Below are 144179 nucleotides of genomic sequence, written 5' to 3' on the forward strand. Positions count from 1 at the left end.
AAAAATCCCAGAAATGCTGAGGCCTAATGAAACCATAGATAAGGGAACATAACCAGACCACCTGGTTTGTCTTAAGCATCAGAGATGAGATATTCGAAGGAGAAGTAATCATGGTGCTATCAGTGGTAACATCAAGAAGATTTAAGTTCCCTGGTCAGTTTTCTATAAAAGACTGACCATAAAAGCCCTCTGTGGCAACCCACTCGGGACCCCTCTCCCTCTAGAGAGCCTTCTTTCTGTTCTCCCCTTCACTTAATAAACTATCACTTCACCCTTTTGTTTCTGTGAGATTCATTCTTCGACTCTGCAAGACAAGAACCCCACAACATTCCTGGTGCATTGACCGGGAAAATCATCCCACTTCATCCATCGGAGGATAAGTAACGTGGACTCTGTCTTTATGTTCTGAGAGACTTATCTTCCCTGCTTTGCCCTCTTCTCTTATAAAACACGGGCACCTGTCGGCCATGAAGAGCGACTAGCGTGGCCACTGGTCTTAAAGACTCTAGTAACAGGCTTCTGGGAACTACTCAGTCAATCCCCCTTCCTTGAGGGAAGGGAATGTTGGCCCCATCCTAACCAGCTCACTTATCCTCTAATTTCATACTTTTTTTCTCAAGGCTTCTCTTTTTCTCTGGGAACTCTATGTTTGTACTAGGGCCTCGTCTACTGATAGGTCAAGTACATAGGAGAAAGGATGCTTGGGCAGTTTACTGTCAAAAATAAACCAAACATTTAAATGGGCTTTTGCTTACAGAGCCTTGGGTGCAAACACAATGAATGAGGGTTCCAAATGAGAACTCTGAAGATGCACGTGACAGAATTCTCCCTAGCTAATTTCAGGCCTCATCTGGGGAGTGCACATAAGGACTGGTCATCCAGTGCTCTGAGCCTGCCCTTCATAGTCACCTCTCTATAACAGGTGCAGGGTAGTACCAGAATCGTGAGATGGGAAATAGGCTATCCTTCGGAGGGACTCCTCTGGACTGTGTACTGCAAAATTGGGTAATTTCCCCTTGTAAAATTTTTCTAGCGTCTTCCATGGGTTAAAAATGGCAGGTTCTTCAAGGCAAGGTAAAATAAGGCATGACCTTTGCTGCATGGCCTCCAAGGCACGGTCTCTTCTTCAGTTCCCAAGGACTCTCCCTTTGGGATGCGTTTTAACCCACTGGAAACAATTTGGATTGCAAAGTTTAGGAAAGGACGAAGCTCTGGTAACACTACATGGCCTCAGTGGGATCTATCAGTTAGATCTCTTCTGCAGAAAACAGGGCTTTACATCAGGACCCTGGTCTAAGAGCCTCTTGCAGAATGTGTTTGCCCAAACATGTCTGGCTAGTAAACGTCCTCCTGACATATTGGCTGATAATTATCCAAATAGGCCTCCTCAGAATAAACCCAGGTTGCTGGAGGAAACACAGGCCCTTTCTAACAAAGGGGACGCTGACTCTCTCTTCCTCACTGTTCCTCCTAATAGATGTGGGGGTTTCTCCCTCATTCATTTCTTGGGTTAACGGCTATAATTGGAACCAACTGTCTCTGGTTAGTCTACCTCAGGATGGGGACTTTACAGAATATTCCCAAGCAGCTGCCGAAATTCCCTTTGTTTTGGGGAAATTCCCTGTTTTCTCCGGCTGGACGTGGACTGCCTAATTCCACTTGTTGGTGGAAAAACAAACCAACAAAAATCTTCGTCTGCTCATTTGTCTGAGCTGACAGGCTTTTAGGACTGGGAACTTTCTTTCTCTGCCTTCTGGCAGCACTCTGCCTCTTCGGCCTCCCCCTCCTCCTACTTCTGCACCACCTTGGATGCAGCCAGCATACACCGCCCTTCGGATTTCCCCACCAGGGTCTCAGGTAAAAATTAACAATGGGGAACAAACTGACTTTTAACAGAGGATCCAGGTGGAATATAATTTGGTATTTAAACTAACTTAAGTTTACTGGTTTAATTAAGATGATATGTCTTTAAAGTTATCAGTATTAAATGTGAAACTTTTATTCTACCAAGATTTACTGAAGGTCAAATACACTCATGTTATCTCTGTTGCAGTTTGTTAGCAAAAAGATTAGCAAAATTGTCTGTCACAAAGTTTTCATAGGTAATTGTTAAGATAGCTTTCAAAGTCTTTGGTAACCTGAAACTTTAAAGGTTTGCTTGGATGATAAGTGGGATTAAATTCACTGGACATCTAGGTCTTTTCCAAATAGAATAAAGTGCTAAAGCATTGATTACTGGATGTAGGTTTGTGCTTTTGACTTATTATTGCAAAGAAACTAAGGATATTTGGGTCTGTTGGTAAACATGCTTTGTGCTCAACCAGTTGTAAATTTGCCATCTAAAGAGTTTTGGTGTAACAGTTCACAATTGGTTACTACTTAGTTTTCACTGAAGACTAAGGTTTCTAAGAGTTAAAATTCTGCTAAATGGAATTAAGGCTGATGGAAATAAGGGAAACAACTCTGTATGTAGAAAAGTAGGAGATGTGTAGGAAAGGTATAAGGAATGGGAATGCATTTTTATTGAAGGTAAAAGAAGGTAATTTTATCCTAAATGAGACGGGTTGTTTGGAAAGAAATGGCTTGGGACAAAACCTGAATGCAAAGGAAAGTTGTAGAAGGTTTGTGAAGGGAATTTTTGGAAAGGAATTTTAGGTGTGGTCAGGATGGACGAAGATTGAAGTAAATGGATTTTAAAAGTACATTGCTATAAGATTGAAAGTCTTCTTTTGGTTAAAAAGACAAAGTTTTCTTGAATTGTTGGTCTGTTCTTGGTAAGGAAATGTAAACAAAGTTGCTTTTCTCTTTGTCCAGAAAAACCAGTTTCTATATTTTGACTTTATCAGGTCTTTAATGATCCCTAATCCTATTTAGACATGTGCTTTAAAACTTTCTAAGGTTTTGGGGTGCCTGGGTGGCTCAGTCAGTTGAGTGTCTGCCTTCGGCTCAGATCATGTGTTACAGAATTTCTTTTCCTTTAGTGCCAGCCGTTCTTGGTCACACTGCTTTGAAAAATGAGGAGGCAGACCAGACGAAGAGTGGTGGGCAGCAAAGCAAAGTTTACTGATGATAGACATTAAGGAGGGCACGAGATGTAATGAGCACTGTGTATTATATAACCCTGATGAATCACTGACCTCTACCTCAGAAACCAATAATACATATGTTAATTAATTGAATTTAAATTTTAAAAATGGGAAAAAAAGAATTTACCAAAAAAAAAAAAAGCAAAGTTTATTGAATGATGGTAAAGTTTATTGAGTCCAAGTACAAAGCTCCCAAAGAAGGAGGAGACCTGAGGGGGTTGTTGATTTCGCATTTAAATCTAGGGTTTTTATGGGCTCTTTGGCATGGGCTGCTTTAATCTGATTAACCCCCATGTGCCTGTCACCCAATCAGGTTTTTGTCCATTCACATGGGAAAGGGTGGAGGGCTCCTTCCAGGGTAGTGTAAAATCCCTATAAGGGTGGTTTCCTCTTGGGAGGGCGGGGCGCGCTTGTCTCTGCCTGCCTTTTTTCAGATTGGCCTTCATCACTAGGACTGAGCTACCTCAGGCTCCCTGCTCAGTGGAGAGCTGGCTTCTCCCTCTCCCACTGCATCCCCCCACCATGTGCACGCACGCCCATGAGCGCATACTCTTTCTCTCAAACAAATAAAATCTTAAAAAAAAAAAAAAGCTTTCTAAAGTTTTAACAAACTTCTCCAAGATTTAAATCATAAATCAATTCTTGTTGACTGATTAGGCTTGTTTATTTGGTATGTTGCCTTTTTTTTTTTTAAGATTTTATTTGTTTATTTGACAGAGAGAGACACAGTGAAAGAGGGAACACAAACAGGGGGAGTGGGAGAAGGAGAAGCAGGCTTCCTGCTGAGCAGGGAGCCCAATGTGGGGCTTGATGTGGGGCTTGATGTGGGGCTCGATCCTAGGACCCTGGGATCATGACCTGAGCTGAAGGCAGACGCTTAACGACTGAGCCACCCAGGCGCCCCTGGTATGTTGCCTTCTGATATAAGGTTATCATCACTGGATATTCTAATTACTGAAGTTTTTGTGTCATGGAAATAACTGAATTTCCTTGTCAATTGAATCACAATGACCTCTGATATCAGATCATTAACAAAGTCCACTTCTGAGTTCTTGTCATTTATAATTGTTCTTACTCTCTTGCAAAATCTCATCTTCAAGGAGACTACTAAGAAGGAGTTTTAGGACAAATACAGGTATTCAATATCTTTAAGATCATAAAATTAAAATGCATAAGAATTTCCAGAACTAACTAAAAGCTGCATGCAAAAGGAACAAGAATTAGTAACATGGGACTAAATGAACTAAAAAGATGATTATAGTTTTGTGACTCTTGTTTGAAACATTGCTGGTTCTTTAATGTTTGCTCTTCCAGATTAAGGAAACTTTCTCTTAAGATATCTATGACTTATAGAAATATGGTAAAGTATTCATTTGTGAACAAATTCAAGCATTTAACTGTTCTCTGTACCTGAACCATCTGAAATTCAAAAGGTCTCAGAAAGTATTCTCTCTTCCATGGCAATCATAGTCATTTACATAAGTTCAATAAGAATCTATTCTCCTTATAACAGGATACCATTGTAAACATTGGTTATTTTACCAGGTCTTTGACTGGAATGTTATATTTGAGAGAGACATGCATAGACTCAGATATGATCAAACAGCTTTAAGGAACTAAGGTTGACTTTATGAAACATGGAGCCATAAAGCCCCTTGGATGTGTTGGCCTAATGCCTTGCTTACAGAGTTCCCAGTAGCTTTACCAGGTGAGTAAAGAATGTCACTTCCTGGCAGGTGCAGGAACATCAAGATATATTGGGGACCTTGTGAAGAAGAATTCCCCCATATCTACACGTATTGTAGGCATGTCTGATAGCAAGTACTTGGCTTGGCTTCTGGCCTAGAGACTCTACTAAAAGTTCAATCTAGATTCCTTATAAAAGTTCCAGCAAAGCAGACTTTAAAAGATCTATATGGCTGGTGTGCCTGGGTGACTCAGTAGGCTAAGTGTCTGCCTTCAGCTCAGGTCATGATCCCAGGGTCAGGTTGCAGGATCATGCAATGCTCCTGACTGAGCGGGGAATCTGCTTCTCCCTCTGGCCCTCCCCTGCTCATGTTCTTTCTCTCTCTCTGTCTCTCTCAAATAAATAAATAAAATTAAATTTAAAAAGATCTATATGGCCAATTGCTATTCTTGCTGAGCTTATGTAAGTCATTAGGCCAGTTTTGTTAAAACTGGACTTGTTTTGCAAACAAATTAGTCCTGATTTGGCTATCTCTGATTAAAAATGAGGGTTATTATAGAGCAAAATTTGTTTCAATAACCCACCTTTGTGGATGTTAAGTTCCAGTTCTGTCTTTTTTTTTTTTTAAGATTTTATTTATTTATTTGACAGAGAGACACAGTGAGAGAGGGAACATAAGCAGGGGGAGTGGGAGAGGGAGCAGGGAGCCCCATGCGGGGCTCGATCCCAGGACCCTGGGATTGTGACCTGAGCCGAAGGCAGACACTTAATGACTGAGCCACCCAGGTCCCCTCCAGTTCTGATTGTCTTTAAATGTTTGTTGTTTGCCTAAACTAGACAACTCGAGGTCCGCTTCAAAAAATTGCCCCAAAACTCATGTATAGACAGTCTTTGTGCCTGTTGCTCTATGGGCCATTCAAAAGGATCCCTCAACCTCCTTTGAAGACACTTCCACTTTTTTTTTTTTAAAAGATTTTATTGATTTATTTGACAGAGAGGTAAAAGAGAGTGAGCACAAGCAGGGGGAGCAGCAGGCAGAGGGAGAGGGAGAAGCAGGCTCCCCGTCAAGCAGGGAGAAGTAATCATAGTGCTATCATGGTGGTAACATCAAGAAGATTTAAGTTCCCTGGTCAGTTTTCTGTAAAAGACTGATCATAAAAGCCCTCTGTGGCAACCCATTTGAGACCCCTCTCTCTCTAGAGAGCTTTCTTTCTGTTCTCACCTTCCCTTAATAAACTATCACTTTACCCTTTTGTATCCACAAGATGAGATTCATTCTTCCACTCCACCAGACAAGGACCCTGTAACCCTATAACATCAAAAGAATCCTTAGGAAGTCATTGACAGGCATGCTCTAGAATTTACACATTAATTCATTCAGGTCTACTGCCCTATCATGCTCTTTCCCCTTACTTTGCTTTATTTTCTCATAAAATTTACTACTTGCTACTTGATTTTAAAAAATAACATTTTGATGGAGATGTAATTCATGTATCATACAATTCATCTATTTAAAGGGTATCATACACTGGTTTTCAGGGTATTCACAGAATTGTGCAACCATTACCACAATCCAATTTTAGAACATTTTAATCACCCCAAAAAGAAACCCTGTACCCATTAGCAATCACTCCTCATTACCCCCTCTCCCTAGGTTGGCAACGACCATCCATTTTCTGTCTCCGTGAATCTTCGTATTCTAGACATTTCAGAAAAATGGAATCATACAATATGTGGTCATTTGTGACTGTGTTATTTCATTTCATGTAGTGTTTTCAAGGTTAAGGCATGTATGTAAGCATGTATCAGTAATTCATTTCTTTTATTGCTAAATAATATTTCATTGTATAAATCCATTCATTAGTGCATGGACATTTTGCTACCTGAATTAATGTTTATTTTCTGTTTCCCACACTAAACTATGAATTCTATGAGCATAAGAACATTTTTTTTTACCACTTTATGCCTAGAATCTTGCCCAGCATCTGACATGTCATGAGATCAATACATTTGTTTAATGATCTAATCATTCATTCCCCTAACCAACATTTGCTAAGCAACGCCCCCCCCCCCCCACGTTTGTGTTCAACATTGGGATCCGTCTTCAAGAATCTCATAATCTAATGAAGTACCACCTGTGCAAACAAATAAGTAAAAGAAAATGGATTTTAATAAAGGGTATGGACAAAGCATGGTGCATAGACAAAAGGTTCAGGTTTGCTTGAGAGACTCAGCAGGACTGCCTAGCAAAGAACTTCATCTGAGATTTACAAAAACAGTACGTTGCCAGAGTGAGCCATCAACCACGAGGGTATTTAAGGGTGTTTAAGCAAAGCCCAGGAGCCTAACCTGGAAAAGTAGCAGTGCTGGAACTCTTGTGAAGTGGGGAGGCATCCCACAGAGGATGAACTGGGCCAGCAGGCAACGTTCAAATCAGAAAGAATTCTATATGTTCAAAGGATTAAGGATTATTTTTCCAGATCCTGAAGAAACTGGCAAAAATGGTGGTATCTGAGGGTGGGCTGTGGAACTGAAACAAAGAATGGGAGAAAGAGAGACTGGCAAACTTTTAAAAACCAGACCCATGTTCTTTCCATTAAAAAATACGTTTAAAATGTTCTGCCTCTGATGATGGGAATCCACTGTATAATTTTGAACAGGACGTGCGGGAACGTTTCTCTGGGGGTAGTGGGAAGTGAGGCGGGCAGGCAGCCGGCTAAGAAGGGAGTGGCAGTCAGGATCGTTTCCTCCTTCTCCTTGGCATCCCGGCACTCGCAGTCAGTGACTGAGGCGTGACATGTGCAAACGTGCTGGAAACCCTGGCACCCCCAGCAGTGAGCGGCGAGGGAGGCCAGGGCGGGCGCTGGGTCGGACTCTCGGCGCTGGGAGAGACTCTACCCTCTGGGGGCGGGCTGGGGGAAACACAGCCTCAAGACTCTTCCTGCTGATGCAATCTGCGAGAGCCCGCGATCTCGGCTGCGAGAGGGCCAGGCTGCCGTCCCGCCCGCCGCGTGTCGCGCCGCCACCCCGGCCGCTTCCCCAGGCACTCGTTCCCGCCGCCGCCGCCGCGCGCACCCCACGAGGGCTGGGACGCACCCGGCTTGCCCTCCGCGCAGTTGCCCCGGTCGCCACGGCTCACCGAACCATGAAGGTAACTGCTTACGATTTGGGCTGTATTTTACAAAAAGCCGTGTGTGTGGATCGAGCCTGCGATTCCCCAGAGACACAGCGGGCAGAGAGGGGACGGAAGCACGCCTACCGTGGTGTTTCCACGCAAACATTTTCCGTTCTTTCTTTGTCGGTCCTCGTTGGTCGGGACCTGCCGTTCTTTTCTTTTCGGACTTGCTCACAGGATGTGCCTCCTCAGGCTTTTTCCCTACTGCATGGGTGAGCGGAGATGAAAGACTGCGCGCACCTCCCTCCCCTACCTGCTTTGAAGTTTGGAAAGGAAGAGGAAGCTTTTTTTCAATTGCTAAGATGCACCGGAGGTGGGGGGCCTGGGGGGAACAGGTCTTGGGGTGTTTCTGGCTGTAAACAGGGGTTTCCTGGTGGGTGTATATAATGAAGGAGGGAGGTGCAGAGCCAGGGGATGAGGGTGGGAGAAGGGAGGGAAAACTGCCTCACCGCTATTAAAAGCAGAAGGCTAAGTCTTTTGCTTGTGGAAATTAAAAGCATCTACGAGTTACAAATCATGTTAGCCTAAGGGCATTTTTTTATTAAACTGAGTGAGCCGCCCTAATGGTTTTCATTCTTATGCTAATCAAGGATAATCAGCCTATCGGCCTATTCTGATGGTTTAGGTGTAGGACTGGTGTCTTCCTGTTCTTACACTTTGGAAAACTGCAATGACGTCAAAAACTGAAGAGCAGCTTTTTTAAGGGAAAGTGAAGAGGAGCCGGTAGCCCTGCCATCTAACTATCTTGGGAAGCGGCTCCTGGCGGCTCGGCCGGTTAAGTGTCTGCCTTCGGCTCAGGTCCTGATCACAGGGTCCTGGATTCGAGCCCCGAGTGGGGCTCCCAGCTCAGCGGGGAGCCTGCTTCTCCCTTTGCCCCTCACCCCACTGGTGCGCGCTCTCTTTCAAATAAATGAATAAAACTCTTTAAAAAAATGTCTTGGGTGGAAGAGATATATAACCTGAACTTTTAGGAGAAATAAACCCACGTTTCAGCATTTTGAAGGAGGAAAATTGAAGTATGGTTCTTAACTGCACTTATCCACAAGCCATCCCAATCCACAATTTCACTTACAAGAAGTAATGTGTAAATGGTGCCTCTTTCACCAAACAAAAATTTCTGCTAAGATTAATCGGGAACTGAGTGAAAACACTGTTTTGTGTTAAAACGAGATCATGAAAGTGCACCACAGTGAAAAATTTAGCAGCCTTTCCTTCCATAGTCAGATATTCTATTTCTGCCCTGCTCATTCCTGTCTAATTTTAACTGAAAAATACACTCTGATCACATTTAGGGTTAGTGAGTAATAGGAGAAAATCATGAGAATAAACACTCTTGCTTTTCCAGGTTTCCCTGTGCTATGTGAACTTGTAGTTGACTATACATTTTTGTAAATTCATGGATGCTTTAACTTGAGTCCAAAAACCCCTCCTGTGTTATAAAAACACAGGAAACTAGAAGATATCTTCAAGTAGTCTCATATCTCTTTTCTGATATTTTACTGAGATTGGGAAAGGAAAGATTGTTTTTTTAGGCATTGATGTGGGAAACAAAGGCAGAAGAAAAATTATTAAATTTCCTTACTACTTAGAGCTCACTGACAAGTCCTTGAAACAGGCAGAGTGACATTCCTCTAAGGACTCAAAAGCCTCAGTGTTAATACTTTGCTAAGGGCAAAAGGCAATCCCGAACACCGCCCCCCCCCCCCCCCGCCCCCAATCAGGATCCTGTAAGTCTACTTTAACATATAAAAATTCCTTTGGAAACTTCCTTTATCTCTAAACCCCCCAAGATATGTGTTGGCAATCATACCCCAAGCATATGGCCCACCGATATACATCTACAGGGTTTCATGACTAAGGTTTCATTAGATGGTAATAAATGACCTCTTCCCCAACAATAGCTAGCCCCATCAAGGTCCTGGAAACCTTACTTCCAAAATTCCTTAGAGACTTACGCGATCCCTAACCCCCTACCAACTTGAAAGTATATAATGGGCCACTCCTCATGACCCCCTTGCAGCTCTTTCTACACACAGGTCCTGTCCCTGTGCTTTCATAAAATCACCTTTTTGCACCAAAGACTTCTCAAGAATTCTTCCTTGTTATGGCAAAAACTTTTCTACCTTCCTTTCACCTATTATTATTTTTTAAATGTTATTTGCACTTGGCACCAAGATAGGCTCTGTCCTTGACAGATTTTCCAGACATGGCTCCCTTCCCAGGGAGCGTATATTTTAAGATGAACACATAAAGCTCGGGCTACTGAATAAGAAAACTAGCATATACATCAAATAGAATGTGTATAAGAATAGTAAGTACATATTATGATTGACTAAATTAGGGTGGAGATTGAAAAGATTCATATATCTAAAGGGGTAGAGACAAGAGAAGTCATTGTCAGGGATGTATAGTCAAGTGAAGGAAGTGAGAGAGCTTGACTGGCAGCAAGGGTAGAGAGGGCTGTTTCTGTGTGTGTGCAGAGGGTAGGACCTGGGGCCTGGCAGGGAGAGTGGTTTACTTTTCAGACACAGGATGTGGCCCCTCAGGCAAGACTCAGGGATGCATAGCTAGTGCAGCAGGCCTAACAAAAGGGCATTGGTAGAAACTGGTGGTGAGAAAAAAGGAAAAAGGGAGGGAAAAATAAAAGACAAGAATTTATTTTGAGCTTATATTTCATTTAGTGAGTTTCCATAATAAACCATTTCATTTGATTTTAGAACTACAGAGAGAAAGGAAGGAAAGAAAATTTTCCATTTGTATGCAAGAATTTCTCTTGCCCAGTCAGCTCATTGAACCCCCAAGAAGGTCTAATGATTTGAAATGGGTTTAAAACCTCCTGAAAGAAAGTTGAAAACAGTCATTTGATTATTACAGAGATTTATGCTAAGAATGAAAAACAAGTTGTGGTTTCTTTCAGCTGTGTATTTTTTTCATTGTTTTCATAATTTTAGATTTTATCCCTTATTTCAGGTCAGGCCTGTTAGTTCTGTAGGGGAGGAAAAATAATTTTCCCTCTATCCTTCTAGGTTCTTGGCTGAGACCCCCTTGTCATAAAACACAGATTAACAGGAGAAAAACAAACAAACGTTTAATAAATGTGTACCTCCTGTATACATAGGAGATATCCAGGAAAAGTAACTCCCCAAAATGGCCCAAGCTATCACCTTAAATATCATCTTCAGCTAAAGACAAAGGAAAGAGGCTGGGGACGTGGTGAGAGGGGGAGCCAGGCTGGAAGTTTTTAGGCAGAGCACAATAAGCAGTGTAAGGTTGCAGATTTAAATCAGTACTTTCTCCACTGATAAGTGTTCTGACACTTAGTTATCCTTCTCTTCAGAGAAGAGACACCCTGTACAGAGGTGGGAGTCTCCCTGAAAAATGGAGGTTTCCCTTATAAATGTAGATTTCCCTCAGAAAATGGCAACTTCCACTGTTTTCAGAGATTATCCTGTGTCTGACACCTCTCAAAAATAACCAGTCCAAAATAATTATTATGCCAAAGAGGCAAATTTTTGGTGTGGCATATTCTACTCCCTTTCAGCTTATTTCTAATATCAAGATATAAACCAGCAAAGTGAACAGCTCAATAGTAGTGTTATTGACCTGAGAGGTCTGGGCTTATGAATAACTATTTCTGTGCATCAATGAAAACTTGTTTCTAAACTGGCCATCTTGAGTGTTTGGGTTGGTTATATCTTTTGGGGTTTCACGTTGTCTGCTTCTTCAAATGACCTCTTCTCACTGGGTGTAAGAAGATGGAAATTAAGAGCTTTCTCTTTTTCCCTTTAGGCTTGGCAAGCACAATTCCTATAAATAAGAGATGCCACCCTAGGGAAACCTAGTGGAATGTTCACCCATCTGCCTAAGGGGATTTGGTTATCATATGATGGAGAGAATCTAAGACCATCCACGATAGACATTATTATCCCAAGCATCCTCTACTTTCTGTATGGTACCATCATTCTTTCTGAGCATAGGAGGAAGCTGGTCTGCTCACTTTACAGTTGTAAATGTGGGCAGTCTGTGTTGTAACTTTATTCCCTCAACAGCTGTCCAAATGCACTAAACATTTAACATAACATATGGCAAACATTCCTACTGATAGGCTTTCCTGAGCCTCTGTAGCCCATTTGGTAATGCATGTTAGTGCCCATTCAACTAACACCTCTGACATTGGATTCTGCATAAATCAACTGAGACATAAATGTGAGGTGCAACTCAGGTTTTTTAAGTGTTTCAAAATTAAGCATTCGGGATGCTCTGATTTACAAATATAACTTTGCAAATATTTGCAAACATCTTAATCCTAAGATCTGGTCTGATTCACAGCAGCAGTGGTGAATGCAAAGCCAAAAGCAGAATTGATAACATCAGGGTTCAAGTGCCAATTGCACCTATGCTTCTGATTAGTCCCTTCAAATCCACAAGCTGAAGAATATTACCTCTAGAAATTGAGTATTTTTATTTAATTAATTTTTTCCTTTTTTTATTATGTTATGTTAATTACCATACATTACATCATTAGTTTTTGATGTAGTGTTCCATGATTCATTGTTTACGTATAACACCCAGTGCTCCTTGCAGAACGTGCCCTCTTTAATACCCATCACCAGGCTAGCCCATCCTCCCACCTCCCTCCCCTCTAGAACCCTCAGTTTGTTTTTCAGAGTCCACAGTCTCTCATGGTTCGTTTCCCCCTCCGATTTCCCTCCCTTCATCCTTCCCCTCCTGCTATCTTCGTCTTCTTCTTTTTTTTTTTTTAACATATAATGTATTATTTGTTTCAGAGGTACAGGTCTGTGATTCAACAGTCTTGCACAATTCACAGCACTCACCATAGCATAGCACCATACCCTCCCCAGTGTCTATCACCCAGCCACCCCATCCCTCCCACCCCCCACCACTCCAGCAACCCTCAGTTTGTTTCCTGAGATTAAGATTTCCTCATATCAGTAAGGTCATATGATACATGTCTTTCTCTGATTGACTTATTTCACTCAGCATAATACCCTTCAGTTCCATCCATGTCGTTGCAATGTCCACAATAGCCAAACTGTGGAAAGAGCCAAGATGTCCATCGACAGTTGAATGGATAAAGAAGATGTGGTGTGTGTGTGTGTGTATACACACACACACACAATGGAATATTATGCAGCCATCAAAAAGAATGAAATCTTGCCATTTGCAACGAGCATTTTTATTTTAAAAATAACTTAGAGGGATGCCTGGGTGGCTCAGTCATTAAGCTTCTGCCTTCGGCTCAGGTCATGATCCCAAGGTCCTGGGATGGAGCCCACCCCCATGCCCCCATAGGGCTCCCTGCTCAGTGGGAAGCCTGCTTCTCCCTCTCCCACTCCTCCTGCTTGTGTTCCCTCTCTGGCTGTCTGTCTCTCTATCAAATAAATAAATAAATCTTAAAAAAAAACTTAAATAAAAATAACTTAGAAATTAGATCACTGTATTTATCCAGCATAGCCCATCACATAAATGTTTTTCTATTGTCTTATTGGCTGTGCCTTTTTTTTGTGAGAAAAGCTATTTTGCAAAAAATGCTTCTTGTGTTCCGTGATTAATGGGTGAGAGAAAATCTTAAAGAAATATTCATGCTTCAAAAATACAGAAAAAAAGTCAAAGAGAGGGAAAAGGGAAGACAACTTAAAAAAAAAATAGAGGAAATTATATTACCACAAGCAATAATCCAGAGAAGTTGTACTGAAAAACACATGATTCTTTGTCATTAAAAAATTGTCAAGTACTTGTAAAATCCAGCTTGTCCCCTTAACACTTGTCATATTGTTCATTGGAAAAGAACCAATTTATTAGTTCTTTATTTTGATAGGTAGATCTGAATATTTGATCAATTGCATTTATAGTCTATCCTAGCTTGAGAAATACTTTTTACTATTTTAACTGTGGATGGTTATTTGCCTTGAGAAGCACTAAGAAGCCTAGGATGTAATTAGAAGGTTCAAATTCTGTCTGATTCCTTTTCAGTCTAGACAGAAGGAGCACCTATTGGGATGTTCTAGGCCAAACATGCCACAGATATCTCTTACATGACCAACAAAGATTTCAACAGAGTTTGGGCATGAAGCCAAGGATGGATTTGCACAGGGTGACCACTCAGCAGCTGTTAGCATTCCACCACTACATTAAAGGGTGATTTTGCTTAGTACATTTTATTTTAGCTGATTCGGATTCACAGTTATATTGTTTTGATTTTAGTACTAGACGATAGTTCAGGAATCTGATGTCACAGTAAATGTTAATTTGAATTTTGAAGATTAAAAAGTAGAGTTAAAATGGAGCTATAAGGTTTTCTGTGGAAGCATAATGCATTCCTCAGGGATTCCATGGTTTTCAACATTGTGAATGTTATGTATACTTGCAAGGTTAATGCTGGTGTTAATGGAAGAAATACATGCAAGCTTGAAGAAGGACTTCTTTGCTTAACTAAGATAATGATGCTTAATATTTCTAAATGCCATATAAATTACATAACATTGAATTGTAACCTCAAAACATTTGTATATTTTGCATTGCAGCTATTATTAACCTCATTTTACAGACAAGGAAAATAAGGATCAGAATACAAGAATTACTTAAGATCACAAATAGCAGAGCATAATAGAAACTAGATATTTTGAGTCCTAGTCCAACATGCTATCCACTTTACCAGTGCTTCTAGGATCTCTTGGGTCTGATATCACATGGGAAATCTTATGAAAAGTATAAACAATCTCTCCAGCAAAATGTACAAACACGCATAGGCATATAAGTTTGCATCTCGGTTATTTGTTATTAAAATCAGGACAATAGGGGCGCCTGGGTGGCTCAGCTGGTTAAGCGACTGCCTTCGGCTCAGGTCATGATCCTGGAGTCCCTGGATCGAGTCCCTGGATCGAGTCCCTGGATCGAGTCCCGCATCGGGCTCCCTGCTCGGCAGGGAGTCTGCTTCTCCCTCTGACCCTCCCGACCCTCCCCCCTTTCATGTGCTCTCTCTCTCAGTCTCTCTCTCTCAAATAAATAAATAAAAATCTTAAAAAAAAATCAGGACAATAGAGTCCATATAGCATGGGAAATTGATGGAAAATACTGAAATGATCTAGTTATTTAGAGCAGTAGAGAGCTATTGGCTCTTGCCTCTATAATCAGCTGAGATATGAAAATATATAAAAGATCCACACTGTCCTTTGAATATTGAAAAACCCCAAATAATCACCTGCCTTTAGCTCAAACAAAAAGGCAGTTTCCTTGTTTTTTTAGCAGCATGTGAGTTATCAGTTTCTTCTTTATGTTTTATCTCATGAAGATCTAAGGTGTATGGTGCAGGAGAGGAATAAAAACTTTTTTCTGATACCCTCTTAGGTTCTGTACCTGGGGCCATTCAAATTAGACTGACGAAAGGTAAAGAGAGGAGAGCAAGGTTATTAGTTCATGCAGCATACATGCACGTGAGACAATTTCAGTGATGAGTAACTCAAAGGGGTGGTCTGTACTTGTGCTTATATTGCATCTTCATGAAGAATGATAAACTTGCAGAAAAGTAACGAGGATAAAGGCACAGGTTTTGGGCTTCCAAATGCATCAAACTGTGGGCAGGTGAATACACTGGGGGAATAATCTAAGGGGATTAGGTTTGTTTGTGCAGGTCCATCTCACTGCTGACCTTCTGTCTTAATGCTGTAAAATTTTCTTTCTTTTTTTTTTTTTTTAAAGATTTTATTTATTTATTTGAGACAGAGAGAATGAGAGACAGAGAGCATGAGAGGGAGGAGGGTCAGAGGGAGAAGCAGACTCCCTGCCAAGCAGGGAGCCCGATGCGGGACTCGATCCTGGGACTCCAGGATCATGACCTGAGCTGAAGGCAGTCGCTTAACCAACTGAGCCACCCAGGCGCCCCAATGCTGTAAAATTTTCTAAGAAGTGTCTGCTCTTCGTCAGAGAAGGGAAAGTCCAGGAAGTCTTCTTTCTGCATCTCTTGGATCTCAGTTGCTGTTAGCTCAAAGTAATCCTTATGGCAAAAGGGCATATTTTGATCCCTACACTATTCACAGAATAGAACTTGATTTATAGAAGCTGCACCCTGATAGCTTTGATCTCAATCTAGTTTTGAAGTGTGTGCATGGTTGTTTGGTTAAACAGGGTTAATACATAATTTTTTAGTAGAGTTTAATAGTTTTGGGTGCCTTGTTTTCCCATTTCTTAGATATAATTCCCTACCTGTAGTGCCTGTCAAAGGGGCAGGCCTACAAGGCCATGTTCCTACCAGGTGCCCCCAGCTAAGCCACAGCAGATTGTAGCAAGGGTGGATATTTGATCCAATGTCAACCATCTTTTACTTCTTTCTTATTCTCTTGTCCCCCCCATTCAATGAGATATCCTACCCTGTGGATTCTCTTTTCTCCATATCTATATGTTTAGTAAAACATTTTGATTATACTTACCCCAAAGGATGGATCATTAAATTATTTTAAAAGTAAGATCATATTTTTCCTCTGTGTTTGCTGGAAAATTTTTCCTCAGTTGAAAAGATGGAATTCTTATTTTCCTTGTTATACCAAAATTACTTAAGGCTCTCAGTTAAGCTAGTGAATCTCATAAGTCCTAAAACATATCATATAAATATATTAACATATTAACCAAATATTTCAATCCTAAATCAGTTTAATTATACAATTTAATTAAGTTTAAATAGATAATTTAAGTTAAATTAAACTGATTTAGCATTGAAAAGGATATCAGTTCTTTTTTAAAAGTTTTTGCTGTTGTTCATATTTGTTGTCAACTAAATAGATAAATAAGAAATAGATGTAACATTATATATCAGTTATAGTATGTAATAAATTTAACTTGAATTTAAGAAACCAATAGTGTGCTCCTATAGACAAAGAATGATGGATCTCTGAGCTGTATTATTTCAAATATTAAATATTAGAAATATTTTAAACTGCTATTATTAAAAATAAATGGGTTAATAACTAATAATTTCATACTAAAACAATTATCTCATGTAATTAAGATCCTATGGTTGCAAATGACCCCTCATTCCCAGCTTCAAAGTGTTGTCCTTTAACAGCAAGTGGTAGACTGATGGGCTACTGTAAATAATGTTCTCGGAACATAGGTCAAGAGGAAGGAAGGTGCCTGGTTGACCAGCAGAAATGACGTTAATGTTAAGAGGCATGCATAAAATTATTAAAGGCACATAAAACTCATTGACATCCTTTACCTACATATTCACGGAATGACTGACATTACTAATAGAATATTCACCCTAACGTTACAAAAGAAAATGCCAGTTTAGTTAATAATATTGTACTTTATGGGGCACCTGGGTGGCTCAGTCAGTTGAGCGTCCAACTCTTCATTTTGCCTCAGGTCATGATCTCAGGGTCTTGGGATGGAGCCTCATGTTGGGCTCTGCCCACCCCCCCAAGTGCGTGCTCTCATGCATGCTCTCTCTCTCTCAAATTGATAAATAAATCTTTAAAAAAAGATAACATTGTACTTTAAAACCAAGCAATGAAAACATACATAATGTTATGTGATATATTTTTAAAAAGCATAAAGACTTGTGGCAAACAAGTCAGCATAATCAAGCATAAATGGTTGATGTGTATAACTGAAAGGAAAAAGAAGTAAGTTAATTATCAGGAAACTTTAAAGAGTGAATATGCTAGGTGGCAGAACTGCCCACAGAAGATTTGAAAAGTCTTGGTTGTCAAGGTATTTAAGTGGAATAGAATTGAAAGCTAGAAAAATAAACTCGAAAGAACAATCCTTTGGCAGAAGTAAATGCCTAAAATGACCTAATATTTTTCTTCCAAAATTCCAGTATTCAGTGAACACTGCCTCTAAGTCCCTCTTTTGTTAGATTTGTTTGTCAGTGTATGCATTCATTAGATTGCTTAAGAACGGCATTGTTCGCAACAACAACAAAAAACATGTTGAACAGTATTGGAATTGGTTAACATTCCCAGACACATGACTTTGTTCTATATTCTAAGTCAGTTCCGGGGCTATGACAGGGGAGTTTCCCATTACAAACTGTTGAAATATAAAAGCAGTAGTGATTTAGCAGAGTGGCACTGCTGGGTTTATTTGTTAGGAATTTTGTGGTTTTCAGTTCGTATTGCTGTGAATTTTCCCAGAAATATTTATAATCTGTTTATGCTTACAGTCTATTTGCAATCTACATAGTTTCACCACTGACATTCTGTAAAAAATCAATCAGGAAATAACAGCTACATAAAATGAGTTTGGCAATAGGCATTAAAACATGTAAATACTTACTGTTCTCTACATGTTTATATTTTGGAAGTCAGTTAAAGTTTGACTCCAAACAAATATAGACATGGAAAGATGTAGCTGCTGTTTGAAAATGAAGAGGTGAAAAAACACAATTAATTTGACCTGTGAAGCCTAGAAATAGTAGATGATTTAACTCAGCTAATATTTGTAAAACACCAACAATGGTGCAAGGTTCAGGCCAGAGGAAAGGAAAGGTGAGTGCAGAGAGATTGCAGGGTATGATCAGTGTATAAGATATCCTAACTTCAAAATGAAACCCTACTTTTGCCTTTCCACCTTCCACCAATGTTCATTTCCCTGTGAAAATAGTCACTGTTCTCAAAAAGTCCCTGGGGAGTGAGCCACATAGTGAGGGGTGTGCCGGAGGGTATAGATGGAGAAGCATAAATGGGGAGAAATGGGTTAGGAGTGAATATGTGGAAATGTAAGTACTCATTCTGAGGTACAGCAACCCCCCCCCCCCGTTATGACTAGAGGAGTGCACAGATTAAAAAAGTGATGGGAGAACAGATTAGAAAAAGACCTCATGCACTAAGCTAAATTCAGTAGACAATAGGAAAGTCATAGAGGTATTTGAAGCGAGGGAATGACATAATTCAAATAGTGCCTTAGGAAAATTCAGGTTGAGGCCAGTTGAGAAACCTGAAATAATTCCAACAAGAAGCAATGAGAGCATAAATCTCTCTCTCTCTCTCAAAAAAAAAAATAAATAAATAGGGCGCCTGGGTGGCTCAGTCGTTAAGCGGCTGCCTTCAGCTCAGGTCGTGATCCCAGAGTCCTGGGATCGAGCCCCACATTGGGCTCCCTGCTCAGCAGAAAGCCTGCTTCTCCCTCTCCCTCTGCCCCTGCTTGTGTTCCTGCTTTCGCTGTCTCTGTCTCTGTCAAATAAATAAATAAATAAATAAAATCTTAAAAAAAAATTAAATTAAAAGTAAGATCATATATGTCTTCTATATTTGCTGGAAAATTTATTTTATTTTATTTACATTCAATTAATTAACATAGAATGTATTATTAGTTTCAGAGGTAGAGTTCAGTGATTCATCAGTTGCATATAACATCCAGTGCTGATTTCACGTGCCTGCATGAGATAGATTTAATGGTTCAACATCATTGTTAATACTTAGTTTAATTGGAAACGCCTTGTATTTACTTGTAAATGTGTGAAATGACGTATGAACAAGAGTATTTATTGCAGCAATGTTTGTTATAACAAAAGATTAGAACTCACCCACATATTCATCAGGTGTGAAAAAGAATGAGGTAGGGGCACCTGGGTGGCTCAGTCCTTAAGTGTCTGCCTTCAGCTCAGGTCATGATCCCAGGGTCCTGGGATCGAGCCCCAAGTTGGGCTCCCTGCTCAGCGGGAAGCCTGCTTCTCCCTCTCCCACTCCCCCTGCTTGTATTCCCTGTCTCGCTGTCTGTCTCTCTGTCAAATAAATAAATAAAATCTTAAAAAAAAAAATGAGGTAAAAAAATCAGTGGAGAGAAGAATGAGGCTCTCTATACAAGAGGAAAATCTCCATGAGACTTTTCACTGTACCTGTTTATATATTGTTTGATTTTTGACACGAGTTTATTATATTCAAAAATGAAAGAAAAAAAGAAAAGAAAATGCCTTATAGTGGTCTTAACTTGACTCTAAAGCCATTATCAAGAAAATCTGAAATTTTGGGAAATTCAGAAATACCAGAAATACTGGGTAATTCAGCATAATTCAGTTAAGACCAAGGATATATATATCTTGACAAAATTTCAAACTGTTGTAATTAATTTTAACTAACTGAAAATGCTCTATTGAGAAGGCAGGTTAAACATAATGCACACACCCAAGTTCACAGTAACTGTTATATTAAGAGTATGCAAACTCTTCTTTAAACCTAAAATTTATATATTAGTGACCAGCAAACAATGATTGATTCAAGTTTCATTTGGTTAAATACTTACATAGCTCTTACCAAGGCTATCAGGCTTTGTCCTAGGTTAATAGGCAAATGGAAATGATTCAAGCATTCTTTTTACTCTTGAGAAATAACTATTCAGGGAGAGAAATGTATAATAAACAAATGCAATGAAGAATAATAGTTGCCACAATAGAAGTCTGCAAAAGGTACAGAGGTGCCTAATGATGAGTCAGAGAAACCAGGAAGGCTTTCCAGTGGAGATGAGGTTTGAGCAGAACCATGAAAGGCGGCCAGACGAACGAGGAAGTGAGCTCCTCTTAGGTACATATATGTTCTGCTTTCATCCAACCTCAGACTTCTGGACGGAGGTTCAACCACTCATTTACTGACCATAGAAGACTGTGAGGAAACATACCCGACCATCGATAAACATAGACAGCCCTGAGTATCCAACATCCTCCAGGGAACAAACGGTTGGAACCCACAACATTGGCAACCTGGCAACCAGTGAAATGTTAGACCTTTGCACAGTGCTCTCAGGCACCTTCACTCTCTCTTAATGCTCTGTGTTTTCTGCCTTGACTCAACACTCACTGGACCCTCCCACCCAAATTTGTCCACAGTACCCTTTGCAACTCAATACTAGCACATTCCCCTTCCCTAAATATATCCTGCTCCTCCTGGCCTTAGGTGAGGTCACTTCCCTACCGACCTCTAGGGGATGTTGCTCATTTTCTCCACCTTCCTCTCTCAGAATTGGAGGGGTGCTGATCTCCTTTACTGTGCCCAGTGCTGTTTCCACATCAGGCTCCTCCTGTGAAACCTCTTTCTGCTACTCATACCATCAGTCTGTGATAACCCATCTCTTCCTTGTAACTGTCACTGAAAGACAGCCTGGTCATTTTGCCCCCATTATGCACTGAAGATTTTAGCACTTGGTTCCTGCTTCTCTCTTCCAACCCAAGTCTTGTTTTCCCATATTATTTCAAGGTACCTGGATGGCCCATTTTCCTTTCTGGTATCTCAGTCACTTTAATTTCTCATCTCCTTTAACTTGCTTCATTTCCCAGATGCCACCCACACCTATGGCCATACCCTGGACTTTTGAATCACACTAAATTACAAGTCCTGTGGGTTATTTTTGTGCAAGATATAGCTGACATTTGTACAATTCTATTTTAGCTGCCATGTGCCCCATTCAAGCCACTGTCTTCTCTTTACTATGTTTCTTGCTCACTTCCATTTCCCACCCCTAATCTGTTCTCCATGGAGCTGAGTAATGACATCGTTCATCTGCTTAAAAGAATTTCTGAGCCCCTACCTGTTATGCTTTGAATAAAACCCAAAGTCTCTACTTTGCTCTAGAAGTCCCAGAGGGATCTATCTCCTCTCCCCTTTGCAGCCTTACCTCGTTACCACTGTGACCACCTTCCCTCATCCCCCAAACTGTTTCTTCAAGGCCTTTGCATTTGCTGATCCCTCTGCTTAGAAGGTCTTCCTACTCCTCATCTTGCCAGCATCTTATCACCCTGCCAGCTTCAGATTGAATGTTGCTACTTCAGAGAGACCCTTATGACCCCCTGTGATTTCCAGTCTTCCAGAGCATAACTCCAATCTACAATTATTCATTGGTGTGATTATCATTGTGGTTTTGGGACTGATGTCTGATTCTCCCACTAGATCATACATTTCTTGAGGGGAGGGAACATAATTGCTTTTTACTACCATGCAACTGTATGTATTCCAATGCCTGGTCCATTATATGTGGTTGGTGAGCGTGGTAGGCTGCATAATGGCCCCTCAAAGATGTTTATATCCTAATCCCCAGAAACTTCTTATCATAAGGGAGATTTTGCAGATGTGGATAAGTTATGGATCTTGAGATGGGGAGATTATCCTTAATTATCTGGGTGGGCCCAATGTAATCAGAAGGGTCTTTACAAGAGGGAGCAGGATGGTCATGGTCAGAAGGAGCTGTGATCATAGAAGTAGAGGGGTGTGTGTGTGAGAGAGAGAGAGAAAAAGAGAGAGAGAGAGTTAGATTTGCATATGCTTCACTGCTTGCTTTGAAGATGGAGGAGGAAGGGGCCATGAACCAAGGAATAGAAGTGGCTTCTATGGCTTCTAGAAGCTGGAAAAGGCCAGGAAATAGACTCTTACCCTGCAGCTCCCAGAAGGAATGCAGACCTGCTAACACCTTGACTTAGAATTTGTGACTTCTGAAACTCTAAGATAATAAATTTCTGTTCTTTTAAGCCGCAGTATTTGCAGTAATTTGTTACCACAGCAATAGGAAATGAACACAGATTTTGGTACCTGGAAGTGGGGTGTTGCTGTAACAAATATCTAAAAATGTGGATGAGGTTTTGAATTGAGCATTGGGCAGAGAACGGAAAAACTTTGAGGAGCATGACAGAAGAAGCCTAGATTGTCTTGAAATGGATTTCTGGTAAAAATATGGAAATTAAAGGTTCTGCTGGTGAGAACTTAGAGAACTTAAGAGAACTTAGAAGGAAGTGCGGGACATGGTAGAGAAAATATATAGAATTTTACAGAATATCTAAAAAGTCATAGACTGTTGGTAGAAACGTGGATGTTAAAGCACTGCTGATGAGGAATATGTTCATGGAAACCAGAGCAAAGGGGATCCTTATTATATAGTGGAAAAAAGTGTATTGGAATTGTGTATTATAGTTATGTGGAAAGCAGAACTTGTACATGATGAAGTTGGATATGTAGTTGAGATTTTCCAAGCAAAATATTGGCTTTTTTTTTTTTTTAAGATTTTATTTATTTGTTTGAGAGAGAGAGATAGTGAGAGAGAGCATGAGCAGGGGGAGAGGCAGAGGGAGAAGCAGACTCCCCACTGAGCAGGGAGCCCAATGTGGGGCTCGATTCTGGGACTCTGGGATCATGACCTGAGCCAAAGGCAGACGCTTAACCGACTGACCCACACCAAATATTGGCTTTAAAGCAAAATATTTACCTCCTTCTTTCCATTTCCCTCATAATGATTACCTCAGAGACTGTAAAGTATTTACCGAACAAATAATTGAAGAGTGCCCACCATGTAAGCATCAGGCACTGCTGAAGATCTTGAAGTCTTGAGGATGAAGAGTTGGCAAAGTCACTGCCCTCATGGCCCTTGCAGGGAAAGGACATGTGTGGTGGTAGATATAAGCACATACTGGGGCCACACTGGAGGTGTGTGAGTCCTGGCTTTGCTCTTGAATGACTTCTGTCAAGTTATTTGTGCCTCAGTTTCCCCATTTAAAAAATGGTGGTAATAATAGTCCCTACCTCATAGAGATGCTGTGAGGATTACATAAAATAGCAAGTATAAGTGCCTGATCCAAAATAGCTCTACATAAATATCACAATTTACTCTCATCTAGTACCAAATCTTTCAATTAGTGGTGTAATAGGAACAAATAAAATGAAATGATGTTAAAGTGACAGAGTTGAGGGGAACCTGGGACTAATTCATGCTGGCTGGTCAAGGAAATCTTCCCAGAGAAGGTGAACTCTGAGTCAAGAGTGTACCACATACACACACAAAAAAACTAGAGGGTGATCTTGAGGTAGAGTGTCCCAGGTAGAGGGAGTAAGAAATGAGACTTAGTGGGGTCTTAGACTTCTCTATTTGTTTGACATTAGACCTCCAAGACTGATCCTCTAATTTTTTTTAAAGATTTTATTTATTTATTTGTGAGAGAGGTAGAGAAATCACAAGCAGGGGAGGAGGGGCAGAGGAGAAGGATAGGGAGAAGCAGACTTCCTGCTGAGCAGGGACCCCCTTCCCCCCAAGATCATAACCTGAGCTGAAGGCAGACACTTCACCAACTGAGCCACCCAGGTGCCCCTATCCTCTAATTTCTAAATTTTTTTCTCCTCTTATGTCTAATTTTTGGGTTGGGATGATTTCATCAATGTTATATTCCAACCTTTTTTTCTAAAATTTTAGCCTTCGTATTTCTAAAATTCTCTAATTATTCCTTTTTAAATTTTTTTTTAAAGATTTATTTGAGGGAGAGATTGAGTATGCATGCACACAGGGAGGAGGGGCAGGGAGAGAGTCTTAAGCAGACTCCTTGCTGAGCACAGAGCCTGATGTGGGGCTCAACCTCACGACCGAGATCACAACCTGAGCTGAAACCAAGAGTCGGATGCTTAACTGACTGCACCACCCAGGTGCCCCTCTAATTATTCCTTTTAAAAAATAACGTCATGGGCGCCTGGGCGGCTCAGTTGGTTAAGCGACTGCCTTCGGCTCAGGTCATGATCCTGGAGTCCTGGGGTCGAGTCCCACATCGGGCTCCCTGCTCAGCAGGGAGTCTGCTTCTCCCTCTGACCCTCCTCCCTCTCATGCTCTCTGTCTCTCATTCTCTCTCTCACAAATAAATAATAAAAAATCTTAAAAAAAAAATTAAAAAAAAAATAACGTCATGTTCTTGTTTCACGGATGAAGTATCTTCCCTATATTTCTGAGAAAATTAGCTAAAAATTTTTTTTCTGGTCCCTGCATTGCCCCTCCCTCACACCCATTTTGTTTCTGTGTTTTTTGGTGGGGGTTGGGGGGAGGTTGCCTTTCATGTTAGTAGGCTTTCCTCAAATATCTGGTGACTTGTAGCAATCTATATTTAAGAATGAGGCATGAAGAATCCTATAGGAAGCTCTGTGGTATGCTTGGCGCCTTCTCTGGTTGTTTCAGTTATACGACCACATGGAAGTGACCAGGCCATTCTACTGGAGCCCTCCAGTCTTACCTCTAGGTATTTTCTCGGTGTTTTTGCAAGAAGAATCATTCAATCTGCACAGGACTTCCTGCCAGTGTTCTACAGGCCCACGAGGGGTAGGGGACTAGAGGTTTCATCATTTTCATCATTAAGAGGGTTTTCACTTAATCCCTTGACAACAGTGTTTAGATTACCTCAGACCTGGCTCTTTTCTGCTCATGTCTCCAGTGAACACACCTCCCATTTCTTGCTGGAATCTGGAAGGGGTAGTTACCCTGTGGTGCTGGGCATAGAGACCCAGATGTAGGTGTCTGTGAACCTCCTATGGGTGACACAGGATGCCAAATGAGACAGTGACCTCCATGGAGGTCCCAGTGCTGAGCACAGAGCAACAGGTACCTCCACAGTCCAAACAGCCATGTTGGCATATCCAAAGAATTTTCTGAACAATAGCAAAACCAATTCTGCAACCTTTAACTCCTTATTTATCTCTAAGTTATATTTAAAAGAAGTCTGGAGAGGGGCACCTGGATGGCTCAGTCAGTTAAGTGTCTGCCTTCCACTCAAGTCATGATCCCGAGGTCCTCGGATCAAGCCCCACGTCAGGCTCTCTGCTCAGCAGGGAGTCTGCTTCTCCCTCTTCCTCTGCCTGCCGTTCTCTCTGTCTCTCTCTCTCTCCCCCTTAAATAAATAAATAAAATCTTTTTAAAAAAAAAAGAAGTCTGGAGATTGAGCAGGTAAGGAAGAAGAGGATTATTTGGGAAAAAAAATTGTTGGCCAAGCAAGTGTACTTGCCATTTCCCCTTCTTTACCCCAGAGGAGGGAGGGAGTGATTTTTCCATCTCTCCAACACAATACTCACCAAACATTTTGTGAGGATTTGTGGGTTCCTTTGCCTTAAGGGCTGGAGTGGAGCCTGGAGACTCTTGAGAGCACTAGATTTGTGTTCCCTGGCCTGTTGGTGTTGGGGGAAATACCAGGCTGTGACTCTCCCCTGGGAAAGTCAAGGCTGGCTGATGCTGCCTATGATGGGACAGTCAGGAAAGGGTTTGCCATGAGCTTTGTGGACTTTGAGGAAAAGAGCCATATCGGGATCACCTAGACAGGTCCCTGTCCAAGAAGGCTACTTGCTGGGGCAAGGAGAGCCCAGCTATCAGAGGCTGTGCAGGGCATAATGCCAGAGCTGGAGCTGAAGGGGCATCATGAGAGGTGAGGCAGAGCGTGCATCATTGCAGTAGGGAACTGTAGGGCAGAGGCCTTCTCTGGTGGTGGGGATGAGTGAAGAAGGGTGTGTGAAGAATCCATAAATGCTCCATGATGCTAAAAAAGAAAAAAAAAAAAAAAAAAGCAGCATTTGAGCATTTGTCTCTGGAGGGGCGAGGGAGGCCAGATTATAATGGTCCCAGATAAATAAGGCCTTTCCCATTTCCTCTCACTCATGGTCCAAACATGATCCTGGGGGGATCCAGAAGCAGCGGTGGCTGGGGACTGGAGAGGAAGTAGAACAAGGGTTTATAGTAATAATATCTACCTTTTAGTGTTACAACATGTGTGTGGAACTAAGGGCCCGATGGAGGATGCATCTGATAGATGGTGGTTGTTACTACGGAATGTGTTAACTGTTCATATAAAGAGCATCTTGTGTTTGTCAGTGTATGCTCATGTCTTTTTGTCAGGTAACACTGACCTACAAATGAATTAACTCTCAAATCTTTGATGACTCATTTGATGGGAACAACAGGTTCCTAAGCTAGTTTATAAGGACTCCTGGTTCTTTCACTAAAATGTGTGTGTGTTCATTACCTAAGAGGTATTAAATAATTTGGGAATTTTATGGTCTGAATGTGTCCCCCCAAAAATCACATGTTGAATCGTCACCCCCAAAGGGGATGATATTAGGAGGTGGGGCCTTTGGGAAGGGACTAATCCTTCATGACTAGGATTAATGCCTTATCAAAGAGGCTGTAGACAGATCCCTTGCCCTTTCCTTCTTGTGAGGACACTGAGAAGTCTGTAACGCAAAAGAGGGCCCTCACCAGCCATGCCAGTGCTGTGATTCTGGATTTCCAGACTCTAGAACTGTGAGAAAGAAATTTCTGTTGTTTATAAGCTTCCAGTCTGTGTATTCTGTTAGAGCAGCCCAGATGGACTAAGACAGTTTTCCTTTTTTTTTTCCCCCCTCTTCTCTTCATGCTTTCCTTTATGTGTCCCTGGTAATCTGTAAACACACACTACATTCATGGCAGAAGGTTACAGAAGTGAGGAAGGGGCATGGAGTGGATTTAGAGAGAAACTTCACAGGTTCTCAAGTTGTGACTAATAGGAACTATTAAAACAAAATGTACCAAAGATATAGCATAAATCCACGCCCTCTACAATTATATTTCTTTTTTTTAAAGATTTTATTTATTTACTTGAGAGAGTGAGAGAATGAGCACGAGGTGGGGGGAGGGGCAAAGGGAGAGGGAGAAGCAGACTCCCTACTGAGCAGGGAGCCCGATGCGGGACTCCATCCCAGGACCCTGGGATCGTGACCTGAGCCCAAGGCAGATACTTAATTGACTGAGCCACCCAGGTGCCCCTACAATTATATTTCTTACACAGTTTGTCCGTTGGCTGTCTTGAGGTGGATGGAAATGCCGCTGAATGTCTCATTAAATAATCCAAAGATCTCTAAGGTTGGTGATATCTCTTAGGGTCAAGAAAGCAAAGCACTGAGGATGCTTCCCTGCTGGTATGGGACATGCCTCAACACCACAGGCACCACACTGCATGAAAGCTGACTTTGAGGAAGAATACAAATCATACTCACTAAAGGCAGAATCCCAGGGGATATTGGCTCTTGGCTCTGTGGCTCCAGATTTAGAACAGTCTCATATTGAAAGAGTCCTCCATCCTTGAGAACTGTCCATTCATGCCTACATATGTAAAACATGATGGGGGGAGACTGGAGGCTTTGGAGTGAAAACTGGCCTGCCCTCCCCTGGCTGCCATCTGCCATCTGGGCTGTGTGTAGAATCGCTCCGTTCACTGCTCCTATTTTCTGTGTCAGGCCCCAGAGGGCTGGAATATGCTCCAAAAGGGCACCCTTCTTCCAGTTCCTCCTGCTCCAACTGATGCTATACATTCTCAGGAGGATATCACCTGTAACTTCTTGAATCAAGTGCCTTAAAAAGATTCTCCATTGCCCGTAGAATAAACTCTTGGCATAGATGTTCCTTAATAATCCTCACACTACCTCCCCAAAATAATTCTCATTAATCTCCTTTATCTTCTATTTTGCCCAGCTTCCTGTGACTAAACCATACTTCCTTTGTACTGCTATCTGCTTTAAAGATGTATGGTGATGCTGAATTGCAATGTAAACCTGTTATAGGCTATTTGGTCAAAATAATTTATGACCAATAGGCTATTATTCTGATGATTTGAAGTAGCTGGAATCAGCACAGCAAAAAAACACGAGGTAAACATAAAACACACGTATGCTAACACTTTTAAAACTGTCCTTTTTATGGCAGAAGATAGGCTAGTAGAGAGAAGTGCAGTTCTTTACTGTAAAAATAGGCACAATTTTTACACAATAGGTGATTGCATTATTTTAAAGTCATAATTTCTGCTTTTACTTTGTAAGCTAATTCCATTCAAATGCACACCGTGAATTGGTATTTAAAAGCCATCAGTGGCAAAACTTTTGCATATTAGAAACCTCATATCTGTTTTGTAAATTGAGACTGTCATCTATTGGGCTTACTTATAGTGGGAAAAAAATGTTTGCTGTCATCATTAGTGAGAAAGAGCTTCCATGTCAATTTTTTAAAGTAGAGAAATAAGTTAACCAGACTTATTGAGGAAGCAAGTTTTAACTGACTTGAGGACTGTACCAGATACAAACAGTAAAGGATCTCCAGTAGAAAATTGCTCCAGTAATCTGAAGAAAGGCTAAAAAAACAGTGGACCTCCTACTACAATGGAAGAAGTTCTGGCCACATGGAGTGGTCAGTTTGCCAAGAGGATTTATGGAGCATGTAAGGTCAAATCACCACTTCTCAGCCAGGCAGCAGGGTTCTAAGGAAGCCATGCCACAAGGTTTGGTTTATAGAGAAGTGAAGTATCTACAGGTCCTTTCTTCTAAAATTATAGATAATTCTAGTTTCACAGATGCCAAATTTTCTCTGAATACCTCCAGATTATATTGATGAATCTTCACTGTAATTATTAATTGTAACTAACATAAATTGAGAATTCTCTGGGTGCCGGCATGGGCTTTATGTGAATTTCTCATTCAGTCTTCATGAATAGCATTTCACAAATGGAGAAAGTTCCAAGGGGACGACCCAAGCAAAATATCTTGTTAATAGAGAAAGGCAGTTTTAGTAAGTAGGGTTCAATATATCTATGACACAGAGCCTGAACAAATCACCTCATTGAAAATCTATTTTTGGGTGCCTGGGTGGCTCAGCCATTAAACGTCTGCCTTCAGCTCGGGTCATGATCCCAGGGTCCTGGGATCGAGTCCCGCATTGGGCTCCCTGCTCGGCGGGAAGCCTGCTTCTCCCTCTCCCACTCCCCCTGCTTGTGTTCCCTCTCTCTCTCTGTCAAATAAATAAATAAAATCTTAAAAAAAAAGAAAAAAGAAAGGAAAATCTATTTTTGATTCTTCTATGCCTAACACAGTAGAGTTTATATAGGTATCAGTTTTCTGCTCTCCCCCATGTGTGTGTGTGTGTGTGTGTGTGTGAGAGAGAGAGAGAGAGAGAGAGAGAAACACATCAGCTTGTCTATCAATTTTTGGGGGATTACTGCAATAAGTTTAGCTAACATCATACCAATTTTTACTTTAAACAAAAACAGGTGGATTTATATATTCAAACAGTTTATTCAGAACATATTTTTTGAGGTTTGCACATTTGCCTGGTTGTGTACTAAGTACTGGAAATCCAAAAGACCGGCACCTGGCTGGCTCAGTCGGTAAAGCGTCTGCCTTCGGGCTCAGGTCATGATCTTGGAGTCCTGGGATCGAGCCCCACATCCGGCTCCCTGCTCAGTGGGGAGTCTGCTTCTCCCTCTCTCTCTTTCCCCCTCCCCCCCACCGCACTCATGCTCTCTCTCTCTCTCCAATAAATAAAATCTTAAAAAAAAAGAAAATGAAGTCATCACCCAGTCAGGCGGGTACTGGTGAACAAACGAGCAGGTCGGTAATCAAGCGTCATAACTGCTCTAGCAAGTATAAGGCTAAACTAGCATCTCCAACCTCCAGTCATAGCCCTGCAGTTGCAGGATGACTTCCTGAAGCAGTATACTCGGCCTGGCGAGTTAGGAAGCCCATCAATTTCCAGGTTCCTAACCTTCTTTAAGTCTTTTCCCAAGTCCTGCCTGCAAGGAAACGTCCAAGGAGGAAGCATCTTGCCGGTTCTCTTTGCCACCTCCCATTACACAATGGCCCTTCTCCCAGTCTACAAAGGAAAAGCTCTTCTTTCATTCACTCCCAATTGTCCAGCAAGCCACCAGAGCATAAAGAAATGGATGGTTCAGATGATTGTGTCAGCAAAACCTCTCATCAAGTCACCATAAACCCACTGCCAGGCTTCCTGTCTTTCTCACTGCTGCTTCTCTCCCACTCGGGGTCAAGGACGGTATTAGAAACTGGAAGTTTTGGTGTGCGTTGCCACCATTAACATTCAGACTATGTTAAAGATGGAAGCAGCAGGAACAATGCCATTTTGTTTAAAAATCTTGCCTCTTCCATGCCCTTATTCTGGTCTGTGAGAATCATCAGGGCTGGAGAGGAACACCGAAGAGGGTGGGCCCTTATTTCATCCAGGTGACAGACACATGGCATGCTTCCGTGCCTTATCTCTCCGTATTAAAATGAGAGTATTTGAGGTTTATAAAAAAGCGGACCAGGAATGACAAATCTATGAGGCATGCCTTTGTACTGTCAGTGGGAGAAAGCTTGATACACTCTCTTCCCATCTGTGTCTTTGTTGCATACTTACAATGTTCTCAAAGAGGTGTTAAGTGCTCTGTTTACTTCTGATGGAGAATGGCCTATCTAACCGCAAAAGGGACATAGCTAAGAGAAGTTAGTAATTTATATTTTCTTGAACATGTATTATACTCACAGGAAAAGCATTTTTTTTTTTAAAGATGTTATGTATTTATTTGACAGAGAGCACAAGCAGGGGGAGCAGCAGAAGGAGAGGGAGAAGCAGGCTTCCCGCCGAGCAGGGAGCCCGATGTGGGGCTCTATTCCAGGACCCCGGGATCATGACCTGAGCCCAAGGCAGACGCTTAATGACTGAGCCACCCAGGTGCCCCAGGAAAAGCATTTTCATTAACTTTTCCCAAAAGATTACTGTATCCCCAAATACCAAATTTTCCTTTGTGCTTATCTTTTGCTCAGTGTCAATCATCAACCACTTCTCATTTTTTCCCCCTATTTACCACATAATTAAAACTAGTTTATCTTAGTGGTAGTATATTGTGGATTCCACTGTAAATAATGTACTTAACAATCATGAATAAAACTTAATATATCTGGGTTGTAGCCCAGTGCCTTTTCTTTTTGCTGTTAATTTCCTCCAAGTAGATTAACCTGGACTCTTAACCCAATAGCTACTTATGTAGTGGTGTAAAACAAAATGTTCTCTAAAGCAATCCAGGATATAATACTCTGGATTTTTAAAAAACAGCCTCATTTAATTAGGATTAATTTCTCCCTCTCAGACTTGATATGTGATTCTATTTTGGTAAAAAGCATAATTATAAAAGCTTACTTATTTCCAGACATGAAATGATATTTCTAGTCTAGATTCTATCTGGAATTTTCAGGTGTCTGTTCCTCTCTGTCCAGCTGTCATTTCTCTTTAGGGTACCGCAAGATGACCTAGAGATTTGCCATGCTGAGGGTTTTTTCTGTGTACAAAGGAAAATGGGAAGTGCGAATGAGGGTGAGGGGAAGGCCAGGAAGGGAGAGATAAAGAAAGAATCCTGACAGGCAGTTCCAGAACCTGCAGAACCCCACACACAAACTGAGCTCAGGAGTCTGCACTTCGGAGCCCAGGGGTTTCCAAGTGGAGTGTGTGCATACAGGCTGTGCAACAGAGAACACTGGGGTGTCAGAAGCATTGATTATATGTGTGTTTTCTTTAATGGGTCGGAACAATGACTTGTATTGCACTCACCTGGGTTGACACGGGCACCCTCTGCTCAGTCTGTGCGTCAGATGATCACACTGTCATAAACTTTCCTCGGGGAGTGGAAGGGTAGTTTCACTGCTCCAGGGGCCACCTGTGTGGCCTTCTGCATTTGCCCTTTTTCAGCAGGGCTGTGATTGTGGCAATTTATGGAGCTTGGTTAAGAAGATTTACAGATTATGCCAGCCGGTGTTCATTGATAATCCTTGCAAAAGGGACAACTGGCCTTAAAAGATTTCTGCAAACAAAACAAACACAAACAAAAAATTAAAAGCATAAAATCAGATTAAAGAAAATATTGGTAACATAAAAACAAGGATCTAACAAAAATAAGACAGCTATTTGTTTTTCAGTTCTTATTATCACAAGTTCTCCATTATTCATGTTCCAAGATAAAAATATTAATGATTTAATCAGAACTGACAAGCAGTGGGCCACAGAATTTTGGTATCATCAAGAAGGCTGTTTAAGAGGGATTTATATCTACTGTCATTAATGATTACTTGGGTCTTGTGTATACTAGGCCTTCAGCCAGGGATGGTATAAGAAAACAACCATAATTCAGAAGATATTTTAAAATATGAATTATTTCATGATTATGTCATCTTTTTTACTCCTATTTGTATGTATGATTTATTACATATTAGGTTATTTTCATAAATAACTAAGCAAACATGTTAGGCTTGTATGCTGCTTTGGTTAAGATTGCTGTATAACCAACCAACCCAAAGCTTTGTGCCTTAAAACAGCAATGTACTATTATCTCTCATGATCTGTAGGTTATCTGGGCTCAACAAGGTAGTTTTAACCTGAGGTTTCTTATGTGGTTTCAGTCAGTCTTCTGGAAGCTCTACGGGGCTGGATGTTCAAGATAGACACTCAGGTGGCTGGCAGTGCATGCTGGATGTTGGCTGGGAGCTCATCTGGGTTGTTGGCTAGTGAGCCTGTACATGGCCTCTCCATGGGGTTCGGGCTTTCACAGCATGGTGTCTGGGTTCCAAATGGGGGAGACCCAAATGCCTTCCTAGAGGAAGGAAGCAGAAACTGCCAGGCCAGTTGAAGTATGCCCCTAAAAATGGAACAGTGTTACTTCTACATTTGTGCCATGTTCTTTTGGTCAAAACAGTCACAGGGCCTACCGAGATTCCAAAGGGTGGGTAAGAGCATATAATTAAGACATTATTAAGAATCTGGTCCCTGGGGTGCCTGGGTGGCTCAGATGGTTAAGCGTCTGCCTTCGGCTCAGGTCATGATCCCTGGGTCCTGGGATCGAGCCCCACATCGGGCTCCTGACTCAGCAGGGAGTCGGAGACTGAAGTGCTAGCTGTGAGCCAAGCAACACCTGGGGTTAACAGAAGTTGGAAGAGAGGCAGAGAAGGATTTTCCACTGCAGGTTTTAAAGGAAGCCAGGCCCTGCCCACACCTACCCTCTAGCACCGCAGGACAGTGGGTGAGTGAGTGAGTGAGTGAGTGAGTGTGTGTGTGTGTTTAAAGATATATTTATTTATTTTAGGAGGGGTGGGGCAGAGAGAGAGGGAGAGAGACACTCAAGCAGACTCCACACTGAGCATGGAGCCTATTTTGGAGCTCCGTCTCGCAACCCATGAGATCGTGGCTGGAGCTGAAATCAGGAGTCTGATGCTTAACAAACTGAGCCACCCAGGTGCCCCTTTGTCTGTGGTTTTAAGCTAGCCAGTTTATGGTACTTTGTTACAACAGCCCTAGGAAACTGATACAGTAACTATATATATTATATATATATATATATATACTACAAAGATTTATTCATTTTACTTGGTTAAAGGGGCTTGGCATTAAATAAGCCCAACTAATTCTTTTGTCAAGATTTCTTTCTGGTTCACCTTTCCAGAGACATGAGATGGGGCTTTCTCAGGGCAGGTAAAGCTGTGCCTCATCCATCTGTGCCTTCCCAATGGCAAGCAGAAACATGTAAATAATAGGTATGCAGTTTGTTTGATGAACCAAACTGGGCCTTTAAAAAATTTTTTATTAAAAAAAAAGAAACAATTAGGGCTCCTGGATGGCTCAGTCAGTTGAGCATTGACTCTTGGTTTTAGCTTAGGTCATGATCTCAGGGTCATGAGACTGAGCCCTGCATCAGGCTCCGCATTCAGTGCAGGGTCTGCTTGAGTTTTTCTCTCCCTCTCCCCCCAAACATGCCTCCCTCTCTCTCTACAATAAATAAATAGGGCGCCTGGGTGGCTCAGTTGGCTAAGCAACTGCCTTCGGCTCAGGTCATGATCCCAGAGTCCCGGGATCGAGTCCCACATTGGGCTCCCTGCTCAGTGGGGAGTCTGCTGCTCCCTCTGACCCTCCCCCCTCTTGTGCTCTCTCTCTCTCAAATAAAAAAAAATAAAAAATAAAAATAATAAAAATAAAATAAATAAGTCTTTGGGGGAAAAAAGCTAGATAGATATTTTTAAGGTTTCCCCCCCATATAATATTGTCCTGATCATTACTATACCCAATCAAAGGGCTACCTATCAGTGAAAAAAAAAAATCATGATTTTTAAAAAAATTATAAAATAGAAACATAACAATAGCTAACATTTATTGAGCAATACCAAGATGCTAAGTACTGCTGAGTCCTTTATACATACCTTCATGCTGAATCTCATCACTGCCTTATTACTTACTCTGATTTTAAATGTGAGACTCAAAATAGATAATTTGCCAAATAATTGATAGAGCCAGGGTACCAACCCTCCATTAGGACCAAATATATGAAAATGCTCAAATCTGCACCAAGACCAGAGCCATATGTGGCTATTAAAGTATAAATGAAAATGAATTAAAATTAAACAAAATTAAAAATTCAGTTCCTTAGGCACACCACCCACGTGTCAATGCTCAGTAGCCATATGTGGCTTGGTGCAGGTACAGAACATTTTCATCACTGTAGAACGTTCTATTAGAAAGCACTGGTCCGATCCCTTAACAGAATACATTGAAAACCCATGTTACAGCCAGTTAAGGAAAGAGAAGGAATAGCAGAAGGAAGAGAACAGAGGAAAAGGGAAGAGAAAGATTTAGGGTTGAGGGAGAACCTTTCAGTGAAGAAAGAAGCCTATCTCTAGGGGTAGAGTGGGCTCTGAGAATATTTTTAGTCTGTTGCATTATAAAGGTTGACAGTGGAAATTCCAAAGCATATTAAATATATACTTTTTAAAAATTAGAGAGCTACAATTTAACTGATAAATCTCAACTGTGTGCCTGGCATTGAGTGAGGGCAGACTGCTAGGTCAACAAATAGGCCTAAGTTACCATCATAAAAATTAGAGAGCTATTAATCCAATAATTAGAATAAAGTATGACAGTTGTATTTTGAAGTGGAAAAAATTCTATGGAAATAAATAGCAGAGGGGCCCATGGTAAACTTGATAGGGTTCAGGGGTTCCTCCCTGAGGATAAAGTGCCACATAAACTGAGAAAGGAAGGATCATCCAATCATCCAACCATCCAGTGGCAGGGGGGTGTTTCAGGCAGATGGCCAGCGGTGAGAAGGCCTGATTCGAAGAAGGACTGAAGCAGTTAAATGTGTGGCTGGAGACAGGGAGAGCTGCAAAAGGTGAGCCAGGGCGTCTGGGCAGGAATCAGAATTTGGGATGGGTGGGGAGCTTGCTAACATATTTTGTCATAAGGGTGATGTAAAACTTTGAGGATTTTTTAGCCAAGAAGGGGTACATTCAGATTTGCATTTGTAGAAGATCTCTCTGGTTGCCATGCTAAGGATGGTTTAAAAGGAAGCAAGGCTGAAGATGGGGAGGCTACTTGGAAGCTGCTTGGTACTCGGATGGCAGTAATGCCTGGAGAAATGGTGACTGTCAGGATATTTGGAGCTAGAATGTATAGACGTTGGTGATCACTGGGTTGTGTTTGAAGGACAACCTTTAGGTTTCTAGTTAGGGCAACTGCATGGAGTAGGCATCTGCAACCTACAGCCGACTGGCCAAATCTGCTCTGTCTTGTTTTTGTAAATAGAGTTTTATGGGAACCCAGCCATGCACATTCTTTTGCATACTGTCCATGGCTGCTTTGAAATATATTGACAGAGCTGAGTAATTGCAGCAAAGATCACATAGCCCTAAAGGCTAAAATATTTACTATCTGGCCCTTTAAGTAAATGCCAACTGGGATAAATTGTCTTACTCTCATTTATTGAGGGATTAACACTTACCAATGTTCTAAATAATTTTCATGTGGTGCGTATGTTATGATACTCCATCCCAATTGGCAAACATGAAGTGTTGCTATTGTCCCATTTTAGAGGCACAGATGTGACATTCTTACTCATACCCGTAGCTTCAGTTACCACCCCCATACCAGGGACTCACCAAATGTTGACTTCTAAACCAGACCTCTCATTTGAACTTCGGATAGGCGTATCTCTAACAGCCAGTCTCAGAGATGGCCCAAAACTCAATATGCCCCAAACCAGACTCCTGCTTGTCCCCTCAAACCACATCATCTTTCAGTGTTCCATTTTTCTCAGTGAATATCACCAACCAGAAGAGCAAGCCAGAATCGAAGGAGCCCTCCTTGGCACTTCTCTCTCCCTGTCCCTTCTCTTGTCCATTCTATCTAAAGATTGCTGAAATCTGAAATCTGGCTGCTTCTCTTCATCTGGATCACCTACCACCTGCCAAGTCCATCTTATTAATAGGATCGTCATTTATGTGGGTTCTGTAACAGCTTTCTCATAAATCCATTTCACTCCACCCAGACCCTCCCCCAATCTTCAAACTGCAGCCAGAGTGCACTTTCAATCCTGTCAACCTCCACCTCCATTCCCCACCTAACCTACCTTTTCGATGGCTTTTCTTGTTCTTAGGATGCCCATCAGTTTTTTCATTGTTTTTATGTTGTTTCATTGTTTTTTAATTACTCTACAGACAACTGATAGGAAGGCAAAATAATTCTTTTCAATACACATGAAATAAATTCTGAAGGCCAGGGTTCAGTGAATTTAGCCTCCCAATTGTGGAAGAAGCCAGTTTTATGTCCATTACTAATTCATGTCACTGTTTCTGACCCAGAAATGTGTCTGTCTGAGCAAGTTTTAACTTCTGCCTGGTAACTTCATTATAGGAGTTAATACAAGACTATAGACTATAATACAAGTTCATTTTATATGCATATGACAGTCATGCTTTTACCTTTATCAGGGAAATTATCTTCTAACTCTCTTTATAAGGCACAACCCGTGGTTGGCTCTCTGCCAATGCTCCCAGTCTCACCCTGGACCAAGCACCCTCTGTTTGTCTCCACTCCAGCCCTGGCTCTCTCTTGTCTCCTGTAAGCACCACGTTCCTTCCCTTCTCAGAGATGTCCTTTCCTGGAATTCACTTTCATCCCAGATGTTTTTCATCCCTTCTTGTAGTAAATACTTTTTTATCCTCCAGGTCTCTAGTTAAGGATCCCTTGCTGGAAAGCTTTTCCAGACCTTTCAGAGAAGGATGCATTCTATTATTAGAGGCTGGTAAAACACAGGTTGTGCTTGTTACTTTTGCAATTTTACATTTGTAGGATTAGTTGATGCTTTTTAACACAAGTAACATTTTTCTATATGACTAAAGGCAAAGCATGATAATAGGATGGAGGTATGCTCACACTGCCTCCTCAGCACCTAGCCCAATGCCTTGGCCTTTGCAAATGTTACATACACAATAAATATTTTATACAGATTTTTGGCTGTAAGTACTTACTGCTCAAGAGAGGTGGACTGAAAAAATATATATTTGGGAGCCATCACCATATAGGGTTAGCCATGAAGATGCACAGGAAGCAAAACCATTGGGCTGAGCAAAATGAAGGCTCTTAGGAACCTTGTTCAGGTGGAATAATTGGACAGGAGTCAAACTGTAGCCACTTGAAGTGGGTGAACTAGAAGCAGTTAATACAGATGGCACTTGCACAAAGTTTGGCTCTGAAGAGATGAGAGGTATAAGTGACACTGTGGTCATTCTTTAATAACCTCATTCTTGTATTATATATGCTTTCTTGACTGAAAAGCAAGGATTTACAAGTAACATTTAAAATAGCAAGAAAATTGGAGCTGTGTAGTATCTACCTTTAAAACAGTAACAGGCTTATAATGCAATCTGGTGTTGTTAGTTAAACATAGCTTTTGAATGCAAATAAATTGTTAATTCTTCAGCTAAGGGTTTCTTATTTTTAGGCATGGGGACAAGGTTGGAAAATGGCAGCGCTAGAGTTTACTTAGTCTGTACTTTTTAAAAAATTCGATTTTAAATTTCTTCAAAGAGACTGGTTTCCAGGAACCTGTGACCTGCCTGGTCTGTACGGTCTTTGGAGCTTCAGACTCCACCCAAGCATAAGAGGCTTTTCTGTGCCTTTTATGAAAGGAAGGGAGGAAGGGAGAAATGAATGTTGCTTTCTGAGTTGATAAGATTAGAGCTATATTGTCGTTAAGGCTGTATGAAATCAATTCTAAAACCAGACCAGATTTAACCGCTCTTACCCAGAGTAAAGGGCCCTCCCCCTTTCCAAGAACAAATCAGCCAAGTCACCACTTCCTATTAATTCTAAAGCCCAGAAAAGCTCATAATTTAGGCTGACGTTGCCCTGGGAGAACACAGCAAAGGAGGCAGTAGCTTCCTTTTCCCTTTCAAAGGTCGCTTTATCAGCGCTCTTTCTAAATATTGCTTTCACCTGCTTACATCAGAAAACTGTCAGTTCGATTGGGAGCTCTTGATAGTCTATTTTGCCTGAAAACACTGAATGGGTGGGTGGATCTAAGTAGCATCGAGGTCTCTGGGCAGAAAGAGCTCTTAGAGATGTGAGCCTGGTAGCCCTGCAACACCCCGCAACAAATCCAACTTGAGTAGGTGGCGCAAAGAAATCTAAAACCCAGATTCACGTTCTTCCTTGTCAGTTTGCGCGTGGGGGTCGGTGGCAGATAAGAGCCAGTGCACAACTGCCAGTCCTGGGCTGCCAACTGCCTTTAGTCGGTTTGTCCAAGGAAACTCTCCCCGATGTAAATTTCTCCCAAGGTTGCCTTCGCCTTGGCCGAGAGGCGTTTCCGAGCCCGTTCACCCAGGGGTTGTTTGGTAAACAAGGATGCTCACGAAGTGCCTGTATTTGGAAAGGCGCTGGCCTGCGGCGCGCATTCCCGTGCACCAGCCCGGGACCAGGTGGCGGGGACGAGGGCTCTGGTTTTACCCACAGAAGAGCGAGAAGGACCAGACCGGTGGAGGCTCCTCCTCCAGAGATGCTGGAGGCACTGCGTAGTTCCCTGCGCCTAACCCTGGCGCGGGGCCCCCGCCGGTGGCAGCCCGCGCCGCTCAGTCAGTGCGCGGGGGCTTGGCCGCGCCGCTCGCTTTCGCGTCCAGCCGCGCGCTGCGTGCCGCCGCCGCTCTCCGCAGCGCCGCGCTCCCGGAGCCTCCCCATGGCCAGCCCGACCTGTGCCGCCGCGGCCCTCGCCCGCCAGGTACCCGAACCCGGGTGTTTGTGGAAGGGGGGCGGATTGGACCCGGGTCTCCGACGCCAGCCGGCCTGGGGGGGCGCATCGCTGGCGTTTCCTGCACCATCCTGCTTCGCCGCACATCGCCGTTCCGTCTCCACCCAGGCGTTTCCTCTCTCCCCAACCCTAACCGAAATCTAGACCTCCAGCCAGCGGACTCCGCGTTGGAGAGGCCCCCGCCGGCCAGTTCTAGCGCCCAGCCGGTGACCCGCTCCGGAGCGCGGCGCGGACAGCCACGGGGAACGTGAGGTTCGCCATGGAAGCCGCTTTGGGGGAGGAGGGAGAAGCGGAATTTCTGGGCTGCCAGAACTGACAGCCACATCCTGCGTGCTTTGGCCACCCCAGAAGATTTTGACCGCAGCCCTCTGCCTCCTTGGATTCCCCACCCCCCCGCACGTAGCTATATAGCAGATTAGGCTTTTTTCTATTTTATTTTATTTTTAAAGGTCTGCACCTTTTCCCAATTCGTCCCACTTCCATTGTGTCCTTAAGTATCTTTTAAATTACTTCCTAATTCCCTGAGGTTTTGTCCTTAACCCGTGAGGTTTGGTGTCGATGCGCCTGCATTGCAGGACCCTGCCCTTGGAGAAAATGGTTCATTCTCGTCCTCATCCCTTTTCCAGTCTTGCTATTGTGCGCCAGTGATTGATAGGACCACGAGGCTGAGAGCGCCCAGGAGATTTTTCTATACATGGCTGAAAACCCTAGTCTAGACTATTTACTCGGATATAAGGGGGACAGTTACCTTCTTGTTCTTTGCTGGTGAACCCTGGCTCTGTAGGGCGACCCTGGAATTTAACCAGCCTGCCCTAAGCCAGCGGTGGAGGACGAAAACAGCTGGGTAGAAAGTGAAGGACAGCACTCCCAGGACGCTCTCCTTTGGGGCTGCTGCCTGGGTGCTTGATCCTCCTTTTCCTCTTTGCTTGGGTACCTGAGCGGAGCCCGCGGTGTGATGGTGAGTGATACTGATTACCCCAGGCCGCAGTTACCCACCTGGTTGTACTTAATGAATTTAATTCTTCTTTAAGGACTGCAATAACGGATGCTCCCCAGAATGTACCGGAGAAGCGGGATCAAAGGAGGTGGTGGGGACTTTCAAGGTAAGTTATTTGCCAGAGGTTAAGTGAAACAACAATCAACTGAATGAATCTATTTCCTGTTGAGATTTGGGCAATTTTTCCCGGGTGCGTTATATAGTAATTTAGATATGCTGCCATACATTTTAAATTCCATTCTTGGGGGGGGGGATCATTTGGGGAGCAGTAATATCTTCACATCTAAAATTACCTGGCAGTTGTTTATTTCATTTCATGAATCATAACTGTTTTCTTGGAAAACAATTAATTTGTAAATATTCACCTAGAGGTTTATCTGATTGTATAAATAAGTATAACCCTTCACTAGTGGAAAAAGTTACACTTATAATTTTTCTCTTTAAAGCAACACCTAACATTATGCAGTAAATGTGTTGTGTTTCCTTACTTTCTCTCTGAATTATGGGTTTTATATATTAAATAACCTCATAACTTCCCAGACGACTAATAAGCAAATGAGAATCTTGTAAAAGCACTTTGAAAATCATAAAAATACAACTATAAGGTGTATTATTATTTTCTCTATGAATCTTTATCTCCACCCCACCCCACTGCTTCCCACCAACCATGGAGGGTTTTGCTTCTCTTTTAAGTCTCCCTCCTCTCTCCTGCCTATTTCAGTCACTGTCAATTGTCATCCATAGCACAGAGTGTCCTAATGATCTCACATCCTGGCAGGGTTCAGAGAGGGAGTGGAAACTTGACTCATCAATTTCCCACACACCCAGCTCTTACTATGTGGTAGGCATTGGAAATCTGAGGATAAATTCAAGATAAGGTCTCTGCTCTCAAGATTAAAAAAAGAAGAAGAAATAGGTAGATAGATAGATTCAAATATAGTAATTTCCTGACTAGAATAAGTCATTGAGTTTATTTGTCCATAATATTCCTGGTCCTTTAAAGATAATATCCTCTATAGCCTTATAGCTGATCTAATCTACTCTGCTAGTCTATGAAGACTAAGTTTTAATACATTCTGGGGACGTAGGTATTGAGATATGGATTCTAGAAAGAATGAGATAAAATGGACTATTTGATACTCTCTCAGGGTTATTTTATATAGTAGGTATATTCCTCAAAGGGTATATAGACAAATGTGATTTTTCCCTGAAAGGCCTTTATATTTTTATACATAGAGAATTTTTACAAAGTTAAAATTAATTCATAATGTTGGGGCCCCTGGGTGGCACAGTTAGTTGAGCATCCAACTCTTGGTTTCAGCTCAGGTCATGATCTCAGGGTCAGGGGATTGAGCCCTGCATGGGGCTAGAGCTCAGCGAGGAGTCTGCAGGAGTTTCTTCCTACACCCCCCCCCCCCCCCCCACCACTCCCTGTGCTCAAGCTCTCTCTCTCAAATACATCTTTTAAAAAATTCATAATATAAATAATCTATTTGTTGAATTTAGATTTCTGTATACTAGGTTTTAGTTAAAGGGGGGTGTACTGACATTCTATGCTTGTATTTACATATTAAAACATGAGTTGTAATGGTGGTTGTATTCACAGTGCATATATAATGAGGCAAATGAAAAGTGAGATTGATAATTTGGGGGGGAAATGGTGGGTTTTATAGGACTATTTTTGCTTTTGACAAAAAGCAAAGATTTTTTTCTTTATTTACTCCATTTGTATTTTTAAATTGCCTTTTGAGTTTCTTATGGGTAGTTTTCATATTGCATCCCTTCCCCCATTTTGATGCAGTCATTTTAAAGTGAGGATGCAGTTTCCCAACAAGGCCCAGAAATGAGATGCCTTATTACTGGGGAATCCTACAAAATCTTTCTATGAACTCCAGAGCCTTCTTTGTTTCAAAGAGATCAGCTGTCTATTTCTTCCACTTTCCCTTGCTTTATAGATCTCCACAGAATGTGACACTCCAAATCTGTAATTCTCTTCTTCATACCTTTCTACTAGATTTGATTTGACTTTTTTAAGGATTTATTTATTTATTTGAGAGAGAGTGAGCAAGCAAGCTGGGTGAGGGGCAGAGGGAAGGGAGAGAGAGAATCCACAAGCAGACCCCCTGCCCTGCTGAGCATGGAGCCCCATGCAGGGCTCGATCCCAGGACCCTGAGATCATGACCTGAGCCAAAACCAAGAGTCGGCTGCTCAACCTACTGAGCCACCCAGGCACTCCTCTATTAGATTTTAAAAGAATATCTCTAAAAGATAATGAACATAGCACCTAAGGCTTTCCAAATAGAGTAAGAAAAGTGTACTTATTGTAGAACAAAGTTACGTATTTCCTGATGTAATGCAGAGAGAGCTTTTAAACATTTAAGTGTTGTGTCCAATGCAGAGAAGTATGGATACGATACTGAGTGGTGAACAAGAGATGTGGCCTGAATGCTGGCTAATACAGAGCTCAGGTGCAACCAGGTTGCATTAGCCTGCTCCGGCCTTCCCCATTTCAGAGCAGATGGTTACCCAAGCATGAATTTTGTGTTAGGAAGTTGTTGTTTTTAATATGCTTTGTTTTTGTCAATACTTCTTGTCATTTCACAGTCTAGTCATTGTGGCCTTCCAAATTCTTCCACAAGCATATGGCCTGAAACATCCTGACTTTGAAGTCATCAGAGAACATGGAGCACTGGAAGGAGACAGATTAATTATGCAGGAGAAAGTATCATTTTACAAAGACTGTTATTTTTATCCATCTTTGGAAAGGAAATGTAGAAAAAGGTTTCTAAACAGTGATAAAAACTGTTTGCAAAATTTGTTTCTTTATGCCAAAGATTTTTTTCCCCTTAGAACTAGATTTCACAGCTACTCAAAACCATTCACAAACCTTCAGGTAATATTGGTTATTTTTGAATTTCATTCAGTTTACTAACTGTTTTGATTTAATATTCTTAGGTAATTTCTCTTGGAGCTTAGGTTAAAAGCTGTTAGTGTCAGTTTCCAGAATTACAGAATTTTTTTTTTTTTTTTTTTTTTTGAGAGAGAGAGCACATGCACGTGGGGGGAGGGTTGCCTGGATGGGCAAAGAGCGACGGAGAGAGAAAATCTTAAGCAGGCTCCACACTCAGCATGGAGCCCTCCCTGGGGGCTCCATCACATGATCCCGAGATCATGACCCGAGCCGAAATCAAGAGTCGGATGTTTAACCGAGTCACCCAGGCACCCCAGAAATTGTTTTAAGTGAAGGAAATTAGACTTCTTGATGAAATTCTGAAGGCACTCAGTTGTGTATTACTTTGAAAAAACTGCATGTAGTGCAATCCTTATTTACAAATTAGAAAGTTAGAGGGTTGCTATTCCTATCATTAATAAGTCACATCTTACAAAAGGATATAGTCACTTACTAAAATAGAATACCTGGTAATTTAATCATTTGTATTCAGTTTTCAGGAACTTAAATAGTAGTATCAAGTTATAATTACAAGAGCACGAAGTCCAGCATAAAAACACCTTATTCTATATCTTTGCCATTAACTAAATCTCACAGGGCCAGTGGATCACTGTGGGTTGTCCTAGAGATATTTTAAGGACAGAGTTCAGAAAAGTAAAAATTATATACTGGGCCATGGTCATTCTTAAAGTTGGTTCTTTAAGGATTTGTAATAACAAAAGGGTCTTCTATGAAATACAGCAAGCACACATGATTTTTTAAAAAATTATTTGACAGAGAGAGACACAGCGAGAGAGGGAACACAAGGGGGGGGGTGGGAGAGGGAGAAGCAGGCTTCCTGCAGATCAGGGAGCCTGATGCGGGGCTCGATCCCAGGACCCTGGGATCATGACCTTAGCCGAAGTCATTCGCTTAATGACTGAGCCACCCAGGCGCCCCAGCACCCACAATTTTAAAAAACTATAGCAGTCTGTTATGTTGAGATATCCAAAACCATGAAGATCAATCCATGTTTAGCGAAATTTAGAACAGAATTATTAGCACATATTTGATGTGTATAATAGTTACTGTGCTAAATGAGAGTCCAACATAATCTAAAGAAATGACTCCCTTTTCTAATTGTTCAAATTAATTAAAAGATTTTATAGGGGGTTGGGATGTCCAAATAGAGGGGTTGTATGAGCAACTGCTAGGTAGTTTGAAAAGCTGAGGATACCACCAGCCTGCTGGGCCAGATGGGGTGCTCCACACTTCCTCCTGGAGGAAGAAAGGAGTTGGGATAAACTGGCTACACCACATGTCCAGTGTTACAGATGGAGGAAATGTTGGGGGAGAAAGAAGAGGTGAGGATGGGAAGGCATCTGTAGCCAAGTGTAGTCCTTCCATGTTTTTTTTTTTTTTTTTTAAAGATTTTATTTATTTATTTGAGACAGAGAGAATGAGAGAGAGAGAGTACATGAGAGGGGGGAGGGTCAGAGGCAGAAGCAGGCACCCTGCCGAGCAGGGAGCCCGATGCGGGACTCGATCCAGGGACTCCAGGATCATGACCTGAGCCGAAGGCAGTCGCTTAACCAACTGAGCCACCCAGGCGCCCCGTAGTCCTTCCATGTTAAACAGAGGCATGTAGACAATGCTTAAGAGCTAGTCAGGGTTCAGGCACTGGTGGGTGTGTACCCCCAGTACAGCCCACCCATGTTCCTTGTTGACAGATGCTGTTTGCAGTTCTCTGACCTGCCCTGCTAGCCTCCCTTGCAGCTAGATAGATCAGTGTGACACATTTCTGACCAATGAGGCATATGGAAATTCCTGGGAAAATTTTGCTCTTGTGATCAGAGGAAATAGACTTGTCTGCTGTTATCATTTTCCTCCCCTATCTGTGGACCTTGAAAATCATTAAAGCTGAAGCTACAGCCATAATGAGCTTTCTTTTGACTCTGATGAGAAGGCTCAGAAAATCACACGGCCTTGGGATTATGGGGTACTGCCAGGCCTGGCTCCTCCAGACTTACGTGAGAAAACCAATTCCTATTTGTGTGTTTGACTTACTTGCAGCTGAATGCATTGCTAAGTGATAAGTAAAAGGTTAATGCTGGACATTAGTGAGAGGTAGAATTGAACAAAGAAGTTAATGCCATACTTGGGATACTTGATTTTGCAGCTAAAATATTTGGACTTATCTATGGCCATTATTCTATTCATGGACATTGAAGATTATGATCAAGCATGTGATTATGTTCAGAAAGATGATAGGGAAGAGATACAGGATAGTTGCTACTGACAGGGTAGTAGAAATTGAGGCATCAGACTTACTAAAGAGATTCTTGAAAGTACAGGTGTCTCAATTACTGATAGGGGAAACTGAGGGCTGGGAGAATGTTGTTGAGAAGGGTAAATCATCTTGAAAGTAATGAAGATGTAAAGAAAATATAGGAAAACATGCACAATGAATTTGTTAATGGAGGTCATGTCTGGGAAGTGGGAACATGGTGGCCAGGGTACTAGTTGGAAATGTTATTGACATTTTTTGAAAGTTGGGAATTTTATACTTTCCATTTTTCTTCCCTTTATGGTAGAATTTTAAATAATAAACATGCATTCCTTTTATTAGATGAAGGATTAAGAAGTAAAGTAGAATGTAATATGATATCAGAAATAGGGATCAAGTTTTGGAGGAAATATGTGCTCTATTTTAGATACGTTTAGTTTGAGATAACCAAGGTCCTGTGATTACAAAATAATGTATGGCTTTTGATAAGAATTCACAAATGAGACTTGAATCTCTTAAGTGGTTCTCAGCCCTTCCAGTGCCTTGTAATCTCCTGGAGAGCCTTCAGTGAAAATTGATGTGAAGTCCCACTCCTGAGTTTCTTTCTTTTTTTCCGGAGTTTTTGTGCATCTTGGGTACAGCATGAGCAGCGGTATTTCCTTAAGAAAAAAAAAAAAATCTTCCCAGGTGAACCAATTCAGTAGCCAATGTTGGAAACCATTGCTCTTCAGGTTGCTGAAATCTTCAAGGGAGATAATGTGGTGTGGTTCTGAACCCTGAGTGCCCAGTTAGAATCACTTGGGTAAGTTTGAATAACCAACCAACCACTCCCCTGCCCTATCCCTCTGAGATTCTGGTTCAATTCTGGAATGGACTGTGGTTTAGTGTTTTTAAAAAGCTTTGCAAAAAAAAAAAAAAAAAAAAAAAAAAAAAAGCTTTGCAGTTAAATCCAATGTGTAGCCAGGGCTGAGGATCTCTATGCAGAGGAGGAAATGTAGAGGCTTAAGGAAAGAGCTCAGTGTTACCCAGATTTTTGTATTTTACCACCATCAAACATCTCCCCCTTCCTGCTTTGCTCCTTCGTATTTTTAAAAAATTAAGGAAGCATGGTAGCCATGTCTCTAGTATTATCCCTGATGGCTACTTCAAATTGCCTGGAGTAAAGGGGTAAACTGGGGTTATTTTAATTGCTAGTAGCCTCTTTGGTAAAGATTCCTGGGGAAAAAAGATGGGGTACAGTCTTTTTATTTTTTTCCAAAGATTCACTTATTTATGAACGAGAGCATGTGTGGGTGGGGGGAGGGGGAGAGGGCAAGGGAGAGGGAGAGAGAATCCTCAAGCAGACTCCCTGTGGAAACCAACGTGGGGCTTGATCCCAGGACCCCAAGATCATGACCTGAGCTGAAATCCAGTCAGACTCTCAACTGTCTAAGCCACCCAGGTGCCCCAGACAGGGTACACTCTTGATTGCACAGAGTCAGAACCCATGGAGAATTGGAATGTTGGTCAGTATAGGATGAAGTTCCCTTTCCCCTACCCCAGCAGCCACAGTGCCTCTGTGACATCTTCTGCCCCTCCCTTTCCCCCACATTTCCTGAATTCCTGCCACACTGAGCCTTTCCTGTTCCTTGAACATGCCAAGTCCATCCCCGTCTCGGGATCTGGGCCCTTGCTTCCTCTGCATCAAATACTTTGCCTCTACATATCTACATGGCCTACCTTCTTCATTCGAATCTCTGCTCAAAGGACACCTCATCAGGGAGGTCATTCCCAACCTTTCCATGAAAAATAAGCTTTTTCTTCCCCACTCTATCCTTTTAAGCAGCTTTCATTTTCTTCATAGCACTAATCACCTCCTGACCTCTCTTTATCCACTTATTTCTTTATACTGTTTTCCCTGCACTAAGAGAACAGGACTTGTTTTATTCCCTGAGATTCCTTTGGGCCCATAGCAGTAAGCGCACAGTAGCTCGACAGATACTAGGTTGAATGAGTAATAGTTGCTCACAGTGGCTATTTCTGTCCACGGCTGACGGTGAACTTGCCTGAGAAGGAGGGGCTGGGCCACGGGGCATCTTTGGATCTCTTGTGCCTACTTAGTGCAGTGCCTGTGAACCATTGTGCTGGTGCTGAGTGAATAAAAAGGCAAAATACTAAGAATAAGAAAGCAGATAAGAAAGAGCAAGGGAAGGAAAAATAAAATCACCCTACAGCTGTTTGATATGAGGCCATAGTCTCGTTTTTAAATATTATGTAGATTGTTATTGATATAAAATATATATTCCAAGGCCTCTTGTTTTCATGGCAGGTGGTTATTTATTGGAAAGCTTAGAAATCCTGAAAAGTATAAGGATCATGTGTAGTTGATTTCTTGTTGATTAGCTCATGGGAGAATTGGTTTGCTAATGATAGAAATAACGGGGAAGGTGATTTTTATTTTACTTTTGAAGAACCATGCGAAGTAATGGTTCTGTCATTGGGGGGAAAGGCCAAGGTCTGTTGCTTTTGCCATATTGAAGATGTACCCCAAATTCAACAAGCAGAAAAAACTCACGTCTTCTACTCACACTCTCACTTCTCCATTTTTACCTACTCTCATCTTTCTGTTTTGGGTCTTACTACCCTCCCCTGTTATTGAGAAGCTTTTACTAATAATCTTAATAGGTGAAAATTTGCATTGTTTGTGTTACTATATTGATATAGTTACAGATTTTTCTTAGCCCAGGACTAAGAAAAGCCACTTAAAAAAAGCTCACTAAAGCAAAGTCCTAAGTGCTTCATTGTGCAAGAATACTGTGAAACCATTCATGTAATGAAAAGTTTATGTTAGACTTTTACTCACTTTAAATCCCGGCCATCTTCTGCGGATGAGTGTGTCATCTATCGGGGAGTACATTTGAAATCAGCGGAATGTTATTTTGAGTATTTAAGATAACTTGTACTGTATTTTGTATGTGTGAGGCACTGTGCTAGGTAGGGTCGGAGATTTAACTGGAATATCTACTCAGTTCTTGTCTAAACAGTCTCAAGGGACTGGCAAACTTTTTAATGGGTCGGATAATAAATAGTTTAGGCTTGAGGGCCATAAGGTTTCTGTCACTATTAGTGGACTATGCCATCACTAAAACTAAAAGAACAGTGTGACTGTGTTGCAATAAAACTTTTATTTACAAAACAGGCTGGAAGGCTGCATTTAGCCTGCAGGTGAAATTTGCCCAAATTCTACTTGGGGGATGAGGTCTAGAGGATAAAGGGAGAGAAATGGGATTCAAGGAGCGAAATAATTGAGCTGGAGTATATCCCTTTAAATAAATTATATTTTTGCACTTAATAAAAGGTTTTAAGTTAAGTTACTTATTTGAATTAAATAGTGGTAGAAGAAAGTCCATTTGCCCCCAAATTTGGCATTTTATTGGCATATTCCAAAGTAGCATTACTAAATCTGGAAATTACAGTAATATGTTGTCTTTAGTGCCTTAGGCTTCCCCGTAATATGAGCTTTCTTGTTGTTTTAGAATACATTCAGCTGAATATTATTATAAAAATAAAACCGATTATCATTCATAATATATCAAATGACTAAGGCATGTGTAAGGCAGTGAATTAATCAGAAGCAATTGGATTTTTTTTTTTTTAAAGAGAGCATGTGCATGAGGCTGGGAGTGGGAGGGGGAGAGGGAGAAAGGGTATCTTAAGGAGGCTCCATGCTGGGCATGGAGCTGACACGCGGCTCGATCTCATGACCCTGAGATCATGACCTGAACTGAAATCAAGAATCAGATGCTTAACTAAGTGACTTGAGCCACCCAGGTGCCCCTGGCTCATCTTAAATATAAGGATAAGAGCCGATGATCTAAAGGGAACTCCTGTACTTGATTTTCGGGGGCAATGAGTACTTTTGTGGAGTTTGACCTTCCTTACATCCTGTTAACAAGTAGAACCTGTCCCTGGTTAATATTGTCTTTTAACTGATCAAAAAGCTCCTTCCCCCCATGGTTTTGTTGGCAGTCTACAGTTGTTGTGAAGTTAGAGATGGTGCTGTGATTCGGGTGTGTGTGTGTGTGTGTGTGTGTGTTGGGCCATTTGTAATGGGCTTTGTGGAGAGTTGGTTTAATGCTGCTGTGTGAAGTTGTTCCCTATTACTCTTATTTATCTTTCTCTCAAGAAGAGGCCCTTTGTTCACTGTTTCCTCAACACAGAATAGAGGATTTATATCTTGGTGTTCATTCTCTACTTCTCTGTTTTCAAAGAGGAAAATATTTGTTTCATTCTGCTCCTTTCTTCTATGATGCACCCAGAAGGTTTTGAAGCTTTATGCCAAGAATTCTTTGAGAGAGTTGGAGTACAGCCATCACCAAGAGATTCAATTCTTAATGACTTTAATTTTAGTTTAACAAATCATTATGAGTGTTGTTATCATTGTTCTAGAAGACACCCCTTACCTCATTCCTCAGTGCTCAATAGGAGTCCTGTAGTGAGAGTGAAGGCATGTGTTCTCCTTTTTCCATTATTTTACCCCATCTGCTATTTTGTCCCTGTTTCTAAATATCATTGAATTTGGTTCTGGTCTTTATTAGGCAGTGTTCAGCACAGAGATTTCAAACAACAAGCCAAATTCTGAATGCCAACATGATTTGTTTGGCTCACGTAGTGTTGTTAAATTTCTGAGTTCATTGCCAGCATTTAAACGTCACATGATTTCACTTTTTAGTGGCCAGTGGCCTAAATTTTGTCTTTTCACCCTCTCTATCATCCAGCCAGTGGCTGTTCAGTAACTTTTCTTTAATGATGTCGATTTTTCTTCCCCAGGCTAAAGATCTAATAATCACACCAGCCACCATTTTAAAGGAAAAACCAGACCCCAGCACTCTGGTTTTTGGAACTGTTTTCACGGATCACATGTTGACGGTGGAGTGGTCCTCAGAGTTTGGATGGGAGAAACCGCGTATCAGGCCTCTTCAAAACCTGTCATTGCACCCTGGCTCATCAACTTTCCACTATGCAGTGGAAGTAAGTACATGGGAATCAGTGATGGTGATGTACTAGATCTTCACTGTGAGTAGGGAGTAGCTCTTCCCGCTAAAATAGCTTTTGGGCAGGATGGGCTTTATCATAGTGACTTGAGGAAATCATAACTGTCTTTAAAACTTTTCCCATAGACAGTCGGATTGAAGGTAAGTCTTAAGAACTAATCTTTTAGATAATCTTGAACTTTCCATAATGTCAATAAAAAAAATCATTTGCAGCAAATGCAAGGATAATAGATAAGAAAATTCGCAAGCAAAAATCCAGGACTGTTAATATTTTACTAAGTCACTTCTCAGATCTTCTAATGAGTGAGAAGGTGTCATTGAGCACAGTATTATAGTTAGATTTTAGTGCTTACTGCATGTTTTTATGACCAGCATTAATGTGCAGGTGTATGTGTTAAGAGACATGTAATTAAATGTCATCCTTCAGGCATGAGTGGAGTAATTATAAGCATAAAATATTAAATATGTCGAGAATGCTTTCTCTAGTCCTTGTCAGGATACACACTGAGATCCATGATACACTCCTCATTCTCTTGACCCACATTTTATTTTACTCATTTTTAATGTGTTGGACATCTTTCCCAGAATATTGGGGTGCTGGAAATAAGCAGTGGCCTACCTATTAAGGGAGTAAAAGTAGTAGATATTCATAACAGTAATGATAAAATTACTTGTGTTTATTAAATTCCAGCACTGTGCTCCGCACCTTATATGGGTCATCTCATTTAATTATTTTAAGTGAGAAAACAGTTAAGCATTCAGGTTCTACAGTCAGACTTCCTGGCTCAGATTCGGTGTCTGTTGCTCCCTAGGGAGCTCTATGACTTGGGAAGCTTATTTAAAATCACTCTGTGCTTCCAATTTCTTTACCTATAAAATTGACATAGGGATAATACTTACCTCATAGTGCTAGTATAAGGATAAGGTAAGGTAATTTGTGTAAGTGGATACAGCCATGCCTGGTGCATAATGAGAGCCCAGTTGTTAGCTGTTGTTGTTAACCCTTACAACAGCCTTATCTGTTGTAGAAGCAGGTTCAGAAAAGTGAAGTTTCTCAGCCAAGATTACACAGTATTAAGGGAGGAGACAGGGTTCAAATGCTGAGTTCCTACTCCCTGCGACATCACTCCTAAACATATACACTAAAATTCCGAAGAGGCCTGTCCAATTGACGTGTTCAAAATTATAAATTTGAATAATTTGGAAACCTGTTCGGTGCCCAGACGTATTCACGGGCTGTTGCATCTTTAGTTTCTCTTCCCAGCTCTGTGTCTTCACTGTATCAACTTGGATGAGTTCTTTGATTATTTGCTCCAAGCCTCAGTTTCAACTATAAAATAAGAGTGGGTATATGCCTGTGTCATAGGGTATAATAAAGAGCAAATGAAATAAAGGGAGGGCCTAAAAAAATTGAAAGAAGGAATATGGCAAGTCTTAGGGCAGTGGTCTCAAACATAGCACATGTCCTCCCCTCCGAGTTTCTGATTTCCCCTGAATTCCCAGGCCACGTTCATTCTGCTGCTTCAGGGACCACACTTTGAGAACTGGTGGCCTATGGGAAGTACCTGAGAAAGGATTAATGTGATTTTTGAAAGCTAAAAACAATTTTGACGGCCGCTGGCTTTTGAAAACTTGTTGGAAATCTAATTAGAGGAGCTAGAAAGCTTGTTTGCTTATTAGTTTTGCCAGTTTAGATTTTTGTGACCAGGAGAGTTTAAAACTTTTTTTTTTTTTTAATTACCGTTATCCTTTGTCAAATGAAAATTGAAAACTTCTCTATATTATTACTGTTCCACTGACAATATAGATACAAGAAGTGTTTTGCATGAAGAAGATTGTATATTACATCAGTTGTTGATTGCAATGCAACAGATTAATGACTTAAAACAACAACCATCATTTTGTTTTTATCTTCCGTGATTCTGGGGGTTGATGGCTAGGATGGCCTAAGTGGTTCTTGCTTGGGGTCTCACATGCAGTTTCTGTCAGATAGTGACTGGGGTTGGAGTCTGTTCAAAGGCTTCCTGACTCCTGTCTGGTGCCTGGGTGGGGAAACTCAGAAGGGTGGGGGTGAAAAGCTGAGGCTCTGCCAGCATCCCTCTTTCTCCACGTGGTCTCTCAAGTATGGTGGCTTCAGAGTAGTCAGACTTGGTTCATGGCACCACGGGCTCTAAGCTGTGTGTCTCAAGACACTGAGCCCAGATGGAAGCTTCTAGTTCTTTTTATGTCCTAACCCCCAAATCACACTCCATGACTTCTGTCATAACTATCATCCTGGCCATCACGAAGGCCTGCTCAAGTTAAAAAAAAAGGAGATACACCTTTCTTGAGGAATGTTGAGGTTCCAGAAGAGCATGTAGGACTGATAATATTGTGTGGCTATTTTCGGAGATACAATCTGTGATATGTATCAGGGATAAATGGGGAGGTAGAGGAACACATTTAGTTTGCTTTTTGTCAGATTGGGTTCTTAGGTTTAGCAGGCAAAATATTAGGACATTGTCATAGGGATTTAGGAAGTGCACAGGGATTTGCCTCGTGCAGAGAAACTGGATCCTGGAATTTTCTGAGGCATTTCAGTCGATTTCCTATTTACTTACTTGGGCAATGGATGCTGAGGGTCTACTTGGTTCCCTGGGCCTGTGCAGTGTGCTTAGGATAGGATGACAAGCAAACTGCCACGATCTTGCCCTCAGTATAAAAATATTTTTAAAATCTTTTAACCCCCACTAACAGGCAGATACTTTTTTACAAAAATTTTCTTCCCACATGTGCTTGAAACATTCATGTTTTATGCTTTTTCACAGGTATGACTGTTTCTTTTATACTGATCCCCTTACGGACACTACATTATTGGATGCCAACCTGACTTTGAAGTTCAAAAATAGTTGTAGTTGTATTTTTTTTAACCCCAAAGTGAATATATGAGCAGTCTTCTTAAATATCATTCTCCTCCATTAATCAGCCCTATTGATTTTAGAATCCATTTTATTTTGAGATCTGCAACTACATGTGGTTTTTATTAATTATGAAAGTATTCTTTATTTTTATTTTTTAAAGCTTTTATTTATTTGATAGAGTGAGCACAAGCAGGGGGAGCCACAGGCAGAGGGAGAAGAAGCAGCAGGCTCCCCACTGAGCAGGGAGCCAGATGCAGGACTCCATCCTGGACCCTGGGATCATGACCTGAGCTGGAGGCAGATGCTTAACTGACTGAGCCGCCCAGGCGTCCCATGAAAGTATTTTTTAATAGATACATATGTGAAGATTTCAAATAGCGAAATATGAACCATGAGTAGGGAACTTGGGCAAAATATGAAACTTGATAGTAGTTCATTTTCAGGTTGAAAGAGTCAAAACCTAATTTGACAAAAAATGGGTAACGTACTGTTATTTAATGAATACTTAACAAATGAGTGCTTTAGATTGTATCTATCTTTAACACTATAATTCTGCCCTTTTTTAGTCTTTTTTTTTTTTAAAGATTTTTTATTTATTTGACAGAGAGAGAAAGAGAGCACAAGCAGGGGGAGCAGCAGAGGGAGAGGGAGGAGCAGGCTCCCCGCTGAGCAAGGAGCCCAATGCGGGGCTTGATCCCAGGACCCTGGGATCATGACCCAAGCCGAAGGCAGACACTTAACAACTGAGCCACCCAGGCACCCCTAGTTTTGCCTCTTTTTGAAACTTTATGTAAATGGAAATATAAAGTGTGTGTGTGTGTGTGTGTATTGTTTGAGCTCAATATTATGTAAGATTTATTCATCCAGGACCCACATGAACATCAGTGGGGCCTGGGACAAAAGTACAAACAGAAACCCGGTGGTTCACCCACTACCTCTTCCTGCCTTGGCTCCATCCTGTGCCACAAAGAGCCTCATACACATATGTGTAGATACCTATACTATGTGCAAATGGATGAGCCTTGGCCATCCGTTGGTCTTAGGCATGGGCACACCAGTGGTGCTATGTGTTTTCAGTAGGATGAACCTAAGGAGAGTCATTCAGGCTCTGAAAATGGGATCAGGGCTATTTGGGAAGGGAATTCCAGGGAAGTGGGTACTTGGAGCCTGGTCTGAAAAAGGAGCTCAGGGTCCAGATGACTACTTGCCCCAAGGAAAGGTCACAGCTGGAGGAAGGCAGAGATGAGAAGCCCTCTAAAGTATGGAGCTCCTTTCAAGAGGTTGCCAAGGTTAAAACACTTCACAATAACACCAAGACCATATTTTTCTTTTTCACTGTGTGTTGACATTTGCAGTAAGACTCTGACACCAGCTTCTGCTAGTTAGCCATTATATTCTTTTTTTTTTTTTAAAGATTTTATTTATTTATTTGACAGAGAGAGAGGCAGCGAGAGAGGGAACACAAGCAAGGGGAGTGTGAGAGGGAGAAGCAGGCTTCCCGCGGAGCAAGGAGCCCGATGCGGGGCTCGATCCCAGGACCCTGGGACCATGACCTGAGCCGAAGGCAGACGCTTAACGACTGAGCCACCCAGGCGCCCCAAGCCATTATATTCTTTACTGCCAAGTGTTAAAGTATAAAGAACATCAGCTTTACTTAAGAATGTTCTTGGTGAAGTGGCAATAATTATTAATTTATTAAATTTTGACTTGAGTAAATGTCATTTTAATCTGTGTGGTGAAATAGAAACTTTGCCTAAAGCACTTCTACATCCTTAAATACTACTACAGTTGTCTCAAGGAAAAGTAATTGTGTGATTTGTGTGTGTGTGTGTGTTGTGAGCTGAATCGGCTGCTTTTTTCAACTTAGAACCATTTTACTTGAAAGAACAAAGTATAGTTACACAGAATTGGGCATTTTGCACGTGTCTTCTTGAAAATGAACAAAGTGAGTCTGCCACTTCAAAACAATGGACTATATTTGTTGCCATTGATAAAATTCTAGCTTACAAGTAAAAATTAGGATTTTGGAAAATTTGTATCCACCACCACAAGCTTGAGCCTTTCCACTATTAGAGAGTTTTTTGATGATGTTAGTATAAAATTAACAGATGTAAAAAAATACGCTGTATGAAAAAGGTGTTAACCTTGGGAAGATCTGCATAACTTGAACCAATGTTTTCCAAATAACCATTGCATGACATTACAAATTTATGCATGACTTAAGATCCATTCAAAATGCAAGATAGACTGTGATGGCTTTTGATGTGTCAGTTTGGCTAGTCTGCACTGCAGTCCCCAGAATTTGATTTTTAGTTTCCTTCTAGTTAGAATACCTACAAGACATTCTCTTGTGAGTGATGGAGGACAGAGGGAGGCATGACCATTTTATTGCATACACATAACCTTCTTCTAGGTATTCAATCAAACACCCATCTAGGTGCTGTGGTGAAGGAATTTTGTAGATGTGATTGAAGTCCCTAATCATCTGACTTAAAGTTAATCAAAAGGGAAATTATTCTGGGTGAGACCAACCTTAGGACTTCTGTGAGGTAAGAGACTCCACACATAGCTAGACCTAGCTTTCTTTTCCTTTGTCTCTCCCTTTCTGATCACCTGAGCGTCCCAGCCTGCTTGTCATCTTCTCTCCCTGATGGCCTGTCTTACAGATTTTGGATTTGCTTAGTCAGCCACCACAACTGCGTTGGCCAATTTCTTATAATAAATCTGGTAATAATATAGGTATCTCCTGTTCTGCTTCTTTAGTTGAACTCTGATACACTATTGGATTTTAATAAGTTAACAGAGTATGAAAACTTTATTGATAAGGCTTCAAATTCCGCATTGCAGCTAACCTTCAAGGAACCACCACTGGTCAACTTTTGAAGTGGTATCAGAGAAGAATAACCACAGGTATCTGAAAAGGCTATCAAAAATACTTCTCCCTTTCTCAAGTGCGAATCTGTGAGATTGGGATTTTCTTTGTGTACTTCAACCAAAACAATATACTGCAAGAGCAAAAGCAGATATAAGACTCTAGTTGTCTTTCATTAAGCCACCCTTTAAAGATTTACAGTAATGAAAAACTGCCACACTTAACAATAATCCTTTTGGAAAATATAGGTAGTCTTCATTAAAATATGTTAAACATGTCACGGTTTATTATTGTTAAATAAATTTAAATGGCTCACTTCTCATTTCTCATATGGTAATTATTGATAGAATAACTGCATATATAAAAGCTTTTGGGGGCCTTCATAATTTTTAAAAGTTTACACTTGATCTTAGCCAAAAGACCGAGAAGCAATAATAATTTTTAAAAGTTTAAAGACCTCCTGATGCCAAAAGATTTGAGAAATACTGTGTAAGCTTATATCGAGGAATAGTGCTGCTAAGTCATCGGGTGTATCTTTAGTTTTATAAGAAAAGGGAGACTATTTTCTGTAGTGGTTTTACCAATATTTATACCCACCAGTCTACGGCCGTACCATCCTGAACGTGCCCGATCTCGTCTGATCTCGGAAGCTAAGCAGGGTCGGGCCTGGTTAGTACTTGGATGGGAGACCAATATTTATACCCACCAGTCATGACTAAGCATTCTCACTGTTCCAAAACCTTGCCAACTCCTAATACGGTCAGATTTTAAAATTTTAGCTACTTCCGTATAATGGCATCTCATTATTGTGATATTAATTTCCATTACTCTAAGAGGTTGAACACCTTTTCATAGGTTTATTGGGCAATTGGATATCTTATTTAAAGTGCCTATTCAGATCTTTTGCTCACTTTTCTATCATGTTGTCTTTTTGATTTGTGGAAGTACTTTTTGCATCTGTGTTGCTTAATGAGATTATCATATAATTTTAACATATATTTGAACCTACATCAGGTGCATACAATTTTAAAATTAAAGTGAAGTAAATGGAACCCTATGAAGTTATTTTCTTTTATCTCCAGTTAAATTTAAGTTAAAAATTTATTTTGTTTTGTATGTACTAATTTTGTTTTGTATTTACTAATTAAAATTTATTAATTTTCTTAAAATTAAATAAAATTTAATTTTGTTTTATATTTACTAACAATATAACCTCACCAGCTTTACTTTAGAAAAAATTTGTATGACATTTTGCTTACTATGCCTTTTTGTTTCCGATGTTCTCAACCAAGTCCAAAATCTGACAACCTTCTCTTTTAACTGAAGCTTTACTCCTGTTCCATTTAATAAGTTACATATTTGCCCTTAAATCTAATTTAGTGCTTTGAAATTGCGCTACATGATTTAGATTTCTTTTCTCATGTGAGCTGAGCTTTAAGGCTATAAGCTTCTAAGGGCCCAACTATCCTTCAGTTCAACAAATTTTCTAAATTCCCTTATTTTTCTTCTTTGACTCGCACTTTATTTAGTGATGAGTTTCTTCCTTTCCAAAATGTTGACATTTTGTTGTCCTCTTTCTGATCCTGATTTCTGGTTTATGGTTGGAAAATGTGTGAAAAAAGCATGCATTCTGCAGGTGGTGTGTGCAGGGTTCTGTCTGTCCGCTAGGTTAGTTTGCTGTTCCTGTTGTTCAAATCTTCCATATCTTTGCCGAGTTTCAGCCTGTTTGTTCTGTCAGTTATTTAGAGAACGAGTGTTAAAATTTCCCACTAAAATTATTGATTTTTCTCTTTTCTCTGCGTTTATCAGTATGTAGCTACTTCAGAAGAGTCTTTTAACATCCCTGCCCAGTGGTTTGTCTGGCGTGGCATTTTGAGAAAGGTGGCCTGGCCCTACCATAGGATGGTCTTGAGCTGCTTGGCTTCTGTGATTGGGGTATAAACCAGCCCTGGTCACATCTAGATTATCTACTATCCAGAGTTTGTATGAGCCAGATTAAATGAAAGGATGCATGCGTGTTTAGGGTGGCAGGAATGGGTTCTTTGCGTCCATTTTCATTGACTGGGCAGTTAGCCCATGTTGTGTGATTGGAGATGTGTTCTCCCCACCTCCGTGGAGGTGTTACTTGGCAATGTGGCTCCTGCTAAGGAAAGGATGACTTTGAATTCCTATCAGATTTTGGTACTAAAAGAATTTCTTTTTAACCTAGCTACAGTAACCAGCCTGTCAACTGTTGGCTTCTTTAGATTTGGAGATCTTTGGTCTATGTCAACAGCTTGGCATGATGAAGAATATGAGTGCCCATAGAAAAGTCAGTCTTTTAAACACAGAGATTGTTTTCATTTAGTTATCCCCTAAGATTTATTTCTCTTTTTATCTTTAGTTGTTTGAGGGATTGAAGGCATTTCGAGGAGTAGATAATAAAATTCGACTGTTTCGGCCAAACCTCAACATGGATAGAATGCACCGATCTGCTGTGAGGACCACTTTGCCGGTATGTAAATTTAGGACTTTTTTTGGTGTTTCTCTTGATGTAATGGGTCACTGTGAATTTACCACAAAACAAATCATTTCTGAATACAGTTGACCCTTGAATAATGCAGGGGTTAGGGGCACTGACCCCCAGGCAGTTGAATATCCTCCCCAAACTTAACCAGGATCCTACTGTTGACTGGAAGCCTTACCAAAACATAAACAGTTAACACATATTTTGTGTATATATATATTATAGATTTGATTCTTATAACAAAGTAAGCTAGAGAAAAGGAAGTGTTATTAAGAAAATCACAAGGAAGAGAAAATACGTTTACAGTACTGTACTATATAAAAAAAAATACACATGCAGATGGACCTATGCAGTTCAAATCCATGTTGTTCAAGGGCCAACTGTAGTTAGATCAATATTCAGTAAAAACCATATGAACACTTAAGTTACTTCCGATCTACTTGGTAATCAGTGAGGTAAAAATACAAGCAAATAACCAATACCACTTGGCAGTTCCACAATCTGTTTCTTCGTAAATGTCCATGGGGTGTTAATGTGTATGTAAGAGATAATAGGATAAGGAAGAAAAATATACCTTAAACTAAAATCAATAAAATTTGAAGACCCTATGAAATTATAATATGTGAAATGGAAAATAGGGTGTGCCACACAGATATTTTGGGAATATTTTGCCTAATTGCTTGGGACACTAGCAAGTTTGCAATGATTTAATTTATTTTACCCCAGGCTTTATTTTTTTTTTTAAGAAAATGATATCGAATGGTTTATCATGGCCATTGGTGACTGTCTATAATATTGTTTTGTAAAGAGCAGAATTCATTACATGGTGGGTTGGATTTAGATCCTAAGGCTCATGTCTAGGTAGGAGGTGTCTTAGATTACTTCCCTTCCCTGAGACGTGACCAGGCTGCCTTTCTGAACTGAAGGAGTCCTTTTCTTCTTTTACAAATTCTGTGTGCCTAACTTTTAGGAGCCTAGCCCTAGCTATGCTTTGAAGAAGCCCAACTAACTACTTCTTTTTAGCCGGGCTCTTCCTTCTCCTCCCTATTTTTGTAACCCATGCTCACCCACCTCCTTCAGAGGCCATAATATAGTGCCAAAAGGGAGATGAAGGTAAGTTCTTTGGACTAGTTTCACACTTGTGCCAGTACAGACAAATTACCAGGAAATACTTTAAAGTGGGGACAGAAGGAAAGGGCAATAACATCTGTTGGACCACAGCTCTGCCATAAACTGTGTTATGTGGTTATACATTCCTTCTCTGTTTAATCATAACAGTGAGCCTCAAGAAGGTATGGGTTTAAAAAAAAAAAAAAAAGGTATGTGTTGTACATTTTAGTAGGACCTTTGTACCTAGAAGAAAACTCAAACCTCTAGAGCATAAACGACTTGCCTAAAGTCACAGAGTAAAGGGACAGGGCAAGAAATTGGGTGCAAGTCTTTTTAATTCCTAGTCAAGTTCTATTTCCACTAAATCCTCGGTGACTCAGGGTGATGATGTGTCCTATATGATTGGCAGTCCCGATTTCCTATATTATTGTGCTGTGATTGCTGTTCTAAGTTCTCATTTAAGTAGCCAATTCTTGGTATCATGAGTTCTACTTGGATGTGTGTTTCTGACTCATTTCAACCTTGCATAACCCATGACATACATCTCTGAAAGTATGTTTCTTTGCCCTGTTAAGTGAGTAGAAACTACTTATTTTATAAACTGTCACCCATCTAGTATATGAAAGCCTTTTCCTCCTTAGAAATAAACTGCTCTTTGCCTTTGCCCATTTTCCTATTAGATCATTTGTGTCTTTCTTACTCATTTTCAGAGTATCTTAACATATTCAAGTTATGATCCTTGGTTAATTATGGATTATGAATAACTTCACCCAGTTTGTTGCTTCTCAGCTCAGAGTCTGCTTAAGGACTCTCTCCCTTCTCTCTGTCCCTTCCCTCCACTCTTGTGCATGCGCTCTCTCTCAGATAAAAAAATCTTAAAAAAACAAACAAATGCTTTCCTACCTTAAGGTGACAGAGGTATTTTTTAATTTTTACTTTGTAAAAGTCTTAATGTTTTATCGCATTTAAATGTATAATCCAACTGTAGTTGATATTTACTATGGTAAGAGGTAGGGATCCACTGTTTTATCTCCTCCACGTAGATAATCCATCATCCCATCACAATTTGGGGGTAAAAAAAATGACAGAAAAAGATTCTTGGTTGGTTTTATTATTACTACTTTTTTTTTTAACAGTCTAAAGCTTATTGCTTATTGCTTATTACTTATTGCTACAGTGGAGGAAAATTCCACTCTTCATTATGTTTTCCATTCCTTCAGGTATTTGACAAGGAAGAGCTTTTAGAGTGTATTAAACAGCTTGTGAAATTGGATCAAGAATGGGTCCCCTATTCAACATCTGCTAGTCTGTATATTCGTCCTACGTTCATCGGAACTGAGGTACAAACTGACTCCCCGTTTCTGGGTGGGCAACTTATCATTTATTCATGTGTGAAACTTCTAATATCTAGTTTGAAATAGCCCCCCAAAACATCATAAATGACTCCTTTCTCCTGGTTATCAAGACCAGGTGTCAGCAAACATTTTCTTTCTTTTTTTTTTAAGATTTTATTTATTTATTTGACAGAGGGAGACACAGCGAGAGAGGGAACACAAGCAGGGGGGGTGGGAGAGGGAGAAGCAGGCTTTCCATGGAGCAGGGAGCCCCATGCGGGGCTCAATCCCAGGACCCTGGGATCATGACCTGAGCCCAAGGCAGACGCTTAACGACTGAGCCACCCAGGTGCCCCAGCAGACATTTTCTTTAAAGGGCCAGATGATAAATATTTCAGGCTTTGTGGGCCTTATGGTTTCTGTTGCAACGACTCAATTCCACCATTGTGATACAGAAGCAGCCACAGTTACCAATGTAGATGAGTCAGGAATGAGCAATGAGCAAGGCTGTTTGCCCTTCCTTAATCAGGATTCACCAATATTTCCTCATATTTTCCTGAGTGTCCTCAGAGGCATTCCTCAGTGTAATGTCTCTTGTCTTGGCAACAGTTCTCCAAGGCAGAAGTGGTAATGGTTTTGAAATTTGGAGGAGGGAGAGCTGCTGCTTTTTATTTTCATTTTCCTGAAGTCTTGGGATTACCAAGGAGTGGGAGTGGAAAACTCTTCCCCCACAGGAAATACTGAAAATGAAGTTCACAGTGGGAGTTAGGGAAGGAACTTGAGAGCTAGAGTTGTAGCTTTACACATCATGCCGATAAGATCTGCTGGTAGGTCCCAGTCTACTGGTGGGTGCCCTTGCCAAAGAAGGACATGCCTGGAGTAGCTAAGGCCATTTGTGTGGGTTGAGGATGCCTTATAAAGACCCTATCACTTGTCTCCTTCCTCTTCTAGGCAGCTCTGGTTTTATGGAGAGTGGTATGGAGGGATGATTGAGGTGGGGAGACTGAGTGTGGGTGGGCAGTGAAGGGGCTGTGGCATATGGAGATTTTTAGGAATAGGGAGAATGAGATGGCACTCTTTTGCTATATAGTCTAGCCATTCTGCTCTCTACTAGGTAATTGTATGCTTACCAGGTTCTCTACTCTGTCATCTGAATGCAAGAAGTACAGAAATACATAAGGCCATAGAATAAATACCTAAGTGGTCCTTTGGCATCCTTTTGATGCCTTTTGAAAGACTATTAAGAATCTAGATAATGAATTTCATGAATTGCAGTCTCCCTAACAAATTTGGAAGAATTGGGACAATTAAAAAAGTTATCTACTCCTTATGTCTCTGACATTTTAATATTAATGAAGTTTTAGTTTTTAGTTTTATATTTTTATTTATATATTTTTAGTTTTTATATTTTAGGATAGGAAGAAGCAATTTTTAAAGTTTGTTGAAACATTGTTACTACTCTGGAAGCACTGTCTTGCATTTATTCTGAAGTACTTTCCGCCTCTAAGATCGGATTCTTCTATTCCAAGTTTGTTGAGAGTTTTTGTTATGAATGGATATTGGATATTGTTGATGCTTTTTCTAAACGTCTTGACATGATTATGTGGTTTTGTCCTTTATTCTATAGTTATGTTTGTTATATTCATTTTTTGGTGTTAAAACAACCTTGCATTCCTGGACTAAATCGTACTTGGTTACAGTGAATAATTCATATTAGATCTTGTATCAGTTTGCAGGTATTTTGTTAAGAATTTATGTCAATGCTCCTAAAAGGTATTGGTCTGTAGTTTCCTAGCATATTTTGTTCTGTGAATTAGTAAATTGTTCTGACTCCTGGAATCCTTTAATCTAGAGTTAGACAAGCTTTTAAACCTGATTTTATAGTCCAACATGTTGTCACAATAATCCTCTCTATTGGTGGTCTTCAACTTTTTGCATTTGAATCACCCAGGTTTGTTTGATTAATTGATTGTTTGATTGGGCGGGCAAAGGGAGAGGGAGAAACAGAATCTTAAGCAGGCTCTAGCCCTAGCATGGAGCCTGATGCGGGGCTCGATCTCACAACCCTGAGATCATGACGAAATCAAGAGTTGGATGCTTAACTGACTACTGACTGAGCCACCCAGGTGCCCCCACCCAGGTATTTTTTTTTTTAAATACACATATTGACCCTATTCCCAGAGATTATCATTGAGGAGGTCAGAATGGTGATTCTGATGCATGCCTAAATTTAAGAATCTCAGTGACAAAAGCCTTGCCAACTAGTTCTCTCCAACTACACTCTTTCAACTTACCTATTTGATTATGGTTTGGAATCAAAAATTTTTTTAAATCTGCTTTACAAGCAGTAAGTTAAGAATCAAAGGAAATAACGGATATCATTTGGTAAGTCGACATTATTTATATTTGGTATATTTATATCAACTAGAATTTTTCTAATTAAAGATACAGGCAGAAAACAATCACCTGTAATTCAGAAACAAGCATAATACAGTGTTCAATAAACCATATGGATTTAAACATTTGTACACCACACAGATGTTCTACAATCTAGTCTGGTAAGTTATCATGCACTGTCTTTTCATGGTGGCTGCATTTGATAAGTGCGGTGCTGGCTGGAGGATTAGGCCCAGTGGCTTCCGGTCTACTGGGCCTCTTTCATCAGGGGTGGCTACTTTTGCTGGCCTTTTTATGTTACTTGGGTTCGTGATGGCTCTGTCTTGTCACTGGCTTCACAGAATAATTGCAGGCTCACCTCTGTATCAGTTATCTGATGTTTTGGTCTTGTCTGCTGCTGGCTAACATCCACATTTTTCTTTCATGTTCTTTTCATGGTTAGATTAATTGATTAAGTGGGTCTTCAATCCAGGAGGTATTTTGACTTCTTTGAGTGAGCAAATAAATATACGTCGGGGTAATTTATTACGTGATATCAGCCCCTCCTTGATCTCATGTGCCCAGTTTCTCTTCTTGTGTGTATAGAATATTCAGTATTCTACAACAAACTCATCTGTATTGAGCTCCAGTCCAGATCCAAATAACCTAAATCTGTGGAGCCAGGATCAGAGACTCTGCATTTAAACAAATTCTCCAAGGATTTCTTAACTACTTTCAAGGGTATCACCATCTCAAGCCTTGTGAAAGAATTAAGTATATGTCTAGCAGTCTTTAATGCTTTATTTGCTCCTGGGTTTGCAAACTGGCACCCGGTAGAAATATTTACATCTTTGAAAGCTCAACTTCATCCCAAGGGCAGGGTGTTGTTTTCACTTTTAGGGGCCATGATATAACAGTCTAATATTAATTATTCCTTCTCACGCCCAGTATGATTTGGTAGCAGCCATGGAATAAGAGAGTGGTTCTACTCTCAACTTATGAATTTCATTATGTTTGCCAAGTATCCTGCTTCTTCACATGTTTTATAATTAACTGACCCTTCATTTTTATTAATTTCCATAGGTAATACTTATGTATGAATGTTTTTATGCAATTCTTCATATGTCTTCCAGCCTTCTTTGATAATAATTGGATCCATTGCTAAAATCCTTTTAGATTTGGGGCACCTGGGTGGCTCAGTTGGTTAAGCGACTGCCTTCGGCTCAGGTCATGATCCTGGAGTCCCGGGATCGAGTCCCGCATCGGGCTCCCTGCTCAGCAAGGAACCTGCTTCTCCCTCTGACCCTCCCCCCTCTCATGTGCTCTCTCTCTCTCTCACTCTCTCAAATAAATGAATAAATAGGGCGCCTGGGTGGCTCAGTTGGTTAAGCGACTGCCTTCGGCTCAGGTCATGATCCTGGAGTCCCGGGATCGAGTCCCGCATCGGGCTCCCTGCTCGGCAGGGAGTCTGCTTCTCCCTCTGACCCTCCTCCCTCTCATGCTCTCTGTCTCTCATTCTCTCTCTCGCAAATAAATAAATAAAATCTTTAAAAAAAAAATCCTTTTAGATTTAGGATTATAGTAAACAGAATAGTATTTTATTGGAACATTTGTAATTAGCTATTAATATATAACCAGTGGGTAGAGCTTGCCAATAAAAAATACCAGGCTGCCAGTGGGTGAAAATTTAAAAAAATATATTTTTTCCTATAAGGTTCATATTATTAAACAAAATACTAAACATTAATACATAAACCTCTTGTAAAAAGTTTAAAGAGTAAAGTCATTCATGTTACCAAAAGATTTCTCATTAAAAAAGGAATTTCAGTATCCCTTTAGTATCTTCTGAAATATTTAAAAGCTTTTTTTTTTTTTAATTTATTCATTTGAGACAGAGAGATACAGAGAGAGAGAGAGTAGGAGCAGTGGGGAGAGGCAGAGGGAGAGGGAGAAGCAGACTCCCCGCTGAGCAGGGAGCCCGATGCGGGGCTCGATCCCAGGACCTGGAGATCATGACCTGAGCCCAAGGCAGACGCTTAACGAGTGAGCCACCCAGGCGCCCCTAAAAGCTTTTTTTTTTTTTAAGACTATTTATTTGACAGAGAGACACAGTGAGAGAGGGAACACAAGCAGGGGGAGTGGGAGAGGGAGAAGCAGGCTTCCCGCTGAGCAGGGAGCCAGCCGACCAGGACCCTGGGGTCATGACCTGCCTGAAGGCAGACGCTTAACGACTGAGCCACCCAGGTGCCCCGAGGTAGTTAAAAACTTAAAGAGAAACTAAAAGCTGCAGTGCTTCAGACTACGGCTGATTATGTGTCAATTGGAAATTAAGATAAAATCTGAAAGCCTAATATTTAAATAAAGAACATTTACATGAACAGTTTCTAGATTTTCCCTTTATTAGACAAGAAGTTAAAATTACATGACTGTCCGTTTCAATACTGGATGCCAAACAGCCTTACATCTGAAGAAGCTGGGTTTTGCTATTTTAACATCCGTTTTATCCAACTTCACTCTATTTAGTAACTCCAAGCAGGTACAGCTATATGAATATACAAACAGACACAGGCTTTATTTCCTTAGTGATTCTAGTAAGTGTACAAATGCTTTGACCTCAATCTATACCAAAATAGGCACGAGCATGAATTCTGAAATCCCATGTGATCATGGCGTTCAGCCTTTCACTTTTCCAGTTTTTCTCAGTATCCTCTCATCCCACTGCGATAATTGGAGAGATGGTGGAATGAGGCAGCACTGAATAGCAGCAGGGCTGAGAATCCATGTCACGGAGAAGGGTCAGGTCTGATGGTCGAGAGTCAGCCCACTCAGCCACTTTGACCAGGTCCCAGGCTGATGCCACAGATCTGCAAGCTACCAGCAGATTGGGCTTTTTCAGCTGTACGGCTAAAACAGATTGACCTTGGCTCATGTGGAAGGTGAGGAATCCCTTATATTCCGTTAACTCATACTTCTACATTCAGAGCGCCCCTAAATAAATTTCTGAGGATGAGTTCCACTAGAGAAGCAGTCTGCTTTTGGTTAATTCCAAGCTCGGATGCACAGAATACAATCTGAACAGTGCAGAACATTTTCATTCACTTCACATAAACAATTTCCCCATTCACAACTTCTGGAAATCTTTCAGTATGACATTTTCATTAGAGCTCGCATTTATAAAACTCCTGCTGCCAAATGGTCCACTCCTTGTTTTCTGGTTCACTGCATAGGGAGCTTAAGGACATAAATTTCATAGACATGTCTTTCTTTTCCTTTTATCACCTTGTAAAATCTTTATATTACACATATAATGTAACCTATAATCGTAACAGTTCCCATGAAAAGAATTCCCTTTATTCACTGCCTTTATTTATGCTTATATATCTTGTATCTTACCATCATTTCTCTTCACAATTAGCCTCTATAAATGAAAGAATCTGAAAAGATTTGAAAACTAGGTATAGCAGTGATTTGTGATCCTATAACTTGTGTTTTGTCCACACTTTTAATGTACTCTTTTGCAATCCTATTTGAGATATAGGATACACACATATACATATACATATATATACACACACACACATATATATATATATACACTCATTCATTCATTCCACTGCTTATAAACAATATTAAATTCTCATTTACATAACTCTTAACATGCTTTAGATTAACAGCCCCATCTAAGTATCTTCAGACCTTGAGTTTGAAGCTTATTTGCATTGATTGTAGCCTGTGATAATCAGCTTGTTGTTATCAGCTACCGTCCACTCCTACCAATGGACAGCCTCATGAGGCTGTTCTTGTCCATTTCATCATTACCACAGGGGATGATTGTTGTTGTTATCTTCATTTTTACTCTTGCACTTGTGGTGCAGCTGGTTACTACCTCTCAGTTCATGGCACTTCCCATCATGGGCACTGAGGTCCCGCTCTTATTCCCTTCCATCTTCATTCCCTACTCTCATCTCATCTCCTCACCCCCCTCCTCCCCGCCGCCCCAGCAATCATCAATCATCTCATATATTGAATGAATATTCTTTTAGTTTGTGTGTGTTTTTAAGTATCTCTTATTACTTTGTATGCCTGGCATTTTAATTTCTAGAAATGGTTTTGTTCTACAGATCTCCTGTTTCTGAACGTTTTCCCAAGGCATGTTGTTTTCGTTTTTGTGCAGGTTACTGTGTGTATATCCAGTCCATCACTTCTGAGTGCTGGAAAGTTCTCCATGCCGGACACCTGCCACACCTGTCCCAGTTCCCTTACTGGGATTCCATTCCCCTGTTACCTTACATAATACTGCAGTGAGCAGTTTGACAATATACAACCCAGGGAATTCTTGAAAGAGTTAGTGTTTCCCAGCAAGATGCCCTTGGCCCATCTTACTTTTGCAATCCAGGAAAGTTCTGCTGCTTTTCAGGGAAGTCCTGGTTCTTTTTGATGAAATACAGTAACTTGTCTGATACGGTCACCAACCCCGGGCATTATGAAGCTCTCCTAAGTATCAGGCATGGTGCTTGGTGCTTTCCGGGCACTGACGACAACCCTGTGAGTAGGAGCTGCTGGTGTCATTTTAGAGATGAGGAAGCTGAGCCCCAGAGAGATGAAATAAGAAACCTGCACTCTTGGGGGCGCCTGGGTGGCTCAGTCGTTAAGCGTCTGCCTTCGGCTCAGGTCATGATCCCAGGGTCCTGGGATCGAGCCCCGCGTCGGGCTCCCTGCTCGGCCGGCAAAGCCTGCTTCTCCCTCTCCCACCCCCCCTGTTTGTGTTCCCTCTCTCGCTGTGTCTCTCTCTGTCAAATAAATAAATAAAATCTTTAAAAAAAAAAGAACCCTGTGCTCTTAGCCTCTCTGCCACGGGGCTGGGTTTAGGGAAACAGTGCTGAGCAAAAGCCACGTTTCTGCTCTCAGGGAGCTAGCTCAGTGCCTGGTGCAGCAGTCACTTTTCATAATAGAAACCCACGAAATGAATGTGTATGGACAGAGGGAGGTCCGTGCTGTGGAGAAATGGGCTGTAGCTCAATAACAGTGGTTAGTGTGGAAATATAACAGGGCCACTAAGATCTTCCCCATCTTATTCTAGTATCAGTTCACCTTGTGTCTATTTCCTTTCCTTCTCTGAGCTAACAGCTTTCCTGCTCTGAATTACATTTGACCTAATCACTCCAGATATTATAATATGTTATACATTCTGTACTACATAACATACACTATCATACAATACACACACGTGTTACATAACACACTCCTACATCTTACGTTCAGTTACAATACTTCCAAGTTTAGGAATATCAGTTCTCACGTGCAAACTTGCCCATCTGTTTCTGGGATTTTATTTTTATTTAAAATAATTTTTTAGCCTGGGTGGCTTAGTGGGTTAAGCGTCTGCCTTTGGCTCAGGTCATGATCCCAGGGTTCTGGGACTGAGTCTCACATCAGGCTCCCTGCTCAGTGGGGAGCCTGCTTTTCCTTCCCCCTGCTTGTGCTCTCTCACTCTCTCTCTCTGACAAATAAGTCAATCAAAAAAAATTTTTTAATTCAGGTTTAACTGTCAGGTGGAGAGCATAATGATCTAATACTTGCATGTATTGCAAATTGATCACTACAATAAGTCTGGTTAACAACCATCACCAGACATAGTTACAAATTTTTTTTCTTATGATGAGAACTTGAAAGATTTACTCTCTTAGCACCTTTCAAATGTACAGTACAGTATTATTAACTGTTGTCACCATGCTGTACGTTACATTCCCAGGACTGATTTATTTTGTACCTGGAAGTTTATACATTGTGATTCCCTTCACCCATTTCTCCCACCCCCTGCCCCTGCCTCTGGCAACCACCAATCTGTTCTCTGCATGTATGAGCTTGTTTTGTGTGTATTTTCATTTTTGTTTTAGATTCTAAATATAAATGATATCCAGTATTTGTGTTTCTCTGTCTGACTTATTTTCACTGAGCATAATGCCCTCGGGGTCCATCCATGTTTTGCAAGGCCGGATTCCTTCTTTTTTCATAGCTGAGTAGTATTCCATTATATATATACACCACATTTTCTTTATCCATTCATCTATCAGTGGACACTTAGGTTGATTCTGTGTCTTGGCTATTGTAAATAATGTGCAGTAAGCACAGAGTTCCTTGTATCTTTTTGAGTTAGCGTTTTTGTTTTCTTTGGATAAGTACCCAGAAGTGGAATCGCTGGATCATATGGTATTTCTATTTTTAATTTGTCCGGGAGTCTCTGTACTGTTTTCCAGAGTGGCTGCACCGATTTACATTCATACCAACAGTGCACAAGGGTATTTTTCTGGGGTGGTAAAGGAGTGATTTGGAGGAGGCAAAACTATCTGGCAACAAACTCAAATAGTACCAAAGGTATATAAGGGTAAAGAAGCTTCCTTTCCATTCTCATCCTGATCCAGAGTTCCACAGTTTGCCTCCTTCCAAAACATTCCTGTGGCCAGCTTTTCTTATATCCTTCTAGAAGTGTACATAGTCATACCTCTACCTGCATGCATGTGTTTGTACATTAACTATTATCCTTCTTTTTACAAAAGTGGCTTTGCTCAGGTTCCCAAACTCAAAGATTTTTACACACACATTCACACACACACACAGACAGTTTAAAGAAAAGAATTAAATATTAAAATCTATGCACACAACACCTAGTTAACATTAATATGGCTAGTACAGTTGGGATTAGAAAGTGACTAGTACAATTGAAACCTTTTGTATATGTTTCTCTGTTGATTCCCTTTCCTTCCCCAGAATCAACTAACCATGGTTCGCTATGTAGTTCATTCTTGATTTTCTCCTCCTTTTACCTCCTGCCCTGAAATATGGGATTGTTTTACTATGGATGGACAATTGGCATATTTCTAACTTTTGGCTATTATAAATAAAGCTGCTGTGCACATCCTTGTACATGTCTTAGGATGGACATATGTACTTGCTTCTCTTTGCTATTTACTTAGGAGTTAAGTTGAGTAGAAGGATATACGTGTGTTTGGCTTTACTAGATACTGCAAAACAGAGTTCCAGAATGCTTATACCGGTCTATTCTCCCACCAGCATTGTATGAGAATTCTATTTGCTTCCTGTCCTTGTTAACACTGGTAGTATCTTGTCAATTTTACCCATTCCGATATATGCAGTCTTATCTCTGTGTGGTTTTATTTATTTTATTTTATTTTATTTATTTTTATTTTTTCTCTGTGTGGTTTTAATTTTTATTACCCTGAGGACAAATTATGTTGAGTACCTTTTTATATGTTTATTGTGTATCGAAAATCTTTTGGGGAAGTACCTGTGCAAGTCTTTTGCCATTAAAAAAATTGATTTGTCTTTTTAATTTTTTTAGAGTATATACTCTAGGTATAAACCCCTGGTCAGGGATATATTTCACAAGTACTAATTTTCCATTCTGTGACACATCCTTTGTCAGATAAATGTATTGCAAAGAGTGTTCTAGTCTGTGGCTTGATTTTGTGTCTAGTCTTGCTTTTTCACTCTCTTACTGGTATCTTTTAGGAAACAGCAGTCTCGGGGGCACCTGGGTGGCTCAGTCGTTTAAGCATCTGACTCTTGGTTTCGGCTCAGGTCATGATCTCAGGGTTGTAGGATCAAGCCCCACATTGGGTTCCGTGCTCAGCCCGGAGTCTGTTTGAGGTTCTGTCTCATTCTCTGCCCCTCCCCCTCTTTCTAAAATAAATAAATAAATCTTTTTAAAAAAGAAGTATTTATTTTTAATGTAATTACATTTTTTTTCCTATGTATTTTGTGGCTTTTATGTGCTTTAAAGGAATCCTTCCTTACTCCAAGGTCATACTTCTGTTTTAGAGTTTTGCTTTTCCATTTAAATGAAATCCATTTGGAAGTGAACTTTGTATGAAGGACTCAATTTTATTTTTCTCCATATGGATACCACATTATTCCATTACTGTTTACTGAGTGGTCTGTCCTTTCTTCCCTGATTTACAGTGCCGGCTGTTGATATGTTAAGTTTCCATAGAAGAAGGCTATTTTTGGCTCCCCAGCTGTACCTTTTCTCTCTCTCTCTCTCTATATATATAGATTTGTGTTTTTGTCTCTCGGTCTCTTTTTTACATAAATGGCAGGCATACTATGAACAATTTTGTTTGTATTATTGTTTTTGCATTTATAATTTGTCTTAGAGATTCTTCCATATCAGTACATATGGATCTACTTCTATTTTACCCATTTTCTTAGCTGGAAGGTATTCCATTGTACATATATATCACTTAATTGAATACAGGATGCCATAAATTATAAGTCACCCATTATTTTATGCATTGAAATGGAAAAACATTGCTAAACTATGATGCAGTACTTTCCTGACAATCCTGGCTGATTCATGAATTAATCATACCATCCTTTTATTTATTTATTTTGTAATGTGTGTTTCCAGAGGACATCTGCAATTCTTCCTGCCATCATTTGCACCGCTTGGCTTGCGATAGGCATTTTTATTTTTGCATGTAGCTTAATAACAAAAACTAACACAGCTTTATCTTCATATGGATTTCTTCCTACCAGAGGTCCCATGAAAAGACTGGATGTTGCGTTGCAGGAAAATACTCAATTGCACTTGTTCCATGTTACTACGAATATTTGTTTGACTAACATCAAATATATGTCCAGCTCCTGTTTTTGCACTTTCTGTTCAGTAATTTTTCTTTTCAGTGCCAGATCGTACTGTAACTTTTTAAAGACATTTTAAATGGCAAACTCAACATGTATGGTATTTCCCATGCCAGCTTTTCCATGAGTGCTACTTCGCCAATAGCAATTGTAAAATGCTGAGTCTGGATTGCAGACACATTAAGTGTGAGGAAGAAATGGACATCTTAGAATCAATGAAATGTGGTAGCGTAATTTATGCAACCAGGGTCCTGTTCATCACCCATCATGTTGATAGAGCAAACGTAAGAACTATTATTAGTAAATTGAATAAAATGGGACAGTTAAATTTGGGAATCTTAAAAATGCAGGTTTCCTTCAAGGAATTTATGTTGTAGGCCTATCCCCTAGTTCACATCAAGACATATATTCAAGGATATTTATTGCAACTCACAAAATTTTCTGACGGATTGGATGTGAATATGAAAGAAAGGTCAAGTTTTCCTTTGGGCCAGAGCAGCTGGATAGTGACCATTTGTTGGGATGGGGAAGAGTGAGGGAAGAGGTTTTTCTTGCGTATTTTGTTGGAGCAATGATGGTTAGAATCTAGAGTTCAGTTTTGAGCATGGTAATTTAAGCTCAAGTTATCAAGTAAGTGGGCAGATCTACAAGTCTGGAATTCAGGGGGAGAGTTTGGAATTTAAGTAATACATTCTAGTGTTTAACATATAATGCCTTTAGAGTCAAGGGTCTAAGTGAAGTTATTAAGAAATCTAGATACTGATGAAAAGGAGGTGAGGACTAAACCCTGGGGCAGGCCAACATTTAGAAGAAAGGGAGATAAAAAGGAATCAGCTAAGAAGTCTGAGAAGTAGCAGCCTGTAAGGTAGAAAGAAAAACAAGAGGGCTTGGTATACCAGAAGCCAGTAAGGGACATGGAAGCAGTGATCAGTTGTGGCAAATCCTGCCCACAGGACCAGAGAGGTGGGGCCCAGGAACTGACTATTGGATTTGGCAACATGAAAGTCCTTGGTGAGATGGTTGTCCTGGAGTGGGACACGTGGTAAAGGGAGTGTGTTTGTTTTAGATGGGAGATACTACGACATATATCTAAGCTGATGGAATGATCCAGAGGAAAAGGAAAATTGATTGTTAAAATATTGAAAAGATTTCCCAAGGTCTTCTTCTGTCATGGTTCAACTTCTAAGGGTGATGGTACAGGCAGGCAGTGATATGTGACTAGATGATGGGGACAGAAGTAGAGTGCATCTGTTTCTCTGCTCCACTGTGATGCAGAATGACCCACAAGATTTGTACATACTCGCCATCATAACCTCGTTTCCCTTTGTTCTTTCTTGAATCCACAACATTCAGACTTTTGACCGCCCCCAACCCCAACTCCCACTGAAATATGCTTGTCAAGATCACCATCGACCTCCATGTTGCCAAATCCAGTGGTCAGTTCTTGGGGCTCTCTTGAGTGTAGCATCCTTTCCCTTGCACCTGCCCACTCAGGATCTCACTTGGTTGGCTGGGTTGGGACTTGCCTATTTGGGGAACATCTTCATTGCAGTTGTCAGCTCCCTGTGCTGGTGGTCTAAGGTGTCTCTCTATTCCAGGCCCATTGTGCACTTGGCCCAGTCAACTGAAACAAACTTGATGGAATCACAAAGTCAAAGTCTGAGCGCTACGGCTAGGTCAGTGAAGAGATCCTGGTTTTAAGGCCATTCTTGATACAAGGAAAATGCTTCCGTAGCATTTTCCTGTCCTCTAGAGAAGGGGTCAGCAAACTTTTCCTGTGAAGTCAGGCAGCTACTCATCTCTGCCTTTGTGGCACAAAAACCTCAATAGGCAACACAGATATGCATGAATGCACGTATTCCAATAAGACTTTAAAAAACAGGAAGCAGGCTGAAGTTTGCTGACCCCTGATCTAGTCATTTCAGAAAGGGAAATGAAGCATGGTTTTTCTAAGAGTGACTCATTCTGGCTCTTCCTGGGTACTTCCCTATCAAGTTTTCTTGACCCGTTGTTTAATAATCCATGCTAAATTTTTATGTAGGGTTGATTTCAAATATACTAAGCTGTATTTCCGGGGATGTTGGTATAATAATCCTGTCTTTTTCCCAAGTGCTCATTCTCCACAATTTCAACATTGAGTGTTGAATGCAGTTCCATGGTCCCATCTACAGTCATTCTAATGTCGCCTTCATGCTTTGCGTATTGGTACATACTGAATTTATATACCACTATTACTGTTCTAAATGAGTATTTTTAAAAACAAAAATACTTACTGTTTGTTGGATACTTGAAAAAGAGGAGGTTCTGGGTGCTTTCCACAGTTTATCTAATTTAACCCTTACACTGATGCTATAAGCAGTCACTATCACTGCATTTATGTAACCTTAGGTAGGTGTTCTTTTCCCCTTAAGTTTTCTTTTAACTGTGTGCTTTCTAAATTTTAAGTTCATTCTTATTTAAAAACTAAAAAAAGAATGCTAGCCTTCTTTTTGTCAAGTGTTAAATATATACTATCTTTCTCTTTGAACAGGCCTGAGATTCCCCTACCCATTTTATAGCAAGCCTCAGAAACTTCTGGACTTTAGCTTCCCTCATGGTATTCTTTGAATGTCTACATATGAATTCTGTTAGTTTCGAGGTCAGCACTAAAGGAAATAAGGCAGGGGACAAAGGAACATTTTCTCTTTGGTGTCAATGCAACATAGGAGGATTAGCATCAGTAGTTCAAATATGGCAAACAAATCATCTAGGTTGTTTTCAGAGCTCCTTTCTATAAACAACTTCTTATAAGATGAAGAGTCATTCAACAGATATATAGTAAACCTGGTATAACAAGGTACAGTGCTCTGTAGGGGACGAAGATGGCCTTGCCCTTCACCGAGTGTGCAGATTAGCTAGAGGTAGAGAATTAAAGAGCTATTTGTAAGTGAGTGTGATGGACATTTTATCTAAATGGACAGAAGTGCAGGGTGTTGTAATAGCATGTAACACAAGTACCTAACTTTGTGAAGGGGCTCATTTTCTGAAATGACATTTAAATTGAGATGGAAGGGTTTGTATTACTTAGGAAAGAGAGGGGATGTCTTAGTCGGCTCTGGCTGCCATAACGGCATACCACATTGAATGTCTTAAACACTAGAATTTAATTTTCCCACAGTTCTGGAGATGATCTGGAAGTCCAAGATCAAAGTGCCAGCAGGGTTAGTTTCTGGTAAGGTCTCCCCGTAGACATCCACCTCGCTGTGTCCTCACAGAGCCTTCTGTGTGTGTGGAGCGAGTGGACTGGAGAGGGAGTGCAGAGCTCATGGTCTAATGTCTCTTCCAGTTCTTAGGAGGACACCAGCCCTGTTGGATTTAGGGCCTCACCCTTTCTCGACCTCATCTGACCGTAATGGCCTCCTTAAAAGCCTTAGCTCCAAATGTAGTCACACTGGGGGTAGACACGTTTCAGTCCATAACAGGGGAGGGGGAGAGTGTTCCAGGTAGGGAGAGTAGTTCAGGAAAATGTGTAGAGGCAGGAAATTGAGGAGGTTTGAGCATGAGGTGCCCATACAGAGTGTGAGGGCCGTGCTGAAGGCTGAGGTAGCAGGAAGCGACGCCCTGGCTTGAACTCTTTCGAGAGCAAGAAATCTTGTGTACTTCACTTACTGTTTTAAACTTTGATATCATAAAAAGAGGTCTGGATTAAGAGTAAAAGGTCTAGAGCTTAATAACTGAGACCTTGGGCAAGTCATTGGTTTGGAGTCTCAGTTTCTTCAACGTAAAAACGGTTATAACCCTTAACTTCCCGGCTTGTTGGATTAGATGAGGCTTTAACTGTGAAATGTCTTAGAAAACAAAAACTGTGTAATTATTGAGGGTTTTTAAATCATTCACCAACTAGTTTTTCCTACAAAAACTGCATGAATTTGTTATCCCTCCATTTTGTAACTCACACACTCAAGGCCTGGCGTGGACCCCTGGTCCTCTCCATATCTCTTATAGCACCCCTCAGTCCAATATTCTTTACTGTTTTCCCCTCTAAAACAAAGTAGGCTCTTCTTGGAGTTAAAAAAAAAAAAAAAAAAAGTCATGCCACTCTTTTTGAAAAAATGTTCCTGTTGTTCCCAGTTATCTTATTTCTTCTGTCCCATATTTGTCTCGCTTAAACAGAATTACTTTCTGCTGTGCTTCTCTACCTCCCATACCACAACAAGGACTAGTACCTTTCTCAGCTCCTGGGACACTTCCTGCCATCGTTCACATAACCTCTGAAATTCTGCCTTTTTATACACTAATTTTCTAACTGACTCAGAAGTGGTGATTTTCACTGGAATACATCACTTTATTTTCCATCACACCCAAGTGTCTTGTTATTTTGTGCAAAACATACAGGTACTTAATACCTTTATATATGTATTTGTGAGATATAATATAAAATAAGATGAGTATTTTTTTTGTACACATAAGAATTTCAACTTAAGGGCGCCTGGGTGGCTCAGTTGGTTAAGCGACTGCCTTCGGCTCAGGTCATGATCCTGGAGTCCCGGGATCGAGTCCCGCATCGGGCTCCCTGTTCGGCAGGGAGTCTGCTTCTCCCTCTGACCCTCCTCCCTCTCATGCTCTCTGTCTCTCATTCTCTCTCTTGCAAATAAATTAAAAATATATATATTTAAAAAAAAAAAAGAATTTCAACTTAAGTCAGTATGGTCCCTTGAGAAGTTATATAATTTGCATCTGTGAGATTTTATATTCCTCATTTCCCATGACTTTTATTTTTTTAAAGCCCTCTTCAATATGTAATGAAATAATCCAGGAAACTAGAAAAAAGAATAAAAAAAATGTTCATAAGGAAATGAGACTTATTGAAACATTTACACAATTTATCAGGTGTTCATATTTTCTCTTTATTTATGTGGCTTTTGCTTTATTTGAACAGAAGCCTGACCAGGTCATCATAGAAGTATGTTTCCTAGCATTTAATTAATATTATAGAAGAAGTTGCTCTTAATTGTAGCAGTAGCACAGAATTTAAATTGCTTTCCAGAATAGAAGGGAGAATTAAGACAAAACAGATAATGGTTCCTGAGGCTAGAAACAGACCCAGTCCCCAGGCTCCTCCCAGTTACCTTTTATTTATTTTCACTCTTGAAGCATCTGACCATTTGCAGTAAAGTCACAGAGTTCTTTTCATGAGAAGACGATCAATATAAGTAATCATTTAAGGATGAAGGTGGCCAAACTGTGATTGACACTAGTACTTGAAATACTTGTAAAAAAAACATGAGTTGGCTTTGCTTAAATTTCAGAAAATAAAATGTTAGTACACATAAACATATCTCTCAGCATTGAAAACTTCTCATCTATAATTTATCTGCTTGCTAAGAATAAGTGTTACTTAAAGGTTTATTGATTTTTTTTTTTTCTTCCAGAGATTTAATGCATGAGATTATTCCGTTTTTCCATCTGTGCTCTCTATACCACCACCTAGTGGAGTAAATGCAAGTTTACCTGTCAACGTCAGGGGAAGGAAATGAATAAGATGAAATTTATCCCACAACAAAATTTCCATGATGATAAGTTATTGCTTTTAGTATAATGCAGGTTGTGAAAAATACATGAGTTTAGAGTGAAAAAAGTCCAGACATTTGTGTGGTATCTAATAAAATGCTTATCAGTTTGTCCACAAATAAGCTATTTTATTCGGAAACTTAGAAGCTAGATAAACTACTGAGGCTTTGTGCTGCAGATTGGATATCTAAGTTATGTTGGGAAGCTTCTCTTTATTACTCAATATGAGGGCCCGGGAACATTTAATACTTTTTAAGTATTAAGCTTCAGAGCTCCTCTGATAAGAAAGAATCATTGTATTTACTTAACTAATAGGGTTCATAAAAGTGTAGAGATAAGTTAGTCAATTTTTATCAAAGCTGGGAAGAAAGACAGGTAAGTATTATTATTCTGAAGTTTTTTTCTCCCAAACAATGAAATTAAAAAAAAAAAAAAAGGCAAATGAAGCTTTAAGGCTTTTCACTCTTTACTGGTAGGGGAGTCTTGTTTAGCCCCAACTAAGAACAAATCCAAACAAGTAAAAAACCAAAACCTGTTGTTTCTTGCTGACTCTGGCCATCCAAGCCTTTCTTGGTCTCATGTTCCATGGAATGCAAATGGAATCATCTTCCCATTTTCTGAGGGTTGCGTGCCTTTCAGATGGCATCAATGTACACATATACAAATACATTTTTTATGCCCATGAATATTTTACCTACCTGATTTTTGATGATATGGGCATAAGTAGTGAGTGAGGGCCTTGGGCCAATAGGTAGTAGAGGGGAGATAGAATGACATTCAGGAAAAAAAAAAAAAAAAAAATCCTCAGACCCACTTTAGCCAGTTCATCAAACAAAACAAAAGGCACACAGTCAGCTGTCATTGAGTCTCTTCTTCTTACCATGACAGACTCTTACCACCATCTAGTCAGACAGGACTCTGCTGAAGACTGGACATAAGCACTTTATATCCTGAGACTGTCACTGTAATAGTCCTGGACTTGTTTTCTTATTCCTGATGGTCTTGAATCGCATAGAATAGCGCAGTGGCCTTTTTTTGCTTTTATAATACACAACCCTCAAAGCTTTCAGTCTTTCAGTTTTCCTCCTTAGAAAACAACTGAGTAATTACTTATAGCTGTTTTGTGCTGGAGACAACACAGTTTTGCATGGTTGGCTTATGACTTCCCAGTGTTTGTGGGGAAAGACCATGTTCTGTCGTTGTCATTCATCCTCTGGCTTTTTGGGGGGATATTGATGTCATCTGGTATCTTTGCCTCTAGTGGTGCTCCGCTCTTGCTGTCTGCTGTCTGTGACCGGGGGGTGTAGTAATGACACACTCACTTGTACTCACCACCTGTGGGAGGCCCTGGCATGTCGTGAAGTGGTTAGTAATCTGTGAACACAGAAGGGGAAGTTAGAAAAGCAAATATTGCATTTCCTCTCCAAAGACGAAGATCATGTCTGGGTTCTTCCCTTTTTCAATTCCCAATCAATGCAAGGTGTTACATAGCTGGTTGTCAAAGATACATTTCTCCTCTCGCCCTGCTCACAAAAAATTGTGACAAATTTGCTTTTCCCCTAAAATCATAGCTCAGAAGGCAAAGCAAGATGAATCCTCAGCACTCCTTTCTTTGTGTTTTCTTCTTGAAAGACCATCTGGCTTTGTGTAACTCAGCTTGAGAAGGAACAGCTCCTGTGCTTTAGACAGTGCCTCTGGGAGATAGTTACAGATCTATTCTAGACTTGAAGACTGGTGTCTACATTTAAATTAACAGTTGTGTGTACTTTTACTCTATTACAGCCTTCTCTTGGAGTCAAGAAGCCTACCAAAGCCCTGCTCTTTGTAATCTTGAGCCCAGTGGGACCTTATTTTTCAAGTGGAACCTTTAAGCCAGTGTCCCTGTGGGCCAATCCGAAGTACGTGAGAGCCTGGAAAGGTGGGACTGGGGACTGCAAGATGGGAGGGTAAGTGAATATTAGTTTCTTTCTAAAGGAAAGAGTCCCTCACAACCATTGAGTTTTCGCCATCTCAAATCAGCCCAAGTATATATGTTAATATTCAAGTGGAAAGGCCCTTTTTTTGTTTTGTGTTTGCTCTTCAGTGTTAAATTGCGCTAGTTCAGGGGCACCTGGGTGGCTCAGTCGGTTAAGTGTCTGCTGTCGGCTTGGGTCATGATCTCAGGGTCCTGGGATCCAGCCCTACATCAGGCTCCCTGTTCAGCAGGGGGAGTCTGCTTCTCTCTCTGCCTCTCCCCCTCCCCGCTCGTGCTATGTCTCTCTCTCTCTAATAAACTCTTTAAAAAAAAAAAAAAATTTGCGCCAGTTCAAAGGATAACCTGTGACTCTTTGAAGGGAGAACCATCGAATGTGATAGGCAAGAACTGAAATAAATAACTAAAGCAGGAATAACATTAGTGCTTTGAATTCACTGCCTCTGGAGGCTGGTGCTCTGGCTGCAGGCGGACAGGGGGCCTTAAAGAGCATCTGCTGCTGGGGCCGAGGCGCTCAGTTGGCTCCAAGGAGTCCTCCTGGGGAAGGTGCCCGCTTCACTCAAGCGCCGTCTTCATTGCCACAGATTGTAGGCATACCTGCTGCCAGCTGGCCGAGGGACAGCCCTGCTTTGGCTCTGTCAGGCCGGTCTCATTGGCCATATGTAGCTGGCTGGAAATAAAAGAGCATTTGAAAAGTGTTAGACAATTTCAGCGGTGCCCTTGGCCCTGATAGGAGAATGCCCCTATGTGTGGGCAGGAATAGCCACGTTAACCAGGGGGCTCTTCCTTCGTGTACATCGAGCGCTGATATGTATCCCATACGCAGGCAGCTCACTGGGAGGTGACGCGGTGGCGGCTTCTGGGCTCGGGGAACACGTGCAGATTCAGGGAGCCCTGGGAGTATGGGGGACATGCCTCTAGGGTGTGGGAGAGACGCTGACAGCTGGCTTTGAACCCTCTGGAGTCCTTCTGTATTTTCTTTCTCTTTTCTACCCCCCCCCCCCAAAAAAAAGGTTAGAACATTCTGGGTCCTGTCCTCGCTGCATTTGTAGCAGCCGCATTCTCTCAGCTAGAGAAATCCTAATGAAGTCCATTAAACCAAGAAGTCCCTTTCTTTTCCTTTTTGGCGTGGAGCACTCCTTCCTGACTATGTGCTGTGCCAGGCAGGTTGAAACGACTACTCTTGTGCATTCTCTTGATATCTTTGTCACCTGTTCAGACTTCTTCCCAAAGCATATGCACTCCTGACACCATATATATCACTTTATTAGAACTTCCCCTAGAGTTCACGTTCCAGTAAATCAGTCTTGATGAAGAGGTCATAATACGCTAGTTCTTCCTCTTTCAGTCTTGCTTTCCAACTCCCCCCTACCTGCCCAGGGTAAAGATCACATGGAGACATTGAGAAATTGCAGGGAAATCTTTAGTTTTAGTGTTGGGGATAGGTTGTTACTTATTATAAAGATGATGTAACGCAGTATCAACCGAATACATGGTCACTAAAGGCCAATTAAAAACTGTTCTTTTCTGTACAACACAGTGAACCCTAATGTTACTATGGGCTTCAGTTAATAGTAGCGTATCAGTGTTGGCTCATCAGTCATGACAAGTGAACACTAACGTGAGAGGTTCATGGGGAAACTGAAGTGGGAGATAGGGCATAGGGGAACTCTTTTTGCTTACTTCTTCTGTAAACCTAAAACTGCTTTAAAAAAATAAAGTCTATTATAAAAAAATTAATACTTCGACTCACTAGGCTCAGGTGGACCATGATCAATGGAAGTTGGGGTGAAGGCTCTTAGAGAAGAGAATATAGGATCTTATAAATAAAAGCAGAAATGACAAGTGGGAGGGCAGTAACCCAAAGGGTGGATTTTAGCCAAAGAAGTGCAAGGGAAACACAGGATTCTTCATTTAGTATCAACCTATTTAGTTGGCAAAGACATTTGGCAGCCCCCTTAGATTTTATTATTGCTTCTTCTCTAAAGCAATTAATTCAACGATTACCTTCCAAGTTTTTTAGGACCTCTGTAGTCAACTGGCATTTATTAAATAGCTATTGGTTCTCCTCAGCTCAAGGAGATTTAACTGCTTTCTCAGTAAATCTGAGGAAGAGAGAGAAGGATTTTCTTTTTTATTCTAAGATTATTTCACTTTTTTGGAAGCCATTAGAGATAATATTATTCTTTTATATCTAAATATGCATAAGTGAGAAAAGTAATACAATGGCACACAGCTGAAGGAGAGTTCTAGCACAGTGGGTCTCACCTGTGGTTACAAATTGAAATCAGCTTTACCAACTACTCCTCTCTCGGTTCCACGGCGAGAGCCTAAGCATCAGAATTTTCTAAAAATTTTTATTTAAATTCAAGTTAGTTAACATAGAGTGTATTATTGGTTTCAGGGGTAGAATTTAGTGCTTCATCAATTGCGTATAACACCCAGTGCTCATTTTGTCAAGTGCCCTCCTTAACGTCCATCACCCAATTACCGCATCTCCCCACCCACCTCCGCTCCAGCAACAGTTTGTTCTCTATAGTTAAGAGTCTCTTATGATTCACCTCCCTCTCTGTTTTTATCTTATTTTATTTTTTCTTCCCTTTCCCTGTGTTCATCAGTTTTGTTTCTTAAATTCCACATAAGAGTGAAATCTTATGGTATTTGTCTTTTTCTACCTAACTTATTTCACTTAGCATAATACCCTCCACATCATTGCAAATGGCATGATTTCATTCTTTTTAATGGCTGTGTAATATTCCATTGTATTTATATACCACATCTACTTTATCCATTCATCAGCCAGTGGACATCTGGGGTCTTTCCATATTTTGGCTATTGTGGCCATTGTGGCTATAAACATTGGGGTGCATGTGCCCCTTCGAATCACTATTTTTGTATCCTTTGGATAAATACCTAGTAGTGCAGTTGCTGGGTCATAGGGTAGTTCTATGAGCATTGGAATGTTTTAATGTGAAGCCAAAGTTGAGAAGCACTGAGTTAGAAGAAGGTCTTTCATCATATCAACATCTTTATTCCCAATCTGTTAGTTTCATTGTTAATATGGAAAGAACTGGCCCTGCCCCCACTCTATCTTAATTAATTAATTAATTAATTAATTTACTTTTACTCTCATTGTGTACTTGGAATACAAGCTTTGAAGTCAGATAGACCTGGCTTAAAAACCTTACTGTCCTGGGATGTTACTTAACTGCTTTATGCCTCAGTTTCTTCATTTATGAAGTTAGGGCAGTAATACCCAGCTCATCTGTGAGGATGAGCAGGATAATACAAAGTGCCTAGGACCGTGTGGTTGGCCTATAGAAAGCTGCCAATACATGTGGTGCTATAACCTAGCAGTTAACAGCATGGGCTTGGCTGTCAGAGGTATCTGAGAGTCCTACACTTATATCTGTGTGATCCTATATAGTTAAGTACCCTCTTTCTCTAAGCCCTCCAAAGTAGAATAAAGTCTAGTGTTGTTTTAAGATGATTCAGTGAAATAATGGACTTAAGTACTCAGTACCCTGCCTGGCAAGTACTAAGTATCCTCTCAGCAGACAACAGTTGATACTGGGAGGCTTGCTTTCTTTCTCATTTCATCTCCTGGACACTCTGCCTTAGGAGCAATCAGTTGGATTTCATACAATAGAATTTACTCTTTTGGACAGATGTATTTAATATATCTTCTCCCAGAGTTTTATTCCATGTACAATTAAAATTTTTCTGTGTAGACATTTGTCCAAATGTTTCATGTTTCTCTTTCTCCCAAGGACATGTGTTTCTTTTCTGAATATTGGTGGCACTTGGGAGGGAACCCAAATATATTATCAAAATATTAATGACCCTGGAGATGTTAATAATACAGTTTACACCTGGGAGAGAATTTTGAGGAAAAACTCGTTTAGGGAAAAACACCATCTATAGAATATAGTAATCAATCAATCAAATAAGCACCAAACAAATAAAAACCCTTTTTCTTTCAATGTATTGAAATGGTTGAGGTCTTTAATTCTCTTTCTTGCCCAAATAGCTTCATAATGCCAAGGAACCATGGTTTTAATTCAGCTAACATTCTCAAAAGTGTGTATGTGTGTGTTTTTAGAAACTTCTTGGAAAAGCTAGTTATTCATGCTATGAAAATGTTCTTTTTAATAAAGAGCATTTTATGAGAGAAATCATTTATTTTCATATATGGTAAAATCTCAACGGCAATGTCTATGAACTAGGCAAAAGTCAATTGAAATTGAATAGTTATTTTTTAAAGATTTATTTATTTATTTATTTATTTATTTGAGAGAGAATGAGAGTGAGCATGAGGCGGGGAGGGTCAGAGGGAGAAACAGACTCCCTGCTGAGCAGGGAGCCCCATGTGGGACTTGATCCTGGGACTCCAGGATCATGACCTGAGCAGAAGGCAGTCTCTCTCTTTTCTTTTTTTTCCAATTTTATTTTATTATGTTATGTTAATCACCATACATTACATCATTAGTTTTTGATGTAGTGTTCCATGATTCATTGTTTGTGCATAACACCCAGTGCTCCATGCAGAATGTGCCCTCTTTAATACCCATCACCAGGCTAACCCACCCCCCTACCCCCTTCCCCTCTAGAACCCTCAGTTTGTTTCTCAGAGTTCATAGTCTCTCATGGTTCGTCTCCCCCTCCGATTCCCCCCGCTTCAAATAATACATTATATGTTAAAAAAAAAAAAAAGCAGAAGGCAGTCTCTTAACCAACTGAGCCACCCAGGTGCCCTAGAATAGTTATTATTTTTTAAAAAAACTTAATTTTGGGGTGCCTGGGTGGCTCAGTCGTTAAGCGTCTGCCTTCGGCTCAGGTCACGATCTCAGGGTCCTGGGATCGAGTCCCACATCGGGCTCCCTGCTCCGTGGGAAGCCTGCTTCTCCCTCTCCCACTCCCCCTGCTTGTGTTCCCTCTCTCGCTATGCCTCTCTCTGTCAAATAAATAAATAAAATCTTTAAAGAAACAAACAAACTTAATTTTATTAGGATATAAGAGGCTCACATAAACTGTTTCTTAGCTTTTATTGTTATTGTTTCATTTTTTCCAAATAGCTCTATGCAGTGTATAAAGCAAATATTTGTATTTGCCAGATGAATTCGTTAAGGCAAAAGTATGAACTGACTTGCTTAAGTGCACACATAGACAAATAGTAGAAGTTCAAGAGCTGTACTGCAGTCTGCTGGCCCCAAACCCATGCTCTTTCTATTGGACTGTCCCCTGAAGTCTCACTTATCCTCATTATTAAAAGGTATTCCTACTTTTAACTCCATTATTGCTTATTTGCCATTAGTTCTTAATCTGGGTGGTCCAGCTTTTTATGGTCATCAAACAAAAGCCTCCTATATAAAGAATTGTATCCTCTCTAGGTTGTCCGATAATTTACATTTTATTATCTGCATTTTGAAGGTCTTTTTTTTTTTTTTAAGATTTATTTATTTTAGCAAGAGAGAGAGCGAGCATGAGCAGGGGGAGAGGCAGAGGGAGAGAGAATCCCAAGCAGACTCTGCACTGAGTTTGGAGCCTGACGTGGGGCTCCATCTCACGACCCTGAGATCACAACCTGAGCCGAAATCAAGAGTCGGACACTCAACCGACTGGGCCAACTAGGTGCTCCATTTTGAAGGTCTTCTAATAACTCTTACATTACCTTGATGTGAATAAACTCATGACCCATGTTGCTATAGCCATATAATATAATGTCTCTTGCCCATAGTTTTTCTAGAATGTTTTAGTTATTAGTCAATATTCTTTGAGTTGCAAGTCAGAAAACCAACTCAAGGGGTGCCTGACTTAGTCAGTGGAACATGTGACTCTTGATCTTGGGCTTGTGGGTTCGAGCCCCACATTGGGTGTAGAGATTACTTAAAAATTAAAAAGATATTAAAAAAAGAAACCAACTCAAACCATCTTAAGCAGAAAATGAATTGAGTGGCTCATGTAAGTAGGATGGTAGCTCATGGACCCGCTAGAGGCTCAAATCATTGTTGCTGTTTCTTTTGCCCTTGTGTATGTCCTGCTCATGTGCTATCCTTCTCCCCAATCCGTTTCTCTCTCTCTTGCCCTTCCCTTTCTGCTTCCCTCCTCCCTCCATCTCTTGTGGTAGCTTCTGCCTGTGCATTAGCCTAGGGCTCTCCTCCTTCAGATGCTTTCTCCTGTGAAGGGTGGTGATCATGAACACAATAGACCCCAGGCTTATGTCATAGCAAACAGGCTGCCACTACCCCCAGAGGGTAAAATAACATCTTTCAGGTACCCTACATTAAAATGAATGAGTGAATCATTCAAAGAAGGGCTTCTTATATGAGCAGCTTAGGTTACATGCCCACCCTTTATTTCAGTTGTGTAGGGCAAAGTAGAATGACTGTCAACCCAAGCAGAATGACTTGGCTCCAAAGGAAGGGCCAAAGAGAATATAGTGGGACCGGGAAGCTGTGCAGAAGAAAATGGCAGACAGCCACGGTGAGTGAATGTGGCTCTAGTGCTTAACTGATACTTTTAATTAGACATTTTGATCTTGACCAGATGTAAAATCTTGACCTTTAAAAAGCCTAGGTGCGTATTTTGTGAAAGCTGACATTAATGCTTTGTCGTAATTATTGTAGTGTGTTTGGTTGTTTCTGCATGTTTGTTTGGGGGCATCATAATCCAAGGGCAGTTAAAGGTTTCTTTCCAAGCCCTTGATTTTCATTTGGTAGTGCTTCTCAAACGTGTTTGCTAATGTCCTGTGAAAACCGGGGAAAGTGAATTATACAACCAGGGGCTTAGGGAGGCTAGCAAACATATTTATTTGAGGACTCTTATGTTTTATCTAAAACATTCATCCATATTTTGTAATATACTCCATATTTTCTCATTCAAGTTTAATAAAAGATGACAAATTTAAAATATTAAACTAAACTGTTATTCTAGGAAGATGTACTATCCTTGTTGATTTCGAATAATCTAGGATGAATAGTGCAGGTTGAGAAAAATGGGCTTTTGGAATACTTTTGGTTAAAATCAGGATTTTTAACATTTTGTCCCACCCTTTGGAGAATTTAGACATTGGGCATTTGCGGTCTCTTGGATATATTGAAAGGTCTCTGCTAAGAGAGCACAGCTTGGTGCTCTGCTACTTCATGTAATTTGATACATGTTTGGCTTAGAGTATTGGTGTGAGGTTTAAATGAAGTAGTTCTTGGACGATAGCTTGGAAGGTGAAAAAATACCTAGGAACTTTTAACTGTTATTGTTAACTTAGCTACTTATCTTTGTACTCATTATCTCAACTTCTCAATTTAGGATTCACAATTTTGCTGTGTTCTCTCTCTCTCTCTCTCTCTCTCTCACGTGAGTGCAGTTAGATCATTTAGTTTGTCTAATGAGTTTCCTTTAATGTTATGCAGTTAACAGGAGTACACACACACACACACACACGGGCATGGTGCATTGACTACATCCACATACAAATTAAAGACCTGAGGATTTTAGTATGGAAGATGGCAGAGGAGGGGCAGTATATTCATAGTCAATATGTTTCCTCTTTCTTAAAAGGAATTATGGCGCATCCCTTTTTGCCCAATGTGAAGCAGCAGACCACGGCTGTCAGCAGGTTCTGTGGCTCTATGGAGAGGATAATCAGATAACCGAAGTTGGAACTATGAATCTTTTTCTTTACTGGATAAATGAAGATGGAGGTAATTCACTCAGATTTCAGCTCTTTGCAATTTGTCAATCATTTTCAATAGGGCTGGAGAAAAAAGAACGAGGACCTTAGAATAAGGAGTAAGTAGCATGAGCCCAAAGGCTAAGAACTACTGTGCTTTTGTTGTTCAAGTAGAAAAGAGTTTAAATTCACAGAATTTATAAAGGTTTTGTTTTGGGGTTTGGGCTCGAGATGTGCTTATTACTGAGATGTCAACTTAAGGAATTTAAGACTCTGTGATTTGAAGATTTGTTGCCTTATCCCCTCTGCCATCTTCTTACCCATTTTCCTATCCAAAATCCCTTTCATTTGGAGATAAGTCTCAGACCAATTCAGCAGTCATTCACCATATGCTGTATGTATAAAATGCTGTAGTGATAAGCATAGTCTACTTTATGAAATTTACTGTATTCTCTTGCTAAAAGTTGTATTAACAGCTGTTGCCCTTTCTACATATTTTGATAATACATCAGAAATCTTCCAGATTTACTCTGGAGCTCAATTTGATTAAAACACACTACTTTTAAGGACAGATTGGTCCATTTTGGGATTGTACTTAGACCCTGGTTCATTCAAGACTGTTAATATGTGTCTACTATAAAAATCTGTATTTCTTCATTGCCTTAAATATCCTGAATGCTCATTATCTTTCTTTTCTATTTTTTCAATTAGTTGAAAGAGACCATAGAGGTTAGCAAAGTGTTGACAATGTCTATGGTATTGAATGAAATGACCAATAATGGGAAACAATACAGATATATGCATTTATTTCCATTAGAATTTTAATAGTCATAACAGTTTAAAAACATCTTTTTAGGCTTGTTTATGTTCTTAGGCAGTTCATTTCACAGTACTGAGTATAGAGACTAGAAATATAAGTTTCCAAATGCTTATAAAGTCTGAGTATTCATTTCAATTAAAATTTTAAGTGAAATTTTTAAAAGTAGCTACAGTAACTTCTATTGCTCTTTTGTTTTTTTGGCTACTAATAGAGGAAAATGGTGATTCAGATGTGGCTGACTTCAGAGCTATGCACTAATTTGAGCATTAGTTGCAGAGACTAATAAGATGAGCCTTATATTCCAGTCAGATGTAGAATAAACAGGTGTGGTGAGTACACCTTGTCCTTGGGTTGACCATTGGTAATCCTTGGCATTTGAAAAGCCAGATGCAGATCATGCTGATTCTTCCATTCCTGTTGTTTGTACTTGACACAGTTTAGAAACAAAATTTATACTGGAATATTTGTGATTGCTAAATTTGAGTCCTTGCATATGACATATATCGAAAGCTATGCTTGAAAGATGACAGCCAGTGTTGCACTCTGTATTTAGTAGGAGATAATATATTGATTCAACTCCTTCTTTCCACCTGCCCACTCCTACCCGCAACCTCGATCCCCCCCAAAAAACCACACAACCCTAAACAAAAACAATTCCATCATACAGAAGTGGTATAATCATTATTTATGGATGGGAGATGTCAGGATTTAAGTACAGTCTGAATCAGAGCTACACGATTTAACCAGAAACACTAGAAACTTGTCCTGGTGAAAAATTACCCCTTATCCAAACAACAATCATGAACCATTTCTACCATGACTTTTAAAGGTCAGAATAGACATGGGTGAATTTGTCTTTTGACTCTTACAAAATATATCAGATCTTTTGTTTTGTTTTTTGTTTTATTTTATTTATTTATTTTTTTATTTTTTAAAATTTTATTTTATTATGTTAATCACCATACATTACATCATTAGTTTTTGATGTAGTGTTCCATGATTCATTGTTTGCGTATAACACCCAGTGCTCCATTCAATAGGTGCCCTCTAAGAGTTACTATTCAGATTATGGTTGCCTGAGATAGCTTTAGTTTTAATGCTTTTTCAACTTGTGCGTGTTCACCTAACAGAGCAAATAAAATTTTAAGTAAAGGGAAAGGAAGTGCAATAAATGTTTGGACTGTACCATGAGAGAAGTCACTAGAATGCCAGGAATAACCTTTGGGCTAAAAACAAAAGAAGACATTGAGGGAGCTCTACAGTAAGGTAGAATTCCAGAAAGGAACGGTTGCTCCAGAAAGGTGTACGAAGTAAATAATCTGTTTTCACAGCGCGGTGGCGAGCACCATAGCTATCTGTGGCACTTGGCCTGTAACTCACGTGGTTTTCATTCTAGTAACAGCGACCCTGGGAGTAAGATCACACAGCATTGATTCTCTGCTGTACTGTGGTGCTGAGTAATTTATCATACATGCTTGCTATTCGCAGCTGGAACAAACCATTTTACCTTGCACTGGACTCCGGAACTACCCTGAGAATAAGACCCAGTTGTGTGGCTGAGTTTAGGGTTAGTTTGGGAGAATGATCATGGCAATGAATGTTGATGCTGCTCAGTCTGCTCGGGCCCCATGAGCCTTCTCAGACATCAGGCATTTATAGACTTTGTTTGGAGCATTGTTCTCTCCGATGTGTGCATGCCTTGCTCCCTGCTTTCAAGTCTTTGCCCACATGTCCCTTTCTCAGTAAGGCTTTCCTCAGACATCTTAATAAATTGCAGACTCCCTCTCCTATCACTCCTAGCATTTCCCTCTGCCTTCCCTCTTTTCTTTCTTTTTTTTCTCCATAGTCTAACATACTATTTGACATAATAATTGTTTGCCTCAACCTATTAGAAAGTAAACAGGAGTTATATCAGTTTTGTTCACTGCTGTATGTATAATGCACAGATAAGCCAACTGTCCATGGTAGGCACGCAATATATCATTGGTTGAATAAATAATAATTGTGCTGACGGTGGGCACTTATACAAACCCACATTCCTGGTTTTTTTTTAGAAATTCACTTTGGGATGTCACAAATGACTTCTGCCGTTACTGCTTCTAAATTCTTCATCTCCTACAAATGAGTTCTTTGTCAAAAACAAGTTGTATTTGTAGGCTCTGTTTTCCTCATGTTGGGCAATCTGGAGCTAGTTCTGGCTCTCGTAAGCATGTTTGTGGTTGCAGAGGAAAATGAATATTTCTCACCCAAACGTTGTCATGTCATCATCTCTGTCTGGCAACCAGGGAAACAGATGTTCTGTGCCTTGACCTTAGGCTAGTGGTTACGGTTTTGGGTGTTAAGTGTATTTCATAGAACTGCACTTGCACTTGCGAGGCCTCTGTTTTTATTTAACTTTACGTCGTCTTAGAGCTCAGCAGGCTTTAGGAAAGGTCCAGTTTGGAGGCACTGGAAGTATGTTTGTCTCTGTGTGTGGGGTCTGCGCACATACACACACGTAGATCCCTACATTTATGTGTCCAGCTAGCTAGCTATTGCAAAACACAAGTTTATTTTGAGATCAACACTTCTAAACATGACAAAGAGTAGCCCTAAGAACATTGCCAAGAACAAATTTTCTCCTTTCCAGAAAGTGGTTTTCAGCAGATGATTTTTGGAAACAAACTTCAAAAAAATCATGCTGCTGTCTCTTAGCAAAAAGGATTATTCATTCATTTATTTATTTTTTTAAATTCAGAAACACTTATTACGTACCACACTGGGCCAGGCATGACACCAAGTTTGGGGGACACAGGCATGAATACAGAGTTTTGGTCTTCCAGACAGCTTGGCTCTTGGGGACATCTGGTGGAACCACAGTGGAATAGGGGAGCCCTGACCACAGGATACTAAAAGAAAGGACAGTGGCCCCAGTGTTGGGACGCGTAAGTTCTGATCTGACTCCCCCCCAGTGTTACCAGTCTTGAAAGTCATTTATGTTTAGAGAGCCTCTGTTTTTTTCTGAAAAGTAAGGATTGTATGAGGTGATTTCTGAAGTCCTTTTCAGCTGCTTAAAATGGCTTGGGGGAGCTTAAAGATACCAGTGTGATTTCTACAGTTCTTGCTACCTGGTGATCCTTTCAAGCATACCTTGTTTATTGCTCCACAAACACATGATAAGCAACGTCTGTTACAGGGTTCAACGTCTTTATAAAGTGATGATTTAAGGCTTAAATTTCTCCCTAGATTTAGCCTCCTGGATGCCAGATGTGGGGAGGAGGAGGGGATGTTGAGTACTAGAGACTTTTCCTGTAAGGAGGGCTTGTGTGGTTGTCGGATCACGCTGACTCTTGTAGACAGATCATCATACTGGCCCTTGTGTTGGTTAGGAATGCGTGTGATAATTCTCATAGTAGACCAGTGTCTCGGCCTTGGCTCTCCATAAATCACCCATGGAATTTTGTTTTGATTCTTTGGATTTCTTTTTTTCTTCTTTCTTTTTTCTTCATTAGCCACATACATGCTTGAGCTTACCCTGAGCCCGTTAACATTTGAATTGCAGAGGGTGAAGTCAGTATCCCCATATTTGATGTGGATACTCCTCCAGGTTTGGAAATCATTATAGATAGGTATATCTACAAAGGGTGGTGTAGAAGCAGTGACCAACCTGAATAGGCAAACATACTTCCTGAGGCTGGGTTCCTCCACAGGATTCTTAGATGTTTTGGTAATGACCAGTGTTCCTGCATCCGGTCTATCTACATGATTCTAATTACTAACCAGTGTTAGTCCACGGAGGTAAATTTTGACTTCAGAGGGTTCCTCTTACTGTTTGTTAGTGGAACATCATCTCAGTTTTTACTAGGTAAAGATAAATTGAGGATGATTTGATGAAGGGCTTTATTTCCTTTTTCTTCTTTCTCCTCCTCCTTCTTCCTTTTTTAATAAAGAGTTACTTGAAGTGTGAATTGATTTGGGAAGTTAGATAATGCAGAACAGTAACATCATCTTCATGTTTATTACTAGCAAAGTTTCAAGAAACAGTTTTTAAAAATAGCTGTTAATATAAGGCATGGCTACTGTAGTTAAAGTTTGAAAATATTCCAATTTCTAATTGACAGAAGAAGAGCTGGCAACTCCTCCACTAGATGGCATCATCCTTCCAGGAGTGACAAGGCAGAGCATCCTGGACCTGGCACACAAGTGGGTGGGTGCCTTTGACACGAACAACTTTATAAGCATGAAACAGAAAGTAGTCGAAATAAACCTGGCTTCATGTTGAAATAATATTCTGTGGTTCCATCCAGTGTTTTCTAATCTTTAAATCCTGACTTGAGTGGAAATAGCTCTTCCAGAAGGACTGTCTTGGCAACCCCACTAAATAAGTATTGTTTATAGGAAGGGCAGAGAGAAAACAGTTTGGCGAGTTATCCTAGTGAGGAAGTATTCCAGTACTAATCTCACGCTCTTTACCAGGTGTCTCCTACCAACTCACCTGGTTTATACTTCGTGTGCTACCATTTCGCCCGTCCTGAACTTTTCCAATCTAAGTGTGTTGTTTCCAATTGGCAGTGATTTGTAGTTCTTCCTTTCCTCTATTTATTCCAGCGTAACCATGCTAGTCAGAGAAATTAAAGAATTTTACTGACATATAAATGTTTGCTAACATCACATTATTAGTTTGGCTGCCTTTTTTCTCCCTCCTTCCTGCCCCCTGTCCTCCCCAATTCACATACATGCTTATTTTAAAGTCAAAACACTCAGGCAAATGTAGTTGTTTTCGGTAGAGTTTCTGATCCATGTGACACGGGCAAGCATGTTAAACCATTTGGGATTGAAATGACATTTATAACATACTCAAGACGAATGTTGGATGAGTTGGTTATCTGGCAAAGATTCTTGGATGGAACTTTTGACCCATGTGTTAAAATGGTCTCCAAGGGACATGAAAAGACTTTGAGCACACTGTGGTCAAACAGTATTAATAGGACAAATGTTTAGAAACGCACATATTATCTAGGAGAGGACTAGCATAGTTTCTCTGGAAAAGGCTTTGGAAATAAAGGAAATGTACTATAAATAATTCTACAAAACCCCGAAGTAGACAAGACCCAACTGCCACATGCTGGCTGGCACATTGGGCATGACATTTACAAACTGTTGGTATAATTTCAAACAGCTTGCCCTGTCCTAAATATGTTTGCAGTTGGAAAGATGTATTTTCGAAGCTCAGTAATTTTTGTTTTATTAAAGAAAAAAATCAACCAAGTACAGAAGGTTTGATGACAAGTTGCAAGTGGAAATGCTTTCCCACACTAATGATTTGCTAGCTTGAAAAATAGGTTATTATGGAGGAAGTTTTTCCTTGACTCCTTAGCTGTAATTTATTTTAAAAGCTATTTTAAAACAGTGAGATATAAATGCCAGGAGGCATGTGGGGGGTTACCATTACTTGCCAGACAGGGGAAATTGTCCAAAGATAAGTAAGGGTGAGCAGAGTAAAAACAATTCTGTTTATTTACAAGAGATTTTTTTTTTTTTCTTTTCCAGAACACAGAGCTCATCTTGTTTTCAGTTAACTTGGCTGATTTTCTGGAATTTTATTTATTTATTTATTTATTTATTTATTTACCTTTGAACAACATAATTGCAATTACAGGCTGAGATAAATTGAAACTTGCAAAAAGCCATATTTCTATTGTAGGCATATTTCCCTACCCTTCCAAATCGTACTTACAGCATGATGCCTTCTTCTTCTAATGTTTTAAATCTTGCCAAGGGCTGTGATTTTCATTTTTATCTATTGTGGATTTGTAAGTTTTAAAAAATACTCTCATCTTAATAAAAAAAAAAGGCAACAAAGAATGGATAGTTTTTTTTAAATAAGATGAGACAGACTTTGAACTTTAACCATTAACATAAAAGAATGAGAATGAAACAGATTGAAGAATGAGTATTAAACAGGTTGTTTAAGCAGATAGCTTAAAAACATCAATTTTTTTTTCATTTCCTATCTTCAAGCAAATAAATTCAAACGGTTCAGCAGAAGTCGATGAGGTTATACCAGTAATTCTGTGATGAAATCTGACCTAGTGGGATACTAAAGAGAAGGAAGAGGATTTCTGCTATAAAGTCAACTGAATCAGTGAATTTAGGAAGAAAAGAAATATACAGTGCAATTTCTCAAAGTCCAAATATATTTTCTATGTTTTAAAATAATGAAATATTTCAGATAGTGAAACTCAGTCTATGTTTTCCCTCCATGAAAAACCTAGGAGAGGAGGAAATTTGGAGACAGTCAGATCAGACCTGAGTTCAAGTTCAGTTTCTGCCATTTAACTAGGTGTGTGGATTTAGGGATGTCACTTAGCCTCCCTTTGAACCTTAATTTCCTCATCTGTGAAATGGGGATGATAATATCCACCTTAAAAGTGAGAACTTGGCATGCAATGGGTGCTCAATAAATGGTAGCTATAATTATTAATATTATATGATATATTCTTTTATGATAAATAGGGTTCAAGACCCTGTTAACATAGAGCATACCTTAATTAGCACTGGGGGTGCCTTATCTTGTGAGACCTCAGACTTGGCAACAACTAAAGGCTAAAAAAGCTGGCCTGTATGAAAATATACCATGTATTTTATAGTGATCGTCTTATTTTATATTCTCTGATCATCTCATTTAGAGATGCTAGACCTCATATGAGGAATTTGAGAAACAAGACAGAGGATCATAGGGGAAGGGAGGGGAAAATGAAACAAGATGAAACCAGAGAGGGAGATAAACCATAAGAAACTCTTAATTCCAGGAAACAAACTGAGGGTTGCTGGAGTGGAGGAGAGTGGGAGGGATGGGATGGCTGGGTGATGGACACTGGGGAGAGTATGTGCTATGGTGAGTTCTGTGAATTGTGTAAGACTGATGAATCACAGATCTATACCCCTGAAACAAATAATACCTTGTATGTTAATTTAAAAAAATAAATAAAATAAAACAATAGAGATGCCGTGACCTCGAGTAGGTAGCTTAACACCTCGTGTGTTTACCCATAAGATGGTGGTGCTCTCTTCAGCTTTCCCTCAGAGGATAATTCTCACATTATTTGAGTTCAGTCAGAATGTAAAGTAAGAAGGTAAGTACTGCAGGGGTGTTTTTTTTTTTTTTTTTTGCATGCCTTTCCCTTGAAAATATTAATATTTTTATTTTTTGTATTCCAAACAGGGTGAATTTAAGGTGTCGGAGAGGTACCTCACCATGGACAACCTGACAACAGCCCTGGAGGGGAACCGGGTGAGGGAGCTGTTTGGCTCTGGTACAGCCTGCGTTGTTTGCCCAGTTTCTGATATACTGTACAAGGGTGAGGTAAGACTATTTCTTCACCTGTCATTTCCAAGCATTTGCCTATAATTTAATTCTTCAAATGTGTAAATGAAATGCTAGTTGGACCCAAGATGCAAAGGATTTTTTTTTTTTTAAATATAACAGCAGTTTGTCCCAATGAACCTGTATTACCAAATTACTTACTCTCATCTTTCCAGTGATTTTGTGTAAGCTCCAATCTTGGGGGGAGTCAGCTTTGTCCTCGGACAAGTATCACATCTGCCTTATGTCAGTTTAGGGACTGGAGATGTGCCAATAAGTTTCCACTCTTATTTCTTTCTACTAGCTCACTGAAAAGTTCTGCAGGTAGTTAGGTTTCAGTTTCTGGTTTCCAAAAGGACTCCTAAACTACTGGAGTAGTAATGGCAAACAGCTGTGGGAAACTCAGTTGAATGATCAACTCCTGCATTTATTGTTATTATTGCTGCTGTCGTTATTATTCCTTAGACCATTTTATAAAAAAATTTTCATTTGGCAAAGTTGATACACCTGCTAAAATCCTCCAAAAGAAATTCAGTCATTTGGTTGGAAGAAATTTTCTTCTCCCAGTAAATTAATCTGATTTTATATGTGCTGTATTTCCATTCCCTGTGGGGGGCAGAGGGTTGTGGGTTTTTTGTTTTTTGTTTTTTTTATTCATTCATTCATTCATTCATTTTTTTAAAGATTTCATTTATTTGAGAAAGAAACAGAGAGAGTGAGAGAGAGAGAGAGAACACGAGCAGGGTGAGGGACAGAGGGAGAAGCAGACTCCCTGCTGATCAGGGAGCCCAATGTGGGGCTTGAAACTGGGACCCCAGGATCATGACCTGAGCCAAAGGCAGACACTTAACCGACTGAGCCACCCAGGTGCCCCTGAGCTCTGATATTTAACATCATTGTCTAACGTCATAGCTTAAAGGCATGTGGGTATAATTCTTACAATGTGAATTGGCTTAAATTAATCATTAAATATAAATTTGATTGGTTTTTAAATTTAACATAATTATTTTTCCTCAGTAGTTTTCTTTTCTGATTTTAATGGTGGCTGCTTCATTGCTTGAAATTTTCAAACTTGATTGTAAGGAATGACTTTTGACATGATTCCATCTAGAGATTGATCGTTTCGAAGGAGAAGAACTAAATTATTATGTATCAATACTTATACTGATTATAAAGCTACTGTTTCACATTTTATTATGGTAATATCTAGGTAAATGCATTATTGGTCCACTTTTTTTAATTAACTAAAATTGCCATTAGGTCAGATTTTTAAAGTCCAATTATTTCACCTCTAGAAATAAGAGGTCGATAAAGTCCAATGCATTTTTAATAGTCTTGTTTCATAGGGTATTCAGAGCTAACCAGTACATCTAATTATCCTGTTATCACAAAGAGTGTAAGAAGAAAAGTGACAGCATGGGCTATATCTGCTAAAATCAGACTATCAAAAGCCTGCAAGCCAGTGAGGCAGGAACGGGCATGACTCAAATGTAAATTAGGGGCATGAAATCTCTCAGCACCCAGTGTAACCATGCTATCCAGCATTGTGGAGGTTGTAGCCCCCGCAGGTTTGACTTTGAACAGACATAGGTTTAGTAGCCCCATTTGTGAAGGCATAGACTTGCTTTAATTTATGTTCCTGCAATGACTTGCTTTAATTTGTGGCAAAATGTTTTTGAGTTCTCATTCCCTGCCAGAAGGATTAGGTACAGAGGCCAATCGTTCATCCTGTAGATTCTCAGAATCCTGAAAGGTGTAAGATTCTTTACGTCTCGCCACTCTTTTCGGTTCCCATAGCTTCTCTTTGGTTCCTCACATCAGCCTAAAGACTGACATATAAACCATTGTGCCCTCAAATCAGTTGGTAGACAAGAAACAATCTGTCATTGGCTAGTTTGTTTTTATTCAAATTCAGAATAGAAAAGAGTCTTTGGCATAGGGAGCTAGTGTACATAATCAGGTTATCATAGTGCCATTCCTTATCTCCATGGAATTGCCTTGACACACTAGAATTGCTGAGTGTCTTACTTACTGTCACCATCTACATGGATATCCTCAAATTATACTGCATGTGGTTTTCTTTCGTAGACTATACACATCCCAACTATGGAGAATGGTCCGAAGCTTGCAAGTCGGATCTTGGACAAATTGACTGATATTCAGGTAAGTGCTTCTTTCTTTGAAAATGTCATCTTATTTCAATCAGAACTTAAAGTCAAATCATATTTCAGTGGAGAGAAGAGAGTAGTAAGCACTGCCATTTGGGGTTAACAAATTAAATTTATAGAATAAAGCACAGAAGAAAACTATTACCTGTGATTTCAACGCTGAAATATAACCATTGTTAATTTTTGATGTCTCAACTTTTGATATTTTGTGTTTATATACTTTTCGATAATTTTTTCTAATAGGGTCATACGTGATTTTGTTACCTGCTTTTTTTTCACCTAATAAATCATTTGCTCTTTCATATCAATAAATTTCTTAATTCCATGTAATTGGATCCCATTATATGGATGCACCACAACTTTAAAAGAGGTATTATTATTGAACATCTATGCTGTTGGCAATTTTTTAACTGTTATGTACAGTGCAATCTTTGATTATTTCCTTATGATAAGTTCGTGAGATTGTTAACTGTTGGGTCAAAGAGTGTGCATACCTATTTTTTTTTTTTTTTTATACTGTTAACCTTGTTCTGCTTATGTTTTCCTGAGCAACAGTTTACAGTAGTGTCTCATCAGGCAGTTAAGCCTATATCTAGGCAGGCATATCAAGTACCAGGTATTGATTGCTGGGTCATATAAAAGAGACTGTTCTGTAATTTGCAAACACCTTACAAGTTGTTGAAAGTTTTTGTTGAGCCCAGATATCATCATTACCACTCACTGAACATAGCCAGCGGAAGCTGAGATTCATACTGAAATGTGAAATAAAGTCTGATAGTTTGGGTGATAACCAACAGTGCCAGGTCTAAAAGCTAAAAAAGTTGGTTGGCAAAGCAGCAGCCCCCTCCAGAGTGACTGAGGTCCTAGGATAGTGATAAAAATGGTATTTTTGGAAGACTTACTCAGCAACATTTATGCAAAATTAATAATATTAAAAGGTAAGAATGATTGTGGTTTTTGAATCAATGAACTATCGATCTTCCCCTCTTCAGTGAAGGCTTTCTATAAAGGAATCTTCCGTAAACAAAATAAAGGAATTTCTTAATATTAGAAGACATATAATTTACTGAGTTGTTTTGTACATAGAAACAATTTGGAATAAATTAAGTAAAACTTTAATGAAAAATATTGGGATGTTTTAGTCATCTTAATTTTTTTTTACAGTTATCTGAGTAAATCTGATGAAAGTAGTAAGTTATTAGTGTTTTGGTCAAATAAAAAGCATAAATAGAACAAAAATATATAATTGGCTAGATTATGAAAGCCTTTATCCAAAAGAGAAGTTGAAAGATTTTTAAGGGGAAGGGGGTATGTCGTTATTGTGATAAGAAAATATCACTTTGGAAAAATTTCTGGAACAAGTTGTACAGAAGAGAGAAGAGAATGTTTCATTCTATTGAAAGTCAATACACAAAACAAGAGATTTCAGAGTCACCTCTTAGAGATTAGATAAAATAAGAAAATTTATACTTAATTTGATTTGGTTGTAAAGGATTAGAAGAAAAGGAATAGAAGTCGACTAGGCTGAGGGGAAAAATCAAACTGTATTAAATTTGAATCGGAAGAAAGATCTAAGTAGAGGTGTTTGATGGACATAATCATCATCTTAGCTTTGGCTAAGACCGGCAAAAGCAGAAATGCGTGTTATCCCCAGGGAGATAGTGACAAAATATATGCATCAGAACCCTAAAGTATAAATAGAAGAGAAGCCCAAAGACATATTTTCGGGGCAAGGTGGCAAGCCAATGCAAAAGTTCTCAGAGCGTTTTTAAAGTAAGATTAGGGCTGCAAGGAATGTTTTTGACTAATTCATTCAATAAATATGTGTGTGGAGCACAAACAGTATGCAAGAAGCTGTTCTAGGTGCTGGTGATATAATAGTGATAAAAGGGATAAAAAAATTAGAGATGTCAAAGCTATAGAAAGACAAAATAAATATTCAACTTAAATGTGAGACCACATGAATATGTTTAAAAATAAAAGATATATATGAAGCAGAGAATGAGAAGAAACAATATTCCCGTCTTACCTGTATATAGTCTCTATAGTGCCTAAGCTAAGAAGAAATTAATAATTTCTCTTTTTACCCTAGGTAGTAAAGTATAATGGTAGTAACACTGAAAATTAGTGATACATTCAGAGCTCCCTAAGAACAAGGAAACAAAGGGATAGTCACAGGATACATGATTCTGAATTAAACCACAAACCAGAAGGACCAACTCCCCTCCAAATTGTTAAGTAACAAAGGACCATCCATTCAGAATCTAAGACCACATTCTTTTCCAATTATTTTATGTCTGTGGGCATGGAACCTAAAGTTTCAAAATTACTCTCTTACAAGATGGCAAATTGGTGCTGTCAACGAAGCTATGGGTGTCTGTTTCTCTCCAAGAAAAATAACTTAAGCGATTGTTGAGGAGGAAAGCATAGAATTGCATCATGTTTTACGTTTGATCTCTTTGACATTACATGGAAACATGGATATTTCCTACAAAGTGCTCTGGTAAATTGAAGAAGAGGAGAGAAACAACAACCAAAAAACCCTCAAGATTCTTGTGGGTTCACTGTGACCTGGGGGGGAGATTCCTTCTTAACCACAGATTTGCTTTTCATTTAACTTGTGTATTTCTGTATCCGAGTAAGAACCTCTGAGGTTAAGCATTCATTCCGTTTGGCTAATTTTCCATATAATTTCATGGGTTTTAGATTGCCTTACAAATACCTCTTAGGAGGGGAGCATTTCAAATGACAGTCTCTTTTTTTTCTTTTTTTAAGCCACAAACAAAAACACGTTTATGTTACTTAACCAAACTGAAACTTGGAGAACATTGGCCATATTGCCAATGTTTCTTTTCTCTCCCATTCCTCTTTGCTAATCTGATTACTCACCATCATATTAACCTATGTGCCTGCCATTTGGGGTCTTCTCTGTTGCTTCTTCCTGCCTTTCTGTACCTTTTACAGTTTTCCCACTTGAGAAGTTATTGGTTGTCCTTCAAGGCACGCCTCCTTGAGGAACCTTTAAAATCTCTTTTGAACAACATCCCTTTCCCGCAGTACAAACACCTATTCATTCATTCAAATGCTAGTTCTTCCTCCAGCTTCCATAGCACCTGGAATGATCACATATGGCCTTTAAATTGTATTTAGTCAAACACTTGTCTTTGTTCCAGGTTGTTTGAATGTAAGGATTGTTTTATTCCCTTCTCATAACCCCAATATTCAGTGCAGGGCCTGGGCTATAGTACGTACTCAGTGATGTTTCTTGCATAAATGAAAACGGAATGAATAAGTGAGGGATATACCAGGCAAATACTGAAGAACAGAAACGTGTTGCTCTTGTATATTAACACATTCTGAGGAGAGGTGGGAGGAAGGTCTTGAATAACGTCAAATTACTTTGCAAGAAAACTTTTAGAGGACCTGATTTTTCACTTAAAAAAAAAGTGAAATACACATACCAAGACTGCTATCAGGATCAGATAAAAGCTGGAATCCAGGCCTCAGCTATCAGGACAGTATGTTCGTGTAAGTAGCAGTGCTGCTGTTGAGGTTTTAGAAAGTGGGAAGTAGTGATTGCAGAGACTTGAGAGGTCCTGAGTAGGTTAGGGAAAGGAAATCCCAGTGAGCTAGGAGCAGGATCTGTATTTTTTTTTTAAATGTTTTATTTATTTATTTGAGAGAGAGAGAATGAGAGACAGAGAGCATGAGAGGGGGGAGGGTCAGAGGGAGAAGCAGACTCCCCGCCGAGCAGGGAGCCCGATGCGGGACTCGATCCCGGGACTCCAGGATCATGACCTGAGCCGAAGGCAGTCGCTTAACCGACTGAGCCACCCAGGCGCCCCTGGATCTGTATTGATTGCAGGCCACCAGATGGAATTTCTTTCAAAAATCTGTTTTCCCCACTAGTGGCTACAGCTTTGTGAGAGTAAATGACCATTAGTGGTCTTGCATTTTTCTTGTTTTCAGTGGAACCACTTGATGGCTTTTAGTTACATAAGTTAAAGAGCCCCACCACTTTCCCCTGCTGATGTCCTGAGTTACCCTTCTCTTTGTGTGCATACCACGTGAACATTGCCAGATTGCCTTGATGACACAGTCCCTTGACCAACTTCCCAGCCCCTCCTTGTTCCCTAATACACACTTCTCCACGTTACAGGATTACAGAGCTTTGCAGGCCATTGAATAGGATTTAGAACAAGAATAACAAATTGTTACCTGGTGGGCAGCACTGATTATATTTTTATTGGCATCATAGAGAGTAAATGCATGACACGTAGATTGCCCTTTATGTTGCTAAGATCTTTCTGCTGAAGGTAAAAGGCATTTTAGCAAAGGCCAGGTAAAATTATTTGCCATATGTGCATTGAATGGGAAGTAATGAACTTGTCATCATTCATGTTTTGGTGTAGCGTTCTTCCTGGAATTCATGAAAGGTGAAGTTTCTGTACATCACGCTGTTAGGCTCAGAGTATCACACCACTGGCTCAGTCTGATCTGCCATGTTGCTTTAACTTCGTCTTTGATTCCAGTGAACAACATCAAGTCCATGTGACTTAGAGTGCACCTGCCAAATGCTGAAGGTGTGGGCCTATTGCTGTGGTTTTGTAATCACCCTGATGATGGGATAAGGACAGCCTCGCCCAGGCAGACATTGTTCTTTCCCCTCCTCTGGACACCTGCTCCTGAGGAAAGAAGATAATTTCTATTTCTACTAAAATCTGTCATCTCTGCTTTTGAATTATTTTGCTTTGAAAAATTAAATCAAATTATCTGTCATCCAAATGAAAAGTTTGATTGCTAACTGCCTAGGTGTAGGTATTATAAATGACCTGTATTATCACATCTCTTGGATGCATCTCAGAATGCTATAATTTTACATAAAAGCATAAATTACAGGATGTGAGGGGTAAATCTTAATATATGTTATGCAGGTTCTTAGATGGCCTATGACTCATTGTAACCAAAATTGATTTTTGACTGTTTATAAAACTAAAACAACTAATTGGAAGCAAATTTACTTTAACTGATGAGATTCAAGATGAAATTATGGTGGGCGTGAATCACAATAATGTAGATCTGCTAACATGTCAGTGTGATGACACTCAATTGTTATTAATGGCGTGTCTAATGTATTAATGGGAATCCAGGCACGAGAAATAAAACACATATTTTGATCTTAGCTTAAGTCATGTCGGCACCATACATAAATCAAGCAGAATTTGGGAATGTTTTATCCAGCGTTCATCATGAATCAACAACTGTAGTTATAGTGGGAAGCCACACTCTTTAGACAACTCTTTCTGGTATGGATTCAGCAAGTCACTTATAGTCATTGGGCTTCCTTCATTCTCCTTTTTCTATAAACTGGAAGGTCGTAAGTAGACCCCTTCTTGGCTTCCAGTATTTTTTAACCAAATTTGATAGACTCTGCTCTCTGAGGTCTTTAAAGCTCTTTAAGAGGAACACAGCACATGGACAGTGTAACATAGGAGAAATGGCATCAAACAGAGGCAAGAGCTCTGGGCTTATGATTAAGAGTTTTCTAGAGCCTTAATGTCCTTATATGTAAAATGAGAAGCTTGGCTTAAAAAGTTCATTGCTCTTCACACTTGATTTTTAAAAAAAAAAATTTTTTTTTTAAGATTTTATTTATTTGAGAGAGAGAGAGAGCACAAGCAGGGGAAATGGCAGGCAGAGGGAGAGGGAGAAGCAGGCCTCACAATGAACAGGGAGCCCGATGCAGGGCTCGATCCCAGGACCCCGGGATCATCGCCTGAGCCGAAGGAAGACGCTTAACCGACTGAGCCACCCTGGAGCCCCTTGATTATTTTTTTTTTAAAGATTTTATTTTTATTTATTTGTGAGAGAGGAAGAGAGAGAGGAGAGTTGAGTGTGAGTGGAAGAGGAGCAGAGGGAGAGGGAAATACAGACTCCCACACCGAGCACAGAGCCTGACGCGGGGTTCAATCCCACAACCCTGAGCTCATGACCTGAGCCGAAATCAAGAGTCAGATGCTTAACTGACTGAGTCACCCAGGCACCCCATACTTGATTTTGAAGGAGCAGAACTTTCTACAAAAGAAATCTTTCCTGGAATCTCAATATACAAAACCAATCAACGTGGAATTGTCCTGAAATAAAAATCCAGAGCCCCACTATTTGACTCATCCCCTACATTTTATTTATTTTTAAAGGTTTCACTTTCAAGTTATCTCTACAACCAATATGGGGCTTACGACCCCGAGATCAAGAGTCACATGCTCTACTGACTGAGCTAGGCGCCCCGAATCCCCTACATTTTAGATGATCATTAAAGTTCTTTCCAATTTGGAACTTTGTATGTTTTGTATGAATTTCAACTGAAGTTCTATTAAGACTGAAAGGGGGACATCATCTGAGTGATTTAGGCAAGCACATGGTGGCAGACATAATGGCATGCTGCTCTGGGTGGTAGGGGAGATATGTTCCAAGTCTGTCTCCACACACATGGCTATGTGAACACGTGGCAGGAATTCCAGATAGTAGCAAAGAACATGTAATTTGGTGTGAGAGAGACCCTTGGCTAGAGTCTGGGCTCTACCATTTACTAATTGCCTGAGTAAGTTTTTTAATCTCCCTAATAGAGTTTTCTCATCCATAAAGTGAGATTGATAGTGGCAGCTACTATCTGGGGTTACCATGAGGATAAATGTAGTCATGAGTCTGTAAAGCACTTGGCACCATGGCCTTAACATGCAGTACTTGCTCAAAGAGTGAGAGCTCATTTACACACAGAGATGTTTGTTGAATGAATGAATGAATGAATGAATCAAAACTAGCTTTCTACTTCTGACATCTGGAATATCTTTATTTCATTTAGTTCAGTTTTAAGTATGAAAATTCTGGTTGGTAAAAGTGAATCACTTGATGCAAATAATCATTCTGATTATGATGTAGTTCCATAACTTTTGAAAGAATAAGAAAAATTGGGCTGCTAACATCACAGAACAACTTTAATTTAGAGAACAGAGTTGCTGTTCAGAGCCACAGGGCTTGTCCATTTAATATTTTTGTCCACAAACACAAAACACTCTTGAGAAGGGGGCTGTTAGAGCAGTGACTCTCAACCTTAACGTCACAATCACCCAGAAGTGTTGGCTGAGGCATGGTTGCCTGGACCCATCCCCAGACTTTCCTGATTCAGTGATGTCTGAGCTAGGGCTTGAGAATTTGCACTTTTTTTTTTTTAATGTTTTTTATTTATTTATTCATGAAAGTCAGAGAGAGAGAGGCAGAGGCAGAGGGAGAAGCAGGCTCCCCGCCTAGCAGGGAGCCCGATGTGGGACTCGATCCCAGAACCCTGGGATCATGACCTGAGCCGAAGGCAGACGCTTAACCATCTGAGCCACCCAGGCGCCCCGAGAATTTGCACTTGAAACAAGTTGCCTAGTGATGCGGATGCTCCTGGTCTGGGGGATACACTTTGAACATTACTTCTTTAGAGTAAAGATGACAATAATTAAATTTAACTCAGTTACTTTATTTGGACAGCAGAAGCTAAATACAGAATGGCAATAAAAAGGCAGTACTTCGACCTATACCAGCTATAAATTTGAGTTCAACCATAATTATGAAATTTGTGATTCTTTCCAGGTATTTGATTCTTTCTCTCTAATCATATTTTTAATGGGAATATGCTTTTAATGTTCAAAACAGGAGCATACCTTTTGTACAATGTTGGTTGTATTGCTGAGTTTAGAAGCGATTCCTCCACTGTTAGCTTTTGCACTTAAATATGTTTTCTTGCTTTTTTTTTTGTTGTAGTACGGAAGAGAAGAGAGCGACTGGACAATCATAGTGTCCTGAATGGAAAATACAGGATATCACCTGTGTGCTGTTGAGACAGACCGTTGCAGTTGAATTATGATAGATTTCTTTAGCTACCTGTTTTTAGTTGTGCATAATGTAGTTTGTATTATCAGTGTTACCGGGGTGATTGTTTCTTCGTGCCAGAGAAAATGAATTGCAATCAAGTGCTATTTTGTAAACTTGGTAGTAGAAGCTTACTTTACCTTCTCTTGGAAAGATGATCATGTAAGCCATATAGCATAGAATTTTCCTCAATAATCTTAGTGCCTCCCTTAATACTTTACTCAGATACAGAAGTGTTTGTTTATTCCTTAGCTTAAGTTATAGTCTCCTCAACCAAATGAATTTGTGTTTGAAAACTGATCTGAGTAAATGTCATAGGTAACATTTCCTGTGATGTATCTTCATCTTCAGAAAATGGTTGGGTTTTGTTTTGGTTTTTTATAATTAAGACTTTGAAAAACTGGTTTTCTTCCCTTTACGGTTTTTTTTTTTTTTGCAGCTCCCCCCTCCCCCCCCGCCCCATGTCCATCTTAAGGTAAATCTCTCCCCTTCTTCTTGATGTTGTCACAGTCTGCTCCAAGTTCTCCTTGTGCATCAGCAAGACCTGTGCACATTTCCACCATTGTCCTTTCTGCAGTGTATTGTAATTGGCGGTTTGCCAGGCTCTAATACAAGACTGAGGGTCTTGTGCCTTAGACATCTTTGTAGCCCCCTGCCTGGCACATAACAGACACTCATTAAATAATGAATGACCATTTAGCTTCTATAGAAGTGTACCACCTTTGTTTCTATATTATGAAACCTCTTTATTAGAATTTGTGGTTGATTCTGACATTGTGCACATGTACCTCATATTGTCTTTATTTTCCAGGGACTGCTAAGTCATTAGAGATACTCAAAGGCATAGCTTGTTGGAGGGATTATTTTGTATTTAAAGACTGTCTTGGAATTGAAATAACAGCTCTAGTGAGGTCGTGATATCATACCAACCAAATGGAAATGACATTTGTTAAGTGTTAAATACAAAATAAATCCTCATATCTAGCTTTTTGGTAGAAAGCAAAGGGGTATACTTTGCTTTTGTAGGCGTTCATTTCTTTTGAATGGGGATTGGATGATCACATGGTTAGGATACAGGGAGAGCAATTCTAGATGTTATTTTCCTCATTTAGGAGCTGTGAGTTAAAATTGAATCCTGGTTTATCTAGGGGAAAGTCAGATCTTGCTAGAAAACATTTACCCTTGGAAGGTCAACTCTCAGACATTATATTTTGGTTTCCCTCAGTTCTAATAACTTTCATCTTGCTGATCATATTTCATTCTCTTTTCAGAGCAAGGAAAAAAAACATTCTAAAAGTTTGATGTGTTAGAAAAATTTCCTTAAGGCATTTAGCAGCACATAGCAAATGGGGCTTTGATTCTTTTCCAAGACTTTTGACCATAGGATCCTGTTAGATAGGGATGGTAAAATGAAAATTAGGGAAGTATAAGATGAAAAGGAATAGTAAAAATATCTCTTAGGGGGCCTTTAATTGGTGATCTGAAGTCTTGGAAGAGTTTGTTCTTTTCAGGCCTCAAGTACTTTAACTGTCCTCTACACACATTCACCAAGTAGTATTCTAAGGGTGTGCATTTGCCTTGGCTAAATCCCGTGACCTCGTTTTTAATATAGTAGTCTAGAAAAGACTTAAAGGTAATTCTAACCTGTCAAGTAGCACTTAATAACTAGACTCACATTTCTATGAGAAACGGAAATCATTTGTTTGCCATAAATACATTTTATACTTTGCATCTCTAAATTCAGTATGGCAACACGTGTCCGTTGTAGAAGTTAGAGAACAATATATCTTGACATTATGTCTCTGTGATTTCTTTGATCAAACCTTAAGAGCATTTTAAGCCCTTTCTACCAGATGGAGTGAAAACCAAGGATATACATTTTAAAAAACTGGGGGAGGTCTCCTAAAACAGAGAACACAATCTGCCATTCTCTTTTAAGTAGTAAGACAGAAAATTGACCTTGACACTAACTTGTTAAATAGATTTAAAAGGAACATCTGCACATCTTTTTTCCTTGTGCACTATTTGTTTAATTGCAGTGGATTAATACAGCAAGAGTGACACATTATAACTAGGCAATTATCCATTCTTCAAGACTTAGTTATCCTAACACTAATTGATCATTTATGGCGTAAGATAGTCTAGCATTAGGAACATGTGAGGCTAATCTGCTCAAAAAGATCAACAAATTAATATTGTTGCTGATATTTGCATAATTGGCTGCAATTATTTAATGTTTAATTGGGTTGATCAAATGAGATTCAACAATTCACATGTGCATGAATATAAACAGAACTGGTGGCACTTAGAATGATAATGATTAACTTACTTTGCATGTTCTCTTCCTCCCACTTTTTTTTTTCAGTTTTTACATTTCAGACCAAGTTTGTCAGCTTTTTCCTAAACACATGGGTAGAAACCAGGATTTTAAAATCAAGTGTTCAGACATAAACAAAACTTGGGCATTTCCTAAAGATACTGGCTATTAGAAATTTTCTCGGTTACAGTCATTTATTAAGGATTCCGTTCATGATGCCCCAAAAGAAGCATCAGCTGCAGGAGTTCGCAGCATGTTCTCTAGGACCTGCCACTGGCAGGAATGAATAAACTAATAGCTGTTTTTACCTTTGCTTTCAAAAGTACAAAGGAAGAGTGAAAGGGAAAGAGAAATAAGGGAAGAGAAAAATTGTTAGGGAATCATGTTTTTTTTTCTACTTGGTAAATACCCTCTATTCTTTTCTCAAAATATTACCAAAGGAAAAAAAAAAAGGTCACCAATGGTAGCAGCAAGAAAGCACAGCGTAACACCACCTACACGACATGCAGGGTCAGCCCTCCTGGAGTTAGGGGAAGCCTACATTAGATGCCATAGGTTAAAATTCTTCATCGTATCCATTTTATTGCTTGATGTAATTGTACCGAAATAAGGGGTCTTGCTTTCCTCACATCAGCAGTCTTAAATGCTTGAGGCAATTAATGAGTATATCTTGGTCAGAAGAATTGTAGGAGCCTTTTTACTAAGGTGGCAGAATCAGCTCCCTCCACTTTAGGGGTGATGTGCTATAAAATCAGCTGCCAGTAAGTTTACTTATTCTCCCCTTTCCCACTCAGCACTCAGTCACTGTATTCTTTTTCTTAAAAAGTTTCTGTTTAAAAGTATATGTTCAGTTTACCATTATGATTGGGAAAATGTATTTTAAGCAGAAAATGACAACACTTGTTCACTTTATCTTTTCTAAAATATTTAGGGCAATCAGTTTTCATCAGATGGACTAAAAGCAAAGGGCTTAGGGGTTAGAGAACCATTGTAAGGATTCCCTATTTCATGTTCTGATGCTAAATGTGATCCAAGAATTCTTTGTAATGTGGATTTCTTATGTGGATATGCAGAAACTTAGGTTATAAATAGTAATGCTCACAAATAGTGGACACTTTATAACACCTGTCACTTTGTTTTACCACAAGTAGGATTTGTTCACCTGTTTTCCAGATGTCTCCCCCCAAAGGAGACAAAGAGTACCAGCTTTTCGATAAGCATTACCTATGACAAAGGTCATAAAGATTATAGTTCACTTTGTCATTTAATTTGGTAAATGTTGAGTACCCACAAATTTGTATCTAACATAACTAGCAGTAGGGATTAGGAAGTTAGTTTTAGAAAATAAATAGTACATAGACATTATATTCATGGAGTTGATACTCTACTACATAAGCAAATTTTTAGATGAAAAGGGAAATATTTAATGTAATTAGATGATGAGATCTGACAGCCAGAACACATCTCTTATCAAGAAGTCACAATGAATATTATCATCTCATTTTTTTAGGGAAATTTGTTCCTTTTTTCATTCCTTCCTTCCTTCTAGTGCAAAACTACTCAGTGGGGTTAGTATTTAGAGGTTATTCAGCCACTGTCTGTCTACATGGTGTGAATTCCCTCTTGGTTTACCACTTACTGCCAGCCTACCTAGTATATTTGTTAACTACATTCTTTGGAGCAATGTTAACTTGTCATGGTTCATCTAACAAAAGATCACCTTAAATTACAGCATCCTTGCTGATCTTAAACTCAAAGTCAGGTATTATTGAACTAAAATGTTCTTAGGGTGCGTTTTTCTGGAAAATATAATGAATCAAACTGTTTAGAGTGTTAGCTTGAAAATGATGGATCCAGCTACTCAGAAAAATCAGATGGAAGACTAATATAACAATGATTTTTCATGGTTTGAGGTTTTAAAAGAAAGGCCATTTAAAGTATTGCAACGAGATTATCGTATTCATCATTGCCAAAACACATTTTGAAGAATTCAAAGGTAGAAGTGATTTTTCTCTTCAGCATACATACTCTATGACAAGACTTCTCAGATATTAATTTGGGGGGCTTGATTAAAAAAAAGTCAACAGGATATAATAGCATTTGTGGGTAAATAATTCCCTGGGATCAGATATAAGTAAATATATTTGCTTTAGTGAATGGTAAAGGCATGAAATTCGGTATTAGAAATGAAGCAGTCTTTAAAATCTGCTGGATACAGTGACTGAAGTCTTAAGTAATCATATTCTGTCTGGAGCTGTATTTTTCATAACACTGTAGACCCTACTAATAAGGTCTGAAACTTGAGTTGCATAATGTCCAGCTTACAGAATCCACTGTGGGATGGTAAGAATTGACGATAAGCTGTGGTATGAGAATGAATTGAAATACAGTTTCATTGACAGATTTCTCTGCACATCCACTTCACAATGGCTAGGTTCCTTGTTGCCCATTATTAAATTATAGGGAAAGAAACTTTTAATTAGAGATGTCAGAAGAAGAACAACTGAAGGTAGAGGAAGGAATAGAGGGGGAAAAAATCAAACTTGGCTTCTGTGTTGTCCAGAGAAGCATTTTCCTTATTCTGCCAGCCGTAGGCACCTTTAGCTTTCAACATAGGTGCCAAATACAAATAGTGCCGATTAGGAAGGGGCTAAACAGAGTGGTCAGTTCATCGGACATTAGAATTAAGCCTAGATCTTGAGGTAATAATCTGATAGTCCTGTTACATGGAAAACACTTTACTACAAATTTAGGTAAGAATTTATTTTATAATTGCAATAGTCTGTAAGGTCTATTGTGTCATTTCTTCAACATTTAAGATTTGTGAAGCTTCTTGAGGCTGAAAAAATAAGTGACAAGGAGTAGATTGTGACTTTTCCCCACCCCTTGCCCCCCTTAGAAATACAGTTTACCACCATCCCCTTTTCCTTGGTGAAGGTTAACTGACTTGGAAATTAGTTGAATATTGACATTTAGTCTTAAACTAAAATCATGCTGCAGTTTCCCCAAGTTGATTTCACAGTGGTCATTAAAGTCATCCTCAGGGTTAGTGCAGGAATGCAAATATCTGCCTCAATTTTTACTTCATTGATAAGTTTTTGAAGAGTGCAGGAATTCTCTCAAGTGTATGGCTATAAGTAGATTTTGAATGAGGTCTTAGAAATAAGCTGGCTAATCTGTAAGTATCTATAAATTCTGCAGATGTTTCCCTGGTGACTTTTGAGAATGAATGATGGTTCTGTAGTGGACTCAAGTAGCTAATAAACAGAGCCTAACCCACTGTTGTGAAGAATTTGCACTTACTTGGTAATGGTGGCTGAGAGAAAATAAGTAGTTTGAGGAAGCAGTTTTTAAATCAGAGTTTATAGATAGAAACAGGAGAATATCAGCTTAACTATGGAATTTTTAGAATGTGTTCTCTTGCATCTAAATCTAATTGCAATGAAAAAGCCCAGCCAGTGAGTCTCTCAAATTTCTCTAGTTGTGTAGTAATTCTTGAAATTCTCTTTAAGAAAAATCAAGTAGAAAGAAACACTTTGTAAATAAGGCTTGGCCTTCTGGAAAAGTTGTTTACAGGTTATGTGAAAGGACTCAAGATCATTGAAAGTGTAGTGGAAACGTGGAGAACAATGTGGGTAAAGGAAACTACCTCACTCTTTGAAGGTTTTGTAGAAGCACAATTAAACCTCCTAAAATGGCTCTGTCACATATGAACCTTCTGGTGTGAAAGAACTCTATATTTGTAGTGTCTAAAGGACCTGGAATAATTGTATTTTGCTGGCAATAGACACATTCTTTATTGTTTGCAGATTCCTCATCAGATCTTTAATTATGCACTTGTTTCTGTCATCAATAAAACAACTCAAAAGAATCCTGTTTGTGTAGTCTCTTGAAATCGGCATTTGTTGGATGCATGAAGTATAACGTTTAATTGCCATTTTCGTGGTGTTCCAAGGCTTTTGGTCATAGGATGTAAAGGTAGTGTATTTTTAAACCAAAATGACATTGAGAGCAGGAGAAGAATTGAGCACACCAGAAAGACCCGAAACCATATACCTGGATAGAATCTAAATAGATCTATTTTCAAACATTTGGATATAAATACAGTGGGCTTTTAAGAATTGTCCTTTCCTCTGAGTATGGATCTGTCTTTAGTAAAATTTAGCTTTGTCTTAAATTTTGCACAGAATAAGGGGAATAGATTGCTTCTTCCTATTCACTGCCCTAATGCATCTACCTCACTGATACAATACACCCAGAAGTGGCTAACTAGCTTTAGAATTAAAAACCCAATATGAAGTGAAAGGCATTCCATCAAAACTCAGAGAACATCAATGGTGTGTCCTTTCAGTCAAACCAGACCTTGTATAAACTGCCCTCGTATGCACATATCTGAGAGAATGAAGCCAAATGCGTTCTGAGGGTCGCATATATTCATTTTCTTGTCATTTGTCCCAGTGATTGCCAAGTACAGCAAAACCTAACGTTTTTCATCAAGTTACTATAAACTGACTTAAAAGTGTCAAAGTGCTCAGTGACCCGCTTCTCCCAACCCTGTCAACCTGTGAAAATATTAGCCTTTATCAAGGAGTTAACGTGCAGAGTTTGGAAGGTCCAGGTGAAGGTTACTAGTCAAGTTCTCATACAGCATCAATGCTCAAATCCCACAAGAGTGACAAAGATAGACCTGTCATTCCTGAGGGTGATGACATACATTCACTGGAGCTAATATGATTTATCAGTTGAGACAGCAGTCTCCTTCAGGGGAGAAAGTGTCTCTTCGACATCAGTTTACTAACAAGCCAAAAAAAAAAAAAAAAAGGCTTGGAGGAATGGGGAACTTTCAATCTTTATAATTATTTTTCTGCTAAGCTGATTCAATTTGATTGTAAGCATATTTTTAAAATCAAGAATCTGATTCCACAACATGGTATATCATAGTTGCCTTCCACCATGATAACTTACCTTTAGATGAAATGTTCTATTGTAGCCTGACTTGATTTATAATGGTGATGACTTGCAGGATCACATTCTTATAACCAAAAAACCCACAGCCATGATGTAGATGCTTCTTATGTGTATGTAGAACAATCACTGGGCTTAATTCTCTAGTCATGTCTGTGATATGATAGTGTTGGGATAGGGATGGTGTTGACTGAAACCCATGGTCATTCTCTCCAAAGTCACTAGGTCTCTGTGGTCACTATGTGGATAGGATTTTTGAAAAATCTATGAGAGTAACTCATAAAAAATTTTTAGGGTTACAAGAATCAGGCAGAAAGTATCCCAAGTGTAGTGTAGCTATTTTTAAACTGAACTGATTCAATTGAGAAAGAGGCAATTAAACTGCGTTTATTTTATTTTTTATTTTTAAAGATTTATTTATGTGAGAGCGTGAGTAGGGGCAAGGGGAGAGGGAGAATCTCATACAGACTCCCCACTGAGCACAGAGCCTGACTTGGAGCTCGATCCCAGCACCCTGGGATCATGACCTGAGCCGAAGGCAGATGCCCAACAGACTGAGCCACCCAGGCGCCCCACAAAACCTTTCTTAATATACAGATTGCCTAATAATTAAGAGAATGGTTAAGGGCCATCAACTGACCCTGTAATTTTAAACCAGTTACTTAAATTCATGAAAAAAAAAATGGAGATCATAGCAGTATCAGCCTCATGGGTTATAAGGATTAATGAGTTAATATTATAAAGAGTTTATAACAGTTCATGTGTAAAGTGTGAGCTAATGGAATTTTATTAAAAATAGATGAATGAACCCAAAGACAGAGAGGAGCTAATAGATACTTCACAAAAATGTACACCGGTGTGGTGATCAGTTCTTCCTTCCATGCCTGGGGGAGGTGGTGAAATTTCCTAGCTCCAGACCAATAGCACAGGACTAGAGGTGTAATCTAGCTTCCCCAGGCTGCTTAGGGTGAGTTAGAAATGTGTGATCTAGTCAAGCCTGGAGGTAAAATCCAGGGCTAGTCCAAGCAATGATTGATAAAAAATTGAGAAGTATTTAGATGGTTTTAGTTTTTAGAAATAAAGTTTAGTTCAATGTTCTATACAATACAATTATGATGGTTAATTTTATGTGTCAACTTGACTAAGCTATCATGCCTGGTTATTTGGCCAAACACCAGCCTAGATGTTGCTGGGCAGAAGGTATTTTTTAGATGTGATTAACATCTAAATTGGTAAAATTTGAGTAAAGTAGAATACTCTCTACCATGTGAGTGGGCCTCATCCAGTTGAAGGCCTTACCATCAAACATAGATTTCCCAAAGAAGAAGGAATTCAGTCTGAAGACTGCAACATAGAAACTATGCCTGAGTCACCAGCCTGACTGGTCTGCCGTGCTGATTTCAGACTCAAGCGGACACAATGACTCTTACCTGAGTTTTCTGCCTAACAGCTTGTCCTACAGATTTTTGATTTGCCAGACCCCATGACTGCTTGAGCCAATTCCTTAAAATAAATAGCTCATGAGATATATATCTCTCAAAATATATAATATATATTGCATATTATGCAATATATATTATATAGGTTCTATATATATATTGGTTCTGATTCTCTACAGAACCCTGAATAATATAAAACAAATAACATTCTTAGAGTTTCCTCTTTTTTTTTTTTTTTTCATTTATTTATTTGAAGGAGGGAGAGTGAGAGAGAGCATGAGTGGGGGCAGGGGCAGAGGGACAAGCAGATTCCCTGCTCATCGAGGATTCTGTCACAGGGCTCAATCCCAGGACCCCGAGATCATGACCTGAGCCAAAGTCCGATGCTTAATCGATGGCCCAGGTGCCCCTAGAAGCTTCCTCTTCTAAGAAAGAAAATCATGTGTCATATTTTTCCCTTTTGACTCAGGTATCTCATCTAAGGCATGGCTAGCATTCAGAAAATTGTTAATTGCGTGAGGCATTAACATTAGCCTGTTCTAATTGCAAACAGTGCTTAGGAGAAAGGAAGAATTTCAGGACAGCGATGTTGCACAAGGCAAACCAACTAAATGAAGGCAGATATAACAAGTGAAATTTCAGATACCAGTGAGGGAAATATTTGAGTGTTGGGCCATCAAATGCCCCATAAAATATTGTTAGCTTAGGGTTTCTGGCCTGAATCTATGCCCTGAGAATGCAATGTGGCCAAAAGTAGATGGAAAGAATTCCCTCTCTGGTATAATTGAAGGATGGGGTTATTTTGACAGGTAAACAGCCTTCTCATGATAGAAATCAGCTTCATAGATTTTCTAGATGTATGGCTACAGCGATCATCAGGAGAGCCATCTGGACTCTGCTGACTTCACACAGCATGGCAACCAGGTTCAACCCAATACTTACTGATGCTTTCACTACCGTGCTTTATTTAAAAGAGTCATCTTTTATAGTTATTTGGACTTTTATTTACCTATCTTCCCAATATATTAAAGTTAACATTTTGCAAGACAGTTTCTGTGAACTCCTGAATAAAGAGAATAAATAGGTCTGCTTCTCCAGTGAGATTTGACAAGGCAATTTAAAAGGCAATAAGAAGCCAAATGAGGTTAAGTGATGGGGGCAGAGATCACCCAAAATAGCTCCTCACCAGTTTGGTTATTCTCACAGAGGAGAAGGTGATTTCATATTTCGTATGAGAAGGAACAGTATTTTTCTTGGACTTGCTTTTGTCATAATCTTGAGGTTAATGTTTGCATTTTTTGCAAGGGTATCCCCACCCTCCAACCCCCAAGTCTAAAGCAAACTTTCTTTAATGGCAATAGTCCTCCTCCTGATGCTATTTAACAATTGTTCTTGCTAATCATTTGAATGCATAGCCTTTAGTCAAGTGTATGAAGGCCACAGACAGCTCTGCATTTAAGCTTCCCCTTTCATCTAGGCGGCTTTGAGAACTTGTAATTATTTATGCCAATGGTTGCCTCTCCCACTTGACTAGTAACTCTTCAAAGGATTACAACACATTCTCCTCTCTTCCCAGAGAAAAAAAAAATCTTTAATCGTACATAAGCAGTATGTACTAAGCACCTTGCATGGTTCCTAGCATCCAGTAAGCAGCTTCACACCTTCCTTTCTCAAAGCACCACTTAGCTCCAAGTATTGAAGACTTCTTGTCTGAAGGCTAAATCTCACCCAATTCCTGAGGTCACTGGGAATAGGTGCGATAGTGCACTAACGGCTGAGCTTCAGGGGCATGAAATTAGCTTTGCTGCCCTAATCCCAGCATCTAGTGTCTCTTGGATGAGCCGCTGATCCCACCCGAATTTCTTCCTAACCCTCAACCTTTATGTCCATTCATTCTGATTAACTGGATTTCTGCCCTGGTATAGTTCTTCTCTGTGGTAGTCACGTTGCTTACAAGGCCTCAGCCTGTTTGACCGGGCCCAGCTACCATCTCAAGCCTGGACTTTGTCTCTTCCCCTCCCAACACACACAAATCCAGTTTCGATAGAGATCGACACCTTTGGAACAAAATCACTGCCTCTTGGCTCAATTGTGGTTATTGCTGGACCCTGTCAACCAGACTAACTCTTTGTTATGAAAAATGGCCTTGATTAGCCCTGAGTTTGCCATAACCCCTTGGGCATGGTGATTTGGGCTGATCCCTACTTCCTCCACAGGCTAGAGGCTTGCCTGGCACTGCTTTGTCTGCCAGCTTGCTCTTGAGGTCTCAACTTGCAGAAGCTCCTTTCTTGCCCCGAAGAGACATAACCATTTAGCATTGAAAATCATCGTAGCTTCCTGTTGCCTGGGCTTAATTTAATCTAATTTAATTTAATTTTTTCAGAGAGTGTCTTGTAAAATCTAAAATAGCAACTGCCAGATGAGTTTAGAAGTTATCTAAAGCCTTGCTACTCAAAGCATCATTACCAGACCACCAGCAGCATCAGCACTTCCGAGGCCCTTGTTAGAAATGCAGAATCTCAGGCCCCTCCGTAGACCTACTGAATCAGAAGCTGCATTTTAACAAAATGATTCATCTGCACATTCAAATTTGAACGCACCGATCTAAACACTTCTCAGTGAACAGAGCCACATCAAATGGAGGTACCACTAAGAAATCATTGTGGGGTTAGAAACAAGACTCATTTAAAAGGCAGAATCAGGGCGCCTGGGTGGCTCAGTTGGTAAAGCGACTGCCTTCGGCTCAGGTCATGATCCTGGAGTCCCGGGATCGAGTCCCGCATCGGGCTCCCTGCTCGGCAGGGAGTCTGCTTCTCCCTCTGATCCTCCCCCCTCTCATGCTCTCTCTCTCTGTCTCATTCTCTCTCTCAAATAAATAAATAAAATCTTAAAAAATAAATAAATAAAAGGCAGAATCAATTTTATAAAGAAAGACATTCATTCTGAAGAAGTGATTTTTTCCATCCCTATACTCAAGGTAGCCTTGAGTTTGCTCAAAACCCAACATATGCAGGTCTGATTATGAAATGTGCCTCCTAAATTGCTAATTCCTTCTGACTTTTTTCCTGGCACTTCCTTTCTGTCTCGGCCTCAAGTGAGTAAATTATCATGGTGGTCTCTGTGAAAATTACCACACAGGAAACAACAGGAGACTCTTAATTACTGAATTCCTGCACACTATTTATTCTTTATATTTAGAGCCATTGGAGAGCCTCTGGGCATATATACACAATTAAAAAGATAAACAAGATTCCCAGCCAAGTTGCAGCTGTTCTTAAGTTTCTTGGAATACTAAGCTAGATAAGTGCTTCCTTTTACATTAAAGTGAGTTCTCTGCCAATGACGGTTGGCTGATAACCCGAGGGACTCAAGTGTTCTTGCAAGGCACTGCAGGTACAGCCCTTGGCCCAAGTGATCCCAGGGAGTTATCCTTCCCCAGTTTTGAGTCTAGGTTTCCTAGAATCTGAAATTAGGATGTTGAGAATCAAGTCAGTTAGGGTTAGCTCTTACCAGAAACGTGGTTCCTTGTTACATTTGTAGACCAGAAGTAATTCTTAGATTGGGCTGGACTGCATCTAAATCAGCAAGATATGAAGAATTTATTCCTTTATAGCTATCTCCAGAACAGGAAAAGCAGCTGGCCCTTTTTGGAGATCATTCTAATGTCTAAAGTGTTAAGGTTTTTTTTTCTCTCAAGTCTAAGTCCTTTTTGATGCCAAAGACATTTTCAATTCTATCTACAGACAGGCATCTACAAACTGAAGAAAATCTAAGTTTCCCCATATAACATCCTTCCATATGATATAATATTATTATTCAGCTATCAACAATTTTTGCTTCCCTAGGTGAGGTTCTAATTTTCCTCTTTGCATCTCATTTTTTCTCTTCAACTTTTGTGCCTGTTCTATTAAAGCCTCTGAAAGCTCTCTGCTTCTTTCACCCTTCAGACTCTGCACCTGGACAATGAGCTTTAGTAACATTCTTGTTAGTGGAAAGGACACAGTCCTTTTAAGTGGCATTTCTGTCGTACTTCCTGATATGATGCTCCTCTTCCTACATTGCTTTGCTTCTCCTAGGTAACCAATTGCATTTATATCTTCAGTGACTTTTTCTTTTTGGCCATGGTGGTTATCTGAATCATTGTCCATTAGCATCCTGGTTTAAGATACTTCTTCCAGTTTGCCAATAAATATCATTTTGAGGTGTACTTTTAACTCACAGATGATCTTTTGTCACAAAAATGAAATTTGGATGCTACCAGCGACTGAACAAAAAGGAAACTCAAAGAAGTTGTGTAATGCTGAGCACAGACTGAAGTCGGGAGTTCTGGATTTGAGATTCTTACTCCCGTGTCCTCCAACAGCTCCACTGGCTACATGATCTCAAACAGATTAACTCATCTAAAAAGAAGGGCTTCCACTTGTGGGCCCCTAAAGTCCCTTCTTGCTCTCAGCCTCCTCAATTCTGAGAAATCTGTCGTTAAAGGACTCAATCTTTTCCATGATCTTTTCCATTCCTTCCCTCCTCCTTAATTTCCCTGTTTTAAGAGCTTACTTGTTTAAAAAATGAGTCTTAGGAGAGACTCTGAAGGTAATCATCCACTTAAAAAAACTCTTAAGAAATACACAAAATCCAAAACATTATAGACATGAATCCTTTATCATTCTTGCATCCACGTCACAACTTCAATAAATAAGATATTACCATGAAAGTTTAATCTTCTGGATATCCTCTCATCTATAGCAATTCCCTCTCTACCCCTAGGAGGTCCCCTCTCTTCAAGATCATCACATAGTTTTTAATGTAAGTTTAAGTCATAATGTTACTCCTACAAGAAATATTATATTCAAGCCTAATCTCTAATAATAAAATAAATAGGTTGTATATACCTGTGGCAGAATTTTTGGCAGATGGAAAACATGTGGGAAGCAAGGTGTCCTTCCCACTAGTAAGAGCTAGTTCTGAGAATCATAATATACTTATGTTTTGTCCTTTGTATTATCAACAAATGGATTTCCCCTGTTGCTGGTGCTTTATTTACATACATAGGACTCTACCAACAGTACTAATTCTAGGAAAAGTATTGTTTCTGAACAAAGTGACGGGGTTTTGTTTAGTTTTGTTTTCAAAAAAATTCATTCCCAATCTCTTTCACCAAAAGGCCTGGGGTCGTTTATAACAAGGACAAATATAATGCCCTTATTTTAAAATTAATTACAAAGGAGAAAACAAGTTTAAAGGCAAATACGAAAACATATTAGCTCTTGGGGTTAATTCAAAGTTTGTGACCTGATTCTGTGCAAAATCAACAGATTCTAACTGATTTACAACTGGAAACATACCAACACTTCAGAGGAAGACAGAGACTTTTTTAGTTCCTAAAACAATAAAAGTTTTCATAAAGGACAACCAAGTATGCTTATAAGAGATACAGTTTTGTTTTTTTTTTTAAAGATTTTATTTATTTATTTGAGACAGAGAGAATGAGAAAGAGAGAGCACATGAGAGGGAGGAGCGTCAGAGGCAGAAGCAGGCTCCCCGCTGAGCAGGGAGCCCGATGCGGGACTCGATCCAGGGACTCCAGGATCATGACCTGAGCCGAAGGCAGTCGCTTAACCAACTGAGCCACCCAGGCGCCCAAGAGATACAGTTTTAATCACCTTCCTTGAATTACAGTGACTGTAACAACAAATAGAGAAGCACAAAGCTAAGTCATTGGCTGAATTGCTCCCTCATATGATGTTAGAGCTTGTCCTAGACCTTCAGGGTCACTCACATGTAGTTGAAACACTCAATGCTAAATTCTCAAATGTCACCAAAGTACACTGTATTCTTAAACTCCTATGTGTCAGTCACAGGAAATAGGCAGTATGGTAATAATTAGAACTATTCACAAATATTCTGGTTTTCCTCCTTCTGGACCCCTGTTAAGATTGCAATTTCCTGCCCCACTGACTTGCTTCAGCCAATAAAATGTGAGTGGAAGTGACACAAGTCAGTTCCAAGTGGAAGCATTTAATTGGTGGTGCTCAACTGCAAACTTCCTTTTTCCTACTTCAGTGATTATGGAGTCATGAGTTAGCATGCGGCCTCTGTCATCCTAGCTCCCTGGGAGACGAAAGTAAGCAAAGACCCCTGCCGACCCATGTTGGACATGTTGCACGAATGAGAAATAAACCTGGATGGAGTCATTGAGATTTGAGGGTTGTATATTATCATAGTTTAACATCCTCCCTCTTGGTTGTTATAGAACAAAGAAATCTCTTAAAATACATTTATTTGATTATTCTGTCAAGTCAGGTTTTATTTCTTGAGGCTAGTTATGCCCATTTCCTCCTATTGATGAGTGCAAAAAAGTCTGGCTACAGTGTCTATAAAGGGATATATGTATCACCACCAGTTTAGCCATAAATATGATTTACTCCTTGTTTCCTGTGAAAATAATCCACGCATGAACTCTACATGAAAATGACTCTAGCACACACTGACACTTTGGGAAGATCTCATGACTAGTCCTATGGGAACTAGTTGACAAGTTAAGGGACAATAGCAGATCATTAAATCCCAAATCTAGAGGGTCAAGTGACAAAGGAAGATAGAAGGAAGATGGCTGTGTCTGCCTCTGAGACACTTGGCATCTGCCATGGATATGGACCACTTCCTGCAGGTCATCGCTCTTTGGTGATAAAAGAAAGGTGGGCGGGGGGGAGGGGAAGGTACTCACATGAAGCATTTTTAATTATCTGTTAATTGAATGAAATGGCAACTAAAGTGCCTAAAGGCCATATGAATATTCATAGATTGTCTTCAAAGGGTACAATTACCAAAGACGATGAAACAGATTATGAGTTAATATTGGATTGTGATTTGGGGCAGAAGAGGGTGAGGCATGTTCAGATAGCTTCCTCCAAATAGCTGCTAAGATTAATTTGTCTCTCTGGTTTTATATGATAATATGTGGTGGTACAATTTGCCTGAGAGCATAGCATGTTTGTCAAAGGAACAAGTTCCAGAGTGGGCAGTCACCGGCAATTTTCCTGATTGCTCTACGTGTACAATCCTTTTGAGGTGCAGGATAAGTATCTTACGCCACATGAAAGTTTAGATAATATTTTCCATGATAGTCCTGTCTAATATTATTTCCACCAGAAATAACTATTTCTGCTTGTGGTAAGGATTAAATATAATATTCCCTTTGTGAATTTCCACAGGAACATAAAAACAATATTTTTGAAAGCAGTAGCAAAATTTTCTTTCAGAGCTCCCAAAAGAGTATGGAAAAGAGATCTGGGGACACCATGGTGAAGTCCTCCCTCTTCCTTGAGGAATATTTTGACATTTAAGATTTAATGTTCAAGTGACAATGCAGGAAGCAGTAGTTCAAATTCCACAGGGCCCAGGAATGGATGGGAATTGCAGACACATTATTCTGTCTGCCCTTTTTCTGCTCAGCTGCTGAGGTTGGTGCAGGGGGAAGATGTGGAAGGGAGAAAAAGCCACCCGTATCCCCAGGGCACCCTCTAAGTGCCTGAGTTTTTGTCACTATTTTCCTGCCACTTCAGATAACATAAGGCAGCTGGTGAAATATAAAAGGCTCAATGACCACAGTTTGGAGACTTCCCACAATAAAGTATTTTCACTTACTTTGTTGAGTCCATCAGAAAGAGCCATCGACTTTCTAAAAACTGTATTTTAAATCAATAGACTTTCTTTTTTAGAGCTGTTTGAGTTTACAGAAAAATTAAGTAAAGGTCCAAAGAGTTCCCATGTACTTCTTCCTCCCCCCATTTTCCTATTATTAACATATTGCAGTAGTGTGGATTTGTTACAACAGACATGAATACTGATACATTATTATGAACTAAAGACTACTTGGTGTTCACTTTCTGTGTTGTATGGTTTTAGGGGTTTGACGAGTACATTATGTCATGTATCCACCACAGAGTATTATATGGAATACTTTCACAGTCCTAAAAATCTGCTATGAGGGACAGTGATCGTATGGCTATTTTAGAAGCATGTTCCCAGGCTCGTTCCCCTTGTAACAGTCTAGTTCCACGAGGTTGTACGTTGTGTACAAAGAAGTGCTCTGAAATTATGATACACGTGGCATGACAGTCAAGTAAATTGGCCCTGCTCTGCCACTGCCGAGTCATTCAGCCTTTCCCATCTGTAAAGTGGGGATAAGAACTGTACTTAGTGAGTATTGAATGAGATTACACATGCAAAGCACTTAGAACAGTGCCAGGCTGATAGCAGGCACTCCATACGTTTTAGCCGAAATGACTATTTAAAAATGAATATAGGTACACAACCAACACACACACACACACACACACACAGGTACAAGTTAAAGTAGGGAAATCTGAATAAGCTTAGTGGATTGTATCAATATCCTGGTTATGATAGAATCATCCAGTTTTGTAACATAGTGTTTCTGAAACTGAGTAAGGTATAACCAGGATCTCTCCGTATTATTTCTTACATGTAATATGTGACTCTACAATCATCTCAATAATAATAATAATAATAATAATAATAATAATAATAATAATAATTTCAGTTTAGAATAATTAAAGCAGGGACAGGGGGCAGTGTTGGAGGTGTTGCTGAAGATTTATAAGGACATTAGAGATAAATCAACAGCCATGTGGGATGATCAATCACACTCTGCCTGGGAACCAAAACCGGCTGTCAAGACCTTTGGGAAAAGTTGGAGAAATTTGAATATGGAATGGAAATTAAATGCTCTTAGGGAACTTTCTTCTTTATTTTTGTTAGGAGTGGTCCAGGTGTTGTGGTTATAGAATGGGGAAAAAAAATGAATTTAGCTCCTCAACTCTCCATGGCCTTAAGCTGCAGTCTGTGACAAGCTGATTATTAGGAAACCTCCTAACATAACTCTTCACTTTAGGGTTATAACCACTGCCACACTTGCGGTGTCTGCTCGAATTTTCTAGGAGAGAGACTCAATAAGCCACAGCAGGCCATTATCTTGCCCAAGACCTAAGCCTTTAGATACAGCAAACAAAAAGTCTTTCTCTAAGAGGGTCACCAGCTCTCCAGGACACATTCTCAACAAGGGATTATTAATCATACATCATGTGCAGGCTTTCTCCCAAAATGAACTACCCAGATATGAAACAAAACAACAGGCTCTACTGAGCATTCGGCTTCCTTGAATTTAAATGCCACCGATGTATTGCCAACAAGAGAAATGAATGAGTAATTATTGTTCAGCACAGCGATGGCCTGTGTATTTTAGACAGCTTCCTTTCAACTTGACTTTAGCAGAGGCGTTTAACGTCTCTGTTTGTAAAACACTTTGTTCACATCAACAGCTGTATCTTGGGTGTTTCCTTATTGTCCAGCTTTCTAGTTCTTGCAATTCATGTGAGCATTTCAAGTATGGAAGTTTGGGGAATGCCTTTCCACCTGCTGAAGATACACTGCTTAGAAGTTTCAGATAATGAACTGCTCTATGTCTGCTTTAAAGAACTGTAAAAACATATGCATTTTTTCGCTAAACAGCTTTTGTCCACTAGGCTCCTTTCTCCTTGATCATTTCTGACAGAAAGTTACCAGCATGGACATGTTTGTAGTATTCCTGCAACTGTTACATCAAACCAAAATTTTAAGGGCCTTTTGAATTCAAATATGAGAATAAGCTCCTATGAGGTTTGTTCCCTGAGTGTAAATATATATATATATATATATATATTTACCCAGTAGTAGCTCTGAATGCTCATGGAGTCACTTTTAATAGAGTAAATAGTAAATCACAGACAAGTAACATGAGCCACTGAATTTAGTTTTTCTCTTGATTGGTATTATTTCTTTCATTAGCTTTAAGTATATATTATGGGTTGTTCCTCCTTTGTTCTCAATGATAAAATTGTCTCATGCATTATAGTTGGTTGTTTTTCTTTTTGTTTTGTTTTGTTTTACATCTTGAGAATGGGGAGGTCTTTGTTTAGGTGATAGTTTAGCCATCACAATTTTCCTTCTTGCAACAAAAAGTGGGGAGAGTAGGGAGTTGTAAGCAATAAGCTCTAAGTCTTCTTCAGATTCTATGTTCTATGAATCAACTCAGTGCTAGTCCAGAAGAATACCCAGAAAACTATCACATCTAATATCTGTTTGAAAATTATAATTTCTATTTTCCAAACTACCTTTCTCAACTTGAAATGTCCCAGTTGGTTTAGCTTTCCCCGGATTTAGATTTTTCCTGGCATGAAGTTAAAGTAATTTTGGTAAATTGTAGCTTGCTTTACCTTGAAACCCATTGGAGCTTGAAGGCAAATATTTTCTGATAAATAAAACATCATTTTTCCTCTAAGTAAATGGACATGAAACATTACTTTGAGAGAGGGAAAAGGTACAACTTGCAACTATATCAAGTCAAAAAAGATTTTAATAAATTGCCAAATGAGAACAGCAGCATTAGTTATGCTAAGAAAAATATGGCTCTTTAAGGTAAATCTGTCTTTGGAAGATGAAACTAAGGAAAATAGTGCTATAGCTTTCTCTTAGATCCTTTCACTGGGGGCATTTAATCTGAGCACTTTCCCTCCATATGTGCGCGCGCACACACACACACACATACACACACCCCTCCTGTGGTATCACTTAGAAACCAAATACCTGGATTAAATTGTATGAATAGAGAGACAGACAGATAGATAGATGGTAGATAGATAGATATAACCTAATAAGAGTGTCACTTTTATAGTTTTAATTATGGACCAAGGCAGTTATACCCCCCTATAAACAAACAAACAAATAAACAATATCTTAAAAATATATAAACCAGTTTGTTTCTCTGTGTTTAATATTGACCCTTACGGCTTTAATTGCTCACTCTCATTTATCCTTTGTTATAGCTGTATGAAAGTTGGTCATACATGAGTGTCCCCCCCTCCATTAAGTGTCACTTAACACCCCCCCCCCCATTAAGTGTTACTAGATTTGTTTAGTTTGGTTTGGGATGTAAGCTCCTAAAAGCTTGTACTTTTCAGCATGGTCTAAAAAAGTAATCTCACAGCTCAGTATTTTGGGCTTTTTAAAGGTAAAAGAGTAACTTTGTTCTCTTCAAAGAGCAAAATCTGTCCTCGTGCAAAATTGGTCCTTTAATAGAGAAATCGGCATTCTTCAATGTGAAGAAGATGATGAACAATTTTATGGAGTATAGTTTCTGTATCTTCCTCCAATAGGAGTTGAAATTAATATTTTATTTTGAAGCCTTTCAGGCAACCTCTGTTATTTTCACTTTTATCTTATCCTTATTTTGGCTTTTCTAAAATAATCCAATTTTCATTGCCTGAGTAGCTTGAGCATACATTTCCTGATAAAATGCACTTTCCAACTCCTACTCATTTCACTTAATGTTTAAAACTTGTCTTATCTCCAGCTATTAAAGTGGTCCTCATTGATTTTGGCTGCCAGAATCACTCAGGGTTATTCTTTACAACAGACTTTGCATAGGGTTTTTTGTTGTTGTTGAAGTAGACATAAATTATTTTTTTACTTTCAAAAAGCCATGTAGGCATTTCTTCCTCTCTTAAATTAGCTTTGAGGTCTGACTTGTATCTACCCAATACAAAGGAATATTGCTCCTGCTGTATATTTTCACACCTAATCAGTGACTTCTCTCTACATTCCTTTATCTTTCAAGCCCTAGTCCTTGACAGTAAGTCTCTGAGAATTCTTACAGTCTAGTAAACAGAAAATGATGTCTTTTCCTCAAGAAACTAATAATTTTATGCAGGAAAGAAGGCTAAGGAAAGTCAAACATTACCTGAGCTTGTTAAGAATGGGTAGAATTAATTTGGGAATGCTTCTTAGATTATGTGGCTTCACTACTGTAGTTTAGGAGTATAGTTGGACAGACAACTTCCCAGAGATTACTCACTTCCTCTTAATATTAGAATACACCTTTAGCCAATTTCTTATATTTATCAATTTTGACTTTATAGCCCTACTATGGCACTGGAGGGAACTGATATGATTATAGCTGTGGATTGCATACAGGGACCCTCTAGTTTAACGGATGTGCATATTTTTTCCTCCTTTGGGAAAAGCAGAGAGGTTCAGAAGATGGAGTTTTATCAATGTGATTTTGTAAGTCTGTGTGAGTTGAGATGAACTCTCTTCTTCCTAGGTTTGAATGAGAGGTGATTAAGACAGAAAGGAACTGAACATCTGAGCAACAGATGCTCCACATGAAATTCTCAGCAGTAAACCAGGGAACACAGAATGTGTCACATGCAACACACATAGGTGGTGAGAATGAACAAATGGATACCAGGGTGGGCAGAAGAGGAATGAAGAAATAGGCAACAAAGAGGCAGGGCCAAGTGTGTGAAAAGAATGTTTCCATAAAGTGGTTGATGGATTGTGAAGAGGAGGTACATTTTATTTTTACTTAATTTAGGCTGTGTTTAGGTGTTAACCTAATTACTGTTTACCTCCATGCAAAATGAAAGAGTACATATTTGCACAGAATGTTTGCCTAATGCCCATAAGTCACAAGTTTTGTGGATAAATATTGCAAAAAGAAAGTATTTTCTCTAATGGGTTTTCACTAAGGCACTGTTTGAGATATTTAGGGGTTCACTTATAAAAATTAAACTATTCTCTCTTTGGCATTCTTCTCTCCTTGTGTCTCCTAAGGCCCATACCGATTTCTTGACTTGCTTTTGAGTACCTTTTGCATACCAGGTAGCAAACAAGTATAGGGCTTATCAACATATTATTTCTGTCCTCATGGCCTTAATTTTGCCTTATTTTTATTTATTTAAAAAAAAATTTTAAGATTTTACTTTAATTATTTATTCGACAGAGAGAGATAGCGAGAGAGGGAACACAAGCAGAGGGAGTGGGAGAGGGAGAAGCAGGCTTCCCACTGAGCAGGGAGCCCGATGCGGGGCTCGATCCCAGGACGCTGGGATCATGACCTGAGCCGAAGGCAGACGCTTAACGACTGAGCCACCCAGGTGCCCCACCTTATTTTTATTTTTATGAGTAATTGGTTTATGAGGGAGTTTTAGAAGTATTTCAACTAAACACCAAGAGCATTGATTAATTTCTAGAGGCAGAAAAATGGGACCCATTTGACTATTGTTAAGGAAAGATTAAGGATTCCTCTTTGGTTAGCAAGAAGTATTCAGTGTGATCATTGCAATGTAATAGCCATTGTCCTATTACATAGAAATAAATGGAAAATCATTCAAACTTGAAATATTGTGTTACATAAATAATTTTACTTATTTAGATTTAGTAGTTGATTATTTTTACATTATATGTTTTTTTTGTTATTCTTATGTTAATCCCCATACATTACATCATTAGTTTTAGATGTAGTGTTCCATGATTCATTGTTTGTGCATAATACCCAGTGCTCCATGCAGAATGTGCCCTCCTCAATACCCACCACCAGGCTAACCCGTCCTCCCACCCCCCTCCCCTCTAGAACCCTCAGTTTGTTTTTCAGAGTCCATCGTCTTTCATGGTTTGTCTACCCCTCCGATTTCCCCCGCTTCATTCTTCCCCTCCTGCTACCTTCTTTTTCTTCTTCTTCTTCTTTTTTTTTCTTAACATATATTGCATTATTTGTTTCAGAGGTACAGATCTGAGATTCAACAGTCTTGCACAATTCACAGCGCTTATCAGAGTACATACCCTCCCCAGTGTCTATCACCCAGTCACCCCATCCCTCCCACCCCACCCCCAACTCCAGCAACCCTCAGTTTGTTTCCTGCAATTAAGAATTCCTCATATCAGTGAGATCATATGATACACATCTTTCTCTGTTTGACTTATTTCGCTCAACATAATACCCTCCAATTCCATCCACGTCGTTGCAAATGGCAAGATCTCATTCCTTTTGATGGCTGCATAATATTCCATTGTGTATATATACCACATCTTCTTTATCCATTCATCTGTCGATGGACATCTTGGCTCTTTCCACAGTTTGGCTATTGTGGACATTGCTGCTATAAACATCGGGGTGCACGTACCCTTTCGGATCCCTACTTTTGTATCTTTGGGGTAAATACCTAGTAGTGCAATTGCTGAATCATATGGTAGCTCTATTTTCAACTTTTTGTGGAACCTCCATACTGTTTTCCAGAGTGGCTGCACCAGCTTGCATTCCCACCAACAGTGTAGGAGGGTTCCCCTTTCTCCGCATCCCCGCCAACATCTGTTGTTTCCTGACTTGTTCATTTTAGCCATTCTGACTGGTGTGAGGTGGTATCTAAGGCACTGTTTGAGTGCCTTAGGTTTTGATTTGGATTTCCCTGATGCCGAGCGATGGGGAGCACTTTTTCATGTGTCTGTTGGCCATTTGGATGTCTTCGTTGGAAAAATGTCTGTTCATGTCTTCTGCCCATTTCTTGATTGGATTCTTTGTTCTTTGGGTGTTGAGTTTGATGAGTTCTTTATAGATTTTGGATGCTAGCCCTTTATCTGATATGTCATTTGCAAACATCTTCTTCCATTCTGTCGGTTGTCTTTTGGTTTTGTTGACTGTTTCCTTTGCTTTGCAAAAGCTTTTTATCTTGATGAAGTCCCAATAGTTCATTTTTGCCCTTGCTTCCCTTGCCTTTGGCGATGTTTCTAGGAAGAAGTTGCTTCAGCTGAGGTCAAAGAGGTTGCTGCCTGTGTTCTTCTTTAGGATTTTGATGGACTCCTGTCTCACATTGAGGTCTTTCAACCATTTGGAGTCTATTTTTGTGTGTGGTGTAAGGAAATGGTCCAGTTTCATTCTTCTGCATGTGGCTATCCAATTTTCCCAACACCATTTGTTGAAGAGACTGTCTTTTTTCCATTGGACATTCTTTCCTGCTTTGTCAAAGATTAGTTGACCACAGAGTTGAGGGTCCATTTCTGGGCTCTCTCTTCTGTTCCATTGATCTATGTGTCTGTTTTTGTGCCAGTACCATGCTGTCTTGATGATGACAGCTTTGTAATAGAGCTGGAAGTCCGGAATTGTGATGCCGCCAGCTTTGCTTTTCTTTTTTCAACATTCCTCTGGCTATGCGGGGTCTTTTCTGGTTCCATACAAATTTTAGGATTATTTGTTCCATTTCTTTGAAAAAAGTGGATGGTATTTTGATGGGGATTGCATTGAATGTGTAGATTGCTCTGGGTAGCATTGACATCTTCACAATATTTGTTCTTCCAATCCATGAGCATGGAATGTTTTTCCATTTCTTTGTGTCTTCCTCAATTTCTTTCATGAGTATTTTATAGTTTTCTGAGTACAGATCCTTTGTCTCTTTGGTTAGATTTATTCCTGGGTATCTTATGGTTTTGGGTGCAATTCTAAATGGGATGGACTCCTTAATTTCTCTTTCTTCTGTCTTGTTGTTGGTGTATAGGAATGCCACTGATTTCTGTGCATTGATTTTATATCCTGCCACTTTACTGAATTCCTGTATGAGTTCTAGCAGTTTTGGGGTGGAGTCTTTGGGGTTTTCCACATAAAGTATCCTATCATCTGCAAAGAGTGAGAGTTTGACTTCTTCTTTGCTGATTTGGATGCCTTTTATTTCTTTTTGTTGTCTGCTTGCTGTGGCTAGGACTTCTAATAGTATGTTGAATAGCAGTGGTGATAGTGGACATCCCTGCCACATTCCTGACCTTAGGGGGAAAGCTCTCAGTTTTTCCCCATTGAGAATGATATTCGCTGTAGGTTTTTCATAGATGGCTTTTATGATATTGAGGTATGTACCCTCTATGCCTATACTCTGAAGAGTTTTGATCAAGAAAGGATGCTGTACTTTGTGAAAAGCTTTTTCTGCATCTATTGAGAGGATCATATGATTCTTGTTCTTTCTTTTGTTAATGTGTTGTATCACATTGATTGATTTGCAGATGTTGAACCAACCTTGCAGCCCAGGGATAAATCCCACTTGGTCATGGTGAATAATCCTTTTAATGTACTGTTGGATCCTATTGGCTAGTATTTTGGTGAGAATTTTTGCATCCATGTTCATCAGGGATATTGGTCTGTAATTCTCCTTTTTGATGGGGTCTTTGTCTGGTTTGGGGATCAAGGTAATGCTGGCCTCATAAAATGAGTTTGGAAGTTTTCCTTCCATTTCTATTTTTTGGAACAGTTTCAGAAGAATAGGTATTAATTCTTCTTTAAATATTTGGTAGAATTCCCCTGGGAAGCCATCTGGCCCTGGGCTTTTGTTTTTTGGGAGATTTTTGATGACTGCTTCAATTTCCTTAGTGGTTATAGGTCTGTTCAGGTTTTCTGTTTCTTCCTGGTTTAGTTTTGGTAGTTGATACATCTCTAGGAATGCATCCATTTCTTCCAGGTTATCTAATTTGCTGCCATAGAGTTGCTCATAATATGTTCTTATAATTGTTTGTATTTCTTTGGTGTTGGTTGTGATCTCTCCTCTTTCATTCATGATTTTGTTGATTTGAGTCATTTCTCTTTTCTTTTGGATAAGTCTGGCCAGGGGTTTATCAATCTTGTTAATTCTTTCAAAGAACCAGCTCCTAGTTTCGTTGATCTGTTCTACTGTTCTTTTGGTTTCTATTTCATTGATTTCTGCTCTGATCTTTATTATTTCTCTTCTCCTGCTGGGTTTAGGCATTATTTGCTGTTCTTTCTCCAGCTTCTTTAGGTGTAGGGTTAGGTTGTGTACTTGAGACCTTTCTTGTTTCTTGAGAAAGGCTTGTATTGCTATATACTTTCCTCTTAGGACTGCCTTTGCTGCATCCCAAAGATTTTGAAAAGTTGTGTTTTCATTTTCATTGGTTTCTATGTATTTTTTTAATTCTTCTTTAATTTCCTGGTTGACCCATTCATTCTTCAGTATGATGCTCTTTAGCCTCCATGTATTTGAGTTCTTTCTGACTTTCCTCTTGTGATTGAGTTCTAGTTTCAAAGCATTGTGGTCTGAAAATAGGCAGGGAATGATCCCAATCTTTTGATACCAGTTGAGACCTGATTTATGACCTAGGATGTGATCTATTCTGGAGAATGTTCCATGGGCACTAGAGAAGAATGTGTATTCCGTTGCTTTGGGATGGAATGTTCTGAATATGTCTGTGAAGTCCATTTGGTCCAGTGTGTCACTTAAGGTCTTTATTTCCTTGTTGATCTTTTGCTTAGACGATCTGTCCATTTCAGTGAGGGGGGTGTTAAAGTTCCCCACTATTATTGTATTGTTGTTGATGTGTTTCTTTGCTTTTGTTATTAATTGCCTTATATAATTGGCTGCTCCCATGTTAGGGGCATAGATATTTACAATTGTTAGATCTTCTTGTTGGATAGAGCCTTTAAGTAGGATATAATGTCCTTCCTCATCTCTTATTACAGTCTTTGGTTTAAAATCTAATTTGTCTGATATAAGGATTGCCACCCCAGCTTTCTTTTGGTGTACATTGGCATGGTAAATGGTTTTCCACCCCCTCACTTTCAATCTGGGGGTGTCTTTGGTTCTAAAATGAGTCTCTTGCAGACAGCATATCTCTGGGTCTTGTTTTTTAATCCAGTCTGATAGCCTGTGTCTTTTGCTTGGGGCATTTAGCCCATTTACATTCATGGTAACTATTGAAAGATAGGAATTTAGTGCCATTGTATTGCCTGTAAGGTGACTGTTACCGTATATTGTCTGTGTTCCTTTCTGGTCTATGTTGCTTTTAGGGTCTCTCTTTGCTTAGAGGACCCCTTTCAAGATTTCTTGTAGGGCTGGTTTTGTGTTTGCAAATTCCTTTAGTTTTTGTTTGTCCTGGAAGCTTTTTATCTCTCCTTCAATTTTCAATGACAGCCTAGCTGGATATAGTATTCTTGGCTGCATATTTTTCTCATTTAGTGCTCTGAATATATCCTGCCAGTCCTTTCTGGCCTGCCAGGTCTCTGTGGATAGGTCTGTTGCCAATCTAAGTTTCTACCATTGTAGGTTACATATCTCTTCCCCCGAGCTGCTTTCAGGATTTTCTCTTTGTCTATGAGACTCGTTAAGTTTTACTATTAGATGTCAGGGTGTTGACCTATTTTTATTGATTTTGAGAGGGGTTCTCTGTGCTTCCTGGATTTTCATGCCTGTTTCCTTCCCCAAATTAGGGAAGTTTTCTGCTATAATTTGCTCCAATATACCTTCTGCCCCTCACTCTCTTTCTTCTTCTTCTGGGATCCCAATTATTCTAATGTTGTTTCGTCTTATGGTATCGCTTATCTCTCGAATTCTGCCCTCGTGATCCAGTAGTGGTTTATCTCTCTTTTTCTCAGCTTCTTTATTTTCCATCATTTGGTCTTCTATATTACTGATTCTCTCTTCTGCCTCATTTATCCTAGCAGTTAGCGCCCCCATTTTTGATTGTACCTCATTAATAGCCTTTTTGATTTCTACTTGGTTAGATTTTAGTTCTTTTACTTCCCCAGAATGGGTTTCTCTAATAACTTCCATATTTTTTTTAAGCTCAGCTAGTATCTTTAAAGTGATGATTCTGAACTCTAGATCTGACATCTAACTAATGTCTGTATTGAGTAGGTCCCTGGCAGTCGGTACTACCTCTTCTTTTTGTTGAGGTGATTTTTTTCCATTTTGTCATTTTGTGCAGAGGAGAATAGATTAATGAGAGAACAAAATGCTAGCAGAGTAACGTCCCCAGAAAATATACTCTAAACAAATCAGAAAAGACCTGAAGCAGTGGAAAAAGAAACGGAAAGAGAGAAAAAAGAAAAAGAAAAAGATAAAGATAAAAACAAGCAAAAACAAACAAAACAAAACAACAACAACAAAAAAAACCCAGAATGTGATCAAATATGATCAGGCTGGTATATAGATCAGTGCCACACACTAGATTTGGGGTGAATTTTGGTCTTTTAGAGGAAAATGCCTCCCAAAATTTTAAAGAAAGAAAAACTTATATATGTACAAAAAAATAAGGGTTGATATGATGAAGGGATGGAATATGACTGTAAAGATGGAAATTATAAAAAATTTTATAAAAGGAATTGATAAGAAGTTGTTTGAAAAAAGAAAGAAGAGGATTTAAAAAAGAAAAAACAAAAAAAAAAAGGGAGAGGATGTGATCAGGCAGGGGAATAGAAAACACCATATACTAGAGATTTAGGGTATATTTTAATCTGTTAGAAGAAACTATCTCAAAATTTTAAAGAGAGAACAACTTATATATATAAGCCAAAAATACGGGTAACTACTATGAAGGGATAGAATATGACTCTAAAAATGAAAAATAAAAATGTTTTTTAAAAAAAGGGATTGATAAGATGTTGGTTGAAAAAGGGAAAAAGAAAAATTCAAAAAAAAAAAAAAAGAAAGAAAAAAAGTTAAAAAAAAATTAACTTTGAAAGACTAAAGAATCATGGTAAAAAAGCCATGAATTCTATGTGCAGTATTCCCCCAGCGCTGGAGTTCTGCTGTTCTCATTGATCAGTAAACTTGGTCTTGGCTGGCTGTTCTCGCCGATCTTCTGGGGAGGGGCCTGTTGCCGTGGTTTCCAAATGTCTCTGCCGGAGGCGGAATTGCCCCGCCCCTCCCGGCTAAGTCATCTGCTCGGGTTTGCTCTCCGGAGCTTTTGTTCCCTTCGAGCTTTCCATACAGCTTTGGAGGCGGAGAGTGAAAATGGCGGCCTCCCAATCTCCACCCCGGAGGAGCTGAGAACTCGGGGCCCCGCTCCTCAGTGAGCCCCCAGAGAAAAGCCAACAGTCACTCCCGTCTCCCCGGTCTCCGACCGCACTCCGTGCTCGCCCGGCCTGTGACCGTGCGTTTCTATCTCTGGCACCCGACCCTGTGTGGAATCTCCAAACCCAGCAGATCCCTGCGGTGCACTCCCGTGCGGCTCCCCCCGGGGGAGGAAGGTGAGTCTCCCCGGATCTGCCGCTTGTTGGGTCCCTGCTGGAGGAGCAGGGGCCCGACTGTGCCGCGGATCACTGTTTATGGCAACCCTGAGCTGAGAGCCCACTCCTTGGCTCCGTCTCTGCAGCCAGCTTCCCCGCTCTGATACCTTGGAGCTCTGCCGCAGTCAGGGACCCCCGGTCTTTCTGTGACCCCGAGGGTCCTGAGACCACACTGTCCCGGAGGGTTCCACCCCCCGCTTAGCCACCAGAGTGACGTCCCTCAGCGGAGCAGACTTTTAAAAGTTCCGATTTTGTGCTCCGTGGTTCTATCACTTGCCAGAAGCGGCCAGCGGAGGCCCCTCCCCCGCCGTCTATCCTCCCGAATATCGCCTCGGATTCACTGCTCTGCACGTCCTACCTTCCAGAAAGTGGTCGCTTTTCTGATGAGAGAGTTGTTGCTATTCTTTTCTTCAATCTCCTGTTGAGTTTGTAGGTGTTCAGAATGGTTTGATCCCTATCCAGCTGAATTCCTGAGAGGAGACGAAATCCAGGTCTCCTACTCCTCCAGCATCTTGCTCTGCCCCCTAGTAGTTGATTATTTTTAAACTAAATTTGGTGATAAGTATACAAACTTGCATAATATTGCTCAGCTTATAGGAAAAAGAAGAATAAAAAACCAAATTCTCGAAGGATGTGATCATTCCTCTCAAGTGACTTGATAATGCTTAACCTTTGTGATGGAAACAAGGACAACTTGACCAAAGAAAATGCAATCACCAATCCCCTTTGAAGCAACCAATGATTAAATGCAAAAAAAGCATTTTTTTTTTTTGCATTTGACTGAAGAATAAGCTGCAATGTTTCTTGCTCTAAGAAGTTAAACATCTAAAAAATAACATAGAGTGTTTCTCACAAATAAGAATTACATTCTCTGAATCCTTCCTTCACTAGCTAGTTTTTAAGAGAGGTGTGTTCTCTTTTATTGTTTCCTTACTAGCATTTAAATGATCTTAAAGTTACTATAAAATCTTTTATTTTTATTTGTTTATTTATTTATCTATTTATTTATTTTTGAGAGAGTGAGAGGGAGTGTGTGTTTGCAGGAGCCCAAGGCAGGGGGAGGGGCAGAGAGAGAGGGAGAATCTCAAGCAGGCTCCATGCCCAGCACAGAGCCGGACACAGGGCTCAGTCTCAGGACCTTGAGATCATGACCTGAGCCAAAATCAAGAGTTAGATGCTTAACTGACTGAGCCACCCAGGTGCCCCACTATTAAATCTTTTACATTAGATGTAACAATTTGAAACACCTCATATGACTTTATAATTATTTTTGATAGTTTTATTACTCAGGCTTTGTGTGCACATGTCTCTAGAAGTGCTTCTATATTTTAACTATTTAGTGAAAATCTTAGAAATTTTTATATGGACATTTTGTGCATTTAGGTTCCTAAGTATATTTGAAACTCTCCCTAATGCTGACATGGTTTGGTTTATCCTTTTGTATGGTTTTTATTTTTGTCTATACTTCACAATATATACAGGGAATTTGTCATTTCTCAAGAGGATTTAATTGCCAATTAACTTAATTACCAATTTAACATGGCTTTGTGAGTTCTGGATATATTTCTAAAATGTACATAGTACTATGTATTGGTTAAGTACATCAGTCCTCTTCTAAAGGGGATGGGATGTCAGTTTAATTCTAACTTGATTTTATTTAGAATATGGACCCAGAGACAGATAAGGATTTGGACTTACTTCAAAAAGTCATGGTATAAGGGCACCTGGATGGCTCAGTCGTTAAGTGTCTGCCTTCGGCTCAGGTCATGATCCCAGGTCCTGGGATTGAGCCCCACATCGGGCTGCCTGCTCAGTGGGGAGCCTGCTTCTCCCTCTCCCTCTGCAGATCTCCCTGCTTTCTCTCTCTCCCCCTCGCTCTCTCAAATAAATAAATAAAATCTTTAAAAAAAAATCATGGTATAATGTCTCTCTCGTTTCCAAACATTACTGTTTTGGTGTGTATTTGTGTAATGATGGTGTGGAGTGGGTAGGGCGTAGGGGAGTGAGTTATATTGGTACCAATTACACATGGTCAAGAACCATCAACTCATATCTCAAGTGGCCTGAGGCAATGTTGCTATAACATTTTCTCAGAATGGACTTCTCTTTGCCTGAGAAGGGTAAAATAATATAGTGTAAGTTAGCTGAGGAAATTACTATGTGCTCATGAGCCCTGAGAGAAATAAGTTCATCTTCTCACTACAGAAATCGGGTAGTAAGCCCTTATGAAACTTAGTATGGTATTTCTTGCTTTTCGGTTATTTTCTTGCCAGACTTTTGTGGCTTTCATATTTGTGGTAGGCAAAGTGTAAATATTCAGCTATGGCAAATTCTGGACTCTTAATAGCCTGGTAAGGACCAGCAGGAGGAGAGAACACAGTGGGTGGCTGAGCAGAGTCAGAGACAGTGAAATGTGGGAAACAGACATGGGTACCCTGGATTGTCTGTTAGCAATCAGCCTGACCACTGTCTGCTTTTACATTCTTCTCCTGCAAGGGAGAACTCTGAAAATACAATTCTCAAAATCCCTTTCCAATATGTTTCTAGGTTAAATTCTGCTAAATGACCGACATTTACATGAGATTTGAAGGGTGCAGAAAGGGAGAGCCATTATTCTCAGGGGCAGCTGAGATCAACCACGGTGGCTTCTGGGATCCCCCTAGGAGTTACCCACTGTTCCTGTGACTCCTGTACTTCCTTGTGTCCCAATTAAAAAACTTGACCAAGGCCACCTAAGTGAACAAGCGTGAATTCACATGAATTCAATCCCAGGAATGGAACTCTGGGGCCCTTGAGTTTTTTTGTTTGTTTGTTCATTTTTTGAGAGCAAGCGAGAGAGAGAGAGAGAGAGAGAGCATGAGCAGGGGGAGGGGCAGAGGCAGAGAGGGCAGGGATCCCGTGGCAGGACTCGATCCCAGGACCCTGAGATCATGACCTGAGCCGAAGGCAGATGCTTAACCAACTGAGCCACCCAGGCACCCAAGGGGCCCTTGTTTTTAGCCACTCTCTGTGGTAACTGCCGCACAGGGGAGAGGGGATGCTACTCTGCTCTCTTCCAGGGCATCTGTGTTTTCTTTTCATTTTACCAAATCCTCAGGCCAAGTTTTGATCATCCTTTAACTGTAAACCTTTAACCTTTTTTGATTGCCTCCATTTATCACATCAACTTATAGCATGATCTACTTTATTAAACACCTGAAGAGGTACATTATTTGTAGAATTTATCCAACACCTGAGCTTAGAGAACTTGTACTGGGTAGCTTTATTAGCACTTCCCAAACCTTGTTATGCATCACAATCCCTGAGGGCATTTCAATAATAAATATTCCCACATCCTATATCAGACCTACTGAATGGGAGTTTCTGGGGTTGGGACCTGGACATGTACATTATCAACAAGCACCCCCAGGTGATAAGCATGCATTCAGATAGGTATGATCTCCAAACTGTGGTCCGAGGAAACCCAGGTTTCAATAGAGGAGAAATTTTTTTTTTTTAAAGATTTTATTTATTTATTTGACAGAGAGAGGCACAGCGAGAGAGGGAACACAAGCAGGGGGAGTGGGAGAGGGAGAAGCAGGCTTCCCGCCAAGCAGGGAGCCCGATGCGGGGCTCGATCCCAGGACCCTGGGATCATGACCTGAGCTGAAGGCAGACGCTTAACGACTGAGCCACCCAGGCGCCCCAGAGGAGAAATTTATTAGATGAAGTTCTCCATGCCTACTTCAACACAGCAACTCATTTTTAGCTTGTTTATACATTGAGGTTCCACTGGATTTTATTCCCTAAAAGAGTTCCACTGCTTTTTTTTTTTTTCTTTCAAATAGCTCTCCTCAGTTGTATATATTTTCCTGTCTAATTTCTCAGCAGCCACATGAAGTTCCAAATGCTTTTCTTTTTGCAGCTCACCAGGACACTTTTTTCCATTTTGCATTCAATCTCTTCCTGATTCTCATAGACAACTAGAATTGAGCTGTAAATACTCTCAATTAGACATACGCTCCTTTACTTTTCCCTCAGCACTGAAATCATTGCTTGCATATAATTACAAAATGGAAACACTGAAAAAAAAAACCTCCCTCGTTTTTCTTTGAACAGATTTCCATATATCTATGTGACCTTATTTGTTTGTCATTTATATTAATATATTCTGAAAGCAAAAGGAGTATTTAATTTGCTTGACATAATATTCATGAGCTGAGCCAGGTGTACTTAAAAGCTGTGATCACTATGCTAAAGTAATGGTTTCTGCCATTTAATGAAACTATTAGGTTTTATCCTCCCTTGTTTAATGATTATGGACCGTACCCCTAAGATTCTATGTTGTTACTCTAAGGAATTAAGGAGGAGAGGAGACTGAATAATACCAAGTACCAATTCTGATGATGGCTAGAGGTGTATTTCAAAGCACACGCCAATAACATCATGTTCATATACAATGGACAGGATATTTCAGAATTTTTGCCTAAGGAGAATTATACTAACTTGAAATAAAATATGTAATATTTTGAAACTATAATATGTATTTGTATCACTTTCATCTCTATCTATACATCTCTGAGAAAACTGCAGACACCCTGAAGTGTTTTAACTTCTCAAATTTTGCACCTATTGTCACCCTCCTTTTCTCTGTGTACCAAACCTATACCTGTACCTGATATCTGTGAACCATCATGCAAAGCACTTGATGTGCATCATCTCAAACTATCCTCAATATAATGACAGGATGTAGCTATCGTATCTTTCCCCATTGTACAGATAAGGAAGCTGAGCCCTAAGGATGTTAAGAAACTTTCTCAAGGCCACACTGCTAGGAAGCAAAGAAAGTTGGATGTCAATCCCAGCTTCTAACTCTAGAAAACACATGTCTACTAGGATGCTATTTTGCCCAGCCCTCTAGGGAAAGGAATGTCTTTTCCTTTTTCCTCCTTTCAAAGTTCAGAAGGGGGCATGCTCTCTGGGGTAAGCACTGCCTCTGTCATTTTGGCAGATATATGAATTTGGCAGATATATCAGTTATTTTAACTCTACAAACTTCAGGTCTTCTGAAAAAACGGGCACACCAACTCTTCAGGGTCGTAGTGAAGATTAAATTAAGTAGTATATATGGATGTGCTATACCTGGGGCCTCATCAATGGATGTGCAATGAATGCTAGCTTGTCTTCTCATCTACCTTCCTCTTTTTATCTTTATTATTAGCTCTGCAAGACAAACACACAGACACAAAAACCCTAAGCTGCTTTTTATTCTATGTTCGCTGACTCTCCATAATTGGAGGTGTCTAAGTTAGAAATGAATGACTCCTTGACTGAATGTTGTGACTAGAATTCCAGCCATCTGGGCAACTGGCTTAACCAACACTTAATTCATCTCAACTGTCCAATTCTACGATTCCATGGCAAATGAGCAAAATGCGTCATTTTATTTTTTATTGAAGTATAGTTGACACACGATGTTGCATTAGTCTCAGGTGTAGAGCATATGGATTCAACAATTCTTTATGTTATGCTACACTCACAAGTGTAGTTACGATCTATCACCATCCAGCACTATCATAATACCATCGACTATATACCCTATGCTCCCTTTTATCCTCCTGACTTATTTATCCCATAGTCGGAAGTCCGTAGCTACCACTCGCCTTCACCCATTTTGCCCATTCCCCATCCTCCTCCTTTCTGACACCGTCAGTTTGCTCTGGGTCTGTTTCTGCTTTTTGTTTGTTCATTTGTTTTGTTTTTCACATTCCACATACATGTGAAATCATACGGTATTTGTCTTTTACTCATTTCACTTACTACAATACCCTCTAAGTCCATCCACGTTGTCACAAATGGCATTTAATATTTCAGTTTTTATTTTTAAATTTTACTTAAAAATCTGACTATATTTTTTGTACTGGGAGGGAGGGAGTGGAAAAGAAAGCAGCCCCTGTACTGGGCCCTATTCGGCGGTAGTTTCCTGTTGCATACTTAAGAAAGACTGAGGGGGAACAAAGGTGTTTGGAAAAATCCAGGTGTAGCTGCTTTGTATGTTATGATGGGTAGAGGGATGAAGCGAAGTGTGAAGGTCCCTCACACCCTCCATCTTGCCTCAGACTTTGTCGGGGAACCTGGGGCGGGGAAAGCGCCATTTGTGTTCCCGCGTCTTGGGATCGCTGAGGGCCACGCAGGGACAGAGCGGGACAAGCAGAAGAGCTGCACCCCCGCCCAGCAAGTCCACCAAGACGGCGGGCAGCAGCCTCTGGTCGTCTGGTCCGCTGGACGCGGCTGTGAGGCGGCCTGCGGGCAAGCCCCCGGTAGGAGACTTCATATGGGATTTCAGTGTGTGTGTGTGTGTTTAAGATTTTATTTATTTATTTGAGAGAGAGAGCACAAGCCAGAGGGGAGAGGCAGAGGGAGAAGGAGAAGCAGGCTCCCTGATGTGGGGCTCGATCCCAGGACCCCGAGATCATGACCTGAGCCGAAGGCAGGCCCTTAACTGACTGAGCCACCCAGGCGTCCCCTATTCTTCTTCTTCCTTTTTTTTTTTTTTTAAAGATTTTTGAGAGAGAGAGAGAGAGAGGGAGCATGTGCGCAAGGGCGTGCGGGTGGGGGAGGGGCTGAGGGAAAAGGAGAGGGAGTCTCAAGACAACCCCTTGCAGGAGGCGTGGGGAGAAGAGGGTTGCTCCATGGCACCACCTGAGCCAAAACCAAGAGTTGTCACTTAAGCGACTGCGCCGCCCAGGCGCCCCTCCTCTAGCACTTTTATTATTATTTAGGGCTTTGGCTTTCTTCCCTGGATTCTTTGTATCTCCCCAATGTCAGGATAAGAGAGCATGGAGGATCACTCGGGAAGTATTTAAGGACTAGAACCTGAAGCTGTTTATATCACTTCTACCCACATTTCATCACCCAGAATGTAGTCCCATAATCATCTCTACCTGTAGAAGAGGCTGGGAAATGTAATCCAGCTGTGTGCCCAAGAGGCAGAGGAAACAGATTTTGCTGAATATCCAGCAGTTTTTGCCATAGGTTATTTCCAGTTTTTTTGCTGTCATAAACAACTGCGAGATGAACACCACTTTATTTTAATCTTGGTTCACATTCTTAAACTTTGCCTTAGGATACGTTATTTACAATGGAAATTTTGGGTCAAAGATATATTTAAGACATGTTTTAGCATTTGTTATAGTCAACCGCCCTTCTGAAAAGCTGGATTAATTTGCTGGACATTAGAATTACTTAGGGAGCTTTTAAAAATCCCAGTGCCCAAGGTTGCACTTGCAGGGCAATCAAAGAATTTCTGGGGGTGGGAGCTGGACATGAGTGTTTTAAAAAATCTCCAAGTGGTTCCAGTGAATAGCAAAGTTTGGGAACCACTGCCTTAAGGATTTCAGAGAAGAACATTTAAGTTGCCTACACTGCTGACAGAATGCCAGTCCAGGACCAACTACAACAGGGCCATCACATGTCAGAGAAATAGACTTCTAGCTTGCATAAGCCTATTACTTGGAGTCTCAGTTATATCCACTAAACCTATATATTAACTAATAAAAGTGGGTCACTGTCATTAAAAGTGACTATATTTAACAGAAAAAAAGAATCTTTTATTCCCACTTGTGTTATATAATTGAGATCATTTCTCCATATCCGTGTCAACAAGTATGCTGTTTAGAATCCTAGTCAATTAGACATGAGCATTACAGTTTCTTCAACTGTAAAATAATATCTGTCCTACAGGGTTGATGTCATTATCAAGTTAGATGATTGTGAACTTTATAAGTTATAATTTCTGTGTACATTCTAGTTATTTTGCAGATCTGATAGGCCTTGAAGTTACATTAGTTTTCAAGTCCTTTTAAAAACTCAGTGCCTTTGTTTTATTCCCAAACTTGAGAAATTATAAAAAGAGACTGCTATATTCCAAAATGTTCATTCTTCCTATCCCAAAGTGAAGAACGTTAAACACATCCCAGAGGAAGTGTGGCTAGAACAAACTATTTTCTAGGTATTTCCTTCCTGCCAGAGATCTTAAAGTGGTCAGCACTAGTTATAAATCAGTGAGGACTATGAACAATGTTGTCAGCCAAAAACTGTCTTCTGTTTCTAACTGCCACCAGTGTCTCTGGTCTCAGAGAGGGAATGGGGGAACATATCTCCTGAGCATTCCTCTAGCACCTGAACTTTGCTTCTTCCAGATAGGTCATGAACTGCCAGCAGCATCCTGAGCATCCACCAGCGCGTGTGTCTGTGTTACTGTTATAGATACAGTAAAGCTGGATGCTCAGTACTCATCATCAAAGTTGTCTATCACTAAGCTATAAATAGCATTACTATAGAAAATAAATAATAATCACAAATGGCATTGCAGTATTGTAAGGTAGATTAGATGGGAAAGTTATCTATACATTCTAAAAGAGACATTCCAAACAGAACCCCTCAGTAGAACAGAAATCAATCGTTGAAAATTAGTGACATTTATTGAAAATGTTAATATTTATAGATGTGTGTATGCCTCTGTGTACACACATGCATTGGTGACCAGATCAAAGGGTGGGATGGAGTGAAAGGCAAAGGTTGGGTGTTGGAAGAATGGATGAAATAAGGATTGACCCTTCCCCTAAGGAATATTAAACTTAGTTGGAATGTTCTTAAAAGATGGCCATTTTAAGAATGCCTACCAGTAAGCATTAGTAAGAGATAATGAACAATTATAGCCTGGGCTCATAAACACAAAAATGATAACACTGACAAATGTTGCAAACATTAGAATGCAGCCTTCCTCCTCTCTGCCCCCAACATAAATAGCAGAATACCATTGCCAACATACTGACTCCACCGAAGGTCAAAAGACTTAAATTTTGGATATTTGCACAAGGATTTAATTAATGCTCTATAAGACCTTGTGGTGAGCAGAATAATGGCTCCCCAAAGATGTCTGGGTCCTAATACCTGGAACCTGTGAATATATTATTTTGCATAAAAAATGGAAAATTTGCAGATGTTGTTAAGGTTAAGGACCTTGAAGTATGGAGATTATTGTGGATAGATTGGATGGGTGCCTCCAATTTACTCACATGAGTCCTTGAAAGTAGAGAATGTTTCCCAGTTGAGGTCAGAATCAAAGGATGATGTGACTACAAAAGAATGGGCAGAATGAATGGAAGAACGCTGGCTTTGATGATGAAGGAAGGGGGTTATGAGCCAAGGAATGTTGGTGCTTCTAAAAGCTCTATCCTCTACAATCTAGAATAGGCAACGAAATGGGGAGATTCTCCCTTAGGAAGAAATGTTATCCTGCTAACCCGTTGATTTTAGCCCAGTGAGACCTGTTGCAGACTCCTAGCCTACAAAATGCAAAGATTAAATTTGCATTGTTTTGAGCCAGTACATTTATGATAATTTGTTATGGCAGTAATAAAAAACTAAAACAAACCCTCTTTTTAGAACCCCACCTCAAGAATGATTTTCCCCTTTATTTATCATACAGTTGTTTTGTTCTTGAGCAATAGATGGTGCTAAGTATCCATGTTTCTAGT

At 39.9% G+C, this 144179-nt stretch overlaps 1 protein-coding gene across 2 annotated transcripts; it reads left to right on the forward strand.

Moving 5' to 3' along the window:
- Positions 1 to 7483: 7483 nt before the first annotated feature.
- On the forward strand, positions 7484 to 106457 carry BCAT1 (branched chain amino acid transaminase 1). Of its 2 annotated transcripts, none has more exons than XM_035028067.1 (11): positions 7484 to 7924; positions 40631 to 40702; positions 50623 to 50823; positions 59002 to 59112; positions 61455 to 61574; positions 79938 to 80101; positions 87685 to 87827; positions 92717 to 92802; positions 95821 to 95961; positions 98050 to 98124; positions 105936 to 106457. In XM_035028067.1, exons 1-11 carry the CDS (start codon positions 7571 to 7573, stop codon positions 105975 to 105977), a joined length of 1509 nt encoding a protein of 502 aa, XP_034883958.1. In that variant the 5' UTR covers positions 7484 to 7570; the 3' UTR covers positions 105978 to 106457. The 2 variants fall into 2 exon arrangements, with proteins under 2 accessions (XP_034883958.1, XP_034883959.1); XM_035028068.1 differs by lacking the exon at positions 7484 to 7924 and adding an exon at positions 39469 to 39569.
- Positions 106458 to 144179: the final 37722 nt, after the last annotated feature.

This window comes from Mirounga leonina, unplaced genomic scaffold, assembly GCF_011800145.1.
Source record: "Mirounga leonina isolate KUSES-001 unplaced genomic scaffold, KU_Mleo_1.0 Mir_201, whole genome shotgun sequence".
Taxonomy (NCBI): Eukaryota; Metazoa; Chordata; class Mammalia; order Carnivora; family Phocidae; genus Mirounga; species Mirounga leonina.

What these genes read in the sequence shown, in the direction of transcription:
- BCAT1 (XM_035028067.1), top strand. Translation starts at nt 7,571, where the DNA reads ATGTGCAAACGTGCTGGAAACCCTGGCACCCCCAGCAGTGAGCGGCGA. An exon ending in ATATACTGTACAAGGGTGAG is followed by an intron (nt 95,962 to 98,049) that starts GTAAGACTATTT and finishes TTTCTTTCGTAG; the next exon opens with ACTATACACATCCCAACTAT. An exon ending in ACAAATTGACTGATATTCAG is followed by an intron (nt 98,125 to 105,935) that starts GTAAGTGCTTCT and finishes TTTTTGTTGTAG; the next exon opens with TACGGAAGAGAAGAGAGCGA.